Raw genomic sequence first — 140499 nt, 5'->3', positions numbered from 1 at the left:
TATATGCGAGTAGTGGACGGGAGCCGGAAGATGACCTTGGCGGCGGTGGCGCCGGGGCGGAGGTTTTCTCCACAAAACCTTCACTTGAGTCAATCCCCACACAATCACCATCGGTGAGTAGTGTTGTAAGCCATTTGCACAAACTTTCATTTACGCGAGTCAAAAAACCCGAAACTGGGAAACCCGAACTTGCTAACAATATTATGTCTTTTCTATTTCCATTTGCATCAGTCTCCGCAGAGATATTATTCAAAACTCTTGCCTGAATCCCTGAGAAAGACAACAATATTGTTATTATAACAATAATATTGGTGTTAGAGATCATCTTTCTTGAGTTAAGTATACAATATATGCGAAGGGTTTTGGATGAGTAGTTTTGAAGAAGAGCTTCATTTATTTATATAGACGGTATATATCATATATAAATTTGAAAAGTTGGTGGTTTTTATTTTATTTTATTTTATTATTTTCAGTTTTGGCATCCTAGTATATTAGGTATAGTCAAATATGAGCGAATATGCCATATTTTATTATTATTATTGGAAATTATTTATTTTCTAGATTTACCTGCTCTATGATTCTTAGGCAGGTAAATTTAGAAAATAAATAATTATTTTTATGTCGTTCGCGGTCATCTCTATATTTATAAAGACAAAAATTTGTATGAGACGGTCTCAAAGATCGTATTTTGTGAGACGGATCTCTTATTTGGGTCGTCCATGAAAAAGTATTATTTTTTATACTAAGAGTATTACTTTTTATTGTGAATATCGGTAGTGTTGACCCGTCTCACAGATAAAGATTCCTGAAACCGTCTCACAAGAGACCTACTTATCTATAAATAAAGTGTCAATCATCTATTAGATATGTAATTTGGATATGTTTAATCACATTCGATTCAATAAATGAACGACGCCTCGTTGGTGCGTACAGAGATAAACGCAATAGATGAACAACATATTAAATATATACATATATGACTATATAATAGGTCCAACCAAAATCAACATGTATGGATTATAAAATTCACGTGTGAACTTATGTAGGCTAGGAAAATCCGCCACAGTCAAACTATATGTATCATAGCATGCATTTAAAAAATAAAAATAAAGGAGAAAATCAACCTCTTTTATTTTACCTCATAACATCTTTGTTTTATTTAATTTTAAAGTATATAAATAAAAGGTTGGGGTGTAATAATTTGTTTTACCAGGGGAGCAATCAAAATGTTATGTTTGAGGTGTTGTACGGACATTTTAAAATATTTGAGTTGAGCTTTTACAATCAATTATAACTTCCGGTAATGCGACAAGTATTCGATCATGCATGAACAACTCTATGATTTTTTGCTTAATAATTCGATGTCTTGTAATTCACATTCAAAGCCGGCAAAGAGATGATGAGAGTTGCCCCATTTTTGCTTAAATTTACCTTTTAGGCAGTCCAATGTCGTATCATATGTGACTGGTTTTTTTTTAAAAAAAAATATTTAGTCAAATTAATTGTGGAGTAAATATAAGTTAAGAAAATTAAGGTAACAAGCGAGTCAAGTTGTTCGTGAGTGGCTAGATGAAAACTCGACTCGAGCTTTATTTAACCGAACTCAAGTTGTGTTTGAGTTTTAATTGTTTGACTTGAGTAGCTTCCAAGATAGTATGAGTAACTATTTTTTTTTTTTTTTACTGTTATATAGAATTTACATATAAATACAAAATTTAAATCTTAAAATTATGCTACAAGCATTTTCAATCTTTTAGATCACGAACTCTAGTAAGTTGATATTTTTACTGGTCGAGCTCGAACTTGAAATTTAATGCTCAATCGAGTTTTTTTCGAGATCAGACTCTACAAAATTTAAATCGAGCTCATAGTATGATACCGAGCTTAGACTCGAACTCGTGTGATAATCATGAATATATATTTGGTACTAGTATAAAAGACATGCATTATTAATATTTTAAAACATGGATTATTAAATTCACGTGTGAACTTAATTGTGCCCGTTTGAAATTACATATGCTAGCTCGCATTTTAAAAAAAAATAGAAGATTCACATTTCACTGTGGAGAATATACATAAATAAATATTGTAACGAAGATAATATAATTTTTGTTCCAAAAAGATAGATATAATATCATAATTTATTCAGTCAATTATATTAGGATTTAATTTATAGCCTTTATTGTTAAGTTATAAATCTTACACTAAATATTAAAGTTAAGCCTAATATATAAATAAATATGGTCATGGTTTTTTTTAGAATCCATGAAACTCATATTTTCTTACAATTATGATTCAGACACTAAACCACGACGTTTCAATTGTTTAGGGATAATTATTACACTCAACAATCTTTCTTTCAATGATTACAGTTCTTGCAATTATTGAGAACGAAATTTATGACCTTCCCATTATAGGATCGAACACTTACCATTTTATCAAAAAACTCAAATATTAAAATCGTATAGAAACTCAAACACAATATTTCGATTGCTCTACTCAACCAGAACAATTATTACCGACAACATATAATTACCTACATAATGCATTTTAAGATTACAAAATAAAATTAATTTCAGAATTCTTGGAAAAATGATTATTTTTATATTAAGGTAGTGTTTGGTTTGAGGGATATGGTGGGTTTATTTTTTTTAACCCACCTTATCCCTTGTTTGGTACACATGATTATTTAACCAAGTCAATCCCTCATATGAATGATTAGGTTATATTAGGTGGGTTAAAATAATACCTCCTCACTCCCTAGGATTATTTATCCAACTCATAATACCTCCTATTTTTCCAATTTTACCCTTCTCTTATATTCAAACTCACCACCACTCCCCGCCACCGACCGCCGCCGGCCGACCACCGGCCGCCGCCCCGTCAGCCGTTTCCGACCGGCCGCTAAAAGAAAGGGCAATTTTGTCTTTTCATCAAAAAATTCAAATTTATCCTACACTTAAAAATCTTACCAAATATAATATTATTATACACCATATATTACAATCCTACCACAATCATTTTCTTTATCATTTACGTACTAATCATTGTTTTTCCTATATAAAGATTTTCTCAAACTAAGACAAGAGTAGGTTTCGTGGTATGACTAATTGTTAATATTACACGTTGCTCCGACCAGTTTGCTAACAATTCAACTCTTTATTTCGAAATCTCGAATTTCAGACAAATCACAATACGCTGTTAATCATGGCTCGCAACCCTTCAGCGGAATACTCTGCCCAACCTTAAAAACGAAGATAAGACTGACTATATAAGCATACAAAACAAACATGTTTCAGCACCTCGTTGATTATGTAATAGAATACATAACACATACAAACAGAGATTCAAAGCCAGCACATAGATGAGAGTTTACAGGATTCTTCATCAATCTGAATTTCTGAATCCCCGACACTATCGCTAAATGTTTATATACAAGACGAAGCGGCGTGTTATCTAGCTTGGCTCTCCAGATCTTCAGAGATATTGAACAAGAACTGTGGTAGAGAAGCTATCCTAGGGAGATTGAGCAGTAACTCTCCGACCGAGTCTTTCCTGGACATAGCCGGTGCCTGATTGTACCCGGATGTTTCGTTATACTCGTCATGAAGGACACCAGATCTGCATTCACTAGTGGATGCACCAACAGAGTAGTATTCGTCAGTTCTCTTTTGCTCGAAAGAGAAGTTGGGATTAATGTCGTTTTTGGATTCGGAGTTTGAAACTGCTGCAGAATCTTTCTGCAGGAGGCAGCAAAGAGAATTCACCCGGGACATCAGCAGCTTCTCATCAGAGTCTGGCATGTTTTGGAGGTCGCTAAAAAGGCACCGGTTTATATCGTCCAATATTTCAAGACTGTGCCAATCCTCACTCGAGAGAACTGGATTGCTGGATGTTCCGTGCTCTGATATCCTGCTCTCAAGATGGCTCACCAAGTCACTCATGGACATGGAAGAATGGAGCCCGGGTGCCCTGATCTGATCCCAGTTGCTGAGTGCTTTGAATTGCTCCATTCCACCATGTTTGAAATCTTCAGAAGCCATGGCGTCCTTAACTGAGTGCATTTGTTGTGATCATAGGGTCAGTACAGAAAATGACTACTTGAAATTCCAGAGGAAAACTACGGATAAAAGTTAAATATCAACCATTACAATAATTAAATGGTACCTCAATTAGTTAGTACATAAAAATGAGTGATTAATTAAATCAATAGTAACTTACCAACCTAAAGGAAACCAAAAAGTAAATTGCAGCCAGACAAAAACAATAATAACCGAAAGCATTTCGAGGAAGAAGATTTTGATAATCTTGTTCTACGAATAACTTGGAGCTGGTTACAAATCACTCGTGCGGCAATTTTAAGATTTTGGGGCTGAAAGACCAGAAAACATATAGATCTAAAACGCAACTGTCCAAACTAAAATGAAAAGAGTAATGATTGATTGGCATAACTAAAGAATTATAATAAGCGTTGAACAATAAGCTGGGAACTATGGTATTGGATAATCTATTGCCTCTGTATAATATAGAGACCGGCAGATTCCTCGGCTTTTCACTGGATCTATTGGGATCTAAGCTTATGAGCAGACCTGGTGAAAATGGTAAAAAAGACATTTCCGGGATATGCCACCGGGATATCATCAAACTATTGTTTTGGAGTTCAACACTATAGCAGATACGGCAGGCAAATATTGGTTATCAGTTATCACGAAGGAAGACATTTCGATACCATAAAAAAATGAAAGATCCTCGATCAAATTTAATCTGCAGATTGCTCATGTGGTTGACTCTGCTAAAGAAAGAAACACACGGAACAAAACTAAGCATTAAAATATTACCGCCTTGAAATAACAAATCCAAACAGAAGCAGCGCAGGACCAAATACTTAAAACATAGATAAAGTCAAAGTTGTGACTACTAAGAAACGGCAACTTCAGCCAGATTTCAGCAAAACCTTCAAAATTCGCGACAATTTTACCTGAACTAGGTGATGGTGTTTCACGAGGATACGATTCAGAATTTCTGCTAAGAGCATCTTGATCATTCTTAGAGGAAGAAGATTGAACCCCTGACGATGAATTGGTATTATGTAAGGTGAAAAAGGAAGGGCTTCCCACTTTATTCAAGTCAATTTCACTGTTTTCATTCTGATCATCAAACATAGTGTGCCTGGGTTCAAAATAAGGTGAACCCGATGTTATCTCGCCTTGCTGACTGAGAATGTTCAAACGGGGATCACATTGAATGAGTTTTTCAAAATGTTTTCCCAACAAACCCTGTGGGCACTCCACATGATGTCGCCTGCAACGAGAAATTAGAATGTCACATGATTATAAACATTATTTGATAACAATGCTACAGCATCCCAGGACATGCCGTAGAAGGATATCAAAGCACGTTATGAAATTTCATTTCACCTGTGTATACTTGCTTGTCCCCCAGTAAAATCTGCAGTCGCCTGCCAGAGGGTGTGCTTCCTTGGTTGAGGATTAGTCTCCCTGAAGAAAAGAGGTTGTCGCGCCAGCTGCATCAGGAACAACAGGAGGGAAAATATCATGGTAATGTGTCAGTAATTGGAGAAGCAATTAAACATCCAGATACTTATAAAACCAGTAAAATGATAACAAAGGTTTATACCACAACATCAAAAGTTCCAGGACCATCATCTGGGTAATTTGCCTTCAGAGCCATGATATCGGACCACTGAAATTCAATTTTATTTTTAAGACCACCATCAAGAACTTCCCACACCAGCTTATGCTTTGCAAAATAACATTTTGCCACCAAGTCTCCTTCGTATCTAGATTTATACTGCAGAGGCAGGAAATGTTTCCATGATTTCAACCAAAATTTCATTTTAAAGCCCCACATATTTTCTTCCACACACAGAAACGTACCTCCCAGGTTCCAATCTGAAGAATTAAAGCAGGAAAATTTGAAGCTTTCAGCTTATCGCCAGATGCAGCACCACCTTTTGGTTCTTTTTTACCATGTCCATGACTTCCAACTTTCGCCTTATTTGCTTGGGATAGTTTCATCTGGATCAACTCCAAGAGTGAAGGGCTTTTCCGCAGGCGTAAACCCAATGGACTAGGCTCAGCAAGTGGGTTGTATTGTGATGCTGGAACTTCGAAACCTCCCATTGCTCGACTCTGTTAAAGTAGTGAAAGCACATATCATATGAATAACGTAATAGCCAAATATCAACATTATTATTTTGAAATCCACAAAGATCAGCTTATAGATGGGGGGGTTCCAAGGAAATTAAGTAAAATCCCAAATACCACTAATTTTACAATAATCAAAGAATCACAATTAATTGCATACGCACACCACATAAGGAGTACAGTATATAAATTCTTCGCTCGCGAATTTAGCAAGTCGGGAACTTTCGAGTAAATCATTCACCAATCAACACATCATATAGAATATCGACCAACCCAAGTTCATCACCAATGAATTACATAACCAGTTCAAAAATTAATAATAGCTTGCATCAATATTAGTAATAAAAAAAAACCTAAACGAACACCTCAACGACTAAAAATATAAAGCAACACAACAGGTTAAACAAAAAAATCAAAATTGACCAATAAATCAATATAACCAACACTCCTTCAGAAGATTTATGCTGGTGATTCCCACAGAAACAAGTAAATTTTCTATAAAAAAAAATACAAATTTTCAAAACACACCTGCAAGCACAAAAACGAAGAAAATATATAAATCACACAAAATTACTTTGGCGCGCTTCTGAAGCGGTCCATGCTCTTCTTCCAAAGGATCTTCCACTTCCATCTTCACCGGAGGCATCCTTTCGCTGTGAGATTCCGATTTACCGTTTTTCATCAACTGAACCATTAACAAGCCGATGAACTGGTACTCCACCGGATTTTTACTGCTCGGATCGAACAACAGTGGAACCCGGTGAGCAGGAAAAGGAGAGGAACACTGGATCCCCGCGTCGACTCGGCGAGTTTGGAGAATTGTTGAGCTATGACTCGAAGAAGACGAAACGAACAATGGATGCGTATTCGATTTGAAGTTGAAAATGGTTGAATAAATTACGTCCGCAATTCACACGTGTCGACTTTCCGTAACGATTTCTTACAGGTGGGTAATTTTTTCCATTTTTTACTTTCTCTTTTGTTTCGAAATTACGAATTTGGGAATCAAAGCTTCAGAGTTCGGACCATCTGATTATTTTAAAACAAATGACAAAAAAAAAATCTAACATCTTAAGAAAAAATTTAGGAATATAATCCCCCAACTTCTATCGTGCTCATCGTTGAGATATATAATCATTTATCAATATAAAGTACAATTTTAATATAATTCATTATATCTCGTAGATCAGTGTCATCTTAATAATATGATAAAAAATTATGTGATACAGTTTCACGGGTCGTATTTGTGATACGGATCTCTTATTTGGGTCATCTATGAAAAATTATTATTTTTTATGCTAAGAGTATTACTTTTTATTGTTAATATCGATAGGGTTGACCCGTCTCACAGGTTAGGATCTATGAGACTGCTTTAATAATAGACACACTACGTATCAAAACTATTTAATTTTGATATATTCCAAATTAAAATTTTCACCCCTTAGTTCACCGATGTATACAAATGTATTTTTTATTTTTTTTCAACTTCATTCAAATCTAATTTAATCATTCTATCAAATTTTATTTTAAGACAAAAATTTGTGTGAGACGGTCTCACGGGTTATATTTGTGAGACGGATCTCTTATTTGGGTAATCCATGAAAAAGTATTACTTATTATGCTAAGAGTATTACTTTTTATTGTGAATATGGGTAGGGTTGACCCGTCTCACGGATTAAGATCCGTGAGACGGTCTCACATGAAATCTACTCTTATTTTAATGTTTATCGAAACTCGTTAGCTGACATACCTTCTGTCGACAAAACTCACAAAATAAGACTAGGAAATTATGAAAGCAGGACGAACAAAAACCAATTTATTAAATTTTTGAGATTATATTTTATATAATTCATTATCTTTTAAGTTTATTTAGTATCAATAATACTTTAGATCCATTTTTAATAAACTCGAGTCATTTAATCTCAAGTATACAATTGGTTATTATTTATATATAAAAAAAACTAAATCAATTAATTAATTAATAATTGTTTATTAGTTATGGGGGGTAATTTCGTCTTTTCGGTGGACGGAGAATAGTGGATAAAAAGTTTGGCCCTACATCTTGAAGCTTCTTTCGGCTGTCACCATCGGACGGCCGTGATTTACTCATGGAACACGTGTAAGACGCAGATGCCCGATGCTCACACGTCAGAAATAAATTTAAATAAAAATTGAAGTGGATAATTTTCGATGATCGGGTATTTGTCGTGTTGTCGCAAAATGGATGTGCTCCCGAAATAAATAAAAAATAAAATAAATAAATAATTTCGGCGGCTGTCTTTTTTGGACTAATGATTTGTTTTTGTGGATTTTTGAAGTTTACTTGTGTCTTAAAATATCGGCCTTGTCTTTGTCATGATTTCATTCATGTAATTGCAAATCATTGATCAAATTGACTACATTATCCAATTAATCAATGGTGGGGGATTTTTTAATGTCAATTCAAATAAGATTATGTCTTTTTATCTGCAAGACGGGTTAATCGTACCGATATTCACAATAAAAAGCAATATTTTTGACATAAAAATCAATATTTTTTCATTAATGACTCAAATAATAGACTTGTATCACAAAATACGACCCGCGTAATCGTCTCACACAAGTTTTTATCTTCAAAGAAATATATGCTAAAATTTAGCTTATCGGTATCTAGTTTTCTTTTCTCCTAGGATAGTTTTATTTATATCATGTGAGAATTTTTAGGAACTTTCTTTTAGATTTATTCATTCTTTTTGTGTAAGATGTCTCGAATATTTTATACAAAATATAATTATAAGAAATAGTGAGAGACTACACTATAATTTTGATATACAAATTAAAAAATAAATTGAAAAATAAAAGAAGACCTATGTGAGAATGAACATATAATCTAAACATCAAGAAACAATGACTCTATTCGCTGAACGACATATAACTTACATTAAAATTTTAACATTTTATTAATATATGTAATTATTAAAACAGACCATGACACCAAAGTTAGTTACTCTAAGTGTCTCAAACTTAGTAAAATAGTTTAGATATGTTCTTGTTAAAACGACCAGTTATATATGTGTGTTTTCAAAACGCGAGTTTTTTTGAAAATCTTGTTATATGATTTATGTTTTATCTCTGGATAATTTTGAACCAAGTAGTAGAAATATATATTCTGGATACTGACCAGTACCTACTCTTGATTTCTTCTGACTTCTCATATCACTTGTCTCACCCTTTTCATATGTCTAATATATAAGAAAATCATATCAATTTAATAATATGGACGAATTTGGATTCAGTACTTATTTTTTATATAAAAAAATCAATGTTAAATATACTTGTTAATCATCTTTGATTCTTATTATACTTTGTGATATTGATGTAATTTTGCATAATCTATTTCAAGAACAGAGAGGATTCGTGATTTTCCCTATTCACTCACTACTTCCATTCTATATAAATGAAGAATAATTTAGAGGCGCAAGATTGGTTGAATTTTAGTAGGAGCAGGTAGGAAACCAATCGTTAAAAAGTGTTGGATAAATGTTGCCATTGTTAAAATTAGTTATGCTTGTTCTTAGAGAGGTAATAGGTTTTCAGATTTTTAATGACTTTTATGGAGGATAAAAGTTTAGAGGTATTCAAATTAGACTGTTATATACTCTATAAAAGTTGGTGGTATTTAATATAAACTTTTGCAGAATTTTAAAAAGTCATATGGTATTCAAACTTAACTTTTAAAAACTTTAGAAAAGTTTATAGGCATTCTAAATATCAATAAAGTTTTAATGACTCGGTGAAATTCTATTAAGTACAAAAATTATAACATAAGGTGCAACAATAAATGTCAAAAAAAAAATTTTGATTCAACCAAAAGATTTGGATGTACATTTAATTTATACATCTCTCAAACTCACATACTCAATACAAAGACTAAAATTTTCATTATTTTTTCATCTATTTTTTTTTCTTACTTTTAATTTTAAAAAGAAAAATTTATCGTTAATGACAGTTTAAAATCAAAAATATTAACATCGTTCATTTTATTTTTGAAATTCCAATTTCAAAACCTCATAAAATTTAGAATTATATTTATTAAAAATTTAAAAAATTATTACACTACATAATAAAAAAATTATAATTATTTTTTACCTATAAATTAAAAATAATAATTAATTTTTATAAGTAAAATGTAATTTTTTTTATTAATTATTATATGACATTTGATGTTTGATTATTTTTTTTATAATTTTATTTATTCAATATCTTAATTTTGATTATAATTCAAAATTATTATACATAATTTTTATTAACTTGAATGATAATATATGTGTGTGTTGATATATAATTTTATAAGTTTATCAACACACATATATAAAAATAACTATAATAAATTAATTATATTAAAATTTTATGAAATTACCCTAGTTACAAATATCTTAACATACTTATTATTTATTTTCATCCAAAAATAATTATCTTGTTTATTTTTTTTCATTTGGCATATTGTTTGCATGTTACTGACTATTTATATTTTTGCAGTTTTCAAAAATTATGTATATTATTCATTAGTTAATTAACTCTACAAATATGATTTAGTGGGTAAATATTGTCGATGATGTATATCCAAATCGACGTCAATTCTTGGCTCTTTTTCGAGTACGTTATCATCTTCAAGAATTCATAGGTCAATATCGGTATCTTGAAGATGCTAAAGAGTAGTTCAATCTTTGTCATGCTTCTTTGAGGAATGTTATTGAGTAGATATTTAGTATATTTAAATCACGATTTAAAATATTCAAGATAATTCCTCCATTTTCGTATACGACCCATATACGACACAAATTATATATAATTTGAGATATTAAAAAGATGGTTTTCAAGTGGATTTTAAAGTGTATGCTTCAAAATGGGCTTTCCGTCGAAGCCCATCACAGGCTTTGGCTATTCATGGAACGGCCCCACACACAATGTTGACTTGAAATGTGTGTAATTTTATGGTCTCGGCTTTCACGTAAAAACTCATTGCAACAAAATTATTTCAAGTTAAATATATTGGTGGGGGACTAATTTATGATATTCATTAAATTCTAATGACCAAAATTAATCCCGAGCTCTATTTTTTATTTTCTTTCAATTTTCATATAAAAATAATAAAAAAATCATCATTTTTTTTTTATTTTAAAAATAATTTTGATTACTTAATTTAAAAAGACAAAAACTTGTGTGAGACGGTCTCACGGGTCATATTTTGTGAGACGGGTCTCTATTTGGATAATCCATGAAAAAGTATTACTTTTTATGCTAAGGGTATTACTTTTTATGGTGAATATGGGTAGAATTGACCCGTCTCACAGATTGAGATCCGTGAGACGATCTCACATAAGACCTACTCATTTAAAAATAATCAAATGCTAGCATCGTGATTTTAATAAGTTTGAGAGTTCTAGTAGTCTTATCTTCATATAATAATAATAATATTCTTACATTAATATTTAAGCAAAATCAAAATAATATTTATAAAAAAAAATCTAAAAGTTAGTACGTGAACTAACAAATTTTATAATCATGAATTTTTTTTATAAAATTTATAATCCATGGTTTATAAATTTGGCAAAAACATGTGTGAGACGGTCTAACTGATCGGATTTTGTGAAACAGATCTCTTATTTAGACCATCCATGAAAAGTATTACTTTTTGTGATGAGAATATTACTTTTTATTGTGAATATGAGTATGGTTGACATGTCTCACAGATAAAGATTCGTGAGACCGTCTCACAAGAGACCTACTCAATAAATTTTTATTCAAAAATGATTTATCGTGTAAGTTTTTTTACTACAAATTTTAATTAATTTTGATCTGTTGATCTAAGTTTTCTTTATGTTAATAATTAAAATAATTTCTATTCGTATATATATTTAATAAATATTTATATTGTAGATGTTCTATTATTTAGCTTCTTTTATCTTTGCCAAAATTTTATTAAGTATTTTATTAAGAAAGTATGAGGACTAAAAATGTATTTTTACCAATAATAATTTTATATCTCTCTTTTATTCCCCTAAATTTTTCCAAGATATTATTTTAAAAAATATATATATATATATATTTATCGCTTCCTCGTATCCCTTGTCGGGATGTGAGATGCCCCTGTTGAGAAGCAAGCTTTGGGATGGTCCTACTCGCCAGCAAATTGACAAGGACTCGTGAATTGGTTGCCCCAACAACTGCATAATCAAATTGGACCCCTTTTGGTTTTTTATACATAAAAGTAGGTTTTTTGTCAGACGTTCTTACGAATCTTTATCTGTGAAACGAGTCAGCTATAACGATATCCATAATAGAAATTAATAATCTTAACATAAAAGTAATATTTTTTTCATGGATGACCCAAACAAGAAATCAGTTTCACAAAATAAAACCCGTGATACCGTCTCACACAAGCTTTTGCCTAGATAAAAATAGTACATTACATCCATAGTAATGGATATTTGTGTTATACACTAGAAAACATATTTATTCAATGTACACAAATTTTGGATGAATTTGTAAATTGAGCGAATTGCACAAATACTACTAGTTATAGTTATTAGGCAATCACTAAATATTTGGTTTTATAATTCATATCAAAGTCAATGTTATACATTTTACTATCGTATGCGTCTAAGTTTATAGAATTAACGACCATGGTTTGGCACATCACCCTACTATTTTTTCGACTATGAAAAGTTCCAAGTTTTGTAGATTTACTAAGAGGACGGTTATACGGTTTAAACTTGATATCTCATGGATGAGCTCACTACCCTTGACCCATCCCTAGTTCGAATGGAAGACAGACCCATCAAGGGCCCAATTATTCTCATACAAATATCATGTTTGAGTGTTCGGTTGATTCATTCACTATATTGTTTTTCAGCAGCACCCTTAGCTTTTCTCCATTTATATCCTCAGTCTCTTACTTGACCGTCGAAGGAGCTACTTCAGGACATCCTCCTGGTCCCGTTCCAACGGTCTTATTCGTGATTTTAGGCTCGAGACAATTTTGGAGCCTGCATCTGGACTAGTGACACTTACTAAAATCGGACCCTAAACTGATAAATGTCCGATTCTATATATATTGATGGATTAACGAGCATTATAACAACACGATTATATTTATATCAATCGAATATCCTTGACTAATGCATCAATCGAAGAATGCATGAATACGAGAAGGATAGGAGAGAATACTTCGTCGGGGAATCTTAACCAAGTGGTATTTATGTTCGATGTTGCGCATGTGACATGCAATTGAATGAAAATGGAAAAACGACAAACATAGTGACAAATTGTTAGAACTCTCTTTTCCCTGTTCGTTGTGACAGTTGAATCCGTAAAAAGAGTCCATAGAAACCTCCGCACACTACAAGAAAAAAGACATACCAAATCGTCGTATTCGCTCAAAAACAACGATTTTTTACCGTTGTTGTGAAAAACCGTCGCAAATAAAATTAGTGATGGATTTACACATTAGTGATGGTTTATTTGATGAAGTGACATAAACTTCTCTTTGAAAAGTACATATTCGAATCCATGTAAAAAACAACATAATCTCACATCCCAAATGTTGCCATAAAAAAATCGTTGTCTAAGTGCTAAGCTTGAGTTGGAGATGTAAGAATTATACGTAAAATTGTAATTTTGCATATTATTAGATTTTGTGATTTCGCTCATACTTATTATTGTGAGAAAAATTTCTGATATCATTCCGAATTAATTTTTGCTCAGATAAATGAACCTGAAAATTTCCACGTGAAATACCAATAATTTCTCATGCAAGAGTGGGGCCTCTAGCCAACTCCTCCTTTGTCCTCATGCCAAATTCCAAAATTTTCAAGAATCCACCCACCGATCCTCTCCCACTTCTTCTATTTTCCCTCTGCAAATCCATCTGAAATCAAAATTTGATTTGCATCCATAAAATTTAAACCAAGTTTCTTGGAAATGGCCTTCTGGCCATCACTTTTTGTGTTTCTTGCCATTGTTCTTATTAGTTCTTCTGGCAACAATGTGTCTGGTTATGATGATACTAAGCAACTTTTGCCACTGAAAAGGCCTCAACCCGCATGGCGGAATGACACACAGAGTTTCTTGTCTCAGAAATCAAGTAAGTATGATCAAGAACACATTGTTCGGATAAGAGACAACATGGTGTTCATCGATTATTTCTATGAAAATCAAATCTATTCCACAAAATCTGATGTCTATGCTTGACATTGTTTAGTAGCGGGCATTTGCTTTAATTTATTCTTAACTTGAAGATTGATTTCATTATTTATTCAAGATACCATAAAGCAAACTTCTTTTTCCCTTGTTTGGTGGGGTAAGATTCAAGCCAATAAGCTTTTCAATGGTATTAACTTGTTAATTTGTTTCATGCATGAAATTGGATTTAAATGAGAAAATGCCAGTAGTTACCATGGCTGTCTGTCTTTTCGTTCAAGATTTAGGCGGCAATTGTGATGCTAATGCCAACTAATAGCATCAATAGTACATGTGAATCCTGCACAAGTACAGCTATGTCTAATTATAGTAGTTAAAATCCTTCATCAGGGACTCAAAATGCTGCTACTGTACTTGAAATGAAGCACATAGACCACTGCTCCAGATCGACATGGGAATTGGACCAAAGGCTCGAAAAATGCCTTGTTGCAGATGATATTCGAGTTAATTCTATACAATCACACATCAAGAGTATACTTTCTAGCCAAACGGAATCCTCGAAAACTCAGATTCCTATTACCTCAGGTGTGAAATTGCAGACACTAAACTATGTTGTCACGGTAACTTTAGGAGGCCGAAACGTTACAATGATTGTTGATACTGGAAGTGAGCTGACTTGGGTTCAATGCTTACCTTGCAAATTGTGCTACACTCAACCGGAACCCTTGTTCGACCCTGTGATATCTCCTTCGTATCAATCAGTTCTGTGCACTTCACAAGCCTGCAATACTCTACCGTTGGCTACAGGCAACTTACGAAAGTGTGGAAATAATGCAGCAACTTGCAACTATGTTGTCACATATGGAGACGGATCCTACACTCATGGGGAACTGGGTCGGGACCGTTTACTTATTGGATCAACGCTGGTTGATAGCTTTGTGTTCGGATGTGGTCGGAACAATAAGGGTCTGTTTGGGGCAGCTTCGGGATTGATTGGATTGGGAAGGAGCGATCTTTCATTGATTTCTCAGACTTCTAATTTGTTTGGAGGAGTTTTTTCCTATTGCTTGCCTGATAGTGATGCTGCAACTTCAGGTTCACTCATACTAGGGGACGATTCCTCGGTTTACAAGAATTTTACACCGGTTTCTTACACGATATTGATGACGAATCCATTTCTTAACAGCTTCTACATTCTGAACTTGACTGGAACAAGTATTGGTGGGGTGAGTTTAGAGTCTCCAGATTTCAGAAATAGTGGAATTTTAATCGATTCAGGGACGGTTATAACAAGGTTTCCTCCATCGATATATCAGGCTATTAAGTCAGAGTTCTTGAAACAGTTTTCAGGGTATCCTCCAGCCCCAAGTTTTTCAATCTTGGATACCTGCTTCAATCTGTCAGCATTTGAAGAAGTGAACATTCCTACACTTAAAATGAAATTTGAGGGCGATTCTGAGATGACTGTGGATGTTAGTGGGATGTTCTACTTCGTCAAAAGAGATGCATCTCAGGTATGTTTGGCTCTTGCAAGCCTTGCATATGAAGATGAGATCGGTATCATTGGAAATTATCAACAGAGAAACACAAGAGTTATATATGATATTAAGCAGATGAAACTGGGATTTGCAAGGGAGATTTGTAGTTACAGTTAGTTCAGTTGGATCGAACATATATTTTTTGTGATATCTTCATCTACATTAGTCCGAATGCACGGCAACATGACAATAGTGCATACATTTTTTTCCACAAAACCTCAACGGCTTAACAACACTTTGAATTAAAAGAATGGTTTATTAGTTTGATTCTGCATATAAACTCGTATTTTGTAGTGTGAGATTGATACAGAATACATGAACACCACTTGTTTTTCAAATTCGGTCAGTGTTCAAATAGTAAATTATACTTTAAGAGACTCTTATATCCTCGGTATATGTATGATAGTTTTGAGTGTACAATCAATGAAGGAAGATTTATGGAGCATTCATAACTTTTCGGTGATTCGTATGATTCGACAATCGAGATTCGGCATTAGATCCATTGAAAGGCTTGAAGATTTCAGTTTCACTTCTAACATAAGCTATATCTTTCACTACACCAAGAACCAGACGACCATGTTAATATACTAGGATGCAGATAAATATTAACTCTTATGATCAACTTGAGAAGAGACGATCAGCGATTCTCATACTTGCCTGTGAAACTGAATAAATAACAGACACAAATATATTGATTATGTATATTCAGAACAAATCTGGTGCTATTGACTTGAAGTAACTTGAAAATTTGAAGCATTTATCAATTCTCTCACCTAAAATTACACTATTTTAGGAGGGTCATCCTATTTTTCAGAGTAAGAATATCTTCTCCTGTTCTATCTGCACTATTACATGAATGATGAAAAAAAAAGAAAAGTAAACAATCCAGGAAAACTTGAGGAACAAACCTCGGTTTCGTCTCGAACCATTTTCTTGGACTTGGCCGCGTCAGTGGACAGAGTTGATCAGAGAGGCCATTTCTGTATTATTAGGATCTGATGTGCCATCACCCTTCTTTGTCTTCAACATTTCAGCCGGAAGAATTGCCGCATTAGGATCACCACCAGGTATCAAAAATAAGATTGTGATCGGAAGAACTCGGAGAACGCTCCTTATTAATATGGCCACCCAAAGGTTGTCAAATGTCGTTCTTGTCACGTTCAAAGAGTGGAGCAGGAGGCCTCCAGCCCAAGATGCTGTAAAAGAACCTACATGGTCTATTGCCATAAGCAAGGCGAAGAATGTGCCTTCGATACCAGAGGGACAAAGCTTTGAACTTAGTACGAGAAGAGGCATCCACTTCAGACGACCAATCATGTGAGAAACTGCTGAGTCGATTACAACTACCGCATAATCTGGCAAGCCCAATTGCAAGTTTATACGTGAAACTAATATTAAATCTAGCATTCCTGAAGCACCATAGAGTAACTGTGCCCAGAAAAGTATGCGGCGAAAAGGGTGAGTTCTGAAGGCATTTTGATAGAGGAAAACGCCTAGAAGAGAGCCGACAGCTCCAACAGCTGATATGGATCCCACCATTTCCTGCACAAGGAAAATGAGAATCACCCGTTTCAATTCAGTCATATACCTTGGATGTATACAAAGTTTTAATTACATAACATTGCACGAACCAACTAAATCGTTTAGCTATCAACAAGTGAGAGTTAAATAATAAAAGAAAGAGGGAGTACTTGTGAAAAAGAGGGGCCGGTTTTAGCATCTGTATACCAATAAAACATCCCCTCGTGAATGTGCAAACTCACTGCCAGTGACAAGTACATGTACAAACATGGCCGCCAAACAACCGGGCATTTAAGTGATGTCCACATAACCATACCAGCATCCGCAAATTTTTGGTTCACCTGTTCACAAACAAATTTCATAAGGTCGTGTCCATTAGAGCAAAAGGCTAAAATTTTCCTCAGAAAATAGTTTCTTACTCGCTTATAAGAAATGTTTCGGATAGAAGGCTCTTGTATTATCATTCCCACCAAGATGACTAGTCCAGCTGGAATACTAAGAATTCCAAACACCCCCTGCAAGGAAATTGCCATGATTAGTTATAAGCAAGATGGTATCCCTCACCTGGATCATGTGGAATTCACATTGCACGAGAGATATTCAGATTATTACCAGAAAGAATTAGCTTATCTAAAAAAAATTGTTTAACTAAATATACAATCATTTAAAATAAATGTCAAGCTGAATTTCTAAAAGTTATAAATATTATACCACATTCAGTATCATGTTAATAGTCACGTCAAGACCCAACGAAATTAGTCCAAAAGAAAATATGGTGATAAAATAATCGTAGCTACATAAAATAAGATAGTAGCAAACCTTTGATCCGATAATATGAACTAGAAAGCCACTAATGGTGAATCCAATTAATTGACCTACAGAGGAGCTGAATCCACACAAGCTCTGCATGTCTCCAGCAAGAGAAGGATGACTTATACTATTCTCTGTCACACAGGCATCAATAGTCACATCTGCAACAGCCACTCCAAGGCTCCCACCTATTAGGAGTAACAATGCATATACAAGGTACAGGTTCGTTTGACTTGATAGAATAATCATGGACATGGCACCGATAACACCTGGAACAAAAAAGGTTAATTAACATCAGTATTCTTAAGACGATGAACTTTGTGCTTTAATTTTATTGTGGACTGGTGCTTGTTAAGTCATTAATTTTTTTTAAAAAAAAAGCCGCACGCGGGATTAAAATGCTTTCATCGATAAAAGAGAACAGCGGAATTTGGCATCAGAGCACATTACTAATGACTAATAGTAATTAGTCTCGTTCTTCTTTCAGTGGCTACAAAACAACTCTGGTAACTCATGTCAAAACTGCACTCTAGCATCAAATTCAGAAAGTTCGTAAAATTCCAATAATCTAAAGGAGTCTTCCTGAATAAATTTCCATCACCAAAATTCCCGATCTGTCTTTCATAGATACACACTTCATTACTAATCACATCGTTGTGAAATGTGTCAGTCTCATGAACTGCTTAAATTTGTCTTATGCATCCACCTACCTCTATGAGTATCTTTGCATAAGGAGTGTATTCCAGCTAACAAAGAGCTTGCTTCCCAGTTCCTAGGACATTTTAAGAGGTTTAATCACATCTATCTAGGTTTCACGGGAGCAGCGATCACCTTTATATTTGCAAAGAAATACTTTCTTACTTAACAAATGTATAACTCATGTCAAGACCACAATCTAGCATCAAATTCAGATATTCATAGGACTTTATAGAGTTAGAGGATCCTTCCCAAAAAATTTCCGTCAATGAAGTAACTGATCCTTCTTTCATAATTCCACACCTCCCTATTAATCACATTCAACTTTTGTTCCTCGACACAATTCTTACTTTCGATTAGCCATGAAGAATAAAATTTCAAGTACATATTCTAGTAGATGCCAATAAAATTGTGGGAGGCATATATAATCAAGATCTTTGAAATGAATCATAATTTAAGACTGCAATCTCGATTCTTGATCAAGTAAGAAAAGGCTAATAAAGAATTCTTGAATTATTAAGAAGAAACTAGCATCTTTTCCACTGATCCAAGATCAATTCTAACAAGAAATGCTTATGTGACAGTCGACTTTCAATTTACCGGCAATGATGAAGTATGGTCTCCTTCTGTTTCCACCAATAGGAACAGTATCTGTGAAAAGACCCCACAAGGGCTTAATAATCCAAGGGATTTGAATGAATCCAAAGTAAACCTGAGCTTCAGATGGCTGCAATTTCTGCTCATCTTTCATGTAATATTGTGTGCTCACTTTGCTCAGCCCCATACAAAGCCCCTGGTTGATTCCGTACACGATAACCACCCCCAACACAAAGCTCCAGTGCAGTTCATCACACAGCTTTCTAAACCAACAAAAGGGGCCAAGAATCAGTCCCAAGATTCCATTTTTTCGGGCCCTTTCCACTTGGGGCTGTTTTTCTTGAAATGGAACTTCTTCTTCCAGATCCATTATAGTCAAAAACCCTTCATTTAACCGTACCAGGTGATGATTCTGGAACGTTTTAGTTACAAATTTTTTAACAAAATTACAAATAAAAGTGGATCAACTAATATCTTGAAAAAGATTTCGTGGTTCTTGAGCTGGCTTACGCGTTTTTGGTGGAATTTTCAGCTAGGAGGTAGGAGGATGGACAGAACATTAGGCAAGCAAAGAAAGGCTGTCAATGGAAATATGAATGAACGAAACTGAAAGCAGACGACTTTAAACCCATCCGTGGCAGGTCTTTTGAGCGCAAATCGTTTGAAAGATATGGTTGGAATTGAAATCAGTTTTAGTTCGAACTGTAGAGAGGATGGTTATCGTTTAGGTGCAGAAATGCGCCTCTTGTGGGTTGGTGGCAGTCGCAGACCCAGATCTAATCATGCTGTGATAGTTGTCTTTCTTCTGTTTGAAATTTGGCAGATTGCGACTCAAAAAATAATGTTTGACCAAAACTATTTATCATTAGAAAAAAACTTAATTTGTGTGAAACGATTTTACGGGGTCGTATTTTATGATACATATATCTTATTTAGGTCATCCATGAAAAAGATTCTTTTTATGTCAAGAGTATTACTTTTTATTGTGAATATCGGTCGGGTTGATCCGTTTCACAGATAAAGATTCGCGAGACTATCTCACAAGAAACATACTCTTCAAAATATAGAGCTCATTTAATTTTTTATCAAGAATATTTGTTTCTATCCCCTGAATTGAATCTGGTTGGTTTTGGTTAGGATTAGCATCAAACATTAATTTGTTAAAATGACATGGTTCCATGTGTAGCAAGTCACATGTTCTTGGTCAAATATATATTATTTTCAATATTGAAGTTTGATTAGAGTAGCGTTTTTAAATAAGATATTAGGTTCGAGATTAATTTGAAGCCGAGCAGGCCAAGAATTTGAGATGAGACGGTGATTTAATCTAAAATAGTTAACTTCAAAATTGTTTTAAAAATGTGGTCTAAACTTTAATTTTTTAAAACAATTTGAGAACAGAAGAGAAGCGATCTAAATTTCTCAATTGCACGAACAAAGATAAAACAAAATACATTCTTTCGGAACGTAGTATTAATGAGGTACAAAAAAACAAACAAAAATCAGTGTAGTTGGGGAGAATCTGTTCTCCTAATAAATAAATATTCTACTCTAAATTCCAAAACAGAACAAAACAAAGAACTCCAAGCAAGCAATTTTGATATACTAAAGGAATTTCAGTTTCCCTTTCGCCACAGAAGCTTTTGCCTGCTGCAAATGGCATGATGCCTTTCGAGCTCCTGTCAATCCAGAACAATCGGCAGCACCAAGAGTGACGGCAAAGTATAGATAAACAGTGCACAGAAATGTAAGGAGGATGAGTGCGGTTAGAAGAAATCGATGTCGTTGAACAAGGGTTGAACAGCTTCCCAACTCCTCGACTCGGGAGTATTGCCTCTTTAATATCGGTGGAGAAAAACCGTTCTGTGCTTGTGTCCTCCGATGGGGAGAAGTTATTACATTGTCAAGAACCATGTTTATGTGAACGGCACAAGAAAGCCCCTGCACATGTTTCCAGATTATTAATCTGTAAGAGCATCAAGATGAAGATCTTCATTCAACAAACCGAAAATAATAGGAAAAGATATGCATTGGTGGCACAGACAATATGAATAACATCAATACAAATCTTGTTCAAGAACTCCAGAAGGCAACAGCATAAATCATACCAGAGCCAAAATTCAACCTTCACAAGATACTCTATTCCCCCGCTTACATAAAACAATGAGATCTGAACTCGAAGGAGTACGTAAGGCAAGTTACATGCCAAACAACTAAATGTCGAGTTACTGCTACATCGGTTTTTTCCATTCGAATCCACGAAGGACAAACACAAGAATTGCAGAGAAATCATTAGTTCAAAAGCCATTCTAAAAAAGTCACATTCTTAAGGGAATGCAATGAGATAACAGTCCACCTGCTTAGGTAAACAGAAGCAGTTCTAAGAAACCAAAATTGAAAAAGCACATCAGCAGGTAATATTTGAAAATCTTAGCTAGCAGAAATCCAACATCTGACAAATCAAAACCAAAACATCTCAAGATCACAAGTCAGTCGGCTTGACAACATCTTACCGCTACCTAAAATTAACACAAGTTAAATATTTCCTAGAGATTATCTTTCGGAACAAAATGGATGAAATATTTGTCTAGCTGAAATGCCAAGATCTGATCCAAACATCCAGTAACCAATCCATCATTCTCATCAACAAATTCCAAATCCAAGACCCGAAATTTATGCGAATGCAAGGCAAGAAATCGCAAACCCCCCATCGCCTTTCAATCGCTAGTATCAAGTCAAGCATAAAGATTTCAAATCTAACTCATTCAATGCAAACAACATGGCATAAACACATCCAAACAATAAATCGAAAGATGCGAATACAAAGAACACGCACAAACTCAACAGATCTGCATAAAACAGAAAACACGTAGCATGAAAGAAGCTCACAGATGAAGAAGATGGAAAAGAAACGCTCCTCCAACAAAAGATCAGTACCTCTACGATAATGACGCCTTCAAACAATTTGGATTACCTTTCAAATCCAATCCAAATCAACATCAACCAATCAAAAAAAATGTACAAAAAAATTTTATCCCAATTCCAAACTGGGATTCACCAATTCTTTAACAAAATTCAATGCTTTTTTCCCGATTTGGGTGAATAAATAGAAGAGAAAAAAAAAAAGTTAAATGGAAATCACATGAAGGGGTGTCCGTAAAGATGTCGGCTTTCGGGTTTGGGCATTTAAATAATTTGTTGTTTTGACCCTTTTAACTTTGTAGGGTCAAATTTGAAATTTAGTACATTGAATTGGTCAACAAATAATAATTCCAATTTCCCAATAATGAACCATTCAATAAATGATGTACTTATAAACTTGAGTTAAATTCGAATTGTAGCAAAATTCAATGTCATTTGAATTTAATTATTTGATAAATTACATTAAAATAAAATATATATATTTATTACCAAAACTTCTTTGATTTTAAACTATTACTTATAAAACTTCTTCTTCAATTTTATCATAAATTCAATAATTTCAAATATTAAAAAAATAACATATATCTTTTGATACAGTCTCACTATCTAAATCCGTGAAAGACTCGACTTGTTTCATACTTGTCGTGAAATATATACTTTTGACATAAAAATTACTAATTTTTCATGAGCCGGGTCGAATTAGATATCCGTCTCACAAAATTGACCAGTAAAAAACTCAGTGTTAAAAAGAAAGATATAGCTGAAACTGAAACTGAAACTCAGCCGGAACCTAAATACTGTGACCCGAAAAATTACAATGTCATTTGGTCTAGATAAGAAGATAATTTTTTTGAAAGTAGTACTTAAGATAAGATAGTTATTATCATTATTTTACATAGATTAGGGGTGGGAGACTACTTGATCTCTAAGTCAGTCTCCTTTTTCTTTTTCTTTTTTTATTAAAAAGGTAGAGTTCGTGGAGCCAATCCCAAATTTGAGGAAGGCGATGTCACACGTTGTCGAGTTACATAAAACTATTGCAACTTGAAAAATCTCAAAAGTTTTCTTTTATTTAAATTATACTAATAATTGATTATATACAATACATATAATATAAAACGCAAGTTCTTACATAGTAAATTATTGAATAAATATTTTCATATCGAATTAAACAAAAACTTGTATAAGACAGTCTCGTATATTGTATTTGTGAGACAGATCTCTTATTTGAACCATCCATGAAAAAATATTATTTTTTATATTAAGAGTATTACTTATTGTGAATATCGGTAGAGTTAACTCGTCTCACATATTAGGATTCGTGAAACGATCTCACATGAGAGACACTCATCGAATCATATGCACTTTAGAGATCAATAACAGTCACAACAGGGATATGTCATCCGATAATATAGCACATATTGTATATATATGTGTGTGTGCATGATGTCCTCCTGCAAACCTTGTGGCAGAGGGACTCAAGAAAACACATCTTCAATGAATTTAAATGTTATATGGAATGGTTTAAATTCAGCAATCAAATGGCAGTTGATCCTCATCTATCAATGATACAACTTAATCTGGCAGCTATCCATGCAAAACTCATTTGAACTTGTGTGCTGAAAAAAAGCCATTTGCTCAAGGTTCATCGCCATCAATCCTCGAAATCTCCAGAATTCTCCAACAAGTAATTGACAGCTAATTCCTCGTTGCGATCGCATGCCAAAAAGGCTTCAATTACAGAAGCTCTGTCGAATCCCATTGCCTCCATCTACAGCACGAAAAGAAAAATGATGACGAATCATTATGCGTATGATCAGAAACACGGATCAATATACGAAATGAGATAGAAAGGGACGGTGAGACGTAAAGAATAACTGTGTTGGTGTGTTTCATACTCTTTCGATGGCCTCCTGCTCTGCAGGTGTGACACTAACCGCATGGGGCATTTCTTGTTCTTCCTGATCAAACATATCCCTGTAAATAAATAAAAATGCTGTTGAGGCAATTTATACGCATGTGATAGATAATATATTAGTCGTGAATATTTTAACCGTTAATTGTACATCAAAAGCGATATAGGGCCGATGGCTTTTTACGGGATAAGTCGAAGGTTTTTGACACAAGATGTCAAAAACAAGGAGTCATATCACAGAGAGCTAAACGCATAAAATCATCATGTAAACTAGATAATTGACAAAATGTCCTCTAACTAGGGAGGCGGACAATGAGTGCAAATTTGAAAGCCAGGCAAGTAATATTCAACAAATATACAATAAATTTAATTTTAAATTTGAGAACAAGCCCTTCAAAGAGTCTGCGTCTATATTCAATTTTGCAAATGGATCTGATTCATGTAGCCTGAAACATTTTAGTAAGGGCAAAACTCACCCATCAGAATCATCAACAGGTTCATTGATTAGTCGAAGGAACTCTTGATGGTTCTCTTGTATGAGTCCCAGGAGAGGTAGATTTTGCTTTCCGAGCTCTTGAAGCACTTGCTATAAGAGAAAAAACTAAATTTTAACTTATTTTATGGCTAAAATAATCACCAACAGCGCAAACAGAGATATACGTAAAAGCTCTTGAAGCACTTGCTATAAGAGAAAAAACTAAATTTTAACTTATTTTATGGCTAAAATAATCACCAACAGCGCAAACAGAGATATACGTAAAAATTACCTGCAGAATTTGTGGATTAGCATGAACCATTGAACGCAGTGCTTGAAACTGAATTAAATTAGAGGAAGTTCAGCTTTGTAAAATTTTCTTAGTCTATGAATACACCATGCACGAAAACAAAATTTGATCTGACCAAGCAGTTGGAAATGAAAAGGACAACAAGAGTTCAAAGCATGTAGAAAAGAGCTTTGACAAAAGAAAAATTCAAATAATCAACAAAACCGGATGAGCAGGGGGGGAAAGGCAGCACACCTGTGTGTTGTTCCTGAGGAAGTCAAGGGATCCATGACCAGTATCAGCAGGACCAGAAATGGTTCCCTGGAAAGTTTTTGACAGATGTTACTAAGCATGACAAAACGAGCAAATCAATTAATATAAGTCGCTGATGACGAACCTGAGGAAATAAATTCAATGGAGATGAGTTTGGTGCTCCAGGCACTGGTGCAGCTTGAGTGGCAGCAGTTGCAGAATTCATGGCTGATTGAGCTGATGGCACTGGAACTTCAGTGCTTTCAGGGATCCCCTGATTGAATGTCAAAACATTAGCGTTCTTTGCTAGCAATTAATGAGAAAGCATGCAGCTAGAAGAGGAGTAACAGCATACAGAATACAAGTAATCCACTGCCCTCTCTGGATTATTATATGCAGCTCGAAGTGCACGTATAACAGTCTCTTTGTCCCAACATCCGCCGCCCATGTCCATTATTTGTTGAACAGTAAGCTCAAGATTATTTCCAGCAATTAAACTGGAAGCAGCTTGAGCAAAAGTATCAATAGGATCACTGCAACAACAATACTGTAATGGTTATTGATCCCCTCAAGAAACTCATACAAGAACCTTGAACCATAAGCTGCGAGTGATCGAGTACATCATTCAGCACATTTTAAATCACTAATTAGTAATTAAAGATACCATACTTTGGTGTCGTGGAAACATAAGATAATCCAACAACTGTAGGGGGCCTACAAGTCAGAAAGTGCACCATTCAGTTGGATAAAACAAACACCAACTAAAATACAGCTGGAGATATTAATACAACTCACTGTGCTGGTGGCAGAGCTTCAGTAGCAGAAGTAGGATTAGAAGCTGGAGCAACTACAGGAGCTGGCTGCTCCAAAAACTAGGTCTCAGAAATGAAATGATATTAAACAGAGTGCACAAATGACAACATACCTGAGCAGAAGTTGACCCACTTGAGCACCAAGTTTTTCCCTGCAATCAACAGGTAACAATGCCGCTTCAATGAGCACTTTTTGAGTCAATTGTTTAGTTCAGTTGTCAGTAGTTGAGAAAAAATTATATATATTGGTCTGGGTCAAATGGGTCACCTTGCTTAGCATGACCACAAGGAAACCATCTTCAGAAACCTTGTTTTCAGCCAAGGTACTTTCATCTTTCAATACTTTGCCATTATGAATCAACAATTGTTGACCAAATGGATAATTATCTTTGCCTTGTACATATTCTATGTGTTTCTTAACTGCCATAATCTAGAAATAAAAATCCAAAACTCAATCAATCACACAAGAATCAAATTATGCAGGATAAATTACAAGAATAAGCTGTCTTCTCACACAATTTCCAAAAAACCTGTAACTAAAGCAAACATTACTGTAAATTGATGTGTAGGACACAGACTCTTAACATAAATATATGTAACATTAAATCACCAAATCATATACAAGAATTTATACAATATAATTCGATAGCCTATTGCAGTTGAGACGTGACATTTCAAACCCTCTTTAGCTACTGATGCATTTCGACAACACCATTTTATTTTCATGTGCTTATTTGCCGAAAACAAGGGTATAATTCCACATTCATAAAGTTTCGTCGCATAACAACTGGACATCATGCTAATGAAAAACAATGATATAGCATTCCAGTTGTGAGTGTGTGAGGAAATCTCCAAGTTGAGTCGAATTATATACTCAACAAGATGATAACTTTCATTCAAACGCAACAGTGTGATAAAAAAAATCAGAAAAAAAGAAAATCAAAACCAAAATTTCTGAAACATTAACAGAGAAAATTCTAAAAAATTTACCTATATTACAGTAACTAAAAGAATGCGCTCATTGATCCAGATACATCTGAAAAACATTTGGAAAAAGAAAGAAACAACTAAACAATAGTTATTAGAAGTCCAAGAGGGGCTGCTTTGGCTAAAGGCACAGAAAGGTTCAGTCATTGCATCTACAGCCAAGCCACAAAAGCCCTTCAATAGAGTGCGCGCTTCGCCGTAAAGCACAAACTTCGGCACACTTCAGGCACGTCAAGGTGGAACTGGTAAATCCGATTTATTTGGATTGAACTCTAAACAATAAATTTTCTTAAAACAATTCTCCCGGTAAGTCCAGTGCTTTCCTAGTGGCTTGCGCCTCGGCTCTACAGATGCTCCAAGGTTATACGAAGCTTTTGCGATTAAGTGCAAATTGAGCAACTAAAAAGTATGAACTATACAACGTATGCTTAATTAACCCAAAGATTCACATCAGAAGCATAGTTAAACCATAATTTCCCCAAAAAATCGAAACTTGCTCATGACATTGTTGAAACAGATTAAAAAATCTGCATCCGTCAAATCCACGAAAAGCAAAATAGAGAAGAAGCATGCAAATAGAGATAATAGAGTTATTACCGTCTCGTTTGGCTGGACACTAATTTGGAAATGGCTGCCTTTCAGAGTTTTCACGGTGAGCTTCATGGTACCTAAATCTATCAAATTCAATTCGGTTACCAAAATTAAGCAACGGGAAGAAAAAATCCAAACCCTAGAGTAGATCAGAACGGATCCACAGAAGAGGAGACTGAAGAAAAAAAAAATTGTACAGCAGAAATCTTGAAGGGTTTGTTTGGGGGTTTTAGATTTTCAAATCGTTGGTTGCAAGTATTCTAACAAATATTAAAATAACTGAGTTATTCAAATTTTTTTTTAGATAATTATAACTAACTATTGGACACACAAGTATGTTGTGTATGTATATTATTGAGTATGTTTTTTGTGAGATGGTCTCACAAATCTTTATCTATGAGACGGATCAACATTACCGATATTCACAATAAAAAGTAATACTCTTAGCGTAACAAATAATACTTTTTCATGAATTATTCAAATAATATATCCGTCTCAGAAAATACGACCTGTGAAACCGTCTCACAAAATACAACTAATGAGATCGTCTTACACAAGTTTTTGCCTATATTATTTGTGTATTGTGAATTTGTGATTGATTATAATTATATAATGTTTGAAAAATTCTCATCTTTAACCATCCGATCTCGCGAGCGTCAAATCTCCGTCTAAGCCTCTGATACCCCATGGATGAGCCCACTACCCCTGGCTCATCTCTAGTCCAAAGGGGAAGACAGGCCCACCAAGAGTCCTAGCCCAAATGGAAGACATGCCCACCAAAGCCCCATGTATTCTCCTATAAATAACAGGTTTGAGTGTTCAGTGGAGGGATTCATTATATTATTTTCAGCAGCACCCTTAGCTGCTCTCCCCATATATCCTCAGTCACTGACTTGAGCGTTGGAGGGGCTACGCCAGGACACCCTCCTGGCCTCCTCTTAACGGTCTTTTTCTTGATTTCAGGCTCATGGTCATCTTAAAGCCCACGTCTGAACTAGTGATGCTCGTTGAGATCGGACCCTAGATTTCCCGTGAGTATCAGCCTCAAAATAATCTAAGAATGGCCATTGAGTGGGCCGATTTGTCATCCTCATATCCAAGATTAAATTTACATCTCCATCATCATTTCAAATACAAGTTGAGTTTCAAATTTATTTAAACAATATTTATACAAGAATCCAATTATATATACAAATACTAAAATAATATTTAAATAATACAAACATTAATATTTCATTGTTTAATAAACAAAAAAGATGAAATCACGTCATTATCATGGGACAAGTGAGATCGTGAACTAGATTTGATGGTCACAAATTTGAGTTTTATTTTTATGATTTGTTAATTGTTATGAAAAAGTATCGTTATTGTTCTTATAATTACTGTTATTATTATCATCATTATTATCAGACATGGGTTTGGGGAGATGGATAACATCCTCGTATCTATCTCCGATTTATTGCTAGACGAACTCATACCCGAAAAAATGTATCCCCGAATTAGCCTGTTTGGGAGAACCCAAGGGGAATATTGTAATCCCTAAGGCTGATCCTGAGATTGAATTCAGATAGCCCAAATAAGATATCTGTTTCACCAAATACGACTCGTGACACCGTCTCACACAAGTTTTTGCTCAAATTAATTGCTCAAATATTATATTGCCAAATTTGGTGGTCAAAATTACCATGTAATGTTTTCAAGATTACAATCAGATCAAGAATGTGTTCCTTTATAAGTGCCATATTTTCAAAATTAAATCAGTGAAAAAGGGAAAAAGGAAAGATCAAGAAAATCAGCAAAAAAAATGGCTTCTACACTAAGCTCGTTCACCTTCCTCTGAATTATGATGGTGCTCTCTGTCTTGATTCGTACATCCCCAAGCGATACAGCAGCATTGGTCAATCAAATATGTAGTCAAGCTCGAAGTTATCGAATTTGCCATAGTTTTTTCGAAATCGTGTCAGCCCTCGAACGACAGATATCACAACATCGAACCATATAACACTCGATGAATCTTTATCGTTCATATAAAGTACACATAAACTCGTACAGATGTTGAAGCTCGCGAGCATGATGAGAACATACAAAATATTTATTCGATCTGCGACAGTTCATACGAGATACTGACTGACCAACTCGTGAACGCGAACTTAGCATTCGAGGCAGGAGATTTTAGAAACATGGTATTTTACATAGAGCAATGTGAGAGATTTTGTGAGTGATTGTGAAAGAGTTAATAGAGTCGCAAGTGGCTCGATTGAGTGACAGGAACATGAGTGCTCATTAGTAGGGGTTTTCATCGGTCGGTTCGGTTAGATTTTCGGTTTTTCGGTTTTCGGTTTTAGAAATATATAATCCGATATCCGAACTATTTTTCTTCGGTTTGGTTCGGTTTTCTACCAAAACGGTTCGATTATTTCGGTTTTGGTATAATTATTTAAATTAATAATATAAACATATTGTAAAATATAATATGTTAACTTTTTACATGTTTTCTTAGTAAAATATTTAAACATAATGTCTAAATTCATTAAACAAACAACAATCAACTAAAAATTATTCAAAATGGTTTTTAATTCACTAAATATCATATCAAAATATATAATATAAATAAAAATATAAAAAACTATTAATTTAATGCAATTTGAGTTTTTTCGGTTTTGACATATATAATTCGAAACCGAACCAAATAAACTTCGATTTTAATATTTATATCCGAATTACAAAATTCGGCTTTCGGTTCGGTTCGGTGTTCGGTTTTTTCGGTTTGGATTTTCGATTTTTCTGTTTTATCCGAAGTTTGAACACCCCTACTCATTAACATTTCACTTTCTGCTGCTGAGATCTTGAATGGAGATCATTGAGTTCAAATGTAATTTCTACACACATTTATCCTTGTTGAATTGAATTCCAAATACATAGATTTTATTTTAAATAATATTGTGATTTTTGCATGCATGCTTTCATATTAGTAATATTGATGATATATTTTCTTGGGTTGGAATTAAAAGAAAATCTTAATAGATTATTAACACTAAGGAATTTGATGAAGATTTTATGGTCAAGACTTGCAAATTGTTTAATTAAGATCTTTTAAAATATAGTCCAAAATGGTTGCAAAAACTCACATGATAATATAAACATTTCAAATAACTCGAGAAACTTATATAAGAAAGTCTCACGATTTTTTGTGAAACAAACTTCTAGTTCGACTTGATATATATAAAAATATATTTTTTAATTTATATATAAACTAAGTGGACTCATCTGATTAACGTAGATCCGTAAAAACATCAAACGAGAAATCTACATTTCAAATAATGATTCTACGAAATTATAGTTTTGGTAGAATAATAAAAATAGACAGTAAAGAACACCCAAATTTTACAATTAATCGTGTATTCACCATACAATGATATTTGTTCTTGCCCTCTCAACGTTGTGAATTCTAGCTTACTAAATCCTTTAAAATCGCAAGTACAAAACACGATTTAGGGGAGGAAATGCATTAAACCAACCATATGCAAACACGACACTAAAAGTTCACCAGTAAATCGGCAAGTAAACCTCACGATCTATTTGTCGCGTGAGATGATGAGCCCTCCTTCCAGAAAAATTGATAAAGCCAGGCTTCATTTTTCACTGCCAGAAGCAGTTACAACGATCTCAACACAACGTACAACATCGTCTAGTCGTACCTTGTGCATCATAAGTTGTATCCATATGCAAAAATAATTATCTTTCGATCAGACACGAAAAGAAAAAAAGAGAGAGAAAGGGGCGTATCGAAGAGCAGAGCGATCAACGAAAACGAAGAGAAGGGTCTTCCATTTTATGATTCAGGAAAAAAAAATAAAATTTTGGAATTTAAGCAGAATGAAAGAGAGAGCTCAAAGCAAGAATTTGAAGGTGTAAGGAGCAATATTATGACGAGCAAAATGGGTTCAGAGAGCAATTGAAGAGGAAAGAAATAAAGAAAATTGAAGCTGGGAGTGTTTTGTGATTGCGTTTTTTTCCTCCTGAATATAATTTTGGGTAGCTTCAATAAGGTCGGCCCATTCGGTTTTGCTCCTCTTTTGAACTCATATTTTTCTCCAAGTTTGAATCTTTATGTTCTTTCATGATTCATTTATCAAGTTTGAATTCTGAGCATGAAAATCTGAACTTGAAGTTGAGAATTCAAGCTCGAATCGTTTATTGGGGAAGTGGCATTTGGGTTGTTGTGGAAGTTTGCAGAAAATAAATAAATTGTTTGCGGTGTTGCTTTCAGTGTCAGGGAGGTATCTTTATTTGGTCTTTGGTGTTCTAGTTTAACAAAGACTCCGTTTTTTTGTAGTAGTTTTGGGTTTTGAGTTTGGTGTTGGAGAATTTTAATGAGTTGGAAAATTTAGGTTTTTGGAGGGAGAGTTGGTTTTATTGAAAGTTTTAGATCTCTGGGTGTGGACTCAATCATCCAAGTAATATTATGTGTAATAATCGAGGTTTCAGGAATGGGTTTTATTTCTGCATTATTAAGTTTGTTGTTTGATGTATTAAATATTGTTAGGAAAATGTGTTTGTGGAACTGGACCAAAAAGAACCTAATATAGTTTGGGGTTCTGTATCTTCTGTGGAACTAGTGTTTCTATTGTATGGATTTTGATTGTTAGGAGAGAAGGGTACAGAAAGATGCCACCACCACGTCAGCATCCACGGATCAATCTTGTCGAGTTGAAAGCTCAGATAGCGAAGAAACTTGGGGCAGAGAGGTCCAAGCAGTATTTTTATTACTTGAATAGATTATTGAGTTTAAAAGTGAGCAAGGGCGAGTTTGATAAGCTTTGTGTGGGAATCATCGGGCGGGAAAATATTCCGCTTCACAATCAGTTTATTCGTTCTATTCTGAGAAATGCTTGTAGTCAGAGTAGCCCACCTCCTTCTATTCACAAAGATGATGTTCTGAAGCACGAGACACAAGTTGGTGGCAAGGTGATACCTGCAGATGGTTACCAGAATGGGTCCCACATAGGAATGACTCAGGCTTCTAGTTCACCAGGTTCATCAAATGGAGGTGACATGTTACCCGTGTCTCCTCGGAAAGCCAGATCTGGTAACCGTGATCGGAGAACTGGGGAGCGCCGTAGTGCTCTTGGACCAAATGGGAAGATCAATTTTCCTTCACAGGTGTCTATGTCCAATCAGTCGAATGAATTTAATGTCATTTTAGAGAATGGGGATATCAATCCACCGCATATAGGTTGGCCTGTGCAGCATCATCAAGGACTTACGCAGTTGGAAAAGAATGAAAATGAGATCTCTGTTCCTCATCCAGCTAAAATATCGGGTGTAAGGAGATCATCAGATGGTCCATCTCCTGTCCATTACAAAGACCATTTGGAGCTGGTGGTTAGAGAAGATGGAAAACAGGTTCCGTCAAGGATTTCACTTGAAGCTCCTCTTGGGGTTCCGTTATGTCCAGTTAGTGTTGGTGGGGCATGGAAAACCCTACCTCCAGAGAGTACCCTTAGATGTATTGGTACATTCAATGATGGTACTTTGTTGGATAGTCTGACCTTAAGGGAAAGAATGGAGCAAATTACTGTGAGACAGGAGATTGAAGGGTTGCCAGTGGATTGCGCCAACATACTGAACCATGGTTTGGATTTTTATCTGAAACGATTAATTACGTCTTGCGTTGAACTTGTTGGATCAAGGTCAGAACATGAGTTGACAAGGAATAACACCTATAAGCTCCACCATATGAAGCTTATTAATGGTGTCAGACCGGCTCATCATTATCAGATGCTAGGAAGTGGCAAGCCTTTGGAAGTGCAAGAACAGAGGACCCATTACCCGATTTCTTTACAGGACTTCAGAGTTGCAATGGAGCTAAATCCAAGGCAACTTGGTGAAGACTGGCCATTGTTGCTTGAGAAAATATGTACACGTGCATTTGAAGAATAACACTGAACATGGGCCTGTAATTTCTTAACTGAATGAATTGGTTCCTGCTGGATCAAAAGGCATGCTTTGGGTATTAGTCTTCTGGCCTCAAAATGGCTTTAAACGTTTTCATGCGTGACCTCTTGAATAGTACAAGAAGACAGGGACCGGAGCAGGGAATCTTTATTCCACCCTGCTATGGGGCTTCCCTTTAATAGGAAGCCATCATCAGCGACCACTCAGATATGCAGAACATCAAATTCGGTTGCGCTGTTGTATGATTAGCATTCACCCCACTTCATATTTTTTTCCTTTTTCTTGTAATTTGCGGTCAATTAGTAATTCATGAACAGTTTTGCATGAATAATTTATGTAGTTCGGTTCAGAAGAAAGGCAGACTTGCATGATGCAAAAGTCATGTGCATGTGCCTCGACCATCAAAATTGATCGGAATCTTAATATTAACGGCGTTCTTTGACCAGTTGTTTAATACTTCTTTTTGTTATGACAAATAGCATCCTGCTCTTGGTGCTGCTTATATATTGTAATTCAGATACTACATTGCATCATATGGCATGTCGTTACGTCTCTCTGAATATCATGCAAATATTTTGTGGCTAAAGATGTTCTCAATCCAAAGAAGCTTGTATTAGTGATTGGAGGGAGGACCTTTCCTAGGGGATGTAGTGCAAAATGACCTTTTTTTTTCAATATACATGTACGTGAAGAAAAGTATTGGTTCGAAATTGTTTAGTTCAAGTATAATTTACCCTTCAATTTTAATACTATTTCTTAGCATACCACTTTTAGTTCACTCAGAAGCGTTTATTGCACCTAAAAAATGGAACAATCTAACTGCTTCGAAAAATCCAGCTTCTCTGTTTGGACCCGTGATGGTTGCAGGTATACTGTCTCTCATACTGCATACTATCGGATGAACTGTCCAGATGTAACAGTTTTAGGTAACCTGCTAAGATCATTTATAGTTTTGCTGTTTATATTCTTGCTTCTGTTATTGTAAATTCTTTTTGTTTAGGGCTGAGAATTTACCCATTCCTACCTTCCAAAGCGTGCCTATAGTATCCTTCCATGTCAATCTTTGATCCTCGGACCAGGTATGACGTTCATTGCTGTTCTTATTTGTATTTTGCTATTAAGATCGGCAATCGTTATCTATTACCACTCTCACTCTTGCAGCATCGTTGTGTTGATATATGTTTACTGGGTTTGTTGCACTCGTTTGGCTACTGATCACCATGGCTTTTTATCAATAGTATTCTGTTTATTAATGTCGAGAAAAATAATTTGCACCATGTAAATGCATCTGTCATTTTTTCCCTTCAGAACCATTTTCATAGCGTTACCTCTATCATCAACAGTTCCCTCGCTCCTCGAGCAACATCCATTTATTTTCGGGGTGGTTCTATGGCTGGTCATGTACTAATCCACCATGTATCTCATGTCTTGAGGAATGAATGTTGTTTATCTGAATTTGTTTCTTGGTTGCCTTTTCAGTTTCTTGCCATGTCTTGAGGAATGAATGTTAAATTTTGGGACATCCTGTTGAGGCGTTGCGGCTTTCCTTGAATCACTCACCTACCCAAATCAAACAGGGTTCTTCAACTACACGCCGATCTTTTGGACTTTTTGTGAAACACTTTCATGTCATGCCTAACATTGAATCAACGGAACTTTGTGTTTTGTTTTCAAAGTTTAAAACAAAAGTAATATATGAAATTACTAATCAATGTATGGGAATCAATGAGACAATTAAATTATTGCATCTTGTGAAAGAAATTGTCTTCACAATATTCAAAGGATTTGGAATCAACTGATGCTATATAATTAATGTTAACAAAATGTCAGGTTTACCTTGACAAAGTTCTCCCATGCATCCGTAGATGCCTCAATCATTTTCTCAGTTTCATTCCATCCAATTCCACTTCGACTTAACATCGTTTGCAAAATACCATGAGTTCTTTTACATACATGTATCTTGGAGCTAGTATAGTAGTAAATCGGCAATCGGGAAAAAAAAATTAATTGCATTCTCGAGGAAGATCAAATATCCAGCACAGAAGCTATGGTCACCCTTAAAACCAGACTGCTTTACATCTTTCAGTGCATGCACAAGGACTTCCTCCTCTTTTGTAGTCCACACATGCTGCTTTTATCTGAATTTTTTTCTTTACCAACTTTGGTGACAATGGAAGAAACAGTATCCATGGTGATCTGATTTCTAAAATACCTGTTATATGACAAATAAATCAAACTGGAAGTATCGGTCAAAACTCACATATTTTAGAACACCAAACAGACAATATTAATGTCTCAAATCAGCAAATAAACTAACAGTACACACAAATTTCATGTCTAAAACCAAACGTACAAACAAACTACAATCACAGGTAAAATAATCATCTATTGTTATCCATAGACATAGCTAGGTTATCTCTCCATGCATCCCAAGTAGTTGAAGACTGTAGATTCTCGATGAAACCGTAAGCAACGGGATCCGTTTGGCCAACAATTGCATCATCCGGTTCCTGTAGAGGGTCGTCTGACATTTCCATCCTGATGAAGTTATGTAGGAGAATACATGTAAATATGATATTGATTTGCACTTTGAGGGGATAAAATGAAGGACTACGAAGAACTGTCCACCGTCTCTTCAACAACTCAAAAGTTCTTTCAATTACATTACGAGTATGACAATGTTTTACATGGAAGGACTCTTTGTAATCCTGTGGAATAATGAGACCACTTCCCCAATAAACTAGATGATAACGAGTTCTCTTGTATGGTGTTAAGAATCCTTCAACATTTCCATAGTCATTGTCACACAAATAATATGATCCATAAAGTATTTTGCAGTGTACTGACAAAAAATAATAATGCACTAATCTCTAGATAATTTTAGTCCATTATGTCATCTGCACAGCATCTCTCATAGGATCCGTACATCAGCGGCAGATCCTTCTCACCCAGTTAGAGCATAAATAATTTTCAAATCATAGTTGCAACAGACACCCAAAACATTTACTGCAATTGTGTCTTTTCTCGTTCTGAATTTTGGTTTATATTTGTTTGGGACATGTATACGGGAACATGTTTCACCTATATAAGGGATATAATTTCAGAACAGATTGTAGCACTTCGTGGAAATGAATACCAAATGTCGACCAATTACTGCGTAAGTATTCGTATCCCACAATTATATTCTTTTTGTGATCTTCTAAAATGGACAAGAAAATTGCAACCTTCTCCTCGCGCCATAAATATCTACTATCAGCTAACCCCCCCGACATGTCAACAAGTAGCATAGACGTGCAAATGCATTTCGGTCATGAATTCTTCATGTAACACTGTACGAGATGCCTCGCATACGTCTCCTACGATTAAGAGGAGCTATGAATTTCATGTAGAAACGCGATACAAGCGCTAAAAACACGAATCATTTGACCAATATTTGGTGCACCACTATCAATTTAATGATGTTTGAATATGGTCTGGCCATGACAAGTAATTCTGAAGAAGTTCGCTCTATATCACAGGTAGAAGTCACCTATTTTGGAGATGGAAGGTATGGCTGCAGCTTTTCCCCGGAATCTGCCGATAAGTGCCATGACTTTGGATCCATATGGGGAAAATCATGCAGAGTTCCTTAGATAAACATGAAGCTTCCCTTAAGAGGCATGAAATAGTAGTTTCTGTTCTCTGATCATTAGAATTTGTGTTACATCAAAACAATATCTTATTCTGAGTTTATTCGTATATAGTAAAGTTCAAATTTACGAGTCATTTTGAACTTGTCACCATATCACATTCAACTTTTTATGCCAAGAGCTTTAGTAATTCCTACTCTTTTAAGTTTTATGCCTAGTCGAAAGCACCAAACAAAACTGATTTTATAACTAAAGAGGGATTAGAATAACCAAGTAAAAATCATGATCCACCTGAGGAACTGGGTCAAGTTCCCTGATTCAAGGGTTCTTTCCACTGTAAATCTCCATTGAGAATCATGACAGAACATGATGTGTATTTACAAGTGACTCCGTTATTTTGAAGTATCTGTGAAATATATCGATCATCGATCCACATTCCAAAAAGGGTGAAGAGGATATATAATATAATCGTAGTGCAGCTGCAAATATACGGAGAGCTTTTCTTCATGAAGTTTGATTTGAAGAAAAGGAAACTGCTGCACCATGGTTTGAATGAGTGCTGGACCATGAAAAATTCCTCCAAAACCATCTACTCTTGTGCTTGTCATGGCGCGAAATTACTTGGGATTCTGTTCTTCTCAGCATTTCCCACATAATCTGCACGTCCTCGTATCCACAACTTTTAATGTCGTTATGCAGTTTCAGAAGCCCGGCACCTGAAGAAACCAAAAGTCGAAAACACATGAAAAAGAGCGTAAGATAAGAGGCCACATAAGAAGTTCATCGATGGAATTATAATGGATATGTTAGCATCAGAGCCATGGATGGACATAAGCATACTGTCTGAGAAGTAAGAATTCAGTAGATGAAACAGAAAGCATAGTTCTGTAGTCAAACAAACAGTAGAAATGATAATAAAGAAAACAAAGCCAATCCCATAAACTTTACAAGATAATTACTTGTCTTGCTACAAAGATACATAATTATCTCATCTTTGGACATCAGTGAGTAAATCAAAGCTATCTAGTCAAGGAATCGGATTGCTCTACGTCGAAAAAAACATGCCCTATTCCAATCAAAACTTAGAATAAAACCAAACGATTAAGTGATCCTTAATAATTAAAGAAATTATTTACGACATCCATCACAAAACCGAGGACTGTACAAAAACTGAAGTGGGACATCATTTTATCAGCAAGCAGTTCATATCATTAACGAATTGTGTCCTGTCACACCGAGTAACAAAACTCCCACAATACTGTCTTTCAGTGGAAGGAATTTAGTGGGCGTAGTTATCCACAAGTGGAATCATTACAATTACTTAGTGCACAATATACACTGTCAAAAAGAAAAATCCTCGAATGAAAGCAATCATTAGTGCCTTATTGTCATTTTAAGGAGTTTAATTGTCCACAATTAACAAATGGATGACAAGGACTGATTATGCCAAAAATCTGTGAATATCATCAATTCTAATCTATCATTATCATTACTGTAATAATAGTTGGAATCATCAACGTTGATCCCTTCTCCCCATTCCGATTTACTGGAAACTAGAAACTCGACTCACCTCAAATCACTTCACTCATGCGTAATAACAGTAGTAACTCCGTGCTGAAGTTTTAGCCTATTTCTCCTTTAGTCTAAGTATGCCTCTTTATGCATACGACACTAATCTAATCTTTATCTAACCTAATCTGGCTTAATTTGGAAAAGCAAAACAAGAAGAAATAATTCAGGAATATAATACTAATAAAATGTTTTTAAAAATGATCCGGAGAAATTTAACTTCAACGGCTTCAAGTATATACAAGACCAATCTCCATTGCAACAACATCAGTATTCACCTCAATTTTACCGCATTTTCTCGATATTTCAAGAAATGAGAAGTTCTTGACATTCATTCAAAAAATATTTCCTTCATAATTCGATAATCCGAAAAGGTCAATCTATTTCACTAACTTCTAAATTCAAAAAAATCATATACAAAGCATTCAAGAAGAGTTTGGCAAAGGCTTATATGGGATGTCATCAAAGCAATATAATAGAAATAAGCCTTGAGCCAGATTAGATACAGTGACTGGTATGTTCTAAAACCAAAAATCATACGCCAAATCCATATCCAATATCATACACCAAGGATTCGAGAAGAATTTTGGCCCAGGAACTTTTGGGTCCAAGCATGATTCACTATATAAGTATATCAAAAAAGGACATATAAATTGAAAGAAAATTTATTGCTGAAAACCAATTAGTTGCTTCACTGTCCAGCAACATCAGGGAACTTCAAAAAAATTACTCAGATTAAACAGCTATTCCACTCAAAATCAATATTCACCTTCTTTTTCATTTCTTCAAGAAATTATATAAATGGAAAGACTAAAGCTAACAAGAATTACAAATTCTTCCAAAAAAGGAATAAAAAAAAGAAGGAACTAAAAGGAGTTGAAACCATCAAAGAACCATAAATAGCTCAATTCTCCAGATGAAAATATCAATTTTTTTTCATGCAATCTTAAAATCTGGCATGCAAAATTTTTTGTTTTACACTAATCTTACATCAAAGAACGTAAAAAATTACTTCAAATTAAAAAAATTGCTCCAACCAATCAATTTATTACTAATTTAAAAAAAGCCAAATTAGTTTCGAAAATCACAGACATCACTCCCATCAAACGAGCAAAAAAAGGTGATTTACCATTTCTCCGGTTCCTCGCACGGTTCGACACCGAAAACCAAGCCCTTCTAACAGGGAAGACCATTTTGTGCAACCACTCCATCACCTTAATCTTCAACTTCCTCCGCCGATTCACGCCGCCTAGTCGACTCAGAACCACCCTTAACCCGGCCAGAACTAAAAAAACCTCCCTCCAAAACCTCAACCCACAGCCCCACACCCCTATAAAAACACCACTAACCCAAAGTCCCAAAGCAAAAGGGTGTATCTACATGAAGAAAACACACAACAACACACCTAGTGTGCGATTTTGAGGAATTCGTGGATTTTTTTCGATTTCCAAGCTCGTTCTTTTAGCCGTTGGTGCCACTGTGGGAAATGAATATAAAATGTCAGTATCTCACCGACACGTGACGGTATCGGTGGATTTTTTTAGCTATTTTTAATATATAAAAAAAGAGTAATTAAATAATGGTTCACCTTTATCACAAAAACTCGGTAAAAATCGTATTTTGTGACACATATATCTTATTTGGTTATCTATGATAAAATATTACTTTTTATTTTGAATATCGATATGATTGACTCATCTCACAGATAAAAATTTGTGAAAACATTTCACAAAAGATATATTCCAAAAACTCTTGTCAAATTATCTCAATTTTATAAAACGAATCTAAACTCATTCGATTCATGAAAAATAATTGTTTCATATAATAAATACTTCCTGTTTACTTTTTCTTTGGATTCGAAATTTATTGCCTGTTGAGACATCGCTTTCGGGAAAAATTGAATATGAAACGTGTCATGATACCATTGGACGAAAAGCAATCAAAAACATTTTAAAATAAAAACGATTTTCAAACTTTTTGGCAAGCAAAATGTGTGTTGTATACTCTACGTGTAACAAAATTAATTAGGATTTAATTGATACATTTATATCATCTGTTTAATGCCTACAAGAATTGGGATGTACCTTACATTTCGCTCATCTGACATCAAAATCTAAAATTATTTTCGTCGGACTTAAAAATTAATTGGATTTTAGTGACAAATTGGGCAGAAACTAAGCCCAAAATGCTATCGATTGGCTCGTAAAATGAGATGATAAAAAAAAATATGATTAAAGATAATAATTAGCTCTAATTATCGTAAAATTAGAACAAAATGTTGGATGAACCAAAGATACGAATGCTTTATACAATATGTAAAATGAATTATTGTTCTTATTGGCAACTCTATGTTTATTCTTCAATGCATGCTTAGTTCCCTGCTGCAAGAAAGAGATTTCGAGTTCGGGTTTTAACTTAATTTATCTAACTCGATACGTGAAATATTTGGTATATCTCTTCGTTATTTTGTGTGATATTTGTTCGATTGTCTTATATGATGATGTTGTATATTGTTTTTTTTTTAAGTTCGAGAAGATATTTGTTACAATTAGATCGAATATGAAATATCGTTCCAAACTTGTGTATTATGAAGTTATCCATGGTAGTTTTACATTTCAAAATAAATGGTTTTATAAATAAAGTAGCAAAAGCATGGATCGAGTGTGATGTGTGTTACATTATTTTCCAGTCGGTGAGGATTGAAAATTGGAAGAATAAAGTCAAATATTCAACTTAGAGAACATTTAATTTATATAGTCAAAATAAAATATGGACCATATTTTACCTCTTTCTTCCACTTGTTTATTTTCTAAAAAAAACAAATGGAATTTGTCGGCAATAAAAGGAAAAAAAATGATATCATGTTGTCCATGTTTGATTTTTTAACCTTATTTTTTCTTTCTTTCTTTTATTCAAAATCAAGATTTGAAGTTGGTTTCATGTGACAGTCTCACATTTCAATATCTGTGAGACTGATCGATCTGGTTAATATTTGGAGTGAAAACAAATACTTATGACATAAAAAGTAGTAACTTTTCATGAGTTGAATAACGTAAGAAATTCTTCTCACAAAAAAACTCCGTAGACGGTTTTATAACAATTTTTTTAATGCGTCATACACCAAATAATGCATCTTTTGTGTACTTATACAATTTTTTTTCCAATTTTATTTATTTTTATTTTGGAACAAAATATTCATATATTAATGCATCTTTAAATTTAATTTTTTTTTTAAGAAAGAAGTCATTGTGAGAATATTTTGGGAAATAATTAATTTTATGCAATAGATTTGGTTTTAGTCTATAGTCGGTGTTGTGTGTCGGCAGGTCCATGTGGTCCACCTGAGTCCACTTAAAAAAGAAGTAGGAAGAAATCAGGGTTAGTGTCGTCTTTCCACCACATTCATTTGAATGAAAAATATATTTATCGATAAAATAATGTTAATATATTTTAACAACTAATCAAAATAATTATATAAATTATTTGTAATTTCATATTTCTGAATCAATCCGTAATAATTCTAATTTTTGGGAGCATAAAAATATATTTGGCAAATGAATCCGTCGTTAATTTGATTTGTGACGGTTTTAGCGACGGATTAAGTAGAATTTTTTTTGTAGTGATGTATGAGACGTAAATGAAAAATACATTATAGTATGAATTAGTTGTATATCAATTACAATTAAACAATATTAATTAGTTTGATTATACATTTAAAGTGTTATAATTATAATAAAGTAATTAGTAGATACACAAATACAATTTTCTAATATTTTCATCTATTACTATTATTAAGATAAATATAATGGTTTCACATATCTAAAAAATGTTATAATAAAATTTAAATAGATGGATAAGATAGTTTACATCTTGTTCGTTCAACATTGTGTTGTAAGATGGATTTCCACTCAACTTATTAAAAATAATACTTTTTATTTCAAATTATTTTTTCCTTTTATATATGGATCGAGTCGACTCGTCTCACGGATATAGATCAATCGCGAATATAGATTCGTGAAGTCGTCTTACAAAAAACATACTCAGTAAATAATGATCAAGATATTAGATCATTTAATTTTTCCCAAAAAAAGCCACTTCTTTCAAGACTGGCCTAAGAAATCCAAGCAAAAACACAAAAACAAATCATTTCTCCATTTTGAGGAAAAATTTAAGAATTTGACACAAAAATAACATCATATTGTTTATATTTAAATTTTAAGGTGGAAAAATATATTTAATAATTTTTTATAATTTTAAGATATTATTTATTTTGTTGTTGAGTAGTATCATATAATTATATATTGTTTTCAGAATAAGTGGAAAAAATGATTATGTACCTAATAAATTTTAACCACACTTATAAATTTTAGTAATATCTCATAATAAAATATTTATAGGTCTCACTTTCACTTTATGAGACATATAACTTATTTGTGTCATCTATTAAAAAAATATTATTTTTTATGTTAAGAGTATTACTTTTTATTGTGAATATCAGTAAGGTTGATCCGTCTCACAGACATATTTTTAATTAATATAATGTCTTAACTCATATGTTTGATTACAACAAGTTATCAGACAAGTTGATCCATCGGCTATGGATCAGACATATTACATCTAATTAACATTAATAAATCTCAAGAAAGACATGTTCCTATCAGAGGATTCGATTTTGAGTATGAATGAAAAATCGACAAATACTAAAAGGTTAAAAAATTTCAAATCAGTCGATCCAATTCAGAAATCATCCGAAGAAGTTGGTTGAATTTGGATTAAAGATTTAAAATTCAATTATATCATGTCAGGAAAAAACAATCCCTTTATATTTATATAATAATCAAAAATTCCATTTGCCATATTAACGATGGTTCAAGACCATCTTATCATAATTCATAAGTAACAACAATTGTGTAACTTATAAGTGTACATCGACATCAAAGTTTCTCGAGTTCAAGATCAATTTTAATTGAAACACATTTCCAATTTTTTTTAAATTTATATGTATGCTAGGATCAGATTAGAGTTTTGAGAATGTGAATAAACATTTTTAAAATAAAATTTTCGACTCTTTGAATCGTCTTAAGAGATATTTGTGAACGACTTGTTTTGTTGGACTACTGAAAAATAGATATGTGCATAAATGATTCGGTTTGACCAGTGATAAACTATATAAAGTGGTTTGACAGTTTAACAAGAAACATCTTGAAATGTGATTTGTAATAATGTAAATTGAGTAGTGAAATAACACAAGAATTCTTCTTAATATTTGGAGGTAACACTCCTACGTCACTTCTTCTTCCACTTAGAAGGTTATACTAAAGACTTGGTTTTAAAACATCCTGTAACAATTCACTTCAGCTAAGATTTATCACTGACTAAATTGAAAATCTTAGTAATCACTTTACAATCTGTATGTTCAAGAATCCTCGGTTTGCCAGAAAAATCAATACAAAAACCCAACGGTTAGGCTTGATGGCTTGAGGTGTTGATGTAGCATATTATGATCTTAATGATATGACAAACTGATAAAAGTGTGTAGTGACCCGTTCCAGAATCACCTACTAATCGAGAACTAAGCATGCGATTAACTTAATTAAAAACAATCAGAAATAAAGGCGGAAAACTGTCACCAAAAGATAGTTATACAACCCAATCGAAAATCCAGGACAACTCAACTAAAATGAAATATACGGTACAACCATATCGAACCGAAGAACTAAACCAACCAGCTACTCAACGTCCTCCTCCTCCTCCTCCTGAGTTGTCCAACCTGAGGCCTGCCCCGTGGGAATGGGGTGTCCAAGATAAACAAAACCGAGGACGTGAGCGATAAGAACGCCCAGTACAAAAGCATGAGTATACAAACCTATATGAAATGCACATGCTATGATATGATACCAGGGTAGTCAAGAAACAGGAGTAACAAAGGATCTCAATATGCTCAGTCTAGAGGCGCCAAGTGGATAGTGCCGCGCGGTACTCCTCTGGGTCACTGCATCCACTACAAGAACAGACGTGGACCTAAAATGTCCCGGATCACCGAAGCCCTCCGGACCCGTCGGCCACCGTGTACTCTCGGTGTCCATGCGTCCACAACACAAGACAGGGCTGAGCGGCCCCACAAGATATAGCTTATCTCGAAAGAGATACAGCTCAACAGTAAAGGCTATCTCGAAGGAGATACGGCTCAACATGAAATGCAACATGCATCATAAAACGTGACATAATAGCATGCATCATATGACATATATCAATGCACCACATAATCATGCAACACATATAAGGATGTATACTCGACCAGGATATCTCGGATAGTACTTTCGTACCTCTATCACAGCAAGCCTAGCCTTACGCAACACCGCTAATCAGGTCTAGAACAAGCCTACGCATCAAAAGCATACCCAATGAACAATACTACCATGCTAGACTAGCAAAACCAGTACTACCAAAGGTTTAGGGTTTACCTTCGTCCGTCGACAGCCCTTTGATGTCGATTGCCTCGTAACTCAGGCGTCGCTACGCTACCAATCCTGGCAGCTCTTGGCTATCGTTCGACCGACAACTAACCCTAGAAACCTTCCAAACTTCTCAAATATGAGACACAACTCAAGAATTTGCAATGCCAAATGAGGAAATCCGAGCACTATTTATAGGCTATGTTCGGATCCATCGAACCCACTTCGGAATGTCCGAACTCCTACGTGTCCATCGGCTCTTGACACCTCATGATCGGATCCACCGAACCTAAACTTCGGATCATCCGAACTTGCATGTAAACTGACGTGTCGATCAACTCTTGACACCTCATGATCGGATCCACCGAACCCACTTCGGATCGTCCGAACTCTTCGGTGCTACCGAACCATCTTCGGTCCGTCCGATCATGACAACGGTCAAAATTACACATTAAACCTTCTTAATCACCATTAATCCGTTAATTACCCAATTTGGAATTCGGGCTACTACATTCTCCCCCCCTTAAAAGATTTCGTCCTCGAAATCAAGCTTAGAGGATGAACAAAACGAAATAACAACATCGTTATTACATCTCAATGGTTGTTGAATACAACTGATATTTCGATTACAACAGAAAAACACACACACCTCCATATTACAACCATAGTACAACTCAAAAGAGCTCTGGATGCTCCGAACGCATACGACTTTCTAACTCCCAAGTGGCTTCTTCAGTGCCTCTGCGCTGCCACTGAACTAAGACAAGAGGAATGATCTTATTCCGCAATACCTTGTCTTTGCGATCGAGAATCCGCACTGGTCGTTCCACGTAAGACAAATCCGAATTTAGTTGAACTTCAGAGGGATGCAAGATGTGAGACTCATCTGCTACGTATCGTCTCAACAAAGATACGTGGAATACATCATGAATACTTGATAGGTATGGCGGCAATGCAAGTCTGTAAGCCAAATCTCCCACGCTTTCCAATATTTCAAATGGACCAATAAATCTCGGAGACAGCTTACCCTTGAGACCAAATCTCAAAATCCTGCGAAAAGGTGAAACTCGGAGAAACACTTTCTCACCTGGCTGAAAATAAAGAAGTCGCCGCTTGGTGTTCGCATAACTAGCCTGTCGATCCTGAGCGATCTTAATCCGTTTCTTGATTATTGCAACCTTATCAATAGCCTGCTGGACTAACTCCGGTCCCTCAACATGTCGTTCCCCAACTTCATCCCAAAATAATGGAGTACGACAACGTCGCCCATACAACGCCTCAAATGGTGCCATACCAATACTACGATGATAGCTGTTGTTGTACGCGAACTCAATCAAAGGCAAATGATCCTGCCAAGCGGTTCCGAAATCCATAACACAAGCTCGCATCATATCCTCAAGTGTACGGATAGTCCTCTCTGTCTGACCGTCGGTCTCTGGATGATAAGCTGTACTTAAACTTAGGGACGTACCCAATACCGCCTGGAAACTACCCCAAAATCGTGAGGTAAAACGAGGATCTCTGTCACTGACAATACTAACTGGCACCCCATGCAAACGTACAATCTCTTGAATGTACAATCGAGCCATACGATCGAAAGTGAAATCACGGTTATATGGCAGAAAATGAGCAGACTTGGTGAGTCGATCCACCACTACCCAAATAGCATCACTATTCCTCGAAGACAATGGTAAGTGAGTAATGAAGTCCATCGCGATATGCTCCCACTTCCATTCGGGAATAGGTAAGTTCAACAATAATCCTCCCGGTCGACGGTGCTCTGCCTTAACCTGCTGACAAACAAGACACTTGGAAACAAACTGATAAACGCTGCGCTTCATCCCTTTCCACCAAAATCGTGTCCTCAAATCTTTATACATCTTGTTGCTTCCTGGATGGACACTCAACTTGCTTCGATGAGCCTGAGCCAAGATCTCTTCCCTCAAAGTATCATCCTCTGGTACCACAACCCGATTAGACAAACACAGAAGACCATTAGACTGATAATGGAAATTGCTATCTCCACTAGCCAACCGAGCTAATCTCTGAGTCTTGAGATCAGACATCTGAGCATCTCGAATCCGAGCGAACAAAGCTGGCTCAGATAAAATGGTAGCAACACGAATGCTCTCCATACCTTTCCGATGTTTGAAATTAAATCCCAATGAACAACAATCCTGGATAGTACTAATCATAGCACTGGTCTGAAGTGCAGAGGCTCTCACCTTGCGACTAAGAGCATCGGCTGTGAGATTCGCAGAACCTGGATGGTACTTGATCTCGCAGTCATAATCTTTAAGTAGATCCATCCAACGACGTTGTCTCATGTTCAACTCAGCCTGAGTGAACAGATACTTCAGACTCTTATGATCAGTAAAAATTTCAAACTTAACCCCGTACAAGTAATGACGCCAGATTTTTAGCGCAAACACAATAGCAGCTAATTCTAGATCATGAATAGGGTACTTCTCCTCGTGAGGTTTTAACTGTCTGGATGCGTAAGCGATCACATGATCATTCTGCGTCAACACACACCCTAAGCCTTGAAAAGAGGCATCGGTGTAAACACTGAAACCATCAGATCCTGACGGTAACGCCAAAACAGGTGCAGAAGTCAGAAGTCGACGAAGCTCTCTGAAACTATCTTCGCACTCAGATGACCACTCAAATGGAACATCCTTCCGAGTAAGCTGCGACAATGGTCTAGCTACCTGAGAGAAATTCACGATGAAGCGACGATAATACCCTGCCAGACCTAGAAAACTACGGATCTCAGCCACCGTCGTAGGACGTGACCAATTCAGCACTGCCTCAATCTTGCTGGGATCCACAGAAATTCCTTCCTTGGAAATCACATGACCAAGGAATACTACACGATCAATCCAGAACTCGCACTTACTCAGCTTAGCATACAATTGCTTCTCGCGAAGAATCTGCAACACAATCCTCAAGTGCTGGATATGCTCTTCCACACTGTGAGAATAAATCAAGATATCGTCGATGAAAACCACAACAAACTGATCTAGAAAATCCCGAAAGACTCGATTCATCAAATCCATGAACACTGCTGGCGCATTCGTCAATCCAAATGGCATAACTAGAAACTCGTAATGCCCATATCGAGTACGAAATGCAGTCTTGGAAATATCATCATCTCTAACTCTCATCTGATGATAACCCGATCGCAAGTCAATCTTGGAGTAAACAGAGGTACCCTGGAGCTGATCGAACAAATCGTCAATACGAGGTAATGGATACTTGTTTTTGATCGTCACACGATTCAGCTGGCGATAATCAATGCACAATCGCATAGATCCATCTTTCTTCTTGACAAACAATACTGGAGCTCCCCAAGGTGAAACACTCGGGCGAATATAACCTTTATCAAGAAGATCCTGCAATTGCTGCTTCAATTCTCTCATCTCTGACGGAGCAAGACGATAGGGGGCACGAGAAATCGGTGCAGTCCCTGGCATTAACTCAATGCCAAATTCCACCTCTCTAACCGGAGGAAAACCAGGAATCTCATCTGGGAAAACATCAGGAAATTCACAAATCACTGGAATATCCTCTATACCAACACTACCTGTGGATGAATCAATCGCATAGATGAGGTAGCCTTCCCCGCCCGACTCTAAAGCACGACAGGCTTTCAGAGCAGATACTACTGGCATTGGAGGTCGCGCTCCCTCACCATAGAAAAACCAACTAGAGCTCTCAGTCGTACGAAACTGAACAAGCTTCTGGTAACAATCCACGGTAGCTCGGTAGGTAGTCAATAGGTCTATACCTAGAATACAATCAAAATCTTCCATCTCCAGGATCATAAGATTCGCAATCAATTCGTTACCCTCAAAATCTAAGGGACAACCCATCACTAGACGCTTAGCTAACACCGAATGACCCATCGGGGTAGAAACGGAAAGAATGACGTCTAGAGAAACATACGGTAACTTATGACGCTTAACAAATCGTGCAGAGATGAATGAATGTGATGCTCCGGTGTCAATAAGAACAAAAGCAGGAATACCGCATAAACGAAAAGTACCTGCTATGACTCTCTCCGTTTCATCTGCAGCCTGATCCTGGTTCAGCGCAAAAACCTGACCTTGGGCACGAGGTCGAAGATTTGAACTACCCACTGCCTGACCCTGCCTCCTCTGCTGAACAGTCGTCTGAGATCCGGAACCAGATCCTGCTCCACCTCGCAACTGAGGATAATTTTTCTTGAGATGACCCATCTCTCCGCACTGAAAACAAGCTCCCGCGGCTGATCGGCATTGCTCCGATGGATGGTTCTTCCCACAATGCACACAAGAAACCTTCTTCTTACCAAAGCGGAAAACACCGCTAGACCGTGATCCAGATCCAGAAGAAGAAGAACCTGACTTCTTGAAAGACTGAGATCGAGGGCTCAAAGTACTCGGAGGTCTAGAAGAAAGAATAGCCCTACCACGCTGGAGACTGATCTCTGCCTGGCGACACCGGTTCACTAACCCATCATAAGAAGTAGGATTATCACAGACAGTGACTCGATCAAAAATCTCCTGGTTAAGACCCTGGAGGAAATGGTCATACTTGGCCTCAGAACTGCCACTGATATGAGGAGCAAATGGTAACAACTCGAAGAACTTCTGCTGATATTCATCAACAGACATACTACCCTGCTTAAGATTCAGGAGCTCAATCGTCTTTGCCTGGCGAAGGGCTGGAGGAAAATACAGCTGCATGAAAGCTGCACGGAAATCGGCCCAAGTCACCCTACCCTGGGACTGGACTATCGGCGCAGAAGTCGATCGCCACCACTTGCGCGCACGGCCCTCGAGAAGAAAACCAAGGGTCTCCATCTGCTGCTCCTCGGTGCACTGGAATGCACGGAAACAACTCTCCATGCGCTCTAACCAATCCTCAGCATCATCGGGAGTCTCACCGCCGACTAAAGGCTTAGGCCCCATCTGAATGAAACGGTGCAAATCAAAACGCCTAGGACCATCCCGACGATGACGATGTTCACGATGACGCCTACGATCGTCCTGGTCACCCCAACGACCTACACTTCCCTGACTACTCTCATCACCAAAGTGGTCAGCCATCGCTACAAGATAGAATGGGGAAAATGGTAAAATGGTCAACGAAAATCCCAAAACAGAAATCTATATCCCAAAATCGTAAGCATGCTCTGATACCATAAATGTAGTGACCCGTTCCAGAATCACCTACTAATCGAGAACTAAGCATGCGATTAACTTAATTAAAAACAATCAGAAATAAAGGCGGAAAACTGTCACCAAAAGATAGTTATACAACCCAATCGAAAATCCAGGACAACTCAACTAAAATGAAATATACGGTACAACCATATCGAACCGAAGAACTAAACCAACCAGCTACTCAACGTCCTCCTCCTCCTCCTCCTGAGCTGTCCAACCTGAGGCCTGCCCCGTGGGAATGGGGTGTCCAAGATAAACAAAACCGAGGACGTGAGCGATAAGAACGCCCAGTACAAAAGCATGAGTATACAAACCTATATGAAATGCACATGCTATGATATGATACCAGGGTAGTCAAGAAACAGGAGTAAAAAAGGATCTCAATATGCTCAGTCTAGAGGCGCCAAGTGGATAGTGCCGCGCGGTACTCCTCTGGGTCACTGCATCCACTACAAGAACAGACGTGGACCTAAAATATCCCGGATCACCGAAGCCCTCCGGACCCGTCGGCCACTGTGTACTCTCGGTGTCCATGCGTCCACAACACAAGACAGGGCTGAGCGGCCCCACAAGATATAGCTTATCTCGAAAGAGATACAGCTCAACAGTAAAGGCTATCTCGAAGGAGATACGGCTCAACATGAAATGCTACATGCATCATAAAACGTGACATAATAGCATGCATCATATGACATATATCAATGCACCACATAATCATGCAACACATATAAGGATGTATACTCGACCAGGATATCTCGGATAGTACTTTCGTACCTCTATCACAGCAAGCCTAGCCTTACGCAACACCGCTAATCAGGTCTAGAACAAGCCTACGCATCAAAAGCATACCCAATGAACAATACTACCATGCTAGACTAGCAAAACCAGTACTACCAAAGGTTTAGGGTTTACCTTCGTCCGTCGACAGCCCTTTGATGTCGATTGCCTCGTAACTCAGGCGTCGCTACGCTACCAATCCTGGCAGCTCTTGGCTATCGTTCGACCGACAACTAACCCTAGAAACCTTCCAAACTTCTCAAATATGAGACACAACTCAAGAATTTGCAATGCCAAATGAGAAAATCCGAGCACTATTTATAGGCTATGTTCGGATCCACCGAACCCACTTCGGAACGTCCGAACTCCTACGTGTCCATCGGCTCTTGACACCTCATGATCGGATCCACCGAACCTAAACTTCGGATCATCCGAACTTGCATGTAAACTGACGTGTCGATCAACTCTTGACACCTCATGATCGGATCCACCGAACCCACTTCGGATCGTCCGAACTCTTCGGTGCTACCGAACCATCTTCGGTCCGTCCGATCATGACCACGGTCAAAATTACACATTAAACCTTCTTAATCACCATTAATCCGTTAATTACCCAATTTGGAATTCGGGCTACTACAAAGTGTGTCAAGCGACCAGCTTGAGAGTGCTTGAAATTCTTAGAGAATATGTAAGTAAGGTTGAGAAAAATTGGTTGAACTAGTTGTTTAGGCAATTCTGTCTTTGTTTCTTTTCTTTGAAAGCTGTATATTTATAGTTGAAAAACTCCAATGGTCAGATTTGTTTTTCAATGTTATCACTCGACAGAATGGTCATATCGCTTTCAGTCGTCGTATGTATCAGTAAATATTTATTTAATGTTCTTTGTGCTTTTGCAACTTTAAGCTCTTGTTTTTCATAAAGCTGAGACACCATGTTCGAAATAGTTGACTTTCTGTCATGCGAGAATTGATAGGATATTGTATAAGCATTCTAGATAAGGCAGACTTGAATGACTTGACTTTCATTACTATTTTGAAATAACACAGTGCTGATGGATTTTCAACGATTTGAACACATGTACTGTCGGTCAGTTTGATGTGTATTTATCAGGTACAAATGAATGAGAAATAAATTTGACTATATCCTCGTGATCTTTCGTTTTCGTGAAGTTTTGAAAATATACAACGAAGTATTCAAATAGGTTGCAGTAGAAATGTGGTTTCATCAAACATGTTTACTGATCATCCATGTTCTTCATGTATTCCTTGGAAAGCTTGTTTCCCAATATCAGCTTTTGTTCTCTTACAAGATCGTTCCCTGATTCGAGTAAAGCCTCGACAGTTTGCTGCACAAGAGTTACATGTAACAAATGGAATTAGGACATTAATGGGTCGCAGAACAAAACAAGAGATACCCAAAACTTAGAAGACTAACAACATATGCTTGTGGTAACAGCATTTTTTACAGTTGTGATTCTGAATTTTCTAAAACATTTCTTGCTAGTAAAAAAAAAGGGTCTTTTGCTTTCCCCGGTCTCCTCAGGACTAACAGCAGAATCTGAAAGCTTCCATCTATTTTCTTGACGAGAAGTTAAGTTTTAGAATCCATTTCGAACAATAGACGTGAAACGTGCTACTGCGTATGGTAAAAAGCCTCCACTTCTTTTCCAAATTCCTTCTGGACACTTGAATCTCATATAACTTTTTAGCCAGTTTTTGTTCTACAAAAGGAACCGTTGACCTGTCTCAGTTTAGCTTAATAATGTGCACAAGGCCTTGATTTGAGTTTTCAGTCTTTATCTGTTAATTCCAAAAGTTTTGCATCTCACTAAAAAATGTATATGGGTTTCGCCTTACACGAAGTTCATGTCCATATGTATGTAAAAACAAATCAAACAAGCAGATTATCATTGTAAATTTGTAATAATCAGATTCAGAGTTAAGTTACCTTTGGAGCAGTGAAGACTGGAAGTTTTCCTTCCTTTTTCTGCCTGAGCAGTCTCTTACCAAGATTTCCTGAACCTCCAGCCTCGTTTACCCACTGCGAAAATAGGAGGAAAAATAAACAAGACGCGAAGTTAACAGACATACAAGCAGGATGGTATTGTTTCAGGATGTGGAATTATGCATGAACAAGACGCGAAGGACAAAGTTACTGCATTTACATGTTTCAAGTTTAAATATGGAAGATACTTTTTTATGTGTTTCTATATTTTCAGTATGCATGGATAACAAGGCTCACAAAGAACAGGTGATTTGGAAATATTTAAACATCAGTGTAGAAATCTAAAATGGCAGCAAAGAATTATTTTGTTCAAGTAAATATGTAACCCATGACGACAGGAGAATGCACAGAATATTGCTACCTTAATCAACTGTGTCACGCTATGTTTTCAATGACAAATTGCATTTGACGTATTTCCTTAAAATTTTCAGCCTTGCTGTTGAAGGTAAAATATTGGTTCTATAATCGAAACTCGTAAAACTCACCAGGAAAATCTGTTTAAGTCAGGTAAATGGGAAGAAAAGTAAAAGAATTTGACACACACAAGTCCAAGGACCTATCTGAAATTCACCGATACCTCTAGGATTGAGCGGTCATATGTTCTTGACCGTAAAGCACCATAAAAGTCCAATGCTGCACATACGAATAAACAGAAAATGAGATAGAAAGGCGAAACTTCATGCCGATATAGGCTTTGGTTTAAGTTCTTCTTTATTTTTCTCTCCTTTCAAGTTTAATCATTTAGTTTCAAACAACAACAACGAAGTACAACACAGGTAGAGTTCTATGCCAGTCCTTGTAAGTCAGGATCGTTGTTTAGATCTTTTTCTTATGGTCTATCCGAGTTCCAAATATATAGAATCCAATCTAATTATCTGAATAAGGATAAGTCGCGATTTTCTGAACATGTTATTGGCTCCACAAAACTCACCACCAAAATCTATGTCATAGCTACAATGATCAGCATTGAGTTCATGTCAGAGTAACTGCATATGCAACCATAACAATTTAATATGAAAAAATGTCATCCTGAATTTCAAAAACAGTTCCTGCACATTTTAAAACAACCACATAGGGTAGATATGCTTTCAAGATGCCGAATACATAAGCAGCAGTTCATGTCAAATTAATCTTGCAAAATTATGGTAAAAACCAAAAACAGTAGAAAACAAGAAGATCTTCTCTTCAACAACATATGAATACAACCATGGAGGTACCTTGATTCGGAAATTCTTCCACTATGCTGATAACCTCATCCTTTGTGATACCATCTTTCTGATACATTCTGTAAACGATATTCACAATATCTTCTTGTGTGGGCTGCCTGAATCGGAGAATGTGAGTTTTAGAGTTGACATCAAGTAAAATTGCTCTGGATCGGTCATGTCATAACAAGTACAAAAGTGGATGTTTTTTGCAAGATGCAACATGTGGGAAGACAGAAATATCTTTTCTTGATCGCAATCCAGCAAATATCATGCGTACAAAAATCATTAAAATCAGCATCTATGTACATAATAAATGGTTTTTAATCATCATATGTGTCATTGGTAAGAATAAATTGTTAGGCACAAACAAAATCATTAATATAAGAGGGTACCAGTAGAACTTATCCATCCTTCCATCACGAATCAACGGAGCATAAATAGTTGTAAGGTCATTTCCAGTAACAATAATTGGAATCCTCTGTGTAATATCCGACTCTCTCCACTCTTGCCCTATACTTACTCTTGTAGGATTATCTGATATATTCATGAGAGTCCCAACTACAATTTGGTTATTGACGGTAGCTTGAGTGTTACCTAGGCGAGGAAACGATAAAATAACATTCAGGAACATAATTTAATGAATTTTCATGATTCATTTACAGCAGAGTGTGATATACATGAAGTAATATTCTAAGAGGTAATCAAAAGAGCTGAGCTCGAAAGCCTTCACAGCCTTTACAGGTTTCAAGTTTAAAACAACTTCTTACCAAATCTTCCAAGTCCGGCATCAATATCATTGATCAGTAAACAGCTCATTTTTCCCTGTACCATTAAAACTAAACTGGACTCACTTTCATATGACTGTAAGCATAAGCAACAAAGAGAAAGATATAATTTAACGAAGGGAACCGGGTGGTTGGTTACTATAAAGTGCCCAGAAGTCCGAAAACTTAGATATATTAGATGTTGAGTAAGCTAGAAATTGGAAACAGTACTAAAGATCAAAGTATCTAACTTGGTTCTGAACCACTTTAGAAGCAGTTCTGTAACGTTCACGTATCAATCTTCCAGGTTCTCCTATAGAAAGACACAAGAAAGCCAAAATAAGCACCAAATATCAAAACATAGAAAGCAAGTAAGTTCAACTAATAAATCATTGTCAAATGACAGCTTACCTGCTCTTTCTGATTCTAATTCTCCAGCTGACATAATAACGGGCTCAATCCCCATCGCCCGAAAAATAAGTTCGGTTTGGAAAGTTTTACCTTGCCCTTTTCCTCCCCATACTCCTGCAAAACAGTAAGTGAACAACATTATTGTCAGATAATTACGGTTATATTTCTGCAGAAACTAATTAGTCATCCAACTGAGAGTTAGCAATGGTGGGACAAACAATAAAAATTACCAAGGGGGATGGTAGTAATCAAAGCTTAGATAATCTTTAAATCAAATGAACCCACAGAGAAATTGTGTTAAATTCAACTCAACAGCAAGAAAATGACAGTCAAGAGAAATGAATAGAACAATATCCAGCATTGTGCAAATTACTCTGATAGATCCGACTTAGTTGGTTATATCAGATTTTCTGTAACTAATTGGGGTATGAATAAATTATTACCCAAAATTAGTGGAACTTTGGTATTGATAAGATGAGAAATGTAGTTCTTCACAATGTGGCACACTGCAATTCCAATAATATCATTAGCAACCACATTTCCTTTGAAATGAAGTCAGTATCTTTGTGTAGATTGAAAACCCCTTACCAACTTTATCCTGTCACATAAAAATATAAAACACGAAAATGAAAATCAGACAACCAAAATCCATGTCTATGACAGAATAACAGAGAAGAACAAAATCAGCCATCAACACAAAACCGTACCAAGAATACCGGCGCGATGTAGTAGTCCCCTTGAAGGTACTCAAAGGACCTTGTCACCTTTTGCCGGTAATCAAACACAATATCCGCTGGAGGATAAACACACAAATCAAATTCCGACACAACTTGGAAAAACTTTCATACATAAACTTTAGTCCTCAGTAAATTCTACGAAAAATATTTAACTACATTTGATGTCATTTCTTTGACTCTTATGGCTGGAGTCGAAAAGGGTGGACTTAGAGAAGCAAGCATGACCGCGAGGCGAAGACAGAACAATTGCAAAACTTTTCAGTACACTTTTCATAATTTCTTGTGAGCTAAAAATCTTCTATGAATCCATTCAATTCTAAACTAGACACAGTAATCAACATCTTGAAATAAACATGTAGCCATTACAGTCTTTTCCGAGGAAATTTCCGGTGAATAGATCATCAATAACGCCAACTCTAGCTCCAACAGCAATATTCATGTTATCGGCCTCTGCACCAAGCCTGAACAAGTAATCTTTGCCCTCAGAATCCTTAGCTTCCCACGAAGACTGTTCAGATAGCTTGCTTTTGAGCTTGTTAGCTGCATTTGAATCTATACTTTCATTTCCATCACCTTGGCTGCAGCGTATCGTGAAGGGATTCGAGTGGCTTCTGCTGGAGAATTGGAAATCAAAGGGACCGCTGAAGCAGCGGGATTTGGAGAGGGAAGGAGGAATTCGGAAGCAGATAGCCATAGAATTCACATACCAATGATCTCGTTATGTGTGGTGATCATGTATTTGGCGCCACATATAATATCGAGGAATTATTTTTTAAAATATATTAATCATAATTCAGAAATCTAACATGTCTATAGTAAATTATTTTGTTTATATTTTATTATCAAAAATGCCACACACAATTGAACGGCTTAGAACTTATATGGTCAAATTTCATTCTTGTTTTTGTTTTTTATTATTATATTATTTTAGTTTTTCTTCGTCTGATTTTTTAAATGTTGATGTTATCAATAATTTAAAGAAGATTAATACAGCATGATATATTGCAGTAAGGAACCATGCATATAAAATCAAGAAATCCAGACTATACCAACAAAAAAACAGAGAGAAAATTCTTAGAGGGTTGTCATCAGCAACAAACATGATTCGGCCGAGTCCATGTTCCTCCACATGCATACCAAAATTGAAATCCACACCTGCTTCAGAAATTAAAGGTTAGTGAAATAAACCTGGTATCATCCGGTGAGATCTGGGTACGAGATCCGAGTCAGTCTGAGGGTACTCGGGTTATCTTTAGTCTAGGTTTTGGGTAGTCAGGAAGTCAGGGAAGCAGCCAAGCTTGCAGCTAGAGCTCGGGGAGTATATTTAGTCGACAATGTACCTACATTACAGGTCATCTACCTGAACATCCGGCTATAGGTGTCATCTCTTGGTTCACAGGTACGTGGTACCATCGCTTTGGCAAAAACTTGTGTGATACGATCTCATGGATCGTATTTGTGAGACGGATCTCTTATTTGAGTCACTCATAAAAAAATATTGCTTTTTATGCTAAGAGTATTACTTTTTGCTTTGAATATGAGTAGGGTTGACCCGTCTCACAGATTATGATCCGTGAGACGGTCTCACATGATACTCACTCAATTTATTTATAAAATGTATACGCGAGACAAAAGTTTGGATATTCTTTTTCCCTAAAGCTTTATTTTGTTTTCAAATTTGACCATTTTATAGATGTAATGTAATGGATGATTGGTAGAAATATTTATATATTGTTATATTTTCTAAAAATAAATGCAAATGTTAATATATTTACTTAGCTCTAATCAAGGCTCGGACGCTGATTACTCGTGGAAAATCGAGCTACTTTTTTACATAAACTAGGAATTACTCGTGCGATGCACGTAGGTGACTAATAATGAAAAATATAATAACGAGAATTAGATAATGTTTAAAGTCGTTTGAATAACATCATGTTATAAGTATTTATCAATCTAAATATATCGAAACACAATACATAAAAATACATCATGGTAATAAATCATATATATTCACTTATTTATATGAAATTTTTCAATCCGCGACATAATACAGCTCTCTTAAATGATAAATCAGCAAAAATATTTTTCATTCAAATATCATTCAAAGTGAATTAAACAATAAAAATAAATTAACAAAATAATGAATTTTACCCAAATCAAAACTAAAATTTACTTAAACAAAGTACACATAGACAAACGTCAAATAAAATTCTCTTAATTTACTAAATTATCGTAATAATGTTAAAATAAAATCATTAAACTTGTTATTAAGATAAATATCACTTTTGTTTTTGCTAATTTTAACATATTGCGAATTTTATTTAATTTCTATGTTTTTTTAGATACATATTATAGATAATTAGTTTTATATCAGAATCAATCATTTATAAATTAATATTGGTGATCAATAATTTAAGAAAAATAAAATTTTAACATAATACCACTCAAATAAATATATATAGTAAAAAACATATATAAATAAAATAATATGTAATACTCAGTTAAAATCAATTAACGCTTGCCTTCAATTTTAAGGGATGTTAAAGCATTCTCGGATTTACATTAACAAAATAGTGCAAAGGGACCTTGATATAAAGACACCTGCAAAAACATCAACATAACAAAAAAAAAACTTCGATTTCATTGCAGATGTCACGACCGTCTTTTTTAGAGTACTCAATAGCCTCAAACTGGAGGCGGGGTTTTCCCTCCTTCCCCGAACAAGTGACGAAATTCGGCTTTACATATCCTCGGCCTCGAACAATTGCTAAGCTAGCTGGGGGTATTTTTTTGAACAGTACTGGGTTTGTAGTTTGTAGACGGAAGCTATGGTTAACACCATAAGAGTCGGAGTGGATCACATGCCATGATTTCAACCCTTGTAGTCTATCAATGCTAGCAAGGACTGAACCAGTTTTACCAAACATCATGATCAAGAGCCACCGCAAAACCCAAATTTGTTTAAACACTCGTTTATCACGTGAAATCAAGATCTTCTCCACATGCCTAATATACCATTTGCAAAAGATTTCAGATTTTGCCACAATGATGAGTTGCTTTCCGGTTCTGCAGCTGGAGCTGGTACTTTGTGCGACTCCCTGTAGCAGAAATAAACATAAATGCTTTACTGGACGATATACAAGACATAGAAACCAACATGAACGAATTCTCCACAAATCCATACAACATAAGCCAGCAATATTGAGTTGATTCCGCACTCCCACAAACGGAGAGATCATCACAGCGCAAATACAATAGATCACAAAACATGCTCATGTGAACTTCAGGGCACAGGTATGACTATGACAGATATTCCAATAAAATTGTTGGCAGTTCGAAATGAAATAGCAGTTCTTTAATTCTTTAAAGAGATCATATCATACAGTCAAGGCGAGAAAATATTACCATTCTTGTATCTCTAGTATTCTAGATTTTTGCTTCTTATCATCGGGATTCAGCTCATCGTATTTCAGAAAATCTTGAGAAGCCATCTCTTTCAAGTTAGTCTCCGTACTCTCAAGATCACGATGCAAACTACCTTCACATTCTTCCATCAGGTGGTGAGATTGAGTTCCGCTATCTTTTGATTTATCACCCTAGCAAAATAAGAACCAAAAATAAAAAAAAATCAAAACTTACCACAAACAGCTTCATTTCATATCTTGAAGGAAAAAAAAGTCGATAAGCCTACGATCTATTCAAGATCGGAGTCATATTTGAGTTTAAACTTGCACAAGAATCAGACTTGGATCTCTGAGCATCACATTTAATTAACAGAACAACTAGAGGTTGTTTACCTCTACTGAAATTAAAGATTGTGACCCTTCTTCCGATTCAACATTCAGGGAACTGTCCTCAGGCGGCAGATTCAAGACTGATTCATCCACAGTTGCATAATTGCTGGAGAACTCTTCGGCTTCAGATAACGACTTCTCCTTGTCCACTTCCTTATCCACAAAAACTCTATTTCTCTTAACATCATAAAAAATTGTGGAATTTGATTCTGTTTGGCTGCCTGACGTATCGACGTCCATGGTTAATAATTCGCTTTCCTTATCTAGTTTTGCTGCTGATGGGGTGTCAAAACTATCTGCTTCCAATCTAGAGTCACTGCCTGGGATCAGTACATCTAAGGAAGGTTTAACAGAGTTGATGACTTCTTCCGGTTTCCTTGCTCGAGAGACCTCTTGCAAGCCAATGGTTAAAGATGAAGTATATTCCAGCTCCTGAAGGATCCTTCTTACAACATAGTAGCCACCACCAACATTTTTTTTCGCATCGGTTGCAGTTGGGAACTTCCCCGCGTTCATTGTTCTGTACCTGTAAATCAGACCAACATAATTGAAATTCTCACACTTTCACAAAGAAGTATAACTAATGAATTTAGTACAATATTACGTAGCAACAAAATATATTCACAAACTATTAATAATAATGTAAATCAAAATCTCATTAATAAATAATTCATGTAAATAAAACAAAAAAATCATCTTACTCACCAAACCCTATTTGTTTTCTCTGTGGTTGACGTAAAGGCTGAAGCACCAAAATTCATGTAAATCACATTATTTGTGAATTTAGGGAAATAAACACAGGTTTAAGGAGTTAATTGCAGCGCTTGAGTTTTTTACCATTGAGAAATATGGGGATGGGGCTTAGGGTTTTAGTCAATCATAAACATTGGGTTTTTTTATCACTGGAAGACCTGAAGCGCGCCTCACTATGCTTTAGATGTGGCTTGCACCCCATGAAAAGCGAGCGCTTAGGCAGATCTTTCAAGAGAGATGTGCCCATGCGACATTCTCCTACGAGCAGGGGCTGCACCCACACCTAGGCAAGCAGGAGCATGCCTTGCCTACTATACCAGCAATGCAACAATTACACCTAAGTTTATCTGGTCTATCACACTAGCATACACCCAGGATCAGCCTTAATACGCTTCAGTAACTCATTGGTTGTGGTACAATGGTAACCCGTCATTAAAGGCCATGCATCAAATTTTCACTCACTTGTATCATATCATATTATCATGAATCATGACACATGTAAAGAAAACAAAATAGAAATTTAATATTTAAAAACTGAGTAGAAGAAATAATCAAGTAGTTTGAGACTAATAAAAGTATACAGCCAGACCTACAAAAAAAAAGGAACTAACTATCCTAGAAATTAAGCTAAAAATGGAAAAAAATCATCTAGAAAAGGATAAATTCAATGAGGAAAACAAATCATAGGAGGCAAATCAGTCAAATCACTCCTTAATGGCAAATAGTCTAACAATTTTAAACCTAGAGTACACAAGCATAAAATGTGTGAGGACCAAACCGTAGAAATAATTTGGAGTGTAATAATTAATATCAAAACGTAAATCAGGGAAAACATGGAAATCACATACTTGTCCACATATTTTTCCACCATTGATTTGCGAACATCCTTTGAGACCCTTTTATTAGCCTTTTTCGTTTTTGATGCATCAGAAGGCACTGAAGGAGTAATTGATTTTCCCCGACACTGTACAATTGACTTGGGCCAAACATCAGACATCTCAAATGAAACTGTCATACATGACAGATATCAGCATTTTTACAAAGTTGAGAACCAACTAATTTCTAAGTTAAAGTTGCAAAGAATTTACATGCCATCTCCAAGTTAAAGAAATGAAGAGAAAAAGTAGATTGTAGTCCACAATCACAATTATCTGTAGCTTAAACAGCGTCCAATGTTTATACTTCCCATTTGAGCTCAAAAAATAATGATAATATATGACGGAATATGTAGAACATATTTTCATTTCATAAAATTGAAAATCAAATCCAAGTATATCAAACATCTGTAATCACAGAAGAAAATACACCTTTGTCAAGCCAAGTATTTGACGTATTGATAACCCCATGCCGTCCACACTGGCAAGAGAACTTGGCAGGTACAACAACGCTCCGACTGAGCCTCATCTAGCCTCCAATGACTACACAATCATTAACATTATAATTTTAATAATATACCCGTTAACAAGCAAACCCTTCAGAATCATTTTGAATAAATTAAAGGGCATTGATTAAAACGAATAATATTCCACAAAAATTTCTCCTTCAATAAATCCACCACCCTCAAAATAATGTGAATAAACAACAAGAAAACAAGTGGATCAACACCTGGCAGAAGAATCAAAGCTATCGAACAACCCCCACCACCCCCCCCCCCCCCCCCCCCAACCACCCCCAACCAAAATGACCAATCAAATAACACATCTGATCAATAAGCTGAAACGACGGTAAAAATGTAGAACAGAGGAATTCGTAATGCGTAATCTAGAGAAAACTTACCGAGACCTGGGCGTAGAAAAAATTTAACGGGCGAGGGTTTGCAGGTAGCCAGTAGTTGTTTTATGAGAGGAATGAAGAAACAAGGGGGAGACATCGGGGTTTAGAATAAATTACAGAATATAATAAAAGTAAGTTAATATTTACTATTCTATCATAAAATATATGTAAAATTTATTTATAAATAAATAAATAAAATACAAATAACAAAAAATAAAGTTTAAATATCTATTTTTATAATATAAATAACAAATAAGGGTTGGTTTTAAAACTGGCCATTTTGATGTTTATAAAAAATAAACAAAGGTACGAAGAAAAAAATAATCATAATTGCTAGCCGAACGGTCAATACGTGGTAATCGAGTTGTTGTACATTTCAAAAAATTTGAATTATTCAATCAACACTAGTTATATGTTTTGGTAAAAAGATAATGACTCTAATGAATATAATATATTTGAGTAGGTCTCTTGTGAGACGGTCTCATGAATCTTTCTCTGTGAGACGGGTCAACCCTACCGATACTCACAATAAAAAGTAATATTTTTAGCATAAAAAGTAATATTTTTTCATGGATTATCCAAATAAGAGATCAATCTCACAAAATAAGATTCGTGAGACCGTCTCACACAAGTTTTGCACTGATGTTTATAAAAAAATAAACAATGTAGAAAGAAAGAAATAATTATAATTGCTAGCCGAACGGTCAAAACGTGGTAATCGAGTTGTTGGATTACTATTCCGTTGGCAGATACATAGGAGCAAAAGATCATTCAAGAGATTATCAATTTAATTGTATATATCCTTTCTCTCTATTGCAAAGCTACATCGAGTATACATACATATTAAACAAGGTGGAAACTACTTTATGTCTAAACTATTAATTAGCTTGATTAAATTTAACCAAAATAACAATAGCTGAAAATATATTTCCATCCATTCCAATTATTTTTATCTCATAAATAAATATGTGATTTCGTTCTAACACAAGAACGTATGCCAAGTAGCTGCTATAAGGACTTGTTGCATTAGTTTTTACCAAGTATACGGTGTCGAACGAGGATCAGTTATAAAAAGAGAAAAATACTATGTTTTGGGGCTGGTTTTCGAATTTAAGAATTTCTTTTGGTTATGTTATTTTAATTTCAATTGATTTGTAAAACCCTTCCTCGATTATTTTTTGTTTCTTTGAGAAATTTCGTTGTAAAAACGAGTTATTTATGAAATAAACTGGTTTTAGTTTATATTGTACTACGAGACTTGCTATTTTATGATTTTGTGATTGTTAAACAATTTCGGATGATCTCGGGACGTGACAACAAGAATAAGAAAGCTTCATGATGTCATTGTAGCATCAACATTGGAGTGAGATATATGTGTATACTCATCATGATACATATATATACATGATACATATATATACATACACACACGACATAATACAATTACATATTTACATCATGGTTCTCCTTTTATGTTTTTTTATACAATTATTATGGTTAATTCCTTTTATACACTTTTTCATTTAGGTGGAGAAACTTGTAAAATCAAATCGTGCAAGGAGAATGTAAAATGACGAGTTGTTTCCTCTAATCTAGAAATTTCTACATAATTATTTGAAATTAAATAATATTTTTTATTTATCCATGCTCTCCTATTTTTAAATATATATATATATTAAAATATAATTATTTAACACACACAATATTACATGCTCACATGCATCCATGTCAATCCACTTTGAATTCAACTTTTTTGGCATGAAGCAAGTAAAGCCTGCTCACCCTCTAAAAAAAGTGAATGAGGCCATGGTTTTTTGGAAGGATTTTTAAATTTTTTGTATTGAAAATTAAAAAATACTAAATGTGAGGATTTTTAAAATTTTATATTGAAAATAAAAAAGTAAAGGGTTCATCATATTCATTATTATTTTTAAATCGAAATATAATGTTACTAAAAAAATACTATTTTTAAAACTAGTTTTTCTAAAAACACATTGACAATATATGAAAAGAACATGTATGTTCGTGTAATGCAATTGTCAGATTTGCAAGCTAAAGTTGGTCGAATCACAAATTTATTAGTCTCAAATATCGTTATGGTTGGAACGAAGTCTAGTAATTGAAGGATGAAAGCTAGAATGGAGAAGTGAAAGAGGACGATGGTGGCGGAAGAAAATAGCTAAGGGAGAGCTCGCCCGAGGTGGGTTAGTCGTCCTAGCTTCAGCCTCGTCTCGTCTCGCCTCGCCTCGCCTCAAGGGAGAGGTCCGTAGCTTCAGCCTCGACTTAAGCATGAGGTTACACGCTGGATTGCTCTAAGAGGGTGAGTCCCGGGTGAGAAACTCCTCTCTTTACTTATTCGTTCGTTTCTAATATAAGCATCGGAAGGACTACGTGGTGTCCCCTCTAACACACTTTGCATGACTTCAGATTTACCCTTGACTTCAAGCTTTGGGCTCAAGTTGGATTCAGATATCAGATACGGGCAGGGGCAGATCAGCCACGTGCCCCTTGTCCGGGTGGTTCAATTTTTTTAAAAAAAAAATATATATGTAAATTTTGTATAATTTTAGAATAATATGATATTAGCTCGGGTATTTCAATTTAAAAAATATTAAAACATTCTAGAGTTTAAAATTTCAACATGTGCTGAGCCATATTTCTGGCTCCGTCACTCGATACGAGTCCTCAAATAATCTATTGAATATCCACCGATATTGAATATCCACCGATACTATTATTTTTTGGATGCATCCATTATAACGGGCAGTGGCACGTATATATAATTAATTCGACTATTTAAGTAAAATATTTTAAGTCTAAATTTTTACGTACTACGAGTGTAACAGTACTTGTTTCGTTCCCATTCTGATACGCACATTACAAATTTACAGACATATATATGTTCTTGATTTCTCAAGAGGAGCATGAAATATTAATCAACAAATATGGCATTGTTTTTTGCATAATCGCGATCATTTTTAATCTTGATTTGATGGCCTTAATGATATTTAATAATTCAGTAATCCAGCAGCTAATCTTGCTCTTAGTTCCTTTCTCAATATCTTCCCAGATGGAGATACGGGAATCGAGTCTATGAAAAATACCCGGTTCAATCTCTTGTAAAACACCACCTGCCCAAAAAAATCCAAGAAAAAAATATATTTGGAGTTATAATGTGATTAAAATAAGAGTAAGTACGGTATAATAGATTTATATCCGAGACAGATCGAATCGGTCTATGTAGAGTTTTTTGAATAAAGATAATAATTTTTATTGTTCGAGTCAGGTCGTGTAAGTGATTTTTCTCACAATATTGACTGTTGAGACGATTTCATAGGATTTAATGTGTTAAAAAAATAAATACGATATATATTTTAAAATTTTCTAATTTTATTTTCGAAAATATTGGAAATTGACTTTATGAAATTACCTGATCGGAGATGTATTTCTTGATTTTATCCTCGGTGACGGTGGATCCACTTGATCGGACAACAAATGCAACCGGAACTTCACCGGCTTCCTCATCTTGCATGCTGCAATATTGTTCCAAAAAAAAAATTACTAATAATAAAAGTTTATATTTGTATTTTTTAAGGCACGAAAATAACTAATTCGACCTTTCCATTATTACATTTTTTGTATGACGACATAAATTTTAAAAACAAGTTGTAATTAGCTTACGAGACAACAGCGGCGGCAGAGACGGAGGGATGCTTGAGGAGAAGGGATTCTAACTCCGCCGGAGCCACTTGGAACCCTTTGTATTTGATCAGCTCCTTCAATCGATCAACTATGAATATTTCGTCATTGTTGTCGATGAACCCTATATCGCCAGTGTGTAGCCAACCTTCTTTGTCTATTGTATTTTCAGTTGCCATCGGATCATTCAAATAACCTGAAAATTAAATATACATACAAGATCATGTTTTAAATCCCATGAAATATGTGTATTTTAATTTAATCTTTTCTTAAAACCAAAAACTTGTGTGAGACGATATCACGGGTCGTATTTTGTTAGACAGATATTTTATTTTAATCATCAAATGAAAAAGCATTACTTTTTATGCTAAGAGCATTACTTTTTATTGTGAATATCGGTATGGTTGACCGTCTCACAGATAAAGATTCGTGAGACCGTGGAGACTTACTCTTTCTTAAATTAGTGTAATGACGTAATTAATAATATAACATTCTCGTTAGGTGGTGAAAATAACCAATCGACAAATGATGGATCTGTTAAATAGTGTGTAAACGTGTACACGTCTTTTACATATTGCAGTTGGTTAGTAGCTTAATTAGTCAGGATATAAATAGCTTGACTTTTGTACTCAAAACACAATTCTGGAAATACATTTTATTTTCCTCTTCTTCTCATATTTGCTCTATGAACGAGAAGCTTAACTGCTTCAATGGCAGATCATTGCTTCTCTTTAACATGGTATCAGAGCTGATCTCTTCCGCCTCTGATTGAATATGTCCATGGCGGCGCATCCAACCAATTTTAGCTTCAGTGATCCCCTCTATTTGCATCCATCTGATGCCCCTGGAGCTTCGCTTGTCTCCGATCCCTTAATTGGTACAGAGAACTATGGAGTTTGGAGTAGGGTAATACTCTTAGCACTGCGAGCGAAAAATAAGCTAGGTTTCATCAATGGATCCTGTCGCAAGCCGGCTGATAATCATCCTACTCTCCATCAATGGGAGCGATGTAACGCAATTGTTCTCTCATGGTTAATGAGCTCGGTTTCGAAGGATATTTTCAGCGGGATCATATATTGCACTGAAGCCTCCGCGGTTTGGACAGATCTAAAGGAAAGATTTGATAAAATTTGTGGATCGAGAGTTTTTTCTCTTCATCGTGAAATTTCACATATTTCACAAGGTTCTTCATCAGTTTCTGTGTATTTTTCAACCTTGAAGAAACTATGGGATGAGTATTCTTCTCTGGTTACGCTTCCTTCGTGCGGATGTGCGACTGCTAAGGCATATCTTGATCATGATCAACATCAACGCCTTCTACAATTTCTAATGGGATTGAATGAGACGTATGGACATGTTCGTAGTCAAATTCTGATGCTAGATCCCTTGCCATCTGTCAATCAAGCATATTCCATTGTTAGTCAAGAGGAATCGCATCGTGCAGCTCTTTCTTCTCACTTGAATACTGAGTTACATGCTGCTGCCTTTTATTCTTCTTCGTATAAAAAGGTGGATTCAGTTAAATGCGAGCACTGCAACATTCTAGGCCATACAAAGGATCAATGCTTTCGGTTGGTTGGCTATCCTCCTGGTCACAAATTGCACAGGAAGTTTCCTCAATCTAAGAACTATAAGTTCACTCAGTTCACTCAAAAACCTTCGAAATTTTCTGCTCATAATAGTGTCAATACCACGGCTGATCCTTGTAGTGTCTCTGATGAATCCAAAGCTGTTCCTCATATGGCTCATACCTTCACTGATGCCCAATATCAGCAACTGTTACGGCTGCTTGATCAACCTAAGTCCAATCCAGAGGCTACAGTTAATTTGGCAGGTAAATTTACTAGCCTGATGACAGTTTCAAAGGACACTGATTGGATATTAGACACTGGGGCAAATGCTCACATTACAGGTACTTCAAGTGTTTTGCAATCTCCTCAGCCGTGTGCTTCATCCTCTGATTCGGTCAGGCTGCCGAATGGTAACATTACCCCTATTCTCTCATATGGCTCAGTTCAACTTTCCCCTTCTTGTAACCTATCCAAAGTTCTTTTTGTTCCTGATTTTAGCTTTAATCTTTTATCCATTTCTCAATTCACCAGAGATCATAAATGCTTTGTTGTCTTCTATCCAAATTTCTGTTTATTTCAGGACCTCTTCACTGGGAAGATCATGGGGATTGGTAGACAAAAGCATGGTTTATACTATCTTGATCGATTCCATAGCTGTATAGCAACACCTATTCAATCAAATGTGCATTCTAGGTGTAATCTGAATTTTCATTCTTGCGTTTTTTCTGCTAGTATAACTGATGACATTGATCTATGGCATAAAAGATTTGGGCATTTGTCTGTTTCTCGGTTATATTGCTTACCTTTTATTAAAAGTAAATCTTCTTTATCTCATTGTTCAGTTTGTCCACTGGCCAAACAAACCAGACGTCCCTTTCCCATTCGAGAACACTCACAATCAACTCATGTTTTTCAACTCCTTCACATAGATATATGGGGTCCTTTTCGAACACCTACTCATAATGATGCTCGATATTTTCTTACCCTGGTTGATGACTTCTCGAGATGCACGTGGGTTTTTCTCTTACAATTTAAATCTGATACATTCCAGTGTTTAAAACAATTCTTTACCTTTGTATCTACCCAATTTAATCGAAAAGTTCAGACTATTCGCACTGATAATGCCACCGATTTCTTCAATAATGATTGCCGATTATTATTCACATCCTTAGGGATTCTTCACCAAAGCTCATGTCCCTATACTCCCCAACAAAATGGCTTAGTTGAACGAAAACATCGCCACATACTTAACATAGCTCGAGCCCTTAAATTCCAAGCATCCATTCCTGATCCTTATTGGGGAGAATGTGTATTACATGCTGCATACCTGATTAACAGGATTCCTACTCCATTATTATCGAATAAGACACCCTTCGAGGTCTTGTTTGATAGACTCCCTTCATTCACTCACATTAGAGTTTTTGGTTGCCTATGTTATGCTTCAAATCTTAAGCCACATGATAAATTTGATGTCCGTGCCAAACCATATGTTTTTATGGGTTATCCTATCCAACACAAAGGCTACAAGCTTTTTGATATTTCTACAAAACAGTTTATTGTGTCTCGAGATGTCGTCTTCCATGAGGATATATTTCCTTTTTCCTCAATGATTTCTCCATCCTCTGTTTTTCCTCCTTCAACCTCTTTATTTCTGGAAGATCCTTGCCATCCTCAAACCACTGATCTTCCTCCAGCAGCTGTTACATCTTCTACCTCCCCTGACCTTGTTTCTTCCATTCCACTCCGCAAGTCCACTAGATCTTCACGACCTCCTATCTGGACCCATGATTATGTATGTTCCAATCTTTCATCCAGTTCTACAGTTCATAGCATTTCTGATTACCTCACTTATGACAAAATATCACCCTCTTATCGGTCATTTCTTGCTTCCATATCTAATCTCACCGAACCCAAGTCCTATCAAGAGGCAGCTTCTGATCCACTTTGGCGTGATGCCATGGCTCAGGAGATTGCTGCCTTGGACACCAATCGTACATGGGATATTGTTCCCTTACCTCCCGGGAAGAAACCAATTGGTTGCCGGTGGGTTTACAAAATCAAATACAAAGCGGATGGAAGCATTGATCGTTACAAAGCCCGCCTTGTTGCCAAGGGTTACACCCAACAATATGGTATCGATTATGAGGATACCTTTTCTCCTGTGGCTAAGATTGTTACTGTTCGTTGTCTCTTATCCATGGCAGCTGCACGCAACTGGAATTTACATCAAATGGATGTGACTAATGCGTTCTTGCAAGGTGATTTACAGGAAGAAATTTATATGACCATTCCTCAAGGTTTTGAAAGGAAGCAAAGGAACTATGCTTTCAAACTTCTCAAATCTCTATATGGTTTGAAGCAGGCATCTCGCCAATGGAACTCTAAATTTTCCCTTGCACTAATTGCAGCAGGTTTTACGCAGTCCATGCATGACAATTCTATGTTTTTCCAGAAACGTGGGACTTTAATCACTTTGTTGTTAGTTTATGTGGATGACATTGTCATTACTGGTGATGACTCTGTTGCTATTGACAAACTCAAAGCCTATCTTCATGCAACTTTTGACATCAAGGATCTCGGCTCCTTGAAGTATTTCTTGGGCATTGAAGTAGCTCGATCCAAAGCTGGTCTTTGTTTGAATCAACGCAAATATGCGTTAGAATTACTGTCAGAATTTGGAATGTCTGGTTGCAAACCGTTTGATACACCTATGGAACAACATTTAAAGCTTACAACTCTCGCATTTGATAGTTCAAAGTCTGTGACATGTTCTACTTCTGAGATTGATCCCCTTCTCAGTGACCCATCTCATTATCAACGCCTTGTTGGTCGTCTTATATATCTTACTATCACCAGGCCTGACATTTGTTTTGCTGTCCATATTCTGAGTCAGTTCATGCACTGTCCAAAGAAATCTCACTTGCAGGCTGCTTTTCGTGTTCTTGGATATATTAAAAAGACTCCTGGTCTGGGCATTTTCCTCTCAGCTACTAATGATCTCCACTTGTCTGCCTTTTGTGATTCCGACTGGGCATCTTGTCCTATGAGCCGTAAGTCTACAACCGGTTATGTTATTCAACTGGGCTCCTCCACTGTCTCTTGGAAGACTAAGAAACAGAACACGGTGTCGCGTTCTTCCGCTGAAGCCGAATACCGTTCGATGGCTACTGCTGTATGTGAAGTTGTTTGGCTTCGTGGTCTTCTTAATGATATGGGGTTATATATTGATCAAGCTACACCCCTGTTTTGTGACAACAATTCTGCTATACATCTTGCGGCCAACCCTATGTTTCATGAACGAACGAAGCATATAGAAATTGATTGTCATTTTATTAGAGAAAAGCTTCGCAACAATGTGATCCGCCCTACACATATTTCCACAAAGTTGCAACCAGCGGATGTCTTTACTAAGCCGTTGGGATCTGATCAGCATCAATTTTTGATATCCAAGCTTGCACTCCTCAACATCTTACAAGCTTGAGGGGGGCTGTTAAATAGTGTGTAAACGTGTACACGTCTTTTACATATTGCAGTTGGTTAGTAGCTTAATTAGTCAGGATATAAATAGCTTGACTTTTGTACTCAAAACACAATTCTGGAAATACATTTTATTTTCCTCTTCTTCTCATATTTGCTCTATGAACGAGAAGCTTAACTGCTTCAATGGCAGATCATTGCTTCTCTTTAACAGGATCCTTGTTTGTGGAAGCTGGTCACCCACTCCATTTTTTCTTCAATTCCTGTTTTTTAGTACAACATTCGGGTGATGGGTGACCTTATATTATTTGATTTGTTTTAAGGGAAAATTGTTTTTTAGCATGTTATTTTTTATACGATTTTGGTTTTTTATATAGTCAAACGTGAAATATTATAATTAAAAAATTATATGTACCTTTCATGATTTGATCTCCTCGGATGCAAATTTCTCCGGGCTGGTTACGCCCCAACGACGCACGAGTTTCCGTGTCGACGATTTTCATCTCGGCATTTATAACCACAGTCCCGCACGCACCCGATTTGATATCGAATGGCTGCTTCGCGAACGCTAGGCACATCGACAGCACCGGCCCGGCTTCCGTCATTCCATAACCCTGCTTTTTAACATTGGCCTTTTAATCCACTGTATGTCTCTCCACTTTAACTTTTTTCATTACTTTTTTTATTTAAATTAAGAACATGAACCACGACTTGTAATCAATCTCTCGTCTAAATTTCAAGTTTGAAATAAATTCTCGAGTTCGAAATCAATTGTACCAAGACTAAAAAAATGTTAAGCAAGTATCATATTACAAGAAGAATTTGTTTGATTAACAATCAAAGTCAACCAATGTAACGTGATAATCGGAATATTTTAATGAATTATTTCCCCAAGTTACATTTGAAAATTGAAAATGATAAAACAAAGTATATTCTTTTAATTTAATCATTAATGCAAGCATATGGAAGTTCGTAATTGGGCGATATGTTGACATTAATTACCTACATTAACTTAATCTTTAATGACTTTTAGCCAAAAAAAAGTAATTCATTATTAAAATAATCGAAGGAAAATTATAATTTTAGTTATTTCAGTTAGTTTATTTTGGATTTTATTCTTGTAATTTATCGATATTTAGTTTTCGTCCACTAAATTGGATTTTATTATTTGTTATTTTGTTTTATGAAATTATTAAATGTTTTATCTAATTTGTCGATGTTTAGTTTTCTCCGCATGAAAGACAAAAACTTGTGTGAGATGGTCTCACGGATCGTATTTTGTTAAACAGATCTCTTATTTGAGTAATCAATGAAAAAGTATTACTTTTTATGCTAAAAATATTATTTTTTATTGTGAATATCGATAGGGTTGACACGTCTCACAAATAAAGATTCGTGAAACCGTCTCACAAAAGACTTATTCCTAGTAAAAAAATATCATTTTCTAAAGTCAAATATTTTTTGGGTGTATATGTTAAATGTTTTATAAAAATTTTTTTTTAAAAAAAGCTTAAATAATAATAAACAATTACCTGGCCAACTATCGCGTTAGGAAACTTGGCCCTGGCAGCATCCTCCAGCTCCTTCCCCAGTGGTGCCGCCCCGGACAACACCATTCTCACGGATGACAGGTCGTATTTGTCCACGACCGGGCTCTTGGCGATAGCCAGAACAATAGGCGGAACGAAGGGCCCGATCGTCACTTTATATTTCTGTATCAGCTCCAAAACTGAGATTATCTCAAACTTCTGCATGATCAGGATCGCCGCCCCGACCCGCAACCCGCAAAGAAGGACCGAATTCAACGAGTATATGTGAAACATGGGAAGGACACACAGCATCACGTCTTCGCTGTGAATGTACAGGTTAGGATTTTCGCCATCCACCTGCTGCGCCACACTGGTGACCAGCCCCTTGTGCGTGAGCATCACGCCCTTGGGCAGCCCCGTCGTCCCAGAGGAATACGGCAGCGCCACCACGTCGTCCGGGTGGATCTTCACCGGAGGAATCTCCTTTTCATCCACCGACGTCAGCTCGGAGAAGCTGAGGCACCACTCAGCCGGTGGTGCGTCGATGCACATCACCTTCACGCCACTGTCCAATGCATACCCCTCGACTTTCCCGACGTGACAAGCTTGTGTTATGATGATCTTGGCTTTGGACGCCTTGGCTTGCTTCACAACCTCGGCAGGGGTAAAGTAGGGATTCGCCATGGTCGTTACGGCGCCGATGTGTGAAGAAGCTAGGAATGCAAACACGTATTCAGTCGAGTTGGGGAGGAGGAGCATGATGGTGTCACCCTGTTGGATCCCAAGTTTACTCAGACCGCTCCCGACCTTTCTCGACATCAACTCGACTTCCTCGTACGTGTAGACTTCCCCTGTCTGGCCATTTATGAGACATGGCCTCGTGCTATGTTTGGATATATTCTCGAAACAATAGGAATGCAAGGGAAGGTGTTTCGGGATGTAGATATCAGAGAGCTTCGATCGGAATATTTTGTCTTCTTTCTTTGATATTGGATCCATTTCCAATGTGTAGTGCAAGAAAGATGATGAAAAAATTATGGGTATCAATTGTTTTTTAGCAGTAGAATACTCTAAAAATGAATGTTGAGTGTGTAAGCAGAATAAATATGGGCAAGTTTTGGTGAGGGTTGGTGAAGGGTAGAAAGTTTACTTGATTAAGGGTTTTGTGTAATTAAGAGAAAGATCATTATCGATTTTTAATGAGAAATTATGGACTTTTTTATTTATGATTAATGGATGATTAAAAAACGTTAAATGCATGAATTATCATTTTTGTTCTAAAAATTACATGTGGGAAATATATCTACTCACTTTGAGTTGTTCATTGATTATATAGAAAATGATTTAGGAATAATTAACATTTGTGAAACATACATTTTAAAATTTTTTCTTGTTGATTTGAAAAAAATAAAAAAAAATTATATAAAAAGATTTTAAATTGGTTCTAAAAAACATATATTTTAAATTTGTTATTGTCAATTCTACCAATATTCATAATAAAAAATAATATTTTTAGCATAAAAAGTAATATTTTTTCATGGATGACCCAAATAAGAGATCTGTCTCACAAAATACGACCCGTCAGAATGTCACACACAATTTTTATCTTAAATTATATATATATATATATGTTCCCCTAGCTCATTGTTCTCACATGATTAAAGAATGTGTGGTGGGGTTGGTAGGAAAATTTTGGAGGTAGGTGATATAGAGATGTTTTCCATAGCTTACTTTTTATTTTTATTTTTTTTAAAAAAAAAAAAAAAAACTTGCCACGTCGCATTTACTTCACGGAGACCACGGCAGAAGAATTCGAGAAACGACGACGTTTATGCGAGACGCGACGTTACGATGATGTCGAGCTTACGTCAGCCTACGACGAATTCATATCGTGGCCAACGAAAGGATTGTAAAAATAAATCACCGAAATTAATTTTTTTTCATCTTTTAAATATTTTAAAAAACAAACGTTTTCCCATTTTCTAGAAATATTATTTAAATTAAACTACTCTTCAATAAAAAAAGAAGAAAATCGACACTCATGATATGACTATAATTCCCAATAACTTGTAATTCATCTGACATCACGATCCCAAAATTAAAATGAGATATCGAGTTCCAGAACTATTAAAATTATTTTAAATGATATTCCATGTTGATACCCCAGGGATAAACCCATCAAGATCTGGCCCAAACTCCCGGCCCATCTCTAAGGCCCACAGGTGACTGGCCCATGACAAGCCCAGGTATTCTCCAATAAATACCAGGTTTGAGCGTATGATAAATGATTCACTATATTGTTTTCAGCAGCACCCTTAGCTGCTCCCCCATATATCCTCAGTCTCTGACTTGAGCGTCGGAGGGGCTACGCCAGGACACCCTCCTGGCCCCCTCCTAACGGTCTTATTTGTGATTTCAGGCCCAGGGTAATTTTGAAGCCCGTGTCTGGATTAGTGACGCTTGCGTAGATCGGACCCTAAATTTCCCGTGAGTATCACATGTAATCATAAAACTTTTCAATTTAATTAAAATTTAATCATCCATTAGTTCAAAATTCAACGTCATATTGATAGATCAACAAGAAATTTTTTTTATTTGATATGTAGTTTTGAACAATTGAATCAATTACCTATATTTTATCCTATTGATAGTATATTAGTATATATCAAATTAAATACCATAAAATAAAGACTTGAATTTTGAGAAATTTTAAAATATTTAAATAAGACAAAAACTTGTGTGACACGGTCTCACGGGTCGTATTTTGTGAGACAGATCTTTTATTTTGGTCATCCATGAAAAAATATCACTTTTTATGCTAAAAGTAATATTTTTTATTGTGAATATCCTTAGAGTTGACTCATCTCACAGATAAAAATTCGTGAGATCGTCTCACAAGAGACCTATTCTTTAAACAATTATATCATCAAAAAGTTTGACAATATTTAATAAAAGTACTACATTGCAATAGATATGGAGAGAGACATTATAATCTTTAACCAAACCCATAGATGTACATCGAATCATATTCCTTTCTTACCCCTACCGGAGGAACACCTTCTCTTGTCCCTAGGGGTAAAAAATTCCGGTCCGATTATCCCAAGCCCACCACAAAGCATCGCCTTTTCCGGCCACCGCTTCCGACGCCTTATTCTTCATTTCCTCTCCGTTTAAATTAAGTTTGGCTTTATGACTTTCAATATCTGGTCGATAATATTTTTTAAATTCATATGTGATAAATCATTAAAAGTAAAATTCAGAAGAATTTATTCACTATTTTCTTTGTATATTTAAATGGCTATTATATAAATTACGTTGAATTCGTTATATCAATTGTTTAATCGCTAAATGATCCATTGACATTTTTATTTTATTTTTTAGAAAAGTAAAAAATAAAAAATAAACTTACATGAAATTCATGGCCTGCGGATGCCATTTCCATTTGTATTTCTTTGGGCTGAATTTATATGGTTCGGACAGTATCAAATTTTAGCCCACGTCGAAGAATAAAGGCCCATTTGTGGCGGAGCCCATTCAAAAGTGCAAGGAATGCCATCGAGGTTTATCACGCTGCTACGGGGCTCTTCGCCTTTCCAAACAACACAGCAGAAATCTAAACTCGAAAAGAGAGCGCGAGAAATCGTTGAGAAGAAGCTGGAAGGAGGTGAGAAATGGTGAGGCTAACGGCGGATTTGATTTGGAAAAGCCCCCACTTTTTCAATGCCATTCGCGAGCGAGAATTAGATCTCCGAGGTGTTTCACACTCTCTGGAAATGTGTGTGATTTGTTTATAAACTTTATGTATGGCTTACTGTTGCAGTTTATGTGATTCGTATCTTGTTTTGGACAGGAAATAAAATGGCTGTTATTGAAAACATTGGTGCCACAGAGGTTAATTTTTCGTCTTACTATAGCTTTCTTTGCAAAACCCTTTTGCTTTAAGCTGAATGTTCAGTTTTTTTGGTACCAAAAATTTCTTTTCTTTTTAAAGTTTTGATTTTTTTTTGTGTGTTTTTAGTTGTGTACCAAAAATTTCTTCTTCTTTTGAAAGTTTTGATGTTTTTTTTGGGGTGTTTTTAGTTGTTTTGAAAATTTACTGAAGTTTGTGTTGTTATTTGTTAGTTATTATTTTTGTTAATTAAAAGCTGCAGGACCAATTTGACACCATTGATTTATCTGACAACGAGATTGTTAAGCTCGAGAATTTTCCCTTTTTAAGTCGTCTCGGTACTTTGTTGTTGAACAATAATAGAATCACTCGAATCAATCCCAATCTTGGAGGTGAGGTTTAAACTGAATAAGACTCAAATTTCCTGCGGAAAAATATATCACGTGTTTATTAACTATTTGTTGTGCGTAAAAATTTGCAGAGTTTTTACCCAAATTGCACACCTTGGTGCTGACTAACAATAGGTTAACTAACCTGGTTGAAATAGACCCGCTTGTATCGCTCTCAAAGCTGCAGTTCCTTAGTCTGCTCGACAATAGTATTACGAAGAAACCTAATTATCGATTGTATGTTATCCACAAGTTGAAGTCTCTACGGGTGTTGGATTTCAGGAAAGTCAAAGAAAAGGTTAGATTTTGTATTTTCAGAGCATTCTTTATTCTGTTTGGAGTGATTATTAAATATTGATCAGCAGTAGTGTGAAGAACATTTCCTATCTGATAAACCTCTTTTCTGATTGCCAGTTATCTACTTTCTTCTTTATGATATGTTTTTGCTTGTGAGTTACATCATTCAGTACTTATTTGTTTTTGCTTGTGAGTTGCATCATTCAGTACTTCTTCAAAAGCTGCGTATATTCATAATATTTTACTTCCATGTCGGATAACTATGAAGCAATGCCTTTCCAGTGTTGTGCTTTGCTAAAGTTTATCTCTGCAATATTACAGGAGCGAGTTGAAGCCAATAAATTATTTGCATCCAAAGAAGCTGAAGAAGAGGCCAAAATAGAATCAGCAAAGACAGTTGTACCTGGTGAGATTCCAAGCACCCAAGATGTTGCAAAAGAGGACCAAGCTCATAAACCAGTTGCTCCTACTCCGGAACAAATTTTGGCTATTAAGGTACGTTTTTCTTCTACTGTGTTTGATTTATCCTTCCCAAATAGGATCAATGTGAAAAGCATTATGGTGGTTCCGTGGGCAACAAAAGTGACAATATGAAGGTAAGATAGGTTGCTATTACTAAGTTCCTTCACTCTCTCAAATAGTCTTGATAGGAAAACTGACTATTGAGGAGAAAAGGAGAAGATTAAGTTTCTGTGTGTAAAAGAAAGGGAAAACTAGGAATATGAATTTGATATGATAAGATAGAAGTAACATTCTGTCTTGTGTTTGGTTTCTTGAGTGAAGGAGAGATTTTTTGAGCATTCTTCTGTTTCCTCTCTCTTGCCTATCATACTCCCACTTTTCTTATTAAGTTATTCCTGTAAACAGTACATAAAATCTCGGATATAGCTTTAGTGCCGTGCACCTCCAGCTGCCTTTTTAATTTTCTGATATATCATTGCAGGCTGCCATTGTGAATTCTCAAACTCTTGAGGAGGTGGCAAGGCTTGAACAGGTGTGGTAAAAATTTATGTATTGGAAAACGGTTTTCTTATTCTGCTGGATGCCAGAGGTTCCATAATTTCATTCTCTCAATGATTTTGTGATGATTCTTCAGGCGCTAAAGTCAGGCCAACTTCCAGCTGATTTGAATTTCAGTGAGAGTGACAGTTTGCCTAAAAATGAAAATGCACAAGAAAATATGATTACTGATGGAAAAGAAGCAAGTGATGAGCCCAAAGACAATGAATCCGAGCAGAAAGAGGACGGGCCTGCTGAAATGGAAGAGGTAATATGAATAGCTGAATGTTGCTGTTTATTGTTTTTATGTTCCTTTCTGTATTTTGCCTGTGGTCTTTTGGCGGTTTTAGCATAACTATTATTGCGAGGAAATGGAATTTATTATTCGACTAAAAAAGGCATTCTCGTCCGAAGACTCTATTAGGATGGTGGATATTAAATTTGATATATCGTCAAGATGATCTAATCTTCAAATTAATTATCTTGAAATCGAATCTATACGATTGTCTTGCTGAATTTTCCATCATCTGCACATAGCTCTTTAACATCTTTTTATCTTTGGCCATCTTACCAGGAATGAACTCTTACTCCTGGCAGTGTACAATGCATATTGTTGTCCATCATAAATTGAGACCAGAAAGGTGTTATAGGTACTTTTTGCTTCTGAAATTTGTCTTTGTAGTGTAGACTTAATCGGAGAGAGTTTAAAGACCCGATATGCGAAGTCAGTCGCCCGGTCGGAATGATGCCTTCTGCTCTATCTGACGGTGATATTTCAGGAAAAACCTTGTGTATTGGGGATAGTTACAAATGGACTTCCTATGTCAAATCTTGTTGATATTGCTCAGAGTTGTAGTTGCTCATGGGAGTGTATTCCCAATCTTTCTCATCCGCGGGGGATTTGACATTAATGAAAACGTCATTCAATAGAGTATTAGCCCAACTCATGTACTATTTCATGTTTATAATTGTCCCCATTCAACCACCGAATCAACCATGCCAACCAAATGTTTGGTGCACAAGTACACGAATATATAAATTATTTAATGTTATTATTAATAATTTTTTACCAATTATTATTATTCTTATTATCATGTACAAAGTCTACGTTAGGTGGGGGCCGTATTATTATTAAAATATTTGCCGATCTTTGTTCTACTTGGAGAAGTATTCTCGCAACTTAACATGTTTTGTTAGAACATTAGGAAAGATCGATTGAACATGTGTTAAAATATAGAGTATATTTTTTATGAGATGATTTCACGAATCTTTATCTGTGAGACGGGTTAGTTCTATTGCTATTCATGATAAAAAGTAATACTCTTAGCATAAAAAATAATATTTTTTCATGGATGATCCAAATAAAAGATCTGTCTCACAAAATATTATTTGTGAGATCGTTTCACACAAATTTTTGCTTAAAATATAACGTGAGTATTATTAAATGTGTAAAATATATTCAATCTATCTCAAATTTATAGGTGCTTTTTCCTTTTCTGATTTTCCCAAATATATAGTTTAATTTTTATATTTAGTATCATTATTCTCTTGTTTTTTTTTTTACTGTTATACCACCCTATTAACGAAGTCTTAAAAGAAGTGTAACCATTTTTTTAAATGTATTAAAGAAAATAAATAATAAGTTTGTTAGTATACTTTTGTTTTTGCATTGATTTTCTTCTGTGTAAAAAATAAGTAAACTTATATATTTGAGACATATGGAGTATATTTTTTTAACTTAAATAGCTATGCTGATGTTAATCAACGGTGACCGTACACGATAACATCTTGCAAACTATTATTATTTAGTGTCTCATGTAAGCATGTTACCAGATCGGATTAAACCGGTTGCGTATTTCCGGCTACTGATGAAACTGAAGTAATCATGTATGATATCGTATTGGATCGGTTCTATATTTATCCGATCGGGAATGTAATCACTCCTAAACCGAATTCAAAAGAATCTTGATCGAAATTGGGTTACCAGATTCAAACATGACATCTACAAGCCTAAACTATGGCTTGCTGATCTTGATGACATTGAATCTCATAGTTCAGTCAAGCCTTGACTTGTGATGTTTGAAAACAAGCTATGAAACAAGAGTTTGATGCTCTTGTCAATAATCAAACTTGGCTTTTGTGCTTGCTCCTTTGGATGGTAAAGTTGTTGGTTGTAGCTGAGTGTATAAGATAAAGAGACCTGCTGATGGTTCAATTGCTCGACATAAGGCATGCCTTGTTGCCGAAGTCTATCTTCAAGCTGTTGGATAGACTTTATAGAAACATTCAATCCCGCGGTAAAACCAGTCACTGTTCGATTAATTCTTGCTTTGGCTATTGCTCGTGGATGGAAGATTCAACAGCTCGATGCCAACGCCATTTTGAATGGTGATTCGAATGAAATAGTGTACATGGATCAACCATCTGGTTTTGGACTGCTTTCTTCCGGTGACAACCTTTTGTAGCTCTCCTGCTAAACATTTCTCGTTTGTGAAAATCACTCTATATTTTTGTATATATTTTTGTTTATGTTGACGATATACTTTCGTACTCCAATCCGTACTGGGAGAATTATTCAACGCACTAATATATAGTGGTTCATGAAAAGAAACAGCGTACCATCTCTTGATCCAGCACTGGAGCTAAATATCGTAGCTTAGCCAGTGTTGTTGCTGAAATTGCATGGATTCAGTTCCTTTACATGAGCTTAAACTACTCTTATCAAGAGCTCCAGTCATTTGGTGTGACAACCTGAGCACAGTTTCTATGAGTGTCAATCCAGTTCTTCATTCTCGCACTAAACACATTGAGCAGGACAAATACTTTGTTCATGATAAAGTGCTGGCTGGTTCATTATCTATTTATGACATACCAGCTCTTGATCAAGTTGCTGATATATTGACAAAACCACTCTCATTTGCCTCATTTGACAGACTGTTCCAAGCTAAATGTATAGTCTTCCACCACACTTAGCTTGAGTGGGAATGATAAAGTAGTATGATGACAACAATAGTACTAATTGTACCATTTTGAATTTAGCTTACTGTATACAATTCCTATGTTTTAGAGCTTTCTAGAAAATGGACACAATAGACTCTCTGATCGGTCCAATTATTCTATCTATTGTACAATAGCTTTGATTGTATTTTCTTCATTAATTTAGTGAAAGCAACGTTACACACTCTTCCCAAGAATCCTTGTCATTTATATTTCCTATCTATGCCGATAAGATGATTAAAGAGCATCAGCCTTTCATTCAAGAATCAAGTGTCTAAAATACACACAAGCGCACCTAAAGAAGAAAAAGAGCCATATATTGAAAATATTGTGGGCTGTATTTGTTGTTTGAATGTTTTTTGTGAGATCGATCTAAATCATACTTGAAATGAAAAGTAATATTTTTTAAATGAAAAGTAATTTTTTAAATAAATCAGATCAGATAAAAAGTCCGTTTTATTGACTTGTGTATATTAGAACACATTATCAAAAGTTAAAAAGATGATAAGATAACGACTCAAATCCTTTAAATTAAACTACATTTTCAACTTTACAATTTGCAAGCTCAACCAATAGAGAGAAGTTAAAATACATATCATTGAATCAGACACGATAGAATTCGAACTATGTGATATCTATTAGAAACCCAATCGTAGTGGAGTATTAAATATTTCATATATCAATGCTAACCGTATCATGCAATAAATACACATTCAATTTACAGTAAGATGAATCAAAATCACAATCTTGATGCTGCTTTCGATTGGCCTGAGTGTGCAAACTACATACAAAATTAATCAAATCGGCCAGCTAAAATTGTGTTTGAAATCACATTTGATTTCAAGATTATCTTATATTGCAGCCTCCAGCCATTTCGGTAATCTGAGTGACCTCTTCATCCCGAGTCTCGTAAAAAAAACAGCGTACAAAAGGTGCAGCAAAAACACAAAGGATCCACAGTTGAGCAGAAGCTGTCAAGAAATGAAGAACAGGTGCACAGAAAATGATTAAAGAGCATCAGTCTTTCATACAAGAATCAGTGTCTAATATACGCACAAGAACGTACATAGAAGAAAAAGAAGCCATAAATTAATCATACCAGGACTCCGAATATGAAATAAATCAAATTCATTGATGGGACTGAAATAATGCCCATGGAAGAGAAAATGTACGTAAAAAGGGCGTGGACGTTTATGGTAATCTACAAGCAAAGAGAGTGTTTTTTAAGTTTAGAAGTTCGATCTTCGAATATTTATATGAAGTTAAAGTAGTACCAAAAAAGCATCTCAATGAGTTACCAGTGCGAGTATGTTTTCTCTGATTAAATACGAGGCAATTAAAACATTAACCAGGGCTCCCACAGCTCGAACCTGCACAACAAAATTACTTGTAGGTTTTCCAGTGACAAATGGATATAAACATATTCTGGGATAAGAAAAGGATTTCTTGGATGAATGATACCATCGAGCACAAGACTACCGAGGTACCCCAACTGGCCTTCAGCCTGCAAGGATTAGGCGAAAAATATGTTGTCATCAAGAAAAGAGAAGGGCCTAGGTTACAAAAGAGATTCTACTGAAATCTACCTCCAAATTGTGCCCATTGTGAAACCAAGAAAGCCATGCAATAACTAGCCAAACACAACTTAAATCAGAAATAATCAAATGACACAAAACTATCAAGGGACACTAGTGTCAAGATTTTAAACCTTGCAAGAAGCCTAAGGACACGATCAGACGGGATAAGAACACGGTAGAAAAAAGAAATCTTGTTTCTAATAAAGCAAAAAGACTCACCAAATAGGTAATAGCTTTCACCGGACCAGATAATACAAACAATAGTACGGCTGTTGCCACCTAAAAAGATCGATAATGCAATATGAGAATAATGATACTGACATAAACACCAATAAAAAAGGAGAAATAGTGTGTTGTCATGCTATCAGACACATCAACAATGTCTGTCGCAATGTCAGGAATTTTCGGTGGAACCGCTGGCACGTCATCATTTTCCGCAGCCACATCAGCACTCCGATAAAAAGATAACTAAAATCGGAAAAAAACTAGTAGACTAAAACTGTAAATTGATTGATACCAAGACCGAAATGAAGAACATGCAAGCTACAAGACCAAAAAAGTAATTTTCCCAATAAAAATTATTATAATATAACATCGACACAAGAGTAGTGGCATACCATAGTTTTCCTGCCAGCAGCAACACCCCATCTCATAGTGGACAATACAATTGGCAAAGCAAAGAAACATCCAAAGTATCTCTGTAGAAAACCAAATTTCAGGTCATATGTGAACTAAAATATGATATTTAATAATAGATCATCGAGCTGATTATTATCTGAAGAAACTAAGTTAAGCGACATGCAATATTCGAAAATTTAACCAATAGAGACCCAACCAAGAAAATGAGGATGGTTTGATCAATTTACAGAGATTTAGAATGAATCAAATTAAGAACCTACTATTGCATTAGATATATGAAACAACATGATCATCTGGTTGCCTCTTCTTACACATTTGTCCAGTATAGCTATTCAAGAGCTACATCATAAAAAGAAAATTTTGAAAACACTTGGCCTCAGACTTCCACCTATAACCTCTCTTAAAAGACGATTGATATTAATTTCAGGAAGCGGATTCCATAGATTTCCGTATTTCGTTTGGACGCCAAATGCAGATGAGATGTATATTTAGAGTCTGCGTTTGTGATCTTAGATCTTCGTATTATATCCAATGTTTTTCTGAATATTAGTAACCTTACCAATTACATAGTAATATCCGCGGTTGGTAGACAATATCTGGCTCAGAAATCTGACAACATTGCAAACTCAACGAATTGTGTCTACTAAACTAAGTTCACCTCTAATAATCATGCACTAAAGCGAACCAAGAATTCGAAAAATTACCAGAAAAACAGAGTGTATTGTACCTCAATAGCAAGAGAGTTGCTCAAAAGAAAGGCCAATCCAGAAACAGCAGCAAACATTGCACACTCCACCAATCGCAAAGTCTTCTGGTAAACCTTCCCATCTTCCGCCAAGTATTCATCGAATTCTTCCACTTCTTCTCCATTCTTATCAATCGAAAATGGGTTTACATCATTCACATAACTGGAATCTCCTGAGAAAAAGTCATAGGGTGCCGCAAAGGATACTAACTGTTTCAATTTTGGTTCACGAGTGGGGAAAAAGAGGTGTCGCGCATCGGGGCAAGCTTAATGAGTTGGTGGCAGCGGCGGAGAACAGTGAAAATGGTCGTGATGACGGAATTGCAGGTTGAGTTTGAGGAGATTCATCGATTTATGACGAAAATGATTCTTGAATTAAAATCCCTCCAAAGCAAAAATATTACCCTAAAGTCACTTTTTTCATCATCAGCATAATTTTTTTAGGGAAACCATTAGCATTATGTTTGCTACTGAGTTATGTATGAAATATAATTTATTGATTATTTCTTTCGAAAGAATAGGATGAAAATGTGGAAAATAAATCAAGAATCACTTCTTTTCAAAGGTTTCAATACTTGTTTAAGAAAATATTACAATTTTCAATTTAAATCGATAAGGCTTGACTTGTGTACGAGCGTACGAGCGCGACTTAGGTAATATTTGAACTGAAAAAGGCTTGACTTGTGTGCAGGCGTACGAACGCGACCTGAGTGCGTCGAATGTCGGACCGATCAAGGCCTAGCAGTCTAAGCCATCTTTTGTTAAATTTTTTTTCGGTTGAGACCACATACCCTGACTTTTGGAGCTTCATCTGCCCAACTGTTGGTGCTTCATGTCTTCTTTATGGCAATCTTTGGCCTTTCGTATGGCTGGTATTGAGATATATAAATAGGGGACGTGCCAAGGCAGAAAAGATACATCGAAATCCACTTTCTCCCGCTACTCTGTGTTCTGCTTCTTCTGCTGCACTTCTGCTCCTTTCGCTGCACTTCTGCTCGTTCTGTTGCGCTTCTGCTCTTACTCCGTCCACTGATAAAGTTCAGGTACTGTTTAGTTCGCTAACATAGTGATTTATAAGACATCACTGCTGGTTTACCCGTTGTATCCTGGGAAACAAAAGTCCGCTGCAACCGCGAAGCACATACCGGAGGGGGCGAATCTGTTTTAAAAAAACTGTACACGCTACAGGTCTCAGTTTGGTTTTGATTTCCTTTGCACGATATTCTTACTATAAACATTACATTTGTTTTGGTTACTGCTTCATCTTTACGAGTTCGTCTCTACGCCACTGCTATTAGCATTTTCTCTAACAAAAACTTGTGTGAGATGGTCTCACGGATCGTATTTTGTGAGACGGATCTCTTATTTGGGTCATCCATGAAAAAATAATATTTTTTACACAAAGAGTATTACTTTTTATTGTGAATATCGATAGGATTAACCCGTCTTACATATAAAGAATTATAAGATCGTCTCACCAAAAACCTCCTCTATTTTGAAATGAGGTTCCATGCTAAATTCTTGTTGGTTGCTCCCCAAGAACTATATTCCCAGTCTGTCTATGTGGGTGGATCGAAAAATGGATTTGACACTATCGATGGGCTGTTTCTGGTTGAGCCCATTAATGAAAACGCCCAGCCCAACTCATATATTCGCCAAAATAAATAAATACCACAAAACTAATGCACGTGTGTAATGTTGACAATTCCAACCTAATTCAAAATCATCTGCTCCCCCTTCAACTACCAAATCGAGCATACCAACCAAATGTTTAGTGTGAATATACTAAATTATTATTACTTTTTTGTAACAAAAACCAGGCGTCGTAATCTTTCGAATGCATATTGAATAAATCTTGGACGTAACGTAATATTCTGTAAATCACGTTGAACGAATAAATTATATTACATGATATTTAAACAACATATTAGTTAAAAACATGTTGCTAAAATAAATCAAACTCGTGTGTTATTACTATTATTATTATTATTATTATATTATTAAGTTTGAGTTACTAAACTTTTGGTGTCATATTCTGTTTAATAATAATATATATTAATAAAATGTTAAACTTTTAATGTAAGTTATTGTTGTTCGGTGGATAAAGTTTTTAATCTTTAAACTTTAAGTTGTAAGTTCTATTCTTATTTAGGTATTTTTTTTTCTTTTTTTTTATATTTATATTTTTAATTCATACATCAAAATCACTCACTAATATAAATCAAATGAAATATAAAAAATATTATACAAAAATGTAACGCGTACGTCGGTACTCTAATTATTATTACGTGGAGGCGGCAAAGTCTACGTGAGATGGGGCCATATTATTATCACATACTATTACTATATCTTAAAATAAACATTTGAAAAACAATCCATTACTTCATTTTTTTTTTTTTTTGGAATGTGAAAACTAAATGTGGGAGCTTAATCATTGGGATTACGTAATTAAATGATGCTAATCAAGATCGGTGCGCCATTAGCGAACCCCAAACAGTGTGCTCTTACTTTTCCCGTACGCGTACCGCCCGGATTCAACAGGGTTGACCAGTAAACCCCAATTTAAGAAATTGTATGCAAATTAAATAGTCAAACTCGATGGTATATAGTGTAAATACATTTATTTTATCTCTGAATTTGTCATACTTCGAGAATTGGAACACAAAATAATCGTCAATCTTGACCCTTGATTGGATGCAATTTTCTGAGGACATGCCCCTATCTACAACTAGAACTAATACATACCTGAGCGTTCCAGCCGGAGTCATTTCATTATTTTTTTTTGATACACAGTTATATTTTTTGATGGTTCTGTTCTTTTCTGTTGAAGAATTCGATTCACGAATATCGGTCAAGTATTTAATGAGTGCGAATTTTTTGATCGCATCAAACATGTTTTCGTTTTTCGGTTGTTTCGAATATGTAGTCAAATTTTGACGTTTAATAGCATTTTTACTAGTTTTTTTTTATATATATATAATCATATTAACTACATCTTAGAAAGTATGTAACATTTTTTTTTGAAAGAATTAGATAAAGAGAAAATAAGAAGTTTATTAACTATGTCTTGGAAAATATGTAACCATTTTAACGTAATTTTTGCATGTCCGAATTTTATCTCCAATTAATCTAATTCAAACCTTTCTCAAAAAGGAATATGTTTAAAATACTTCTTATAATTTATTTTAAAATATTATGTTGTTTAATCAAAAATATATTTATAAAAGCATTATATTTTAATGTTTAAGTAACTTAAACTAATTTAGTTTGTCTAAATAGTAAGTTTCATTCATATAAATAATTAATGACTTAATTTATATATATATATATATATATATATATATATATATATATATATATATATATATAGTAAATAGTACATAGTGTACATAAATAAACTTTAGCATTGATAATATCATAAATAAAGGCAAAAACTTGAGTGAAATGGTCTCACGGGTCGTATTTTGTGAGACAAATTTTGTATTTGGGTCATTAATGAAAAAGTATTACTTCTTATGCTAAATGTATTACTTTTTATTGTAAATATTGATAGTGTTGACCCGCCTCACAGATAAAGATTCGTGAGACCATCTCACAAGATACTTATTCATAAATAAAATATAAATATTCTTGAAATTTGTACTACTTATTTTTTTTTTTTTTTGACGAGTGTACTACTTATTATTGAATGCCACTTGTTGTACAATTCAATAAGAACGAACAACTTTATGAATTTCACCTACATGTTTTTTGGATTATCTAGAAATGTTTATTTAATTACAGATTTTTTTGGCCTATAATTTATTATAAATCTATGAAAAAAAAATAAACTTCATTAAATTGTTGTCTACTTGCTCTATTTTACGCTAATAAATAAAAATAATAATTGAGAAATTACATAATAATCCATAAAGATGTGCATTTTAGTGTATTTGAAAACATAAAATTATAATCCTAACATAAAATATATAAGCAATTTTAACTTTTAATATTAAAAATTCAATCTCTCCTCTAGCTGTCTCGACTCGTTTTTACGTGTCCTAAAGATGGAATAATCGAAAGCATGTGTGAGTAAGATTTTGGAAAGGAAGACGAGTTGTTTTTGGCCTGTTGTTTGAAATAGACTAATGCGAAAGATGAGATTCAACATTGCAGGATTCCACAATTTTTACTCAATTTTATAATTATTAGAGTTAAAAAAAATAATTATGTTGTTCTTGTTTTTCAATATATTATCTTATTAGTTGTCCTGTCATGATTCAAATTAAATATGTTGTGTCATTGAAGTCGCGTATCTCACTTTGAGTATAAATACTCGTGGCTTTGTTTTTGGATTTTACTCAAAAAACATCATAGTAATGGAGATATCTTCCCACTTTTATTAACTGATGATTTTTGAGGATTTCATCCACATAGTTCGATCTAGAGCATTACTTTAATATCACTTATTGTGCCATAAGAATAATTATGGAACGTCGTTTGAGGGAGAGAATTGTTGGAAACACAACTAAAATTCCACACTGGAAAATCAAGATAAAGATCGTTAGTTAATATAATTAAGGCATTTTGTGTAAAATCCGAAAACAAAGCGATGATGGTTTATGTCCTAAATGAAAAATATAATACAATTACGGAGATATTTAACTTCCATGTCACAACAAAATAAACTCCATAAAATTAAAAAAAATGACATGAGAATACAAAAAATATAAAGAACATAAGGATTTAATTTGATTCGGCTTCTGACCCATTTCATGTAGTGGACAAAACAAATCCACAATAAGTCAAAAAGAAGATTATAAAATATCACACCCAACTTTTTTTTTTCCATTTTCCCATTTAATTTTCATAAAAGATTGAAATATGATGATAAATGTGTATATATATATATATATATATATATATATATATATAGTTTTGATATGCTGCACATCTACTGTGCACACCTATGTGAGCACCGATGAGGTGTCACGGATGCACAATTTTTTTATATTTCATCACATCCAATGAGTGAGTGACACCTCATCGATGCTCACATAGGTGTGCACGGTAGATGTTCAACATATCAAAATTGATATATATATATATATATATATATATATATATATATATATATATATATATATTGAATTATAAGATAATATTTATTTATTTAGTGTGGGCCGAACGACAAGGCAAGTGACAAGAAACTCCCTCAATTGGACGAGGTCTTTTTCAATGTTGTTTTTATAGAAATCTTTAATTTTCAAAACGGATCCAAAATCACATAACCGTGTTTGGGGATTGACCATTGATTTATGCCAGCCAGTTGGTACAAACTTTGTGCTCCAAATTCATAAAACTCGCAGTGGATAGATTAAATTTCGAGTTCGAGACTAAATTGTAATAAACCTGAATGGCTGAATCTATTTGTAAAATGTTGATAAACATATACAAACTTGATTTGCTTAAAACCGATAAAATAAAATATAATTTAAATATTTCATAATGTTATAAAAACTTTTAATTTTCACAAATGATAATTGAGATTCTAATTTTATATTGAGTAGGTCTCTTGTGATGTGAGACGGGTTAACTCTATCGATATTCACATCAATCATACCGATATTCATAATAAAAAGTAATTCTCTTAGCATAAAAAATAATACTATTTCATGAATGATTCAAATAAGAGATCTGTCTCACATAATTTTTTATCTTTTATTTAAAAAATATTGTTGCTGAGATAGACCTGTACCAAGACAAATTTTGTACCTACCTCTGAAAAATACGTTTGAAAATAGCCGACGGGCCCTACTTAGATGTCAAATATGGAAATCGAAATTCATAATATTGAAAAGTAATTAATTATTAATATTATTATTATAGCTAAACAACTCTTGATTGATACTTTGATTAACGATATTTCCGTCACCAAATTATAGATAAATTAACGTAGGATAATAATTCAACATTCTCCAATATAAAATAATTTTTAGAAAAGGGACCAAATAATTTTTTTAATAAATTATATTTTGAAGATTTTTTATGAGATGCACCCATATATAGCTACTAGCACAGTAAAATGTGATAAAAAAGTTTATTTTTATATACATATAAAAGTTAAATCACCGACACTCGTAACGACGTAGTGACATAAATTTCTATCAATATAAAAGATACGTGAGTTAATCTCACGTTAAAGCAATTCTCTCATTGTAATAATAATAATTATAAATAATATGTGTCTAATTCAATATATATATATATATATATATATATATATATATATATATATATATATATATATTTTTTGCTAGATAAAAATAAATATTATCTAGAGAATGGATGAAAAGGATGCATGTCAAATAATGAAAATGAACAATATTCAAAATAAGGGAGAAAACAATTTTTTCAGTCAACTTTCGGCAACAAACTGATGGAATTTTAATTGGACAGCGACAAAATTTAAAATAATTAACAAAAAACAATTATACCTTCCGTAATTAAAGTTTTGTTGGTCTCAAATTTTTTTTAAAAAATATTTGTTATATATACATGCATTTGCATCGCAACATAGACAAATATTCTATTTATGTCACTCATGGGAAAATATTATTTTTCATGTCAAAAATATTACTTTTTATTGTATTGTCTCATGAATAAATATTTGTGAGATCGTCGTGACAGACTCTTAACATGTTCATTTATTACAAACACTCGGTTTTTTTTAAAAAAATATTTTAACTGTTTATTCAACAATTTACGCACAATCATTCATTCTGAAAGATTATTTATTTTTTAAAGTCCAAATGATTGACTTTATATTGATGTAAATAACAATAACAACACTCACAAGTTTTTTTATTTTTTGAACAAAAACACAAATGCATCAACACCCACTTAGATGTGATGACGTAACATCAAAAAATTATATTGTACATGAAAAAATGATTGCATGATGACGAATATTGTTGTCGTATCTAATGTCATATCAGCACTTCGATGAAAAATAACACGATAAAAAATGAAATACTTATAAGTTAAATGACCAAAAATAAAATTTATCGTTTTTCGATTTTAGAATGGTCACGAGTATGGTAAAGGAGTGCTATCCTTTTTCCTACTAATTATATTTAGGCAAGTAAATTTGATTAATTTAAGGTTTTTGAGATTGTCAAACAATAGGCCATGTGGATGCAGCGACACATATGGCAAAGAAAAGCACAAAAATATTAATCAATATAAGTTGGTGAGTCTATCATACATCATATGGATATAATTTAGACAAAAGCTTGTGCGAGATGGTCTAATGAGTTTTATTTCGTGAAACGGATACCTATTTGGGTCATTAATGAAAAAATATTACATTTTATGCTACAAGTATTACTTTTTATTGTGAATATGGGTAAGGTTGACCCGTCTCACAGATAAAGATCCGTGACACCGTCTCACAAGAGACCTACTCTAGAATTTATTCTCAGTTTTTGTTTTATTTAATATGATTGATTGATCGTCTCATTCGAAAATAAAAAATGTGATGTCCCTCCCAATTATTAGTGAGTATTTGGTCAATGATCAGGAGTTCGATTCTCTTTATCAATACCTTCTAGAACGAATTTATCACACATGATTTGGTAATTTGTTTGACCAACGTAGTTTGCAAGTATTACTTCAAGAGTTTACTTACTGCGTAATAAAAGGTAACAACTGTGAGTTTGTCTGTCACAAAAACAAAAAATTACAAAATAACATGAATATTGCAACTTTCTCAAAAATTATGAAAAACCGAATGAGATTTCTTAAGAGGACCCATTAAAATATAAGTAGGTCTCTTGTGAGACGGTCTCATGAATTTTTATCTGTAAGACGAGTCAATCATACCGATATTCACAATAAAAAATAATATTTTTTCATGGATAACTCAAATAAGATATCCGTCTCACAAAATACGAATAGTAAGACCGTCTCGTACAAATTTTTACATCAAAATATATCAAATTAACATGAATATTGGGTATTTGTACGTATATGTGTTGCGGCACAAATGATATTATAAAAGTCCTTAAATAACTCATTCTCTTCACACACACACACACACACACACATCTCCATTTCTCCTTTTTAAAGAAGAGAAGCTCGAGACTTGGTAAGAACAGAGAAAAAAGGCCAAGAAAATTAGTCTCTCGAAATCTCCATTTATATTTGTTCAAATCCGTTGTCTCTCTTCAAGTATACACCGTATACCAGGCATTACATACAGATCATTATACTACTTTTTGTGATATAAGTTTCATATGCAGCCGGAAAACAATCACCACGACATGGATGTAGCCACCGGAGATCGGACAGCGTACAGCGGACCGCTGAACAAGCGGGGTGGCAGAAAAAGTGCTCGTTTCAACCTCCCGGAAACTTCCACGACCTCCTCCGCCTCCGCCATGGAGGACTACGTGGAGATCACTCTCGACGTCCGGGAGGACTCGGTGGCCGTGCACAGCGTGAAGACGGCCGGAGGGGTCGACGTGGAGGATCCTGAATTGGCTCTACTGGCAAAAGGACTGGAGAAGAGGTCTTCTATTGGATCATCAGTTGTGAGAAATGCTTCGTCGAAATTCAGGCAGGTTTCGCAGGAGCTTAAGCGCTTGGCCTCGCTTACACGAAGGCCACATCCGATTGGGAGATTCGACCGGACGAAATCCGCCACCGCGCATGCTCTCAAGGGGCTGAAGTTTATCAGCAAGACAGATGGTGGCGCCGCCTGGGCTGGGGTGGAGAAGCGGTTCGATGAGCTTACGGATAAGACAAACGGGTTGCTGCCCCGTTCACTTTTTTGTGAATGCATTGGTAAGAAGAAAATCAAGAAAAGACACCAATTTTCTCAGCAACCAAATTCCAAAAGCTAAATCTTCGCATGATAAATTTATGCAGCTTCGTGTTTCTCGTTTACACATCCATTCATTTTAAACTTATGGGGTCTATATTATGTGTAGGCATGAACAAAGAGTCTAAGGAATTCGCCGGCGAGCTTTTCGACGCGCTTGGTCGGAGGAGGAATATCTCCGGCAACTCCATTAACAAGGGACAACTAAGAGAGTTTTGGGACCAAATTTCTGATCAAAGTTTCGATTCTCGGCTTCAAACTTTCTTTGACATGTAAGGATATCAGAAGATAGTAATTTATTGATCTTCATTCCGAAAATAAAACGAATGACATTGATTTCAACGCAGGGTTGATAAAGATGCTGATGGAAGGATCACAGAAGAGGAAGTGAGAGAGGTATGGGGCTTTATTTTTTTTATTTTTTTATAGAATTTTTTACTATCAATATAATTTTCAATTGTTTGTGTTCAACGTATGTGTTCACATTGACTTTTTGAGCTTAACATTTTCTATTATTTGTGATCGATGATAGCATGTATGCATTGAAAACATTATAATTTTCTTGCTCTTGCAGATTATTACCATGAGTGCTTCTGCAAATAAGCTGTCAAATATTCAGAAGCAAGCTGATGAATATGCAAGACTAATCATGGAGGAACTAGACCCCAATGAACTCGGATATATCATGGTAATACGAATATGACATGTTTCACAAATTCAATTGCATAAAACAAGCATCATTGTATCCGATGAAGGAAAATAACAATATGTATATATACTCATCAAACAGATAGAAAACTTGGAGATGCTGTTACTACAAGGTCCTAGCCAGTCGGTGCGGGCAGCTGATAGCCGGAACTTGAGCAAAATGCTCAGTGAAAAGCTTAAGCCAACTCAAGACTATCTTGTAAAGAGATGGTACCGAGATTTTAAGTACTTTTTAGTAGATAATTGGCAAAGAGTTTGGGTGATGGCAATATGGATTGGAATCATGGCTGGTCTGTTTGCTTACAAGTATGTGCAATACAAAAATAAAGCGGCGTTCGAAGTAATGGGCCACTGTGTGTGCTTTGCCAAAGGAGCAGCCGAGACTCTAAAGCTAAACATGGCGCTGATTTTGCTTCCGGTGTGCCGAAACACAATCACCTGGCTTAGGAACAAAACTAAACTAGGCAAGGCTGTTCCATTCGATGACAATCTGAACTTTCACAAAGTAAGTTGGATATCTATGGTTTTGGTCACACTTGCTTGCTGCATTTGCTATTCTACTGAATCATAACGAGTCATGTGTAATCATTGTTACCTAAATGAAATAGAAGATTTGTGAATTTCACATAAATTTTGCAGCTTTGGCCTAATTTAAGATTGTTTAAACTGCAGCTAATTGCCATAGCAATTGCATTGGGAACTGGGGTACATGTCATTAGCCATTTGGCATGTGATTTCCCTCGTCTTCTGCACGCAACGCCAGAAGAGTACGAGCCCATGGAGCAATTCTTCGGCGACCAACCAACGAGCTATTGGTTTTTTGTTAAGGGGTGGGAAGGAGTGACAGGAATCATAATGGTGGTTCTAATGGCAATAGCCTTCACATTAGCATCACCTTGGTTCAGAAGGAACAAAATTCATTTACCAAAACCTTTGGACAAACTCACAGGATTCAATGCATTTTGGTATTCACATCACCTATTCGTTATCGTGTATAGCCTCCTCCTTATTCATAGTATCAAGCTTTATTTGACACACAAATGGTACATGAAAACTGTAAGTACCAAGTACCTTATCTTCCAATAAGAATTAATTAGTGACTAGTATTTTGCTTATTTTGGATGATGATCTACAACATAATATGGCATGCACGTGCAGACATGGATGTATCTGGCAGTTCCTATCATACTTTATGCCGGAGAAAGGTTGATTCGAGTATTCAGGTCAAGTATCAAGGCTGTTAAGATCCTAAAGGTGAATGCACAGAAAGGGTCATTTAAATCTCTAGTATTTTTCGGTATATTCCAAGTTTTCTGTGGTATTTATGAGCACTGTTTGGCCATATGAAGGTGGCTGTCTACCCAGGAAATGTGCTAACACTTCACATGTCAAAGCCACAAGGATTCAAATACAAAAGTGGACAATACATTTTTGTGAACTGTGCAGCAGTCTCTCCATTTGAATGGTACGTACATTCAAAACAATATCACTCTATACATTGTATTACCAATTATCTTTACATTGCTAATGTATGATCAAAGCTTGGAAAATCGAGATAACGAATGTTAGTGCTCCACTTTCTACAGGCACCCATTCTCCATTACTTCAGCTCCTAGAGATGATCATGTGAGTGTCCACATTAGGACTCTTGGTGATTGGACAAGGCAACTTAAAGTCGTCTTCTCTGAGGTAAATTTCCTTCACAAAAATCATAAGAAATACCAATGGGGAACACTTGGCTCAACTTTTCAAAGTGATCCTGCACCCAAAATCATAAACTAATCATTCCAAACTATTATATAGACACAGTTTGTATTTGTAGAAAAATTATACATGAGAAGATTTTTTAAACGATTGACCGATTACCCCCACTTGCACTTGCACTAGCACTACTCTCATTCCTATGAACAGATACTTTCATGTGGTATCTCCTTTTATCAAAAGGCAATAGGTCCTCCACGCAATTAGAGTGGCACTCCTAGTGAACCATGTACATCCACCAAGAAAGCCACTTTGATTTGTATGACTGGTTTTTTCTTTTTAAAGAAAATGTTGATATCCCCACTTTCATTTAATAATAATCACAATGGAATGTAATATCAATTATTGACAACAGAAATGGGTGTGTTTGCTATTTTAACTTTCTTGCAAAATGTAGTATCCCAAGAAACTACTCAAACATATTTTATAATGGAAACTTGTCCTTTTTACGTATGTTTGTAAAATCTACCATACTTGGGTGTCATTCCTGTTCAAACACTGTAGAATTAACCCTGAGAGATGGCAGAATTCCTGTTGTTTGCATCTATATAGGATTCCAGTCCTTCACATGTTTGTTGCTAATGGTCTCAGCATTATTTGATCTTTTGTTAGGTTTGCCAGCCACCACCAACGGGGAAAAGTGGGCTCCTTAGGGCTGACTTCTTGCAAGGAGAGAATAATCCAAAGTGAGTCACTTACAATTTAATCATCGTACCAAGGCAACACCATTCAATAATAACAAAAAAAAACAGTATCAAGAATCTGACGAGTAAATACCACAATGTTTGGAAATATATATTGCATGGTGACATTCAACAAAAATGGAACAATGAAATGTGCATTCTGTCTATTGCTGTGTAAATTTCTCATGAACTTACTCATTACACAATCACTATGACGCTGACAATTTTCCAAAATTTTGTGGTTATGACACAGTTTTCCCAAAGTTCTAATTGATGGTCCATATGGAGCACCAACACAGGACTACAAGAACTATGATGTGGTGCTGCTTGTGGGTCTTGGAATCGGTGCAACACCGATGATCAGTGTCGTCAAAGACATAGTGAATAATATGAAAGCAATGGAGGAGGAAGAGAATTCTTTGGAGGAGGGAAACAGAGGCGGCAACAACACGCCTCCGAATGCTAGCCCTTTGACGAATAAACGAAAATCGGGACCTGGGAGCGGGAGACACAACTTTAAGACAAGGAGAGCTTATTTCTACTGGGTTACTAGAGAACAAGGTTCCTTTGATTGGTTTAAAGGCGTGATGAATGAAGCAGCTGAAACAGACCACAAGGGAGTAATAGAAATGCACAACTATTGTACTAGTGTGTATGAAGAGGGTGATGCTCGTTCTGCTCTAATCACCATGCTTCAATCACTCAACCATGCCAAGAATGGAGTGGATGTCGTGTCAGGAACTCGGGTTAAGTCCCACTTCGCCAAGCCTAATTGGCGTACGGTCTACAAACGCATCGCCCTTAATCATCCAAATTCAAGAGTTGGTGAGTTTCTTTATGTTAGTTTTTCATACATAGGAGGCTGCAATTGGTGATGTATTCAATATCAATCCTTATCACATTTTACAGGAGTATTTTACTGCGGGGCACCACCACCAGTGAAGGAGCTAAGACAGTTGGCCTCTGATTTTTCACACAAGACTACCACCAAATTCGAATTCCACAAAGAAAACTTTTGACCTGGTTTGTACATAAATTATTGCCAGATCAAATTCAAAATGCGTTAGGATGGACTACCACTAACGTTGGAGGAGGAAAGTTAAGATGATTAAAGCTTTTTTATCTATCTTTAAAATTTCCTTTTTTTCCTTTTAGAAGTACATAGTTACAGGTGATTTCTTTCCAAATTGTGACCTCATAAAGAACTATCTTTTGATCAGCTAAGATTTTAGTGGGGGCCTATTTGATTAGTTTTATTTGTTAGTGGTGCTACAAATGATAATAGTGATGTATTGGGGTTGGAAATGGCGAACAGTTGCCCAAAACACCAACCCCATTTAGATATTGATCCCGATAAATGTATATGTACTATTTACGTTTTTTTCCCCATGAAAGTAAGAGCTTTTCGCACGTTCTTGATTTGTTCAAATCTCAGCTACTTTGAACTTGGAAAATTGCTTTGAGTTTCGTTAATGCCACCTAAAATATTTGGTCAGACTGTGACTATAATATCAACGCTTTAATCAGGCAGCCTTCAACTAAGGGACTCCAGGTAATACAAGATTGAAATGGGATATGTCAACTAAATAAAAAGATTGGACAATAGTGGCTGACTTAGGTAAAACATCAATAACTTTTGCTCTATAGTTGGGCAGCTTTCAACTAATCATTATTACAGATGCAACACAGACACAGTTGTGAAATGGAAAATGTCTGCTCAAGAAAAGATTGAACACTGTGTTTGGTTTCAATACGAGAATTATAAAAACAATAGTTATTTTATTACTCTTTTCAGATAAGATAACAAATGAAAAGTTTTACATTAAATATATATGTCACCATCTGCAACAATGCATGATTTTATAATTGCATCCCATGTCATAAGTTTCTTTCCTCTCCTTTTCTCTTCACTATTCCAAGCTCCCGTGATTTCATCTGTAGTTTAGTGTGCTTGGATGGATCGTCCAAGATAGAACGAGACGGAAAATGGAAGGACCACAATTTACACATCTTGTTAGGGTAACATAAGGGGAAGGGAAGAAATAATCGAAATTAAAGGACAAAAGCCGTTCCTATATCATACAATTTCCTTCTTGTGCACTCCTGCTCATCCAATAAAAAGTTTTGAAAATTCAGACGAATGTATTTCCTTCTCGTTGCTTCAATGTTTTACTCGAATCAGTGCTCGTAGTGTACGTACTACATTTAATCATCTCTATCAAACTCATTGATGACCAAAACAATGTAAGATGTTACTAGTGAGTATTATAAAATTTTGCGAAGTATATCTGTTGTGCATGTCATACCTCGTATTATTAACAAACGACGTAGAATGCATGTACAAGCTTTACCGGCAATGAAACCTGTGAGCAAGAGTTGAGCCGAAATTTATTGTAGAAGAGGGAAACCAACCTTATTATCTATGGGGATTACATAGAGGCTAGAGCTATGCATGAGATTGTTCTTTAGCTATCTTATCCTTTTTCTTCCTCTGGAAATTGGGTCTTATCAGCTGACCAGCTACTGGACTTGGGACTGCAGTAGTATTAGAGGGTTCGAAAGGTATAAGTGTCCTTTTTGCTGGCGGAAACACATCAGCAATAGTATTGCTTGAGGTAGTAGATGGAACTGCTTGTCTCTTAATCTCCCTGGGGATTTCCAGTCTCAAGGATGCTTGAAGTTTTTTCATCTAATTTCTTGCTATTTTTTAATGAAGTATCCAGTTGATCTCTCTCTGAGTTGGATAAACAAGGGAAGGAATCTGAGTCAGGGAGTTCTTCGACGACAATTTGTTTCCATTTATCCCTTGTTAAGCATGCCATGGTCTTTTCTTGTGGGTTCAAGTTTGCCTCCGAACTCTCTTTTCTTTCAGGGCGTTTTACCCTGCCGTGTTAATGAGATCTTCAATATATTTCACATGGTTCTTGCATACAAAACTTTAAAATGAGTAACACAAAGTAGGAGTTCAGGAAATGATCCTGCTGATTTTATTTCAATAAACACAGCCAAAAGGGAAGAGCCTAGGCTCGAGAAACTTAAATATTTTGTTCATTATTCCAAGCATTGTACATGTCAAAGCGCAAGCCATGCAACTGAATATCACATTCTGTTAGGACTACAATGGGTCATTTTGGGAGTAAGGACCTTTATTTTTTTTAATGGTAAAAGTCGTTTTTTATTAACAAAAGTGCATATTTAGAATTCAAATCTTTTTTTATTAGAAACACAAACGATGTGTAAAATACTCAAAATTAGTTTTGTATTGTTCAAATGATCCAAAATTAAATAAAACAGTTAATAATACATTCAATATAAAGTGGTAGAATTTATATTAATAAATATCTAACCAAAAATATTTTTAAAATGAAATTTTAAAAGAATAATTGTGGAGTCACTTTATTAATTAAAATAAAAAATATAACACATCCCAAATAAAACAGTAGTAAAAAATTTCAAAATAAAACTGTAACAGAAAAATTATATGTGAAGAACATCACAATAAGAGAGAAGAAAATGATTTACCTAACTAGTAGGCTGTGTTTTACAAGCAAGTTCATTTCTTGATGGAAGCCTCTCTCATGCTGGACAGGGTCGTACTCATTTATTTCTATCTGGGAATGGTAATTCACCTTTTATTATCATCCCAAGATGATAAAACATGATTACTTTCAGGAAAAAATGCAGCTAAATTTTCCATCTCTATCCTAATTGAGGTCAAATGAGAATGTCACTGCAATGATTCACATGTTTGAACAGATGGCCATATTGATATGTCAACAGAATGCAAGTAAATATAAACATGCATATCAACACGAAGAACATAACTTTGGATGTCTTATTTAATTCTATATTACAAAAACACGCCCGTCTTTATGTGTATATATGAAAAAATTAATAGTTGTGGACTCCCTTTCATTCATCAATTACAAGTATATAGCTGTGCAATAGATATCAGATAATAAAACGTTGGTGCCTTATGAGTGACAAAAAAACTATTGTGACAATCCATATCTAACCTTGAGCAGAGACTCTTGAACGGTGTTTTCAATCTCTTTATATCCATCACAGTGAACAAGATGGCTGGTATCAGGGATGGGCAGAAATTCTTCTGAGGCTAAAAGCCGCTGCATGTTAAGGGGACAAGAGAAAGGAAGTCGATCATGCAAACTTTCTTAAAACAATTAAAAGTTAAGTACTCTGTGTTTATAGTTACTATGTGTTTATCTAGGCTTTATTGAAGGAACATTGAAGAGAGCAAATTATTTGAAATTGATTTTCCTTTCTAATCCTATGATACTTACGTTGAAACCTTTGGATGTATTCGGGTATCGTGAAGAAATAGAAAAAATAAATGCATAAATCAATGATTAACTCAAACAAATAAATTTAAATAAGTTCTTCTGTCTTCTTTTACTAAAACAAGTACTTCGTCGAAGATCTAAATGTAGATTTAAGTTCAGAAATAATGATATGATTCCAAAACAGAGTCAGACATGAAGAAAATGGAATCGAATATACATACTATTTGATGACAATAGCGATTTTTTTCTTATCCTATGAACCGTCCCCTCCGTCATTATCTCTGGTGTGTAATTAGTCAATTCTTGATCGGGGGAGTTTCGTAAGATTTAGTATGAAAATAAATCATGAATGCAGACCAAAACTATTTTAAAAGGTTAAAAAGAAAAAAATATCAAGACCGTGAAAGATTGAAAATGTAAGAGTATCCAAGAGCACTTTCTGGAAACAGATTTATGCGAGAAAGTTAGAGAGTAGAAATAATAAAATAGATGAAGAAAAAGGAGAATGACAAATTAAATATCACAAAATCAAAGAGGGGTTGAAAGATCCATTACCCTAAGAACCATCAACCCTTTCTCCGAAGGTAAAAGAATATAATAACATTTGAATGAGGTCTCCATTAAAGTTTCCAGATTACAATTAGAAGAGCAAACCAAGCCCTGATCAAGGGAAGCTAGAACACCGCAGACTGCTTGAAAGACTGCAAAAAATGAGCCAAAAGTGAAAGAAATCACCACCAAACTCATAGAGAATACTGTAAATCTATTGATCCGCACCTTGATTGTTGAGCTTTGACCTATCCATATCATCCGTATTAGGAAAGGTTGATGGAGCAACAAGATAGGTAGTGCCATTTATTACCCCTATCAGGAACAGATAGATTGACGGGTTAGCATGTGTTGCAAGTGAACCATTTATTATTTATGGATGAACCAATAAATATTTCTTTCAGATTAATGATAATTTACTGGGTCTTGAAGGTTCTAGAGAGAGCATAAAAAGGAAATGTTAAATTCTGGTGTTTGGTTTGCCCTAGTTCATGATTTCACATCTTGAACAAGCATAGCATAAATAATTTAACCATCCATCTGGATAATACGTAGCCCTTCATAACCAGCAAATAGATGGAGACAGATTAAAAACAAAGTTTGATATATCACATGCAAAATGAAATTTCTTTCAAGGGTGTTTTGAAATAAACAAGAATGAGAACTGCTATTTGTCTCTAAGATTAGCCAATGGAAGTCTTTCCATTTGCTTGTGAAAAATGCAATTGAACGCGGATAATTAACTGCAGAACTTGCAAATAGAGATTGAATTCAAAATTCACGAAATAAGTTGGACACGACTTTTATTGGAGGACCACCTGGTTGGAAGGCTAAAATTACTGGAAATGAGGCATCAAGTTCATCTTGTCTCAATCAAGCCTCAAGGATAGAAACTCAACCCGTTCTTAAAGAAAGCACAAGCGGAAGAGTTTCAACATAGAGTATATAAGATTTATGCTTGTTGCTCATCCTTGATGTTTGTGAAAACCATCACAAGCTTCAATAACATGTATTCCAATAAAAAGATGCCTTATTCAAAGATTTACCTTCACTTAGAGAACGTAAATCTGTTCTCTGAATGACATTGAAGTTGATGGGTGAAGATACTTTTTGGAGTTTCTCGTTGCTATAGAAAGAAGGCATGTAGAGGGTCGTTTCACCAATCTCAACAGAATTCTCCCATATATCTAAAGTTTCAAGATTATCGTTGGTTATTGGACAACGAGAAGACATCTGAGATAGGTTTAACTTTGAGGGGCCTATTGGAATGCCGTGACACCTGCAAGTCTATTTGAATAAAAGCTAAAAGCAAGCATAATGGATGTCATATTAATGCAAAAAACAGAGCCAATGTAAACAAGGGAACATATCCAAGTTAAGATAAACACTATTAATTCAAAGAGCTCTGGAATCTTTTGATTTATAGAGCACGGAAAAAATGCAATCATTTACCTGTCTTCTTGAGACTCTTTGCTCAAACTATCACAAAGCTAAGAACAATATACCCTCTTTATTCTGATATGGAATATCCTTTGTAGCATTCAATGAGACGTAAGTAGTGGAATTTCTTCATACAGACATACTACTAACAAGGCTAGCACAGTTATGACTATGACTACGTGTAGAACTTCCGAAAGGAAATACACGCTAACAAATTGATATCTGCATTTAGATTTTCTTTCCTATTTAAATCACATGATCATGAAATAAACTCTGGACTTAAAACTTCATGATAACAATGTAAACATTTCGTCACAGTGAATAAAATATGAAGATACCTTGCAAAAAATGAATCCATCAATTATTGGGTGGAAAAATGTGAACAGATTGCAGGATAACTGGTTCAGAGAGCCTAAAAAATTGATCTTGAAGACGAAACGAGCCTGTAGTTGTTCTTCCTTCTCAACTTTTAATTCTTGAAACCATCTTTTTGCAAGACCAGACAGTACATAGAGATCTGCAAATACATTTTTTATGAGCAAAAACACCGGACACATGTTTACGACTTCAGCGGAAACTTTGTGATGGACATATGATTATAGTCTCCGAACAGTTATCCTTAGTTTCTTTCATGCGACCAGAACTAGGTCCTTGTAAATTCAAACACGGTGTTTCACGAGTGGTGTACATATTAATAAAAATTCCAAGACATCTTTGACTCTGACCAAGTTATGGAAGTTAAACAATAAGCCTACAAGATGCCTGCCATTAGCTCTCTCTTTTTCCATAATTATGTGGAAAAGACACATTAATGTGATTTTAAATATATTTGTGAGTTGTATTGTGCTAACATTAATTAGCAGAATAGGGATCCAAATGAAGGTATTGCTACCTGACAAAAATTCAGACTTGACGAAAAAAGAGAGGAGAAATGGTATCTGTATAACATGGTATGTGTGTTATCCACAATCACATGATATGCTGGAGAAACTTTATATCGTTAAACTAGTGAGAGTAAGATCTAGATGACATTGAGAATACGAGTTATATCATGTAATAGCAATGTATTAACCTGGAATACATGTCGAAAATTTGCAGTTCCTAAGGTCGCCAATCTCATTTACAACGTGGTTGATATTCACAGTGACATCACCAAAGAGGCTTGCTTTACGCTCCAAGAAAACAAACTCAAGGGACACATTTTGATCCGTCGTATCCTGTTAAAATATCTACCAACTAATGAATATAATATGGTTATTAAGAAAGACAGTAAATTGAAAACAATGGTGGAATCTCTGACCAGTATGGCATCTCGTGTCCCATGGTCCAGGGTTTCGATGAAACAAGAACTTATAATTATTACTTTTGTTTTAATAGCTCTCTCAGAAGTTTGCAATGAGTTTAAGACTACTTCATCTAGAACCGCTTCTAGCTTTAGTTCTGCGATAAAATCATCACAATTAGCAATCATTCCAACTGGGAATAAGGGTAGTTAATTTAAGCATGCATGATTATACTTCGTACTTATCATGAGAGACCAACAGGGAGTTGCAATAATAAGTACCTTCACAGAATAGAGATTCAAAATCATTAACTTCAGCAGTGAAATTGTCAGTGGGCAAAGTATTCAAAGCATGGTGAAAGGCATGCAGATCGAAGTCTCCTTGTGGGCTATAAGCAACCCTCATCTGTCACAATAGTAGTTCCACCTCCTTAGACTTGTGTAAATAAGGCAGGTTACTTTTGTGTGCGAGATCTCGAAATCATTCATCCTCATTGCAGGGGAAAATAATCAGACAAACAAAATAGTCATAGAAGATGTTAAACTTGTTAGCTCTAAAGCCACACTGATATGAACACAACGAGATCCCGTGGAGAAAAAAAGCAATAAAATGTCAATCCAAACAAAAAACCTTAGGTTGTGTTTGGATTGATGGGAGGATTCCAAGTCAAAGAAATCTATGGATTGGAATTGATAAGTTGACAATTTGAATTTGAAATTTCAAATTTTTCGTTCTAATTTTGAATCAAATGGATATAATAGATTTGAAACGTGGAAATCCACTTGAATCCATCCATTCAAACACAACCTTAACAAAAGTTAAGGTTATGTTCTCCAACAATATCGCCAGACACAAGTAATAACTTCACTAAAGCATAGAAAAACACGCTACTAGCTTAAAGTTGAATTCATACAGTCAATCCATGCACACCATAAACTACGATAATCGGCTTCAATTTAGCCGGATATAGCATCAAAAATAATTAATATACTAGCTCTGATAAACTAAATCGCGCATAAGAGAAAAATTTCGAGTAGAATACCTCATCGCAACACCAGTACACATCCGTGAAGATATAGTAAAGTCCAATGCGATCTAGCAGGGGCTTCGACTCAGTGGCACGGGACCTCTCATTGCAGTTTGACGATGAAAGTGCGCAGTAATTCCCCAGCATCATCAATGACTAGCAAAGCAGCCAGAAATTGAAAAAAAATCGAATTCAACAAGTATCCGATCCACAAACTAATTTCTCGGATGTCGAGATTCAGGGAACGCGATCAAAAAATCAACCGATTTAACTAACTTCTTCGATTATTTCATTCCATATTGGCGCAAGTATACCTGTTTCAAATCTTGCAGATGTGGAGGTGGTATGGTCCGAAGATCCAGAACAAAGCATAGCAGAACCATTTTTCAGCTGCCTTCGCTTCGCCGGAGAAATGGTGAATGATTGGTCAAGTCCTCGGGTTTATATACGTATGTGCCTACAGTTTGGCGCGAACTAGAGCTTTGTGTAAATTTGGAATCCACAGCCTACCATTAAAAAAAATAATTTTTAAATTTAATTTTTTGTATATATTGGTATTACAAATTTACAATCACTATAACTTATCATTTTCCTCGTAGATTTTATTACGAGACAAGTTGATCTGATCTATATTTGTATTGAAAAAATATTTTTGATATAAAAATAATATTTTTTTATGAATTGGTCGAATCAAAGATAAATGTCATAAAATTGACATGTGAGACAGTTTCACATAAAATTTTGTGATTAAATAATTAGTTACGCATCATTTCTTTTGGTAAATCCTTTATTTAGGAGGGTGAGGATGACAATTTGGGAAGAACATAAGAAGTAAGGCAAAAACTTGTGTGAGACGATCTCACAGGTCATATTTGTGATACAGATCTCTTATTTCGGTCATATATGAAAAAATATTATTTTTTATGCTAAGAGTATTACTTTTTATTGTGAATATGAGTAAGATGGACACGTCTCACATATTAACATATGTGAGATTGTCTCACATAAAACCCACTCAAGAATTAAATGTTTTCACATCATAATTTATCAATGAAATCTATAGTAAAAGAGATTGAAAACATAAAATAGAACAATAACAATAAACGCTCTCATGATATCAACAACTGAAATTTCTTAAACTGAGGTAATCCTAATTATACATCAAGTTTTAATGTAAGTGCTCATTCTGTCTTGTTTAATTTTGTCTCATTTTAGCTATTTCAAGTAAGTAGTATTTTCTACATTGATTCTACATACAAAATTATCGGATCAGTTATCTGGATAATTCACCACAAAAAAACGTGCTGCTTAGCGACGGACAAAACGGTCGCAAATGAGATTAGCAACAATTTTTAATTCCGTCTCAAAAACCGTCGTCGTTGATTATTTACAACAGATTTATAAAATCGTGGTTATATTAGGGATGATTTACATAAAACCATCGTTAATATAACGACGATATTCATTGTATATTCCTCCGCAAACAGACATGGAATTCATAAAAAATCAGTGGCCAAAACGACTGACATTTAATGATTTTATGTTGGTGTAGTGACGATTTGAGCGAAGATGTTAATTACTTATCAACGATTTAAATTAAAAAATGTCGTAATTTTTAGATGAACTTGGTTAAAATCGTTGTCATTTTCAGCGATGGTTTGTTAATATATGTAGCTAATATTTTTTTTCCAAAATCGTTTTAAATTTATTTTTTATGTTTAGTCTCAAATAATTGAAAAAATTTACTAATGCATTTTTATACTTTTATTTATTGCTAATCATTACTGATACATTATATAAAAATATAGTTTGAACTAATGAATTTGAATATAGTTCATATAAGTAAATTAACTAGAATATGTTAGATATATAAAATAAAATCGTGAAATAACATCAATATATATAATATAATAAAAGTGTGCAATAAATATCTTCATCAAAATATAATAAAATCATAAGACGCCTTCATTTCATTGTCCTCCACGTCACTTTCATCATCCTAATGTACGTTGTCATCATCCTATCATATGATAGTTCGATATACTGCTGTGAATACTTACGTCCATGGAAAGATCTACGGTCTTCTGAGGGTCCGGCGACGAAGCGGTCGCGTGCAAAGAGTTGTGTCCATGGACTGCACAACCATAAGACTGTGCATGTTGTTGTATAGATGTTCTTTGAGACAAGCCAACAAGGATAAGACGTAATTACTCTTTTCAAAGAGAACATTAATTCGATTTGTAAGTTATCTTGGAATAAATTTCGTTAGATTTATAGTTATTATGGCTTAGTGTTTTTTTGGTGAAATTTAAATTATTAAGTATTGAGAACACTGCTGTCCACGATGTACATCTCCGGGGTGTGACAGAAATCAAGTGAACAAAAATCAAATTTTGTGTGTGTATATATAGTAGATATATGATAAAAATTTGCATAAAGTTTTAGAGAAATAGATCATAAAAACATCGATTTTTTCCCGAGTTTTTTTATAAGATTCGATGCAAATCATGCAATCGATCAAGAAAATAATTTTATCGACAATAATGCAACTAATTTGTAATTTGAATTTTTTTAGAAACATCAGATTTGAAAAGGTATGTACTAAAATAAATTTCATATGAAATGGAAAAAGATCATTGTTATAATTCACTAAAAAAAAGACATTGAATTACAAATGTCTGGATTCGAAATGAACTGGTTGGATTTTGTAATTTAATGTTGTTTGTCCAAAATGTACATGTATTTCTTGAAATTTTGCAAAGTTTACTTTTTTTTCTGCCCAGAAAGAAAAGAAAGGGGAAAAAATGGAATTTCCATGCTTACTGAGCTGATAATTACTGAATCGAAAGCTTCGAAGCGGCCACTCCCAGATTGCCAACATGTTTCCCGCAGCGAAGCCGCTCCTTTTGACACGTCGTTTCGTGTGCTCCATCATCGTACTAATGGCGGTTTTGGTCGTCTTTCTAAACGGTGCCGCTTCTTCTTCGGCCAAGTCACCATCTTCGCCGCCCCCACCCGAAATCGATGTAATATCTTTTCCGTGAACTTTTGATATCTGTAATTTTTGGGAAACCCATTTTGATTTTAGATTTTAATCTTTTATATATTCTAGTTTTTTTAGACAAGCTAGAAGAGTTGAGCTTGTGTTCTAGGAGAAGTACTCGTGATCTTGCTTGAAAAAGAGGAAAGGCTTGATCTTGGGTAAATGTTTGGAAATGTCGGTGGTACATTCAAGTCCAGTACACTAGCATTTGCAAAACAAAACAAAACAAAAATCTAGTACACTAGTTGTGATACTCCATTAAATGCTGAAACCATATCTCATTGGGCTTAGCAATTAAAAAACCTTCTAATCATTGGAACTAACTACACTACGTCAGAATGGAAAAACTTAAACCAAAGAACTCAATAAAAAGCTAGCAACCTTAAACCAAATAGCTATAATAATTAAGAGGCAGGAGCATTTGTTGCTGCTCCTTTATCAAGTGCAGACTTTGAATGCCAATATGTCCTGAACTAGAACGGGAAATAGCATTTTTCAGAGACTCGAATTGTGAAGGCATTAGAATGAGGTTTACATGGTGATAGTTCAGTTCCTTATTGATTAACTTCTCGTCAGTTCTTGAATTGAGATTGTAGTGTCACGACCTTTGATAACATCAGCAATAGGCTTGTACTTGTCATCAAGACCATAGAGTATTTCTCAATGAGATCTTCGTGATATGTAGTTTTCCCAGAGCTGCAAGTCCGGCTCGAGTTTTAAAAAAACTGTGTACTGTCGGAAATTGTATGGTGCCTTTTGCTGCTTGTTTTCTTAGTTGCTTTATCTGCTTGATGTACCACGTTACTGGATAGCGTAAGTAATAGTAAGAACATGCTAACTATAAAAAATGACTGAGATAGAAACATATTAAAAGCTGAACCCTAATCTAGGTAAACTACGGAAGCAGAAAGCTACATCGATGGTATTAACTTCATGAGCAATGGAAAACTGAAGCCAAAGTGAAAACCAAGTAACAGTAAACTAATTCCTGTACATAATTACTTGAAAGCATAATGTGAGTTCAACTCTCTTGGAGTGCTATGGATTTGTTATCTGTGAAAATGAATTGTTTTATTAACATTTGTAAGTTTTTTAACTGCTTTACTGCTGATAGAAAGGAAATCTATTATTGCTTTGGTTTCTTTTAAACTGAAATTCCGGGTATTATGGATGTAAAGCAGGTTAATATGTATAAAATTTTATGGAAATTGATGTTTGAGAGAATCTGGGGTCATTCCGAAATTGTCTCAAGGTGATTGATGCATGTCTAAATGATAGAATAAATTGTCTTTCACCATTTCCATTTATTATTCACTTTCTTGGCATTTTTTTATCGTATATGATCAGGACAGACGGAAAATTAATTCCAAGAACTCTAGTGCTTGCTTGGGGAAGATGGACCGCAACTCACTAGCTGCTGGGTTCAGATTATTGGATGCAGACTTTTTCAGTGATGCTAAGGTACCTTGGCAAATTAAAGACTTGCCACTATTTATTTTGAGGAACTCATGGGATTGAAATGTGGGATGTGAACTCAGATAGTCGCCATTGACATATGTACTCCCTGCAGATGCTAGAGATCGAAAAGGGTGCCATGGAGTTGAATATTCCAGTTATCAGATCCAATCGGAAATTAGTTGCTTCAGATAATGGGGGATTAGAAAATCCATCTTATTTGGTTTTCAATTCAGGATGGCATCACAATCAGGCACTACTTACCTCTCTACGATTCAATTATCCTTCTCTGTCTGGTGTGGAGCGGCCGAAGAATGATGATGATATTGCTTTTATGAGTGTAAGTTGATGTTGAGAGAATCGTCATAAAAAGATGGTAGTTTTTCCTCTTCTGGCTATTTAAAATGTGATATTTGTTGGGTCAGATTCTTGAATTGGGGCAACTCATCAAGTCTAAACAGATCACATCTGAAGAACTAGCTGCGATCTTTTTGGGTAGATTGAAGAGGTATCACAAATCTAGAGCAGTAGTGTGCATGGGATATGATATTTAGTTCGATTATCTGTTTAAATTAACCATCTATATTACTGCAGGTACGGTCCTGTGCTTGACGCTGTAGTCACTATTACTGAAGAATTAGCATTCAAGCAAGCGAAACATGCTGACAAATTGCTTGCACAAGGCATATATTTAGGTTAACCCTCTGTTTAATTTTTTTTGTTTCAGGTATTTCTAGTTTATGCACACCAAAATTCGAGTTGCATGCCTTTAAACCTTTTCTAAATCCTTGTTGCACCCCCGAGGTCGCAGAGCACATTTTGAATTGTAAACCGGAAAAGAAAACAGAGAGAGAGAGAGAGGGGGGGGGGGGGGGGGGGAGAGAGATGGGGAGAAAAAGAGGAAAATGAAGCTTTCACCCTTCTCTCTTCCTAAAAGATTGTAAAATGGAAAGCTGAAATTTAATTTTATTCTTGAACTGAAATCTCAAGTCGATATCTGCGTTTCTTAATGGTTGAAGGTGCCTTGATATGTATATTGTTCAAATATAATTTTCTAGAATTGTAATGACAAACTGTGGTTGTGGCTTGTATATAGGTCCACTCCATGGGATTCCATACGGGTTGAAGGATATAATTGCAGTACCCCATTACAGGACGACCTGGGGTTCTAAATCTTTTAAAAATCAAGTTCTTGACATTGAGGCTTGGGTTTATAAAAGGTATTTGAGTGCATGCACAGCCCACGATATCAAGTAAGGTAGTCATTCTGATGTATATGGACGATGAGTGCAGGCTAAAATCTGCTGGTGCTGTTCTTCTTGCAAAGCTTGTGACCGGATCACTAGCATATGATGATATCTGGTTTGGGGGTAGAACAAGAAACCCTTGGAATATAGAGGAGTATTCCACTGGTTCATCTGCTGGACCAGCTGCCTGTACCTCAGCCGGTATGTATTGACCGGAAATCTGTTTTGTGTGCTTGCTTGGCCCTGGTAGAATTATTCATGCATGCTTGTGTGTGTCTCGGGCCTCTCAGTGCAATAAATATATATGTGAAGTTATACATGAGTGATAGGCGGAAAAAAAAGGAATTACTCCTGTTTATATGTGAAGTTATACATGAGTGATAGGCGGAAAAAAAAGGAATTACTCCTGTTTATATGTGAAGTTATACATGAGTGATAGGCGGAAAAAAAAGGAATTACTCCTGTTTTGTGCAGGTTTGGTTCCCTTTGCCATTGGTTCAGAAACTGCTGGATCCATTTCATACCCTGCTGCTCGTTGTGGTGTGACAGCATTGCGCCCAACTTTTGGAACTGTTGGTCGAACTGGTGTTATGAGCATATCCGAGAGTTTGGTAGCAACTTCATCATCGCTTCTTTTCCATTTTCTATTTTTTACTGGTGATGAATATTAAAATTCATAATTTATTTAACAGGATAAACTTGGACCTTTCTGTAGAGAGGCTGCTGATTGTGTGATTGTCCTAGACACTATCCGCGGCAAGGATCCTGATGATCTTTCATCCAGAGACATCCCTCTTGCTGATCCATTTTCAGTTGATATAACCAAGCTAACTGTTGGATACCTTGAAGATGCAGAGATGGATGTGAGTGAACCTATATTTTTTTTTTTGTTTCCATCCACTTTCCATCCGCTAACAACCTGGAACTTTTAACATTTTTATAAAATCTATAGGTTGTTGAAAAGCTCCAGTCTAAAGGTGTCAGAATGGTTCCGTTCAAACTGAATTACACTATTGACTCTGCTCAAGGAATCTTAAATTTCACGATGGATGTTGATATGCTATCCCACTTCGACGAGTGGCAACGCTCTGGCCAGGATGATGATTATGAAGCTCAAGACCAATGGCCGCTTGAACTTCGCAGGGCCAGAGTTGTGCCTGCTGTAGATTATGTCCAAGTATGCCACCTGAACACTTGAAACTATTTTTCTTTCTTATCCTAGTCCTGGATCCTGAAACATGAGTTTCTGTTCGCAGGCTCAAAGAGCAAGAGGAAAACTAATACGTGAAGTCAGAGACAGTTTCAAAGTTGATGCATTTATTGGAAACGCGACCGACTGGGAGCGTGTTTGTGTGGGAAACCTCGTAGGCATGCCGGTGATAGTCGTGCCTACAGGATTCAAGGAAATACCCAACGCCCCTTCGAATAAAACTCGAAGGCGGACTACGATAACCACGGGAATTTATGCTCCGCCGGAGCATGACCACATTGTAAGCTTTCTTCATCTCTTAATTTTATTCAGACTGTTATGTTTTTATGATCTTTGCAGAATCCAATATACCCTTGTAATACATATTTTTGTATACATTCAGGCATTGGCACTGGCAATGGCTTATCAGTCTATAACGGACCACCATAAGCAACGGCCGCCAATCGACAACCTAGGACCAGACGACTCGATTCCGAATCCGCCTACTGTCCCGGTTCCCCCAAGACATCTAGGCCTCTAAGGATTGTGTTGTGCATGATGGCTTGGTGTTGATATTTTTGTTTCTAATGTATGTTATTTGCACTTTATTTTGTATTATCTTAAATATTACATTTAGTTTGATTTCTAAAAAATAAATACCAAAGTATTGGATTTAAATAATCCAGTCACTTATTTCGTGCCTTTCACTATTACTATTATATATTATCGAATAATTTATTATTTTCTAATTATATAATTAAGATATAATAATGTTTTTATAACAGCAATTATGTGATAAATTTTGTAACAGAAATGTATATTTACCGCATAAATCTTGAGAATTTTTCGATAAAATATTTATTTCTCATTTTTAAAAAGTAATGTCTACATATTTATAGCAATTGATGTTATTCTAATGATTAGATTTCCCTTAAAAAGACTGAAAGCTAGGGGAAAGTATCTCTTCCGATTTAGGCTAAAATCTAATCTCCTTTTTCACATTCAACTGTTTGCTTTTTCTAAAATCAGTATATTTCCATTAATTCGCATTTCCAACTGCCACCTTAAACAATAAAGTATTTTTATTATTATATTTAGAATAATTAATTTTTGGTATATTAGTCAAATTTTTTATAATTCCAAAAATATCATTTAATCCTCGAACTCCATACATTTTATTTTCTCTTATACCATTTTAGTTTTTAAAAAATTGAATGGCAGCGCACTGAGTTCATGTTAGCATAAAGATAATAGACAAAAATTTGTGTGAGATTGTCTCACGGATCGTATTTTGCGAGGTAGATATCTTATTTAGGTCATCCATAAAAAAATATTACTTTTTATGTTAAGAATATTATTTTTTATTGTGAATATCGGTAAAATTGACCCGTCTCATAAATAAAGATTCGTGAGACTCAAGATAATATATTGATTTGCATATAAGATTTTAAAATTGATTTGGATATGCGGAGTTTTAAAAAAATATATATCATCACATCATATATCGAATATCGCATCGAAAAGACATATTGATCTCTGATCCGAACAAGTTGTGAATTGTTTGACGCTCTATCATGACGGTTTCAATTTCCTGAAATATACTTATTTCTCCATTTTTTTTTTCCTGGGATAGTACATATCATGTGTTTCACCACCCACAAGATAATTAGATAATATTTAGATTGTATATTATCTTGAGTTATTTAAATAAATCAGCTTAAATTTTTTGAAAAATAATTTCAAATACTGAAATCTTATCGTAGAAATATATGTAAAATGAATAATAAATTTGGGGAAAAAAATCGAAGCAGAACAAAATCCAATTCATCGATATGGCATTCAAGTAAATTTATACTAAAAAGAGGTTATTTTCAGTTCTGTGCAGATCTCCTCGATTTCAGCTATAAATGCCATTCGCATCGATTTCTTTGTATTTTCCGATCCGCCGTACGCAATCGGAGCTCTCTCTCACGGACAAGACATCTCAAATTTCGTTCCTCTCCTGATAAATTATCAAAAAAAGATCCATTTTTTTTCGGAATTTCATTGAAAGATTGATTGGATTTTGATGCATTCGTTGTAGTTGAACAGCATTTGGATCGGTTCGATCTTTCTGTGCATCTACCAATCTCCTAAAGCCTCGGCCGCATCGAATTTTCTGTTTTTTTGGGTAATTTTTTCAGATCTCTGTTCCTTGACCTGTTTAATGATATGCATGTGATTGGATTAAGTGAATTACGCAAGATTTGTGATTTTTTGTGTGTTTGGTGTGTAGTTTATGTTGATCGTTGATGTTTGAGTGACGGATCTCTCTCTTTCGATGTGAATTTGTGAGGTTATGTGACTGCATGTGCTTTTAGATTCGTGTTTGTGTTTTTTTCTTGTTCCGTGTGTGTTTTTGTTGAATTGAATATTTGTGTGTGTGGAAACGATAGCCTGTCAGTCTGTGTAAACTGATAGCTATATGATTTCTTTTGGTAAAATTGATCAGGTTTGAGTCGGCCTGAAGAATGTGGTGATTTTTATGTATTTATGAAAAACAGCGACTTTTTCTGTGTTTTTTCTTATGCAGCTGGATAGCTTGTTCTAAAAAAGAAACCCAAAAAATTACACTATATTTTACTCATTTTTATGATTAGGGTTGATCAAAATTCTTCTTTTAGGCGTTATCATCAGCGATAACGGTCAAAGATACGATTTTTACCCGTTATCATCAGCGATAACGGTCAAAGATATGATTTTTACCCGATAACGGCCAAAGATAAGATTTTTACCCGTTCTTGCCGTGCGATAACAGCTAAGGATACGATTTTTACGAAACTATCTCATTTGGTTTTGTTTAATAAATGAAGGTTTGGTCTATTTCCGAATTTTTTCTCTTTTTTTAGCGGAACCGTGAAATGTCTGGTTGTACGCATTTGTGGATCTTAGATTGTTTGCTTAGAGTTGGCAGGGACTAATTTAGACTGGTCACGAGGCAAGCAATTAAAGATGCTACTGTTGAAATTTTTCTGCTTAAATTTCTGTGATGCGGAAAAGATACATTTTTTAATTGTGCTGATAGCACGTTGAATGTCGTCTTTCTTATTCATGTTGTGTTATGGAAGGCGTATGATTTTTGTTTCTTGTAGGCTATATAGTGATTTCGGTGCTCACCTTTGGTTAATGGTTGTGTTATTGCAGACTTCGCTGCTGAAATGGCGTCGCCAATTGCATGGTACAGGGGAAGAGTTAAAGCCGTTCCATCTGGGGACAGCTTGGTGATAATGGGAAACTCCAAGGCTGAGATCCCCCCAGAGAGGAGTATCACTTTGTCATCGTTAATGGCTCCAAAGTTGGTACGTTCAGATTATGCGGAAACCTTCATATTTACTCGTGGTTGGACAAAATCATTTTTCCTGCTATCCTGGCCGTCAGATTTTTATGCTTGTGATAAAGGTTTTATATTATCTTTTAGGGGAATAGGAGAGCAATCTGTTGGCTCTTTTGACATCCATGCATGAACATTTGAAAATAAATAATAAATTTGTTGCCTGTTGTCTCAACTTAGGGGATCCACTGATTAGAGATGTATTCCGCTAGCTATTTTATTGAACCGGTGCAACTTTGTTATGTTAGGAGCCACTAAATTAAGACAATAAGAGCGCCTCATGGTTGTATTGACTTTCTCTTGCAGTTCTTATTAAGACTTAAGAGGGTTTCATATTTGTAGCTATATTCGGATTTTGGTTTTGTGACTTTTTAATGTGGGTTGTGTATTTGAATAAGCTTTTATTTTACACTTTTATTGTGGCCATCAGTTCTATTTTCTGTTTATAGGGTGCACCACACAGAGGTGGTATCGATGAGCCTTTTGCATGGGACAGCAGAGAATTTCTAAGGAAGCTTTGTATTGGAAAGGTGTGATATACTTTAATTATTGTTTGTTTTTAAGAAGTATTAATCATTCGGACCTAATTTTTTAGTCTCTTGGAAAAGATGACACATTTATTTTGCCTCTATGTCCGACAGGAAGTCACTTTCAAAGTGGATTACACTGTTGCATCCATAAATCGGGAGTTCGGGACTGTTTTCCTTGGAGACAACAACAATGTGGCTTTAACCGTTGTCGCTGCAGGCTGGGCGAAGGTTTTCTTTTTATTCTTGCTCGAGTTTCTAGCGTTTCTCTTTGGTTTAAGCCTTGCGTTATGTTATTTATTTAATTTGCAGGTTAAAGATGTAGGTCAACAGAAAGGAGAAGCCAGTCCTTATTTAGCAGAGTTGCTTCGGCTCGAAGACCAAGCCAAACAGCAAGGTGTGGGTCGCTGGAGCAGGGTATGTCTTAACTATCAGTGTGAAGATTAGTTCATTGAATCACCTTTTTTACGTAGATGAATTTTGATGCTGCTTCTCCAGGTTGTTTCTGATTTTGTTATAAAATATTTTGACATCAGTTGCTGCATTCAGGTACCAGGTGCTGCTGAGGCTTCCGTTAGGAACCTGCCTCCATCAGCCATGAGTGATCCTGGCAGTTTTGATGCTGTGGCTCTCTTGGCCGCAAATAGAGGTAGTCCTTTGGAGGCTATCGTGGACCACGTCCGTGATGGAACCACACTTCGTGTACAGTTGCTTCCAGAGTTTCAGTATGTCCAAGTGTTTGTTGCTGGGGTTCAGGTATCGAACCTGGCTGAATGACCAAATATGATCGAAGTTTTATTAGTCAATCGTTTTTCCATTCTTTGTTTCCCGATCTTAATTCTACCAACTGCAATTTTTCCATCAGGCACCATCTGCGGGTAGGAGGGCTGCATCGGAAACTGCCATTGGAACTGACACAGCCTCGACTGAACAAAATGGAGATTCAGTGGCAGAGTCTCCTGCCCCATTGACATCTGCAAAGAGAATTGCTGCCTCTTCAGCATCCATGGTTGAAGTTCCTCCAGATCCCTTTGGTAGAGAAGCCAAACATTTTACTGAGACTCGTGTGTTGCACAGAGATGTGAGTATCATTGAGATTTTGTAGTTTAATCTCTTAAAAATTGTAACTATTATGTATTTGTCAAATTGTTACAGGTCCGGGTTGTATTAGAGGGTGTTGACAAATTTAGCAATTTAACTGGCTCGGTATTTTATCCTGATGGTGAATCAGCAAAAGAATTGGCATTGGAGCTTGTTGAAAATGTAAGATGAAAAACTTATTACCCTTTGTCAAAAAACAATGTGTTGGATTAGATTATGAACCTATTTGAGCTCCAACTCTCATGAGATTTTATGTAGTGCTGTGCACGAAGGAGAATTTGATGCCTGAAACAAGCTTCTGAACCAGTGGATCAATATAATATTCGAGCATACTCTGTAGTCTATTTTTTAAGTTATTGGGTGAAAGATATTTGTGCCCGATTGATCCCTTATTGAGATAGTAACTGGAAATAAATTATAAACAAATGGTATTGGAGCTTTTCGAAAATTTAAAATGAAAAACTTATGACCCTTTTTCAAAAAAGCAACGTGTTGGATTAGATTATGAACTTATTTGAGCTCAACTCTCTCGATGTTTTCTATAGAGCATGATGGGAGAAATTGATGCCTGAAACACAAGCTTCTGAACCAGTATATCAATATAACATTCTAGCTTACTCTTTACTCTATATTTTAAACTACTGTTTGAAAGATATTCATACAAAATCGATCCCTAATTGAGACAGTAACTGGAATAAAACTATAAAAAATTTGATTATGGTACACAGATATCATTTGTGCTTATCATGACAATCTGGTGTCCGGATTGCTTTTCTCATCATAAATGTGGTGAATCAGAATGGAGCGTGTGTGGTCACTTGACACAGTTGTGCACATGCATCAATGCTTTGTCAAAACATGAGTTTTTATTTACTTTCTGAACACTCATTGTTATTATTACTCGTATTTTGATGATAACTAGTTTGATATTGTAAAAGTCAACTGCGTATTGATGAATTAGTCGTCGGAGATGTGCAGTATGACTGTTTTCTGCAGGTTTTGGCGAATTAAATTATTTGTAACATTCTCTGACATTCTTTCGCATTCTTTCGCACCAGTTAATGTATTGAACTATTTTGCTCCGAAGACTTACTCCTCAGAATTTCCTGTTATGATTTTACAGGGTTTAGCTAAATATGTGGAATGGAGCGCAAGCTTGTTGGAAGATGATGCTAGAAGGAAGTTGAAGAATGCTGAGCTTCAGGCGAAGAAGGCCCGGTTAAGAATGTGGACTAACTATGTTCCCCCTGCATCGACCTCGAAGGCCATTCATGACCAAAACTTTACAGGAAAAGTAAGTCACTCCTGGTGTTGACACCATTCTCCTCTCGGTTTTATATTTCCTGCCGTTCTCGCAGAAACTTAGTTTTGAACTTATGCAGGTTATTGAAGTTGTAAGTGGGGATTGTATCATTGTTGCTGATGACTCGTTGCCGTTTGGAGATCCATCTGCAGAGCGACGAGTCAATCTCTCAAGCATAAGGGGTCCTAAAATGGGCAATCCTCGTAAAGATCAAAAACCTGATCCCTATGCTCGTGATGCTAAGGAATTTCTGAGAACACGCTTAATTGGCCGTCAAGTATGGTTCTTGACTTTTGATACACTGTTTCCTGCACCGTATTTGTATTATAATAGCTGCTCTCTTCAGGTGCATGTTGCGATGGAGTATTCTAGGAAGGTTAGTTTGGCTGATGGGACTGCTGCTTCATCCGGAGCAACTGAAATGAGAGTTATGGATTTTGGATCTGTCTTCCTTCCAACCAAAGATGGGATTGAGGCTGCATCTGGAACGGGCAGTCAGCCGGCTGGGACAAATATTGCCGAGCTATTAGTAGCTCGTGGTTTTGCCACTGTTGTCAGGCATCGTGATTTTGAGGAGAGATCTAATCATTACGATGGCCTTCTTTCTGCTGAATCTCGTGCAATTGCTGGGAAGAAGGGTATGCATTCCGCCAAAGAGCCTCCCGTGAGGCATGTAACTGACCTGCTAACGGTTAGTATTTTGCAATATTGAATTGCTGATACTACTTTATGTTAAATAAATTTTGTTGTGTTTATATTAATTAAATTACTGAAACAAGTGATTTTCTGTCCTTGTATTTGAAATTGTCTCAGGCTGCTGCCAAGAAAGCAAAAGACTTCTTGCCATCTTTGCAACGCAGTGGGAGGATGACTGCTGTTGTTGAATATGTGCTTAGTGGCCATCGATTTAAAATCGATATTCCCAAAGCAACCTGCAGCATTGCTTTCTCATTATCTGGGGTCAGATGTCCTGGTCGTGGAGAGCCTTATTCTGAAGAAGCTATTTCCTTTATGAGAAGGAGAATAATGCAGAGGGATGTTGAGGTAGTGTTGTCCTTGTCTTATTATATTCCAGTATTTTGCTTTCATACCTTACTGTGTTTTATAATCTCTTGCACTAGATTGAAGTAGAAACTGTTGATAAAACCGGAACTTTCTTGGGAACCCTATGGGAGTCCAGAACCAATATGTCAATACCCCTTCTGGAAGCTGGCCTGGCAAAGCTTCAATCTTTTGGCATGGATAGGATCCAGGATGCTCACCTTCTGGCTCAAGCTGAGCAGTCAGCAAAACAAAAGAAGTTGAAGGTATGTACTCTAGAGTCTAGGGTTTAACTTACAATCCTTGTTCGCACCTTTTATTCCTAATATTTTCAATTTGCAGATATGGGAGAATCATGTGGAGGGAGAGGAAGTTTCTAATGGTTCAGCTGTTGAAAGAAGGCAGAAAGAAGAGATCAAGGTATGTGAGCCTTAAAAATGCTCACACTTTTTTGTCTTTTGTTTTTACTGGGAATCTTTTGATCCACGTGATCTTTGTTAGGTTATGGTTACCGAAGTCCTGGGAGGTGGTAAATTCTATGTCCAGTCTGTTTCTGATCAGAAGGTGGCTGCTATACAGAAGCAGCTTGCTTCTCTAAACCTTCATGATGCTCCTTTAATTGGGGCCTTCAATCCTAAAAGGGGGGATATTGTCTTGTCTCAATTTAGTGCGGATAATTCTTGGAACCGAGCAATGGTAAGATGCTATGCATGTATATGCTCTTTAGATTTGTTGAAGATAATTAATGAATATGATAACAATTTCATATCATTCATCCCGTTTACTTGCTGTAAGTTTCATAGTACTAGTACTACTTGAATCAAATATTTTAACCACATGTTGACAGCTTATAATAACCACATGTTGACATGAAAATTTTTATTTCTTTAGTTGGGTTTGGTCCATGATACACGGGGTATTTCAGTAGATTGAAGTTATAAATATTCCATGTGTTCACCATGAAAATTATAATTCTTTACTGTTTCTTTTCTATTTTTCTAACTCGTTATTTTAAATTTCGAAGATTGTGAACACTCCTCGAGGTGCTGTTGAATCTGCAAATGACAAGTTTGAGGTGTTCTACATTGACTATGGAAATCAAGAAACCGTCCCCTTCAGTCATTTGCGTCCTCTTGATTCGTCAATATCGTCTGCCCCAGGCCTTGCTCAGCTTTGCAGCCTGGCATTTGTCAAGGTTCCTAGCTTGGAGGATGACTATGGCCAAGAAGCGGCTGTTCGTTTGAGCGAACACCTATTAAGTGCTCCAAAAGAATTTAGGGCCTTGATAGAAGAAAGGGACACATCAGGCGGAAAAGTGAAAGGACAAGGAACTGGGACTATATTTATGGTCACCTTGATCGACACAGAAGCTGATATCAGTATAAACGCGATCATGCTGCAGGTTCAACTGACTCTTCTTTCTGGAAGAATTTTCTCAATTTCTTCATATTTTTATGCTCTAATATTGTGAATGATCAATCATATATCAATCAACAATTAGTTCCTATTTCCTTGCTCAATGACAAGGAATTGGTTTAAACTCAATTTAATGGAAAACCATGAAAAGACTAGCTATCTCTTTCAAGTTCGTGCTGCAGATCTTCTTCTTTTCATATGCTTATCATGATTTAGAATAGGTAGAGTTTTATTAGTAGGGCTGTACTCTGATCATGACCAAATTCGTAAACTTGTCAGGAGGGACTTGCTAGGTTGGAGAAAAGGCGTAGGTGGGAACCCAAGGACAGACAAGAGGTGTTGGATGCATTGGAAATATACCAGAAAGAAGCACGTGAGAAGAGACTCGCAATGTGGGAATACGGAGATATTGCATCTGACGATGAGGATATGGCACCACCTGCCCGCAAAGCTTCCGGAAAGCGATGAACAATTGCTTTTCTCAGCCTGTACCGATATTATTGTGGCTCCGGTATGAAACTAAATCTTGACTCAAGCAGATGATAAGTTACATAGAGGAGAAGTTTAAAGTTACATAAATCCCGCCAGTGTGACAGACAGATTGGTTGGTTGGTAGTTGAGAAGAATTTTGCTTGATTTTGGTTTTCTTGATTCGTATTTTTAAAGTTTAGACTCGTAATAAGGTTTGACCTCCAACTTGTCTTGGATTTTTGTTTTGCATCACATCTGAAAAGATTTTTTTTTGTTTTATTTCCTGTCTTGCTTATCTACTGATCCTGCACTTATCATCTGAAATCAATAGTGTCCACCATGAAAATGAGTACCGGCATTGCTGCTCTGTGTCTAGGATTTAATACTATAGACAAGAACAGAATTGCACTCCCTGCGATATTTGATTGTTTATCTATGTTCCCACACACACACACACACACACACAGATACATATATATACAGTTTTCTCATTCAAATACAATAAATAAATACACGGAAGGTGAAAACAAATAACCCCTTTTCACAAATTATATTTTTTCCGCCAAGTATTTGGCTCATAGGAGAAATGAGAAGTTACTTTTAGGTCTTTCCTATTTTTAAGTCATTATCTCAATAATCCATTTAAAGATGGACAATACAATTATTGATAAATGTGAGGTTCATTATTTTTCCAAAAATTTCAGTAATTTAAGAACATGACCCCAACGAACAAAAAGATGTATACAGTCTCTCCGGAGCAGTGCAAACAGCACTTATGCCCGATTCTCGTTTCGGATTCTGCACAAGTAGCTTGATCACCCCGTAGAGCCAAGATTGGACTTTGATGCCTTCACCATTTGTACTCGAATTCGTAACATCTAAAGAATATATTAGTGTTCATAGTTACTATGAATCATTTTTGAAGATACTCAGTCAATCTCGAACTAGTTATTCAGAATTTACTCCAGTTGAGTTCAATATAAGAATTTTCAATCTTAGCTGGTCGAGTTCGACTCAAATGCAAGCAAACATCCTCCCAAGATTCATCACTCAGGGGTGTACTGTGGGCACTGGTTTGTTTTTGTGTGATTTATTTTATATTGTTGGAGGTGGAATTTCATTAACATTGTAAAAGGTCTTTTTTTTACGGCAGAAGCAAAATGTTTAGGAATTAAGTCAAACAAAATCCGAGTTGGATCCTTTTCTAGTTGCGAGAAGAAGTTGATTAGTCTGCTGGGGACATTTTCGGACTAGATCCCCCGGTCTTTGCATGCAGCCCTTTCCTAGTGTCTCATACTAGACGACATTCGCATATTACGATTAAGGATGACAACGGGACGGGTTTAAAACAGATTTGGCCAATCTCAAAACATGTCCCATAAAAAAAAAAACTGAACCCGTACTCAAACCCACCCCAGAACCCATAGGTTAGACCCGTTAATCATATTTTATTTTCACTTCTCTAGTTACTACACCAAAAATATATATATATATATAAATAATAATATATTCATTAAAGTTACATCTCAAACATAACATCTAATAATAAATTAACAAAAAGAACAGGCTATCGCAAGTAACGACCGAGAAATTTTGTGTCATTCTTTAAAAAATTTAATTTAACGCAATAAAACAAAATATAAATAAATCAGCATGTTTAAAACCGCTCACCGTCCCGAATGTTGTTTAAAAACAAACTTTCGAACCAATTGGCCGGTCTAGACCCGGTCCTTCAATTCCAGACCCACTCAGATTGGGGCAGATTTTATATGTGATAGGGTTCATTGTTATCTATGGTTACGCTTAACTGTTCAAGTCCATATATAAAACTCTCAATAAATAATCTAATCGTCGTAAAATATTTAACACTCTTACGCCCAACAAGAACGTGAAAACATAACGATTTGTTAAATTCTAATATCATGTAAAAATCAAGACTTCGATCTTACTCGAGTTCAAAAACTAACTAAAAAAACTATCAAAATTCATACATACAATTCTTAATTAATTTATCACAATGACTTAATTCAATCTATGTAACACCTTTGACAGAAACAAATAGAAAAAACAGTGAATAAAATTAAGCATGCCCCAGTGAGGAGATACATTAAAGCAAAATTATATCCTTCAAAATTTCCTCTACGTCAAATCCAATCCAAGTATGAAAACAACACATCTCAATAAAAAAGTTCTCTTATACACTGTCATACAAACCTAATAAAGGAAAAAAACAAGTGATCTAGCATTGGCTGGCAGTGCATATTTTTTCTTCGAGTTCCCTAATTTAGGGGGGCAACTGAAATCGTCAATGCCATCTGGCTTCCTAATTGTCGCGCCTTGTGTTCCTTCGCCGAGGAGCAGCATCTGCAGAGGAATCGTCGTTCTGCTCATCCTTCTCCTCTGAGGTCACTTGGTCATTTGAGGTTTCAGCAACACCTGTATTCTCAGCCTCTGTAGTTGGTTTAGCCTAAAGTCGACAATCAATTCATACACACAAGAGGAACATATTAGTGATTAGTAAATAATAAAAGCAGATGAGAGGAGCAAAATAAATAATTAATGAAATCAACTCACAGGCTTCTTTCCACCAAAGATGAGTTTCAACAAAACTGTGAAGATGACAACAACAACGGAGACGATAATTCCAATCGTGAGGTTTGGTTGTTTCTCAGCCTTCTCAAGCAGGTCCTGCATAGATAAGAGCCTAGTCTTATAAATCTGAAATCTGCAAAAGAGAACTAAAACCCAGGTAAATAGGACAACAACTTACCAATACTTTGACCTTGCGCTCACCCAAGAAGGGAAGGTCTGCAGCTTTGTAAAGGTAATCGAACACGATTTTCTGAAACAATTTACCAGTAGAATGTGCAGTTTAAAACCAGTATATGTAGGCGTAAGAAAATTGTTGAAAGAGAGGAAAATACAGTGAGACTCCATAATTACCTGGACTCCTTTGAGCCCATCTGAACTTGGTTCCTCAGCCTTTTGTTTCTCTTTCTCTACGTCAAATTTCGGTTTCCATGCTGTTTCTCGGTACAATTGTGCAACTTTTTCATTGGAGGCTATCAAAATATTGTCAAACAATATACCATCTTGCATTGTCCAGATCTCAATGCCAATTGCTGCAATTGGATCAAAGTTTGGTTTGTCCACTTCGAAGTACTCTGGGTTTCCAATTAGTTGAGCCTTCCAAATACCCTTGTAGTTAGGGTTCTCAATGAGCGGAGGCTGCCATTTTCCTTTGTAAGCAGGATTCCTCTTCATCGGCTTCTTCCACTCCCCACACCCAGGAGCCTCTGCACATTTGGGGTTGTCAATTTTTGGTGCCTCCCATTCACCATCCTCTTCATCATCCCAATCTTCTGGTTTTGTAGCTTCAGGATCATCAACCTCCTCAGGTTCATCATCCAACCAACCTTCAGGCTTCTCAGCTTCTTCATCTTCAATTTCCATTGGAGCATCCTCATCCCAGTCCTCGGGTTTAGTGGCTTCTGGGTCTGGGATTTTCGCCCTCTCATCCCAATCTTCAGGTTTCCTGTCATCAGGATCTGGGATAGTCTTTGGTGGGATAAGTGATGGTTCAAAGTCTTCTTCCGAAAGGAAGTTAGCTTTCTTCTTTTCTTCACCATCAATCAAGATCCTCAGCTCATTATCAGGTTTCAAGATGGCAGTGTAAACATGGGTCAATTTGTCCGATGGCACTGATGGCGGATACTTGAGATGATGTTCAATATATTTTCCAGTCTTGGGGTTTTCATGCTTCAAAATAAAGTGAACCTTATTGGTGGCTCCACATTTGTCAGGACCAAACATTATTGTGTATGGTGACTCATTGTCAAAATTCTTGGGAATCCATCCAGCATCCTGAGGGCGGAGGTATTTGATATAAGCACCTCCACATTCGAGGCCTTCCTGGAGGCGGACCTCAAACTGAAGGACAACTGTTTCATCCTTGAGTTCAGCAGGTTCTTCAAGTACTTTCACTATGGCATGTTTCTTGGCCTTCTGACTCACAAGAAGTCCATAATCATCATGTCCCTCACTCTTCGAATGTTTCCACACACCTGAGAACATATCAAAGGCGTTCAAAAAGGAACATTTAAAATCAAATTTTTTTCCTCAAAATGCCATGATTTCAGAGATTAAGAACTGCATATACATCCATTTGCCAAAAAATAACCAATTAGACAATTCAAAACACAAAGCTTGGTAGGCCAAATAAGGGTATAAAGAATAACCTTCAACAGAACTTCAACACCACAATTTTACCTTAAAGGAAAAAATGTGTCACCTGAAGACCTGATTAGGCGAAACAATTAACCAAATAAGCGTAGCGTAGACAGAACAACGAAAAGCGTCATTTGTTTTATAAAAGGATGCTTGAATAGAGATATGAAAATACCGAAACCGGGTGGGTGAATGTGGTTTTAGAGTTCAAGATTCATATTTTACGTGATTTTTTTGATAATAAGTTTAAAATACAATGCTTGATAAATTAAATAATTAATTTTTTAAGCTTCTGTATCCATACATGGTAACCGGTGGAAATATAAAAGAATGTTAAACCAACAGCACACAACTTGATTTCATTTCCCCACCCCTCTATGAAAACTCTGAATAGTTCACTGTGCCAAGCATCCCTCATCAATCTTTTTCCTAAAGCTAATACTTTCGCACGGAGACAACAAATTATCCCTTATCTTTAATTTCAGACTAATAAAGCAAATTTCAGACTAATAAAGCAACCACAATCACAACTATAACGCATTTAAAATTTTAAATTTCTTAATCATACAATAAGAAAAACTATCAAAACTACACAAAGAGAGGCAAAATTCCCAAGCTTAAAAGCCACTGAAAATATAACACGCGCGTCAATCTCCATATGCAAACAAAAAAAAACAATCAACGAACTGATTTAACAATAGAAGCAGATCCGACAAACTCTTACCGTTGTAATCCTCCTTCTCAGAAACCACCCATCTCCCCTCGAATTTCTCATCAAACGATTCGTAGAATTTCTGCAAAAACCACACGAATTTATAAGCTAAAACAGATCCAACAAAAAAGAAACCTAAACAAGCATAAAAAAAATTAAGCCCAAACCCACCACATCATCAGAAGCGCGGAGCTGGGAGACGACGCATCCGATCGACAACAGCAACAAACATTGCATTATCCAAATCTTCCGCTTCCGATCCTCCATCGTACGAGCAAAAATCTGACACCGATCACAAGGAATGGAAATCTGCAACACGGATAGAAATTTTCCCGGGGCGAGCTGAAAAATCTTCGTAAGAGCGCAAAATGGCAACTACGGAGAGTACATTTGTGTGCGATTATATAGATCTGGTTACCAAATGGAATCGCGTAATTTCGACCAATGATCTTTTCTTGCCACGAGAAGTGGACCAATGAAAACCGGCCACGTCTCACGTTTTACGTGGAAAAAAATCTGGTAACTCCAGTGCCGGATCTCGGGTACACCCGTTGTTATTATTAATATAAGGATTAGGGATATATATTATACTACTAGTTATTTTGTCTGCGTACGATCTTTTTTATTATTATCGATGCATTAAAGTAAAATTTGACAAATTATAAAAAAATTAAATTGATATTTGAATGGTTGAAATTAAAAAAAAAATAAAAATGTAATATTAGTATCATATAAAGGTAAAATTGAAAAAAAAATTGATTTCCTCTCTAGATAGTTATTATCATGTCCTCACATAGATAATATATATATATATATATATATATATATATATATATATATATATATATATATATATATATATATATTGAGTAGGCCTCATGTGAAACCGTCTCACGGATCTCAATCTGTGAGACGGATCGATCATACTCATATTCATCATAAAAAGTCATACTCTTAGCATAAAAAGAAATATTTTTTCATGGATTACCCAAATAAAGATTCGTATCACAAAATATGACCCGTAAAACCATCTCACACAAGTTTTTGCCACATATATTATTGTCTTAAGTATATTTTATGATGATTTATATAAATAATATTTTTTTTATAAAAAAATATTTTTTAAAAAAAAATTGAGTAAAATATCAGTCGAATCAGTCTCAAGAGATTATGTGAACAATCTTATATGTCAATTAAATCTACTGTTACAAATTAAATATTATTTAATGAGTAAATCTTTTATAAAACTGAACTCACGAATTTTTATCTGTAAGACGGATCAACCATATCGATATTCACAATAAAAAATAATACTCTTAACATTAAAAGAAACATTTTTTCATGAACGACCCAAATAAAAGATTCATCTTACAAAATTCGACTCGTGAAACTCTCTCACATAAATTATTATCTTATCTAATATATAAGAATCATATTTTTTATTATAATATATAAATCTCGTTTCATCTATTAGCGTATATCTCACCAATTTTTTTAACATTTTCCTCAAATAATAACTTTTTGTATAATTTTTTGTGTTTAATTGTTTTTCTATACTAATTTTTATTTTTGAAATTTATTTTCTACTCTAGTATTTTTTGTTCTTGGCCTTTAAAAAAAATCATGTATAATATACTATTCACGTAGAACTCTTAGATAACGTAGGTATATTATTCTTCTTCTTTTGATAATATATATAAAATATATTATGTGAAACATATTACAAATCTTTATATATATATATATATATATATATATATATATAAAATATCATATGAAAGATCATCGTCTTTTATAACGAGATCAATCTCACCTATATTTATAGTAATAAATAATAATTTTAACATCAAAAAATATTTTTTTAAATATTCTAAATAAGATATTTGTTTAATAAAAATAATTCGTGAAATCGTCTCAAATTTATATTATAAGATTCATAATCATGTAAACCCAACAAAAAACTAACTTGATCCAACAACGATATTATACAATGCTAATTTAATTAGAATTAAAATTAAAAGATAATAAAAATCCTGATTTTGCATTTTATTCCACGTATGTTACAGGTAAATGTACAATATTGCCGAGAAGAAAAGTGAAGTTAAAAGCCCATATATCCATAGGGCCTTTGATCCAGTCCAACATCTTTCATTTACTCCCCACGCATTGGCCTGCAAAGTTAAAAAGATAAGCCCAAACGACGACAATGGACTAATACACAAGTAAATGGACATAATTAAACTATTTCGATTAAAACAATTCAATGATTTCGGTAATAATATAATTAAAGATAATTACATTTTTTTCTATAATAATGTTGTTAAATTTAAATTTTATTCTTAAACATTATCTTTGTAATAATTGTAGTAATTATCAGAAAAACAAAAAATTTCACAAAGGGTCGGATGGCAGAACATGGTAACCTCGTCAAAGGGTTAGAGTTCACTTTTAAGTATGACGAGATTTGCATACTATCATATTATAAAAATATTATTCATATATAGATGATGTCGTTTATTCAACACATGACACATATATTGTATTGAATGATGAATAATGATCTGTATCGAACGAAAACACACGTCATTGTACTGAATGATTAAATAAATTATAATACCGATCATAAGTCTCTCCATGGTTTAAAGAAAGAAAAATTAAAAGTAACTCGAAATTCATACATCAAGATATCTCTCAAATAATGTTCTAAAAAACACGTTTAAGCGAAATACATTTAAGTTGAAACTCGACAAAAACGTTCCGTTTCGCAGAAAAACGATCAAGGTGTAATATGATCCAATTTAACATAACTAAAATGTTTAATTAAACGTACTTATGCACAATTAATCGTATCGATTTATTTTTTAAATTTTTTTAATTTTGAATATATGTCTATTATTTTAAAATAAAATAATAAATTAAGATTTTAATTTAGATGTTTATTTTTTAATTATAATTATAATTAAACGTGTGTGACAATAATTTACAAATATTTAACAATTTTTAACATAACTTGATCGCAAAAACAAATAAAAAATTGTAATTTTGAGATTTTTATGTTTTATAAATATAAAAATGAATGTATAGACTTAAATTTTTCATATTTAAATATTATTTTATTTATTGATTTGAGATAATTACAATTATATTAAATACTTAAATTTGTGTTAATGTCGTTTAAACTCGAAATCATACTTAAACTTGTGTCAATGTCGTTTAAACTCGAAAAACTAAAACTTGGAGTTCAATGATCCATGCTACACACTTTTTAGACCCTTGCTCTCAATCAGATCCATTTATTGAAAATCCAAACACAACTTAAGACGTGAATAACATAGCACGCACCTGGCCAAAACATCGCCACCGATGGGATTCGACAAGATTTCTTGGCGATCGGAGTGCTGGATATGGGCCACCTTCCGGAAAAAACGACTGCTTCACAAACTTCTCAGCATCATCCGCCACGTGCTCCGGCTCCGCCACTTCCGGGAACGTCTCCCGCCTCGACTTCCGGACGGACACGTTGGGAGCACGCCCCAGCTGATGCAGTGCCGTGTACACCCCGAAACTAGTGGATAAAGCTATCATCCCCAGGGCCACGCAGACCGGAAAGAAATCACCCTTCGGCAACCTGTTTACGGATACACCGCATGAAAAACAAATTCTTGACATTTCACTCGTATATGTATGTATATATATATTTGATGATTATTACTTGGATTTGATGAATCCTGGAGAAGACTGGACCAAATGGGGAGAATCAACATAATATGCTTTCAGTTTCGGGGAAGTCGACGTTGTAAAACTCGAACTCCCTCGTAACTCATTAGCCATCAATTTCCAGTAACCCTGCAAGAACAAGAAGTAAACTCATATTTCGATCTTCCAGATTTTTTACTGAAAGAAAATGGAGACTTGTAAAGTACATACAGCAGCTCGAAATGCCATGATTTTCCAATTTTCGTAGAAGATTCGAGTCTTGTGATTGATTTATAGCTGCGAGAGATGAGATTAATAAAGTAATAATGGAGGAGAAAAGGATAGCTGTCGAAAAGCTAACGGGACAGCGTTGTTATGGAACACTCTTGAAGCCACACGTACATTCCCATATTCCAAACTCCTGTATTTTCTTCTTTATTATTATTATTATTATTATTATTATTTAAAAAAATTCTTATATATTAACTAAATATTTTTATATTATATTAACATGGAAGTTGGTGAAAAATTTCCAAACAAAACATTTCTTTGGGTTCATTCTCTACCTACAAAATTGTGGTACTATATCATACAAAATGTGGTATACTTCATGCGGAAATGTGGTACTAAAAAAATACTCAAAGACTGAACACAAAAAAAATTAACAACGGGAGACTGAAAGTCAATTTCCCAATATCTATATTTTGTGTGAAAATAGTAGATATCATGTTCAAAATTTTAAAAAAAAAGTTAAAACATGATTTGTCATGTTATAAATGATATGATTGTTAAAAAAAAAAAAAATCAAGAATACATAAGTTTATCGGAATACGATAGTTATATGATTTACTAATATAAGCTTTTATTTTAAAAAAAAATTAAGATGATTTTTTTATAATTTTAAAAGGATATTTTATGTATATAATTAAAAAAGTAAATGATGGACAAAAAACAGACAAAGTAATATTTTTTTATCAACTATAAACAGATTAAAATCAAGATAATAAAATTTCTTTAAGTTACACACTCAAACACACTTAATTTCCAAAAATAATGTTTGAACAAAGTCATTCCTCCACATTTCCCCAACTTCAGACATGATAGGAAAATTCAACAGTATATTATTAATATAGCAAAAAATGACAGTTCCGCAGGTTTGGTATTTGTTGTGCACATGTATGTATACCTTTGTGGCAAAAGTTTACAACAATCACCTAGTATCATCACTCAACACAGAGGCACATTGTGAAATATCCTTACATCTCTCAACTAGTTAGTAAGTCAATCCCTTGTAGATAACTCCATGTAACGGTAGCTATCTCGAGCAAGAATCAAAATCTAGAGTATAATCCCAAGAATAACTGATCGCCAGTTTACAAAGTTAATTAATTTATCATCATCGTCGACTCCATTTCAGCCGTCTAGGAGAGACATAGCAACGCCTAATCAAGATCCAGTCTCTTCTTCGTGGCTTCGTAAACCAGATATGTGATGCTGGCTGATGGTACCACTTTGAGAAGATTTGGAAAAAGACCTTTATAGAAGCCCCAAAAACCTTCTATACGATATGTTCTCAAGAATACACCTGACATGCTATTGTCGGTCGTGCCTTTGGTGGCACGGTGAGCTTGCATTCTGAAAAATAACTTATCAATCAATACAAACAAGGTATGTTTTCTAATGCATGGACAATACTGGTTTCTATGATTCTAGTCGCCAATTTTTTTCTCCAATGGACAAAAATGGCTGATAATTTGTGTGCATTACCTTGTTCTTACCACCTGTAGTGGGTAAACGCAGGTTGCTCCAAGGGCTCCTGAAATTGTCCCACAACTGAGTTGCACAAGAGGGCCAGGTTCTGAATGATATTTAAATTTTAACCGTTTCAGTAATGGTGATACATCTGAGGAAACGAAGACTTAACTTGGTCCAATCAAATAGAAAAGGAGTAGCAGCTAATAACATACCACCATCCTGAAGAATATATTTCCTGGACATGTCTTTCAAGGTCTCGTAGACAGCTAAGTCAATTCCTGCATAAGGAATAATTCCAAGAAGAGATGGGATCAATCCTCTATATAACGCTCGAGGTCCCTCCTGAATCCAAATATCTTTTGATAATTTCCCAATATTTGGAACAGTCCCACTTTCACAAGCATAAGTTTGTAACCGTGTTTTGACGAGATCCATTGGGTAGATAGAGGTTTGTGCCACGGCTCCAGCCAACCCACCAGCAACAAGTCGACCCGCAGTTCCTACATCCCCGTTAGCATCTCCAATGACATTCTTCAACTTTTCGTATGTGTAGAACTTGATGGCACTTTCAGGTGCAACCTTCAACACATTTAACCCATTACCCCGAAAAAAACCTAAAAGGCCACCTTCCTTCCACATGTTTTGAACTGCAGGAACAATTGAAGCACGTGTAGTCTGAACTTGTAAAATAACCTTAAGGCGATCAAGTGGTGCCGTTGCGGTACGAGAAGTGGCTCCAGCAACCCCTCCCGCAATTAAATACTTGGTGGCATCAACATGCTTGCTGATGCCTTCAGGAATTACAGCATGTTCACCAATATCTATAAGATATACCCTTTCCCAGTATCGATATATGTTTTCTATGGTAGCTTCATGTGGATAAAGCAGAAGAAAATCTCTCCACTCTTCGAAAGTTATAATTCCATTATTGTCCTTGTCAACATGCTCAACAAAACTGGCAAGTTCGTCATCATCAAATTCTATCCCTGCAAAAACAAGCTGCTGTGGCTTATAAGATGAAAACAATCCAAAAATATCCAAGAAAATCAGAACTACACGAGGATTCATCAAAGAGCTGACACAAGACAACTCACAAGCATTAAGAAAATTCTCAGGACTTCAAATGCTAATCATGCAAAGAAATCAATAATAACTAAATAACTGAGTAAAAGGATAACTAAGAAAACAGCATTAACCAACCATCCATAAGATATAGTCATATAGACTAACTTTATCATTCAAAGACAGCTAGTATAGGGACCATAACAATTAGTTTAAAAAGGTCAAAGTATCAACATATGAAGGAGATAGTCGCTTTTTATAATTGCAGTGCCAAAGTGCCTACTTAACATTAAAAAAAATGAAGAACCGTTTTATATGATATAAAACTCAGAATAATGATTAAACCCCATAAGGCATACACCTAGGCTCAAAGCTCGGGAATGCCCAGCCCTTGCACCTAGATACAATCCAAGGGCAGACCTCAACCATAAAGCTCAAGCCATGGTGCTCTTTTAAGGCTCAAGAACGCCTTATTTGTAAGCCTAGGTAAATCCAAAATGGAATGCAAGATAACATCTTTTCATTTCCGTTAATAGACTAAAGTTTTAATTTTAATGCTGTTTTGCTAAAGTATAAATGATAAAATTCTCTACAAATACTTATATTCTATAAAATCATTTCCTTTAGCACTCCACTTCAATATGCCTGCACCTCTTGCCTTGAACTTTGCGCCTAAACTCTACAGTAACTATGATCCTTATGCGACTCACGCTTCCAATAAATATGTAAAATAGACCACAAGAGGAAAGATAGAATGTGAATGCTTCCAGAAAGCAAGAAAAATGGAAAGGACCAAGGCTTCCAATGACATGTACTCCCATCAAACACAGGGGAAAGAAAAAAGTATTGAAATATATAGTGTCTTACCTGGATTCGAGAGAAAAGAAAGAAAAATAATATGAGCAAACGCAGACAATTAATAGCATCTTATAGTTTGTGATAAACACTTGCTTCGTTCTGAACGCCACAATTCGTTGTGATAAGATCTTATAGTGTATCTACAAATCTAAGGTGCCAAGCTCCCAAACCAGGACAAGGAGGTTTATGGTCAGCACAATACAAAATAGATAATGAAAAAACAAAAAAGCTAGGTCTGCATAACCTCACCGCAACAATTTTTCCAAATCAGTAGACAACACAACAAGCTTGCATATTATAATCCAAGGTCATCTTGATTTGGCGCTGTTTATGTTTTCTACAGCACAATGAAGGCCACATCATAATTGATTTAAGCACAAATCTTAATGTGTTACTTTGAATTCTGCGTAGTTGAAGTGCCATTCTACAAGCAACGGAACTTCATCATAACTACAATAAAACACATACCTCTGCTTCTATTGCTAAGATTTTTATGCAAAGATTAAGGATCAACGCATGCCTTCAACAAAGAGGATAGCTGGGGATGGATACACCAATCAACAATTTTAGAATGGCATTGGCTCAAAGTAGCATAATATAATTCTCAGTACTGGAAAACCATTAAGATCACTTTCAGTCGAGAGACCTTTCAAGAAGTAACTTCAGGAATTTCACATTTTTGCATGCCATCATAAATTAATTCCAATATTTACTGTTCTATATCTAAATTACAAACCATAAATAAAAATTCTCAAATGCAATCAATCATATTCTTTACAGAAAAAGGTGCAAAATACCACAGTAGAGAAAACATACTTACCGGCCTTGACTAGAGCATCCCACAGCTCCTCAGGTAGAATACATCCATTGTGCTCCACATCAATCGCCTGAAAAATCCTGTACAATTCCAGCTCCTTGTCATCCATATACTTTCTAAACTCCGGATAATCAACCCTCCCATCCTGATTCGCATCGCATACCTCGATCAGCTCCTTGGCGAACTTGTAATCCGCGGGGATTTGCATTGCCGAAAGCCCCTTCTCGATTTGGGCATAATCCAAATACCCCACATTATTCGTGTCGAAGAAACCGAACAAAGTCCGGATTCTCGAGTCCCGCTCCTCCTTGGTCTCCCTCAAGGCGGACAGCACATGATCCAGCGACACGGGCCCGGGTTTCGCGACCGGGTTGCAGGGTCCGACGCGGTTTTTCGAGTCCTTCTGCCCGGTATCCATCGGTGCTGCAACTGATTCCTGGGAATTCGCATTCCTCGACACTACCCCAGACATAAATGAACTCTGCAAAAAGGAATTGGCACAGAGGAAACAAAATCGAGGGGATTTTTCTCACTGCATGCTACGAAAAAATATGGTGTTCTTCAGATGTGTGGAGCGAGCTGGGTTGCCTACGTGTTGTGTGTATTAAAGAGAAGATTGGGTTTGATAATGGAGAAGGAATGGAGAATATCTGGAGAGGATCTTCTCGAAGGAAGACCCGAGGAAATGACCCGGATTGCTATTTGGAGCTCCGGTTTTATGGAGAGGCGAAGATTCATAATAAGCGTAGCTATTACGTGGACAGTTTGAATTCTCAAATATAAGCCTTGTTTTTTTCAAAAAATATATGTATAAATTCTATTTTTTAAATCATATTTTTATTTATGTAACTGAGATATTTTTTATTTATTTATCAATCAATTCAGGTTTTAACTTTTAGTTTACATTTTTCCCATTTTTTTTATTAATAAGTAGCATTGGATGTCGAATAAGTCTCTTGTGAGACGGTCTCACAAATTTTTACCTGTGAGACAGATCAATCTTACCGATATTCACAATAAAAGTAATATTCTTAGTATACAAAGTAATATTCTTCATGGATGACCCAGATAAGAGATGTGTCTCACAAAATATGACTTGTAGGACCTTCTCACGCAAGTATTTGTCTTCGATATCACATCATATTTTTTAGATGACTCCCTATCTTTCTCCGATGTCACATCAATATTCTAATAAAAAATAATTGAAATAAAAAACTAATGTCATTAATCGACCATGGCTATAAATTTATCGACAACGGAATTTAAAAAAAATACACATAAATTATAAACCCACAAATATAATTTTTCATATTATATTATATATATATTTTTTATCTCTGTCCCTTTTTTGCAGCATATATCTTGTATTTAAAATATAATTTCATCTTATATTATTTAAGAGTAGTTCATCGTAAGCACAGTCTCTTGGTTTGAGAGCTTTTGGAGGTTCAAATAACACGTTTGAAAAAAAATGTGCATAAAAGTTTTTTCTTCGCATTCTTTGTATGTTTTTTTAGAGTGGTTTTCATGTGAGATCGTCTCAATGATCTTAATTTATGAGACGTGTCAACCCTACTCATATTCACAATAAAAAGTAATACTCTTAGCATAAAAACTATTTTTTCTATGATGACTCAAATAAGAGATCCGTCTCACAAATACGACCCGTGAGATCGTCTCACACTAGTTTTTGTCTTTATTTTACGCCAAGGTTTTTAGTTACTGATATTATTTGGTAGTGTTTGGTTACTTTGATAATATCTCGTGTTTGGTATCAAATTTACGTATTTGTTATTTATCTTATATAAATTGGATCATTAATTATTTATTTCACATCAATCAAATCGTTACTATAAAATTGCAATATTGTTAATTATTTTCTTTTTATTTATATTTATTAATTGGTAAAAAGGTTAAAACATAATTTATCATTGTGTCTCAAATTTAATCATTTAAACTAAATAAATTATTATTAATCAATTTGTATTCTACATCCAACTCGAACATCTTAATAATCATGAATAATGGAACTCTTGTGCGTGTAAAAGTTTTGGGTTCTAAGATATAATTTATTTCTTAAAATTATTTTTTTCTTTATCGATAATATTTTATTAAATAATTGATTAAGAGTTCTGTCTTTCTAGAATTTTATAGATATTGACTCTAGATTTAATTTGATATATTTAAAAGTGTTTATTTCATTATAAACTCTATTTTACCAGGATTTGTAGGCATCTAATTAAGGATACAAGTCTAGGGAAAAACATGCATGTAAATATAAGATCACATAATACACATAAACGAGAGGTAAAAGAGCGAAGAGATAGAGATAAGCGAAGAGATAGAGATAATATTCTCATAGATAAGGATTAAGTCTCATAGAACTGTCGTTTGAAGAATATGATTATTTATAATTGGGTTGTTGGAGACATATGAAGACAAGCAACAAGTGTTGATTGAAAATTTCGTTTTGTTGATATAGTTTTCGACACATGATTTTTGCATTATTTGATTATTTTATTCTTGTTTTAGAATGCAATTTAATGCCTTAACTTGTTAAAGAAGATAATTTTTCATAGCATCACTAGTATTGGTTTTGTAAACTCAAGTTATTTTTTTAATGATTATTTTGCCTTGAGACATCGCGTAAGTATTTATAGTGGTACATAATTATCTCTGATTTATTATTATTTAAGTTATTTATTTGTATGATATATTATTCATCTGCGAGTTTTCAAGTGTTACAACATCTGGGACAACATTGACATTTGATACACGCAAATTGTTTTATTTGGTTCATGTTAAACAGAAACTCCCTTCACAAGTTGTATCAGAGCCTCCACTTGACTTTATTAAGTGTGATTCTGGTTATTTTTGTTTAACATGTACAAATAAATGGATGCACCACTTACCATCATCGTACTACAACCACCTGTCTTGGATGGATCCACCTATATTATGTGGAAGGTCAAGATCAGAATATATATGAAGTTCATAGATGAGAAAGCATGACAACGAGTTGTCAGCGGCTGGACTCCACCGAAAAGAATAGATGAAGATGGTGACAGTCCGACAAAGCTAGAAAATAAATGGACAGCTGATGAAGTACTAGTCTCGAACCACAATTCAAAGGCTTCAAATGTAATTTTCACCTTAGTCGATATAAACATATTCAGTTTGATTGCCAACTGCGTATCTGCTAAGGGTGCATGAGAAATCCTTAAAAACATTATGAAGGATCTAAAAGTATGGGAAGGACAAAGTTGACAATGTTAACATCTAAATTTAAAAATCTGAGGATGGACGAGACTGAAAAAATCATTTACTATGATCGTCGCCTCATAGATATTACCAACGAAGCATTTAGCCTTAATGATCCAATCTCAAATGAACATCTGGTTAACAAGTACGTAGATCTCTGCCAATATGATTCATTATCAGGATTTGTATAATTGATGAAGCAAAAGAAGCAACTCAAATCGCATGGAAGACTCGATAAGTTCACTTTGTACTTTCGAGATGAATATACTCTCATCACCAAAGTGGTCAGCCATTGCTACAACATAGAATAGGGAAAATGGTAAAATGGTCAACGGAAATCCCAAAACAGAATCTATATCCCAAAATCGCATGCATGCTCTGATACCATAAATGTAGTGACCCGTTCCAGAATCACCTACTAGTCAAGAACTAAGCATGCAATTAACCTAATAAACAATAATCAGAGATAACAGCGGAAAAAGTCAACAAAAATACCGATTATACAACCCATTCGAAGTCTAGAATAACTCAAAATGAAATATCCAATACAACCATATCGAATCAAAACAATACCGATAAACCAACCAGCTACTCAACGTCCTCCTCCTGCTCCTCCTGAGCTGTCCAACCTGAAGCCTGCCCCGTGGGAATGGGGTGTCCAAGAATAAACAAAACCGAGGACGTGAGCGATAAGAACGCCCAGTACAAAAGTATGAGTATACAGACCTATATGAAATGCACATGCTATGATCATGATACCGGGGTAGTCAAGAAACAGGAGTCACAAAAGGATCTCAACAATGCTCAGTCTAGAGGCGCCAAGTGGATAGTGCCGCGCGGTCCAACCTCTGGGTCACTGCATCCACTACAAGACAGACGTGGACCTAAAATGTCCCGGACCACCGAAGCCCTCCCGACCCGTCGGCCACTGTGTACTCTCGGTGTCCATGCGTCCACAAGACAGGGCTGAGCGGCCCCAAGATATAGCTTATCTCGAAAGAGATACAGCTCAACAGCAAAGGCTATCTCGAAGGAGATACGGCTCAACATGAAATGCAACGTGCAGTAATAAACGTGACATAATAGCATGCATCATATGACATATATCAATGCACCACATAATCATGCAACACATATAAGAATGTATACTCAACCAGGATATCTCGGATAGTACTTTCGTACCTCTATCACAGCAATCCTAATCCACTGGAACAACCAGACAACAGGTCTAATCCAAGCCTTCATCAAGTGAAAACCATCACTAAACTTATCTACCAGACTTAACTAGATAATCCTGAGATAAATACTGATAAAATTCCAAACCTTCGTCCGTCGCTAGCCCGCTGATGCCGCTAGCTCCCAACTAGAGCACAGCTCTGCTACAAGACCAGCAGCTCCCCGCTAGTGCCCAAATCTCGGAACAAGACTAGAACCTGTCAGAAACGACTGAAATGCTATGGAATTCTCTGAATTGGCGAGTCAAAATGAGGAAATCCGACCACTATTTATAGGCCATGTTCGGATCGTCCGAACCCTCTTCGGAACGTCCGAACTCTTACGTGTCCATTGGCTCTTGACAGCTCATGATCGGATCCTCCGATCATACACTTCGGACCGTCCGAACATGCACGTGTCCAGCTGCTCTTGACACCTCATGATCGGATCCACCGAACTCACTTCGGACCTTCCGAACTCCCACGTGTCGATCAACTCTTGACACCTAATGATCGGATCCACCGAACTCACTTCGGACCTTACGAACTCTAAAATATATGTGCAGAAGAATGACAAAGGTAGGACAATTGCTTTCTAAGTATCCAATGATTCATACAATGAACTTCTTCATCTGTCACAAGAAGTCAATGAGTCGGATCTATGTGAAGACTATATATTCTATATCACGATAAAGTTCAGAGATTATTTGAAAAGAATAAGAGACAAAAAAAAAAAGACAAGACGATAATTTAACTTCTCTAGTCTAACTACTCATGAAAAAATTCAGAAGTCTCATAATCAAGGACAATTTTGGCAAAGGAATGAAGGTAAGAATCAATTTAATTTCAAAAATTCTGATTCCATGCAATACAATTGTTTTGGAGACTATGCAAATGAATGCGAGAATATATTTCGCAAAACTAAATGACTAAATGTCTTCTTAAGTGATGATGAATCTGATGAGTAAGAAGAATCAAACGAAGAAGAAAATCACACTTCATGGACTGGACCTTTGGAAAAAAAAAACACCAGATACAAGTTAATCCGCTAGGAGTTGCCTCCGGTGTTGCAACACCTAGCCGGAACACCTATCCACAATCATTTTGCTTTAATTCTATAACTTCTGGAAATTTAAGTGCTCAGAAAAATTTTGAATCCGATGATGAAAAAATCACTCTAGAAAGTGTACAAAAGCTGTATGGAGAGTTGTATGTTGACTGAATCAAAAGAAACAAATTGAACACAACTCTATCAAAAGAGAATATTGAGCTAAAGTCTTTTTTTTTGTCAAACTTGAAGTGATCTTAAGCAAGAAAGATTTGAAATTGTGTAAAATCAAAGATGATCCTAAAAATGTCCTGAAACACTCCGAGTTCAACTTAAGTACATCCAAGATTGATTCCACACCAATGATGGGAAAAGATAGTGAGACTAGATTAAACTTCAAAAACAATGTGTTTGAAGTTGGAAATCATCAAAACCAACTATATTTGTGAAAGAAAGCATGGTTACATC

At 35.4% G+C, this 140499-nt stretch overlaps 17 protein-coding genes, 1 long non-coding RNA gene and 1 pseudogene across 32 annotated transcripts; 6 read left to right on the top strand and 13 right to left on the bottom strand.

The window, feature by feature from the left end:
• Positions 1-3273: 3273 nt before the first annotated feature.
• Positions 3274-7039, bottom strand: LOC140819442 (uncharacterized). The gene is made up of 6 exons (XM_073179534.1): positions 6742-7039; positions 5898-6152; positions 5638-5811; positions 5418-5524; positions 4979-5301; positions 3274-4054 (listed from the first exon to the last, which is right to left on the bottom strand). Exons 1-6 carry the CDS (start codon positions 6859-6861, stop codon positions 3453-3455), a joined length of 1581 nt encoding a protein of 526 aa, XP_073035635.1. The 5' UTR covers positions 6862-7039; the 3' UTR covers positions 3274-3452.
• Positions 7040-14015: 6976 nt separating this feature from the next.
• LOC140819321 (aspartyl protease family protein At5g10770) lies at positions 14016-16227 on the top strand. The gene is made up of 2 exons (XM_073179351.1): positions 14016-14292; positions 14739-16227. The coding sequence occupies exons 1-2, from the start codon at positions 14130-14132 to the stop codon at positions 16001-16003; spliced, it is 1428 nt and encodes a 475-aa protein (XP_073035452.1). The 5' UTR covers positions 14016-14129; the 3' UTR covers positions 16004-16227.
• A 354-nt stretch (positions 16228-16581) lies between these two features.
• On the bottom strand, positions 16582-20312 carry LOC140819320 (probable folate-biopterin transporter 3). Its single transcript, XM_073179350.1, has 5 exons — positions 19514-20312; positions 18227-18486; positions 17827-17922; positions 17578-17748; positions 16582-17428 (listed from the first exon to the last, which is right to left on the bottom strand). The coding sequence occupies exons 1-5, from the start codon at positions 19878-19880 to the stop codon at positions 16835-16837; spliced, it is 1488 nt and encodes a 495-aa protein (XP_073035451.1). The 5' UTR covers positions 19881-20312; the 3' UTR covers positions 16582-16834.
• A 605-nt stretch (positions 20313-20917) lies between these two features.
• On the bottom strand, positions 20918-22680 carry LOC140819889 (uncharacterized). Of its 6 annotated transcripts, none has more exons than XM_073180147.1 (2): positions 22448-22680; positions 20918-21451 (listed from the first exon to the last, which is right to left on the bottom strand). In XM_073180147.1, the coding sequence occupies exon 2, from the start codon at positions 21422-21424 to the stop codon at positions 21116-21118; it is 309 nt and encodes a 102-aa protein (XP_073036248.1). In that variant the 5' UTR covers positions 21425-21451; positions 22448-22680; the 3' UTR covers positions 20918-21115. The 6 variants fall into 6 exon arrangements, with proteins under 6 accessions (XP_073036248.1, XP_073036250.1, XP_073036247.1 ...); XM_073180149.1 differs by having other exon boundaries at positions 22485-22680; XM_073180146.1 differs by having other exon boundaries at positions 22400-22675.
• Positions 22681-23809: 1129 nt separating this feature from the next.
• On the bottom strand, positions 23810-28004 carry LOC140820006 (ubiquitin receptor RAD23b-like). The gene is made up of 12 exons (XM_073180302.1): positions 27760-28004; positions 26444-26605; positions 26289-26327; positions 26159-26223; positions 26033-26077; positions 25719-25896; positions 25509-25637; positions 25367-25432; positions 25115-25162; positions 24824-24933; positions 24331-24409; positions 23810-24203 (listed from the first exon to the last, which is right to left on the bottom strand). Exons 1-12 carry the CDS (start codon positions 27823-27825, stop codon positions 24087-24089), a joined length of 1104 nt encoding a protein of 367 aa, XP_073036403.1. The 5' UTR covers positions 27826-28004; the 3' UTR covers positions 23810-24086.
• Positions 28005-31480: 3476 nt separating this feature from the next.
• Positions 31481-34213, top strand: LOC140819392 (uncharacterized). The gene has a single exon (XM_073179471.1). The coding sequence runs from the start codon at positions 32422-32424 to the stop codon at positions 33694-33696; it is 1275 nt and encodes a 424-aa protein (XP_073035572.1). The 5' UTR covers positions 31481-32421; the 3' UTR covers positions 33697-34213.
• A 3401-nt stretch (positions 34214-37614) lies between these two features.
• On the bottom strand, positions 37615-40421 carry LOC140820159 (uncharacterized). Its single transcript, XR_012115365.1, has 2 exons — positions 40039-40421; positions 37615-38056 (listed from the first exon to the last, which is right to left on the bottom strand). It is a non-coding gene; the product is annotated as an uncharacterized lncRNA (long non-coding RNA).
• A 12032-nt stretch (positions 40422-52453) lies between these two features.
• Positions 52454-57219, bottom strand: LOC140819536 (ribulose bisphosphate carboxylase/oxygenase activase, chloroplastic). 2 transcript variants are annotated; one of them, XM_073179672.1, is made up of 11 exons: positions 56842-57218; positions 56436-56531; positions 56182-56244; positions 55739-55852; positions 55579-55640; positions 55331-55385; positions 54956-55157; positions 54573-54679; positions 53933-53988; positions 53299-53391; positions 52454-52696 (listed from the first exon to the last, which is right to left on the bottom strand). In XM_073179672.1, the coding sequence occupies exons 1-11, from the start codon at positions 57167-57169 to the stop codon at positions 52586-52588; spliced, it is 1287 nt and encodes a 428-aa protein (XP_073035773.1). In that variant the 5' UTR covers positions 57170-57218; the 3' UTR covers positions 52454-52585. The 2 variants fall into 2 exon arrangements, 1 of the variants encoding a protein (XP_073035773.1); XR_012115231.1 differs by lacking the exon at positions 52454-52696 and having other exon boundaries at positions 53299-53725; positions 53841-53988; positions 56842-57219.
• A 1757-nt stretch (positions 57220-58976) lies between these two features.
• Positions 58977-62910, bottom strand: LOC140819951 (uncharacterized). Of its 2 annotated transcripts, none has more exons than XM_073180229.1 (6): positions 62799-62910; positions 62330-62440; positions 61871-62030; positions 60273-60795; positions 59881-60071; positions 58977-59573 (listed from the first exon to the last, which is right to left on the bottom strand). In XM_073180229.1, exons 2-6 carry the CDS (start codon positions 62424-62426, stop codon positions 59462-59464), a joined length of 1083 nt encoding a protein of 360 aa, XP_073036330.1. In that variant the 5' UTR covers positions 62427-62440; positions 62799-62910; the 3' UTR covers positions 58977-59461. The 2 variants fall into 2 exon arrangements, with proteins under 2 accessions (XP_073036330.1, XP_073036331.1); XM_073180230.1 differs by having other exon boundaries at positions 61871-61986.
• A 2723-nt stretch (positions 62911-65633) lies between these two features.
• Positions 65634-74194, bottom strand: LOC140819893 (4-coumarate--CoA ligase 1-like). Its single transcript, XM_073180151.1, has 5 exons — positions 73075-74194; positions 71958-72156; positions 66477-66690; positions 66226-66328; positions 65634-65926 (listed from the first exon to the last, which is right to left on the bottom strand). Exons 1-5 carry the CDS (start codon positions 74068-74070, stop codon positions 65804-65806), a joined length of 1635 nt encoding a protein of 544 aa, XP_073036252.1. The 5' UTR covers positions 74071-74194; the 3' UTR covers positions 65634-65803.
• A 2434-nt stretch (positions 74195-76628) lies between these two features.
• Positions 76629-79576, top strand: LOC140819901 (U2 small nuclear ribonucleoprotein A'-like). Of its 3 annotated transcripts, none has more exons than XM_073180171.1 (8): positions 76629-76824; positions 76922-76962; positions 77223-77352; positions 77442-77647; positions 77968-78141; positions 78590-78640; positions 78743-78913; positions 79333-79576. In XM_073180171.1, exons 1-8 carry the CDS (start codon positions 76743-76745, stop codon positions 79336-79338), a joined length of 861 nt encoding a protein of 286 aa, XP_073036272.1. In that variant the 5' UTR covers positions 76629-76742; the 3' UTR covers positions 79339-79576. The 3 variants fall into 3 exon arrangements, with proteins under 3 accessions (XP_073036272.1, XP_073036271.1, XP_073036273.1); XM_073180170.1 differs by having other exon boundaries at positions 79220-79576; XM_073180172.1 differs by having other exon boundaries at positions 76629-76846; positions 79220-79576.
• Positions 79577-82240: 2664 nt separating this feature from the next.
• Positions 82241-85157, bottom strand: LOC140819994 (uncharacterized). Of its 2 annotated transcripts, XM_073180285.1 has the most exons (8): positions 84586-85135; positions 83837-83917; positions 83439-83498; positions 83229-83272; positions 83104-83146; positions 82941-83012; positions 82742-82843; positions 82241-82613 (listed from the first exon to the last, which is right to left on the bottom strand). In XM_073180285.1, exons 1-8 carry the CDS (start codon positions 84640-84642, stop codon positions 82494-82496), a joined length of 579 nt encoding a protein of 192 aa, XP_073036386.1. In that variant the 5' UTR covers positions 84643-85135; the 3' UTR covers positions 82241-82493. The 2 variants fall into 2 exon arrangements, with proteins under 2 accessions (XP_073036386.1, XP_073036387.1); XM_073180286.1 differs by lacking the exon at positions 82742-82843 and having other exon boundaries at positions 84586-85157.
• Positions 85158-92666: 7509 nt separating this feature from the next.
• LOC140819041 (respiratory burst oxidase homolog protein C-like) lies at positions 92667-98028 on the top strand. Of its 2 annotated transcripts, XM_073179054.1 has the most exons (13): positions 92696-92731; positions 92886-93429; positions 93576-93738; positions 93814-93862; positions 94041-94154; positions 94257-94679; positions 94847-95230; positions 95333-95428; positions 95524-95639; positions 95761-95863; positions 96548-96621; positions 96872-97443; positions 97528-98028. In XM_073179054.1, exons 2-13 carry the CDS (start codon positions 92907-92909, stop codon positions 97635-97637), a joined length of 2727 nt encoding a protein of 908 aa, XP_073035155.1. In that variant the 5' UTR covers positions 92696-92731; positions 92886-92906; the 3' UTR covers positions 97638-98028. The 2 variants fall into 2 exon arrangements, with proteins under 2 accessions (XP_073035154.1, XP_073035155.1); XM_073179053.1 differs by having other exon boundaries at positions 92667-93429.
• Positions 98029-98448: 420 nt separating this feature from the next.
• Positions 98449-105632, bottom strand: LOC140819042 (uncharacterized; annotated as a pseudogene).
• Positions 105633-108089: 2457 nt separating this feature from the next.
• LOC140819888 (uncharacterized) lies at positions 108090-112792 on the top strand. 4 transcript variants are annotated; one of them, XM_073180142.1, is made up of 13 exons: positions 108098-108244; positions 109443-109513; positions 109614-109722; positions 109832-110056; positions 110142-110224; positions 110311-110411; positions 110813-110936; positions 111010-111164; positions 111438-111574; positions 111656-111826; positions 111916-112140; positions 112220-112453; positions 112556-112792. In XM_073180142.1, the coding sequence occupies exons 1-13, from the start codon at positions 108098-108100 to the stop codon at positions 112691-112693; spliced, it is 1920 nt and encodes a 639-aa protein (XP_073036243.1). In that variant the 3' UTR covers positions 112694-112792. The 4 variants fall into 4 exon arrangements, with proteins under 4 accessions (XP_073036244.1, XP_073036243.1, XP_073036242.1 ...); XM_073180141.1 differs by having other exon boundaries at positions 109440-109513; XM_073180143.1 differs by lacking the exon at positions 109443-109513 and having other exon boundaries at positions 108090-108258.
• A 1277-nt stretch (positions 112793-114069) lies between these two features.
• Positions 114070-121658, top strand: LOC140820333 (ribonuclease TUDOR 1-like). Its single transcript, XM_073180681.1, has 17 exons — positions 114070-114322; positions 115336-115490; positions 115972-116052; positions 116164-116280; positions 116362-116466; positions 116599-116805; positions 116915-117130; positions 117205-117312; positions 118274-118444; positions 118533-118730; positions 118800-119144; positions 119267-119497; positions 119575-119760; positions 119837-119914; positions 119996-120190; positions 120519-120896; positions 121190-121658. Exons 2-17 carry the CDS (start codon positions 115350-115352, stop codon positions 121376-121378), a joined length of 2946 nt encoding a protein of 981 aa, XP_073036782.1. The 5' UTR covers positions 114070-114322; positions 115336-115349; the 3' UTR covers positions 121379-121658.
• A 1782-nt stretch (positions 121659-123440) lies between these two features.
• Positions 123441-126706, bottom strand: LOC140819339 (calnexin homolog). The gene is made up of 6 exons (XM_073179380.1): positions 126492-126706; positions 126333-126402; positions 124325-125445; positions 124152-124223; positions 123956-124069; positions 123441-123848 (listed from the first exon to the last, which is right to left on the bottom strand). The coding sequence occupies exons 1-6, from the start codon at positions 126585-126587 to the stop codon at positions 123705-123707; spliced, it is 1617 nt and encodes a 538-aa protein (XP_073035481.1). The 5' UTR covers positions 126588-126706; the 3' UTR covers positions 123441-123704.
• A 1636-nt stretch (positions 126707-128342) lies between these two features.
• Positions 128343-130406, bottom strand: LOC140819713 (uncharacterized). Its single transcript, XM_073179892.1, has 4 exons — positions 130248-130406; positions 130033-130166; positions 129663-129948; positions 128343-128491 (listed from the first exon to the last, which is right to left on the bottom strand). Exons 1-4 carry the CDS (start codon positions 130263-130265, stop codon positions 128381-128383), a joined length of 549 nt encoding a protein of 182 aa, XP_073035993.1. The 5' UTR covers positions 130266-130406; the 3' UTR covers positions 128343-128380.
• A 742-nt stretch (positions 130407-131148) lies between these two features.
• LOC140819480 (calcium-dependent mitochondrial ATP-magnesium/phosphate carrier protein 2-like) lies at positions 131149-135237 on the bottom strand. The gene is made up of 4 exons (XM_073179597.1): positions 134512-135237; positions 131984-132757; positions 131784-131874; positions 131149-131651 (listed from the first exon to the last, which is right to left on the bottom strand). The coding sequence occupies exons 1-4, from the start codon at positions 134978-134980 to the stop codon at positions 131459-131461; spliced, it is 1527 nt and encodes a 508-aa protein (XP_073035698.1). The 5' UTR covers positions 134981-135237; the 3' UTR covers positions 131149-131458.
• Between the last annotated feature and the right edge of the window lie 5262 nt (positions 135238-140499).

The sequence above is a fragment of the Primulina eburnea genome, chromosome 18 (assembly GCF_022965805.1).
Source record: "Primulina eburnea isolate SZY01 chromosome 18, ASM2296580v1, whole genome shotgun sequence".
NCBI lineage: Eukaryota > Viridiplantae > Streptophyta > Magnoliopsida > Lamiales > Gesneriaceae > Primulina > Primulina eburnea.
Note: the sequence above shows the minus strand (reverse complement) of the source record. Positions and strands in the feature narration are given on the sequence as shown.

Coding starts and splice junctions, on each gene's coding strand:
- LOC140819901 (XM_073180171.1), top strand. CDS start 76,743: ATGGTGAGGCTAACGGCGGATTTGATTTGGAAAAGCCCCCACTTTTTC. Junction 77,648..77,967: donor TCAGGAAAGTCAAAGAAAAG/GTTAGATTTTGT, acceptor GCAATATTACAG/GAGCGAGTTGAAGCCAATAA. Junction 78,641..78,742: donor AGGTGGCAAGGCTTGAACAG/GTGTGGTAAAAA, acceptor ATGATTCTTCAG/GCGCTAAAGTCAGGCCAACT.
- LOC140819321 (XM_073179351.1), top strand. CDS start 14,130: ATGGCCTTCTGGCCATCACTTTTTGTGTTTCTTGCCATTGTTCTTATT. Junction 14,293..14,738: donor TTTCTTGTCTCAGAAATCAA/GTAAGTATGATC, acceptor ATCCTTCATCAG/GGACTCAAAATGCTGCTACT.
- LOC140820333 (XM_073180681.1), top strand. CDS start 115,350: ATGGCGTCGCCAATTGCATGGTACAGGGGAAGAGTTAAAGCCGTTCCA. Junction 116,467..116,598: donor GTGTGGGTCGCTGGAGCAGG/GTATGTCTTAAC, acceptor TGCTGCATTCAG/GTACCAGGTGCTGCTGAGGC. Junction 116,806..116,914: donor TGTTTGTTGCTGGGGTTCAG/GTATCGAACCTG, acceptor TTTTTCCATCAG/GCACCATCTGCGGGTAGGAG.
- LOC140819480 (XM_073179597.1), bottom strand. CDS start 134,980: ATGTCTGGGGTAGTGTCGAGGAATGCGAATTCCCAGGAATCAGTTGCA. Junction 132,758..134,511: donor GGATGCTCTAGTCAAGGCCG/GTAAGTATGTTT, acceptor TTGTTTTTGCAG/GGATAGAATTTGATGATGAC. Junction 131,652..131,783: donor CTACAGGTGGTAAGAACAAG/GTAATGCACACA, acceptor GTTATTTTTCAG/AATGCAAGCTCACCGTGCCA.
- LOC140819442 (XM_073179534.1), bottom strand. CDS start 6,861: ATGGTTCAGTTGATGAAAAACGGTAAATCGGAATCTCACAGCGAAAGG. Junction 5,525..5,637: donor CTGGAACTTTTGATGTTGTG/GTATAAACCTTT, acceptor TTCCTGATGCAG/CTGGCGCGACAACCTCTTTT. Junction 4,055..4,978: donor AACACCATCACCTAGTTCAG/GTAAAATTGTCG, acceptor AAATGCACTCAG/TTAAGGACGCCATGGCTTCT.
- LOC140819889 (XM_073180145.1), bottom strand. CDS start 21,818: ATGGCTTTTGAACTAATGATTTCTCTGCAATTCTTGTGTTTGTCCTTC. Junction 21,452..21,635: donor GAATAGAGTATCTTGTGAAG/GTTGAATTTTGG, acceptor AAACATGTGCAG/GGGCTTTCTTGTGCCGTTCA.
- LOC140819339 (XM_073179380.1), bottom strand. CDS start 126,587: ATGGAGGATCGGAAGCGGAAGATTTGGATAATGCAATGTTTGTTGCTG. Junction 126,403..126,491: donor TCCGCGCTTCTGATGATGTG/GTGGGTTTGGGC, acceptor TGGTTTTTGCAG/AAATTCTACGAATCGTTTGA. Junction 123,849..123,955: donor TCTTTGGTGGAAAGAAGCCT/GTGAGTTGATTT, acceptor TGTCGACTTTAG/GCTAAACCAACTACAGAGGC.
- LOC140820006 (XM_073180302.1), bottom strand. CDS start 27,825: ATGAAGCTCACCGTGAAAACTCTGAAAGGCAGCCATTTCCAAATTAGT. Junction 26,328..26,443: donor TTGTGGTCATGCTAAGCAAG/GTGACCCATTTG, acceptor TGTTGATTGCAG/GGAAAAACTTGGTGCTCAAG. Junction 26,078..26,158: donor GAAGCTCTGCCACCAGCACA/GTGAGTTGTATT, acceptor TCTGACTTGTAG/GCCCCCTACAGTTGTTGGAT.
- LOC140819888 (XM_073180141.1), top strand. CDS start 108,098: ATGTTTCCCGCAGCGAAGCCGCTCCTTTTGACACGTCGTTTCGTGTGC. Junction 110,937..111,009: donor GAGGCTTGGGTTTATAAAAG/GTATTTGAGTGC, acceptor CGATGAGTGCAG/GCTAAAATCTGCTGGTGCTG. Junction 111,575..111,655: donor TGAGCATATCCGAGAGTTTG/GTAGCAACTTCA, acceptor TTTATTTAACAG/GATAAACTTGGACCTTTCTG.
- LOC140819536 (XM_073179672.1), bottom strand. CDS start 57,169: ATGGCTATCTGCTTCCGAATTCCTCCTTCCCTCTCCAAATCCCGCTGC. Junction 56,532..56,841: donor AAATTTCCTCGGAAAAGACT/GTAATGGCTACA, acceptor TTTATCCTCCAG/CGGATATTGTGTTTGATTAC. Junction 54,680..54,955: donor AGGATGGATAAGTTCTACTG/GTACCCTCTTAT, acceptor TCTCCGATTCAG/GCAGCCCACACAAGAAGATA.
- LOC140819320 (XM_073179350.1), bottom strand. CDS start 19,880: ATGGATCTGGAAGAAGAAGTTCCATTTCAAGAAAAACAGCCCCAAGTG. Junction 18,487..19,513: donor ACCATACTTCATCATTGCCG/GTAAATTGAAAG, acceptor TTTTTGTTCCAG/GTGTTATCGGTGCCATGTCC. Junction 17,923..18,226: donor TTCATATTATCGGATCAAAG/GTTTGCTACTAT, acceptor ATTTCCTTGCAG/GGGGTGTTTGGAATTCTTAG.
- LOC140819951 (XM_073180229.1), bottom strand. CDS start 62,426: ATGAGGCTCAGTCGGAGCGTTGTTGTACCTGCCAAGTTCTCTTGCCAG. Junction 62,031..62,329: donor AAATACTTGGCTTGACAAAG/GTGTATTTTCTT, acceptor CATGTATGACAG/TTTCATTTGAGATGTCTGAT. Junction 60,796..61,870: donor GTGGAAAAATATGTGGACAA/GTATGTGATTTC, acceptor TCTGATTTACAG/GTACAGAACAATGAACGCGG.
- LOC140819041 (XM_073179053.1), top strand. CDS start 92,880: ATGCAGCCGGAAAACAATCACCACGACATGGATGTAGCCACCGGAGAT. Junction 95,864..96,547: donor TTAAAGTCGTCTTCTCTGAG/GTAAATTTCCTT, acceptor ATCTTTTGTTAG/GTTTGCCAGCCACCACCAAC. Junction 97,444..97,527: donor TCATCCAAATTCAAGAGTTG/GTGAGTTTCTTT, acceptor CACATTTTACAG/GAGTATTTTACTGCGGGGCA.
- LOC140819392 (XM_073179471.1), top strand. CDS start 32,422: ATGCCACCACCACGTCAGCATCCACGGATCAATCTTGTCGAGTTGAAA.
- LOC140819713 (XM_073179892.1), bottom strand. Junction 129,949..130,032: donor CCAGGATTCATCAAATCCAA/GTAATAATCATC, acceptor ATCCGTAAACAG/GTTGCCGAAGGGTGATTTCT. Junction 128,492..129,662: donor GGTGGCGATGTTTTGGCCAG/GTGCGTGCTATG, acceptor TTAACTTTGCAG/GCCAATGCGTGGGGAGTAAA.
- LOC140819994 (XM_073180285.1), bottom strand. CDS start 84,642: ATGTTTGCTGCTGTTTCTGGATTGGCCTTTCTTTTGAGCAACTCTCTT. Junction 83,918..84,585: donor GCAACTCTCTTGCTATTGAG/GTACAATACACT, acceptor GGTTTTCTACAG/AGATACTTTGGATGTTTCTT. Junction 82,614..82,741: donor ATTTCATATTCGGAGTCCTG/GTATGATTAATT, acceptor ATTTCTTGACAG/CTTCTGCTCAACTGTGGATC.
- LOC140819893 (XM_073180151.1), bottom strand. CDS start 74,070: ATGGATCCAATATCAAAGAAAGAAGACAAAATATTCCGATCGAAGCTC. Junction 72,157..73,074: donor CTAACGCGATAGTTGGCCAG/GTAATTGTTTAT, acceptor GTTAAAAAGCAG/GGTTATGGAATGACGGAAGC. Junction 65,927..66,225: donor AGAAATACATCTCCGATCAG/GTAATTTCATAA, acceptor TTTTTTGGGCAG/GTGGTGTTTTACAAGAGATT.